Source organism: Saimiri boliviensis, chromosome 2, assembly GCF_048565385.1.
Source record: "Saimiri boliviensis isolate mSaiBol1 chromosome 2, mSaiBol1.pri, whole genome shotgun sequence".
Taxonomy (NCBI): domain Eukaryota; kingdom Metazoa; phylum Chordata; class Mammalia; order Primates; family Cebidae; genus Saimiri; species Saimiri boliviensis.
Window position 1 is genome coordinate 138,328,422 of NC_133450.1, and position 137,846 is coordinate 138,466,267.

The following is a 137,846-nucleotide window of genomic DNA, read 5'->3' on the forward strand; positions in this document are numbered from 1 at the left end:
TCCCAGAATTCATGTGGTCCTGCCTTGCCTTGGAGCTAATGCTGTGCCCTATGCCAGGAATTCCAGCCACCCGCCTGATGGCCCCTTGAGCAGTCCACCCTGGGGACTGGCGCCCGTGACCCCTCTTTCATGGAGGCCCTCCTGATCCAACAGGTCATCCAACAGGAGACTCCTAATGCCGGGCTCCCCACTTGACCCCAAGCCCCTCTGGTAGATTCCAGCATGCCCGTCTCTGCCCCAGTCCTGACCACCACTGACTCCTTACCTCAGCGCAGGGATGGGGCATGCACACACACCCAGACACACGCTCACACTCACACACAGGTGCACCCAAGGGCTAGCTCCCTCACACCCCACTCATGCCCAAACATATGGTCCTGGAGAGCTCACTGACACACGTGTGCGCTCACACACACATGTGATCATGCACGTGCACTTGTGCATACACATGCACGCACGCACACAAGTGCACACATGCATGCACACACATGCACTCGCACGCACATGCATACACATGCACAGATACACATGCACGCACACATGCACCCATGCACACGTGAATGCACACACATATACGCATGCACTTATGCACACGTGCACACACACACCCTGGGGCTTGCTCAGCTCTGCTCACGGAGGGCCCCTCGGGCTCAGGCTCGGGGTAGCTATGGCTCCGGGTAGCTGTGGCTCCGGCCACTGACCCTGCGGCTCCTGACACTGCCAGCCCAGTCCAGTCCCTTCTGCCTCTCCCTGAGCCTGGCTGGACTTTGGCCTGATCAGGGTCACTCAGTGGGGCTGTGACCTCTCTTCGTCCCCGCAGAAGCTCCTGCAAGACCAGCAAGGGTGCTGAGATGGGGATGAGAAAGGGGGAGGAGGGAGAGGGAAGGGGGGAGAGAGAGGGAGGAGGGAGAGGGAGGATGAGAGGAAGAGGGGGGGAGGAATCTCGCAATGTGAATAAAAGCACCAGGGGCCTTGCTGCAGGCCCCCCAGGTAAGGTGGGTGGAGGAGCAGGCCGTGGTGGGGAGCTGAGTCCTGGAGGCCCTGCAGATCCCAGTCCCAGCTGCACCGCCTCAGCCAGGTGACTTTGAGGGACAGCTCCTCCTCTTGACACCCTGCTGCGTGGCTTGGAGCCTGCTCTGCTCTCAGGCTAGGCCACGGTGAGAATCTGCTGTTCTCACTTGTCTTGCCGGGTCTGGTGTGGCATGAGGAAGTTCTGCACTGGGTTGAATCTCCAGGCCTCCTGTGGTGTTTTAATCACAGCCTGCCTGTCTAGCCCGGGCGTGCCCTGCAGGGTGTGTGGCGGCCAGGCCCCAGGGACTCCAGGTACCTTCGCTTCCCGGCATCTGTCACCTCCTGCCCTCCCACGGTCTTCTGGGCTTGCTCTGAGCAACCCACAGCACTTGGTGGGAGTGTTGGTGTGTGACTTCCCAGGCACCCAGAGCCCCTCCGTGGGGCTGGTCAGATCCAGCACTGGGGCACAGGCCACAGCCGGTGCCAGGTGGCCCCAGACGGAGGCGCTCAGGGCACGTGGATGTGCAAAGGCAGCAGCAGGCCGGGCCTGTCACTGCTCTGCGCCATGGAGGGGACTGTGCACCTCAGCACTGGCCATGCGAGCCCCAGCGGGTGAATTCCACCAGGGAACGTGTTCACCAGCCCGCCGAGAGCCGTGCGTGCAGCTGGCACAGGGGTCCCTAAGGAGAGTCCTGCTGTGCTCAGCTCTGCGGGGGATGCTCCGCCCACCTCGGCAGAACGTGCGCCTGGGAGATGGAGCTGGACGTGCAGAGGGGAGGGAGGGAGTTTTACCTAAAGCTCAGGCAGAGCAGGACCTAGGAACCTGCTGGGGGGATGCGTGGGGCTCCCCGACAAGGCGGAGCTCCCTGAAGGCAGGCTTTCCCCAGAGGGCGCAGCCTAGGATGACCTGGGCCTGTGGGATGGGCTCCTGGCCGGCTGTTGTCTCACCAGGCAGGCGCTGGGCTCCTGCCAGCTCTCTTTGAAGTCTGTCTTGCCAGCCAGGACACATTTCCTGGCCTGCCTGCCTCCTGCCTGCTTATTAACAAGGTGGCGTGAAAACAGAGCCACCCACCGTCGTGTCATGGGCTGCAGCTGGGTGGTGCCAGTGGGGTCCTCTGGGAGGCTGGGGAGGAGGCGGCCCGTGGCCCGGGCACTGTGCCCAGCCAGGCCCCACGGTGCAGGCAGCGCAGTGCACCGGTGAGACCGTGTCCGCCTTTATAAAGGTGATTGAGCAAGAACAGGGAGCGGCTAACGTCACGTAAAGAAAGCCTTTCTTTGTTGTTGGTTTGTTTGACAAGAGGGAGTCTGAGTCTGCGGGCCAGGCTGGAGTGCAGTGGTGCAATCTCGGCTCAGTGCAACCTCTGCCTCCTGGGCCCAAGCGATTCTTGTAGGGCCATAGCCCTGGGTGTCCCCTATTGCTGTGTTGAGGGGCAGGATCCGAGAAATAAAGAGACAGGACACAGAAGAACCGGAAAAGAGCAGCCACGCCACCTATGAGCGGAGACAGGAGAGGCCTCCAACGTCCGGACGTGTCTGAATGTATTAGGTATAGGTCGAGGGGAAGGGCAGTGAGTGAGGTCATCTTTAAGGACAGGGATAGGGTCGGGACATTCACGCGAGTGATAAGCAAGGGGTCCTCCCCTATGAGGTCACCGAGGCCAGGAGGTGGCCGCGCGCAGAGGAGGGTGCAGTGTGCAGTATCTCTTGTCTGGGGCAGGCTACTTGGAAAGAGTTCTATAGGAGGAGGCTGTGGAGTCAGCACAGTAGCAGAGCTGACCCGTCCACAGCCACCTGCTGGCAGCTTCTAGTGATTTCTATAGGGGGACGCCCTGAGCCAGCACAGGACCTAGAGAGCTGACAGTTACACGGTCACCAAGGCGCGGTTACACCGGAGGGGTTTTAAGCCCTCAGATGCTCGTGGGTTTGCGGGTCTGAGGGCAGCCTTCCATGAGAACTGGACGCAAGGTCCTACAGCTCCTTTTTCAGGAGGAGAGGCTCGCGCCCCAAGCCTGCCACACAGTGGGTGTCCTTACAATACTGAACGCTGCCGCCTGGGCCAGGTTCTTGTCCTGGTGTAGCTGTTTTTCCCATAAATCATGCTGCGTACTGTGTCTGCTCTAGGCATTCCTCCGACTATGAACTAAGATATAATTTTTTATATATTTGGAAATAACTGAGGAGTAAGATATTCCTCAGGCATGAATTGTTCTAACTATAAACTAATACGATTATATAGAAAGGATTATATAAAGGAAATACACCAGGTATTGATCAACTTCCGACCTATGCAACTTATGACCATTCAACTTTACGACCACAATCGCTATCCACGACTGCTCCGTGGGTGGGGCTGGGAGGCTCCTGCCTGGCGCTGTCGAGCTTTGTCGGGGCCCCGGATTCCCAGGGCGGTGCCCGCCTGGCCCAGCGCTCCTCGGACTCTGGGATTCTGCGGAAGGCTGTAACACAGCAAGTGGGAAGTGTCCCGGGGACACTTTAAGGACCCAGGACGGCAGATCCACAGGCGTGACTGCCTGCTGCCACAGGACCCGGTCCTCCCTCCACCCCTCCGCCCCGTGGCCTGGCGCTGCCTCCACCCACCGCACCCGGGGCCTGTCCACCAGAGGGCAGTGCCTCGCAGCCCTTCGCAGCGGCCTGGTGGTGAATCCGGACAGCTTCAGGGAAACTGGCCCTGGGCTGGTGAAGGGGTTGCCAGCTGAAATCCAGGACACACAGTTAGATCTGAGTTTCAGTTAAACAGCAAATAAGGCTTTTTGGTGTAAGTATGTCCAGATATGCCACAGAACATGTTTCTGCTCAATATTCTCCCTTGCCCACCTGAAGTACAGATCCCACCTGGAGCCTGGGTTTCTGGTTGCTGTGTCTGGCACCCCCGCCAGGGGCAGCACAGGTGACCTGCAGACTCTCCGAGGCGCTCACAGGAGCAGGCAGGACAGCAGCCAGCCCCAGGCTCGCAGGGATGGCCTAGCCAGCCACACCTGCCTGTGGCTGTGACTCAGGCGGGCGTGGCCGGGTGGGGAGGGTGGGAGCTGGGGCTAAGCTGCTGGACCTTAACCCCTCACCTCTCACCCAGAGGCAGGAGGGCCTGACCCAGTCACCCGACCCGAACTCAGGGCTCCTGTGCTGAGGCTGTGGGGTGGTGAGGGGTGTGGTTCTGGCCAAAGGCCATAGCCCTTCGTCCTCTGCTCTGGAAGGCAAGGCTGCAGGTGTGGTAAGGGCTGCTGGCACCCTCTAGACTTGTGCAGTGCACAACCTGCACAGCTGTCCCGGGCATCTGCAGCTCCTCCAGCTCCCCCTCACCTGGGTCCTGTCCGCGTCACTCCCTGCCTGCCCTGTGCCCACTCTCCCTGTGGCCTCTGGACTCCTGCTGGAGTCTCCTTGGTTACATCTAAGTCGAAGCTCCGCCTGGAGTTTAACTTGGGCACAGACACTCCACCCCGCTGGGATGGGAAAGAAGGAAACGGAGAATGTGGGGCCGACAGAAGCCACGGGGACGCCGGCCGGGCCAAGGGCATCAGCACAGCCTCGTGTCCAGCAGAGGGTGTCCGGGTTCCTGGTGTCATGACGAAAGCGGGAAGCAGCCAAGGCCGAGACTCACTGAAAAGGAGTCACTCCTGAGCGGGTGCAGGCTGAGCACGGGGCCGGGACCCATTCGTTACAGAACCATCTGCAGTTTAAATACGCTCTGGAGGCTTCCGACGGCGACCTGCATCCGCCCGCCATACATGGAGGCGCTGACGACGTGTTTCCGTTTGATTCTGCTCTGGGAAGTCGGTGTGAATCGGCCTTAGGGTCCCGCCTTCCGACCCTCTCCTCCTGTCCCACTGCGGCTCCTCAGGGAGGATTCCGCCCTCCTCCACTCGTTCAGTCGCTCACCAAAGACCCGTGGGGCGCCTGTTATTAGCCAGGGAGCAGAGAAGAGGGCGCTGGAAGTGGACTGATGGGTGGGTGGTCGGGTGAGGAGGGAAGCCGTGTGCCTCTGCCCACAGCGGCCCAGGCTTGGCACGGCCCCAGGAGACAGGCCCCGCCTCACATGGCAGCACAGGTCTCACGGCCCAGGCCTGGCACGGCCCCAGCCTGGCACAGCCCCAGGCACACAGGCCCTGCCCCACATGGCAGCACAGGTCTCATGGCCCAGGCCTGGCACAGCCCCAGCCTGGCACAGCCCCAGGCACACAGACCCCGCCCCACATGGCAGCACAGGTCTCACAGCCCAGGCCTGGCACGGCCCCAGCCTGGCACAGCCCCAGGCACACAGGCCCGCACCCCACATGGCAGCACTGCCTAGGACCCAGTAGCACAGGTCTCACGGCCCAGGCCTGACACAGCCCAGGCACACAGGCCCCGCCCCACACGGCAGCACAGGTCTCACAGCCCAGGCCTGGCTCAGAGGAGGATGTGAATGCCAGGCCCACAGGGGGCTCCCTGGACTCCCTGGAAACTGTGCACCCCTGGGGTAACCCTTGTGGTGCGACTCTAGGCCTGAGAGGAACCCGGCGTTGGGAGCCCCTGCAGGCGCCGGACAAGGCCGTCCCTTGGACATTTCACCAGAGGAAACTGGGGCCTCACCTGGGACCCCACTGCCCTTCCTTGAGGTCTTGCTGTTTCTCTCATTTTGTGGAAAAGGGACTGTGGCTGTCAGAGGAGATGGGACCTGCCCAGGTCATGGCCTGTGGCGCTCAGGCCTCGGCTCGGACCGCAGTGTGGAGCCCCTGACCCCCGTCCTCCGCCTCCTCTTGCCAGGAGGATGACCTTGTGGAAAGGTAAAATCACTCCTGAAACGGCGGGGGGTGGGTTTCAGCACCCTGTAGGGTTTGCCAAGGCTTGGGTGGGTGCTGCCAGAGGCCCTAACCATCAAGGGCAGGGCGTGGGGCCAGAGCAGACGCCACCCTTAGGCCACCCTGCCAGAGCCATAGGAGCCAGGCCCTGGGCCCCACCGTCAGTGAGGAAGCACACTCCGGAGGTATTCGGGGGAAGGGTGAAAGCGGGGAGCCAACTGCAGCCCAGGCCCGCCCCCTCCCTCTGCGTGCTGGAGTTGAGACCTCGGCCCCTCTGCCCCAGCGGGATCAGCTACTCCAAGCCCGGCCAGTGGTCAGAGGCTGTCCCTTGAGATGGCCCCTGAGAGGGGATCAGGGAGCAGAGCCTGCTGGGGCAGGTGGGGTGGCCTTGGTGGAGATGGGGGCTCCTCAACCGCCCATTCTCAGGGCCACTCGCCTCCCTCCTGTGCCCCAGGTGAGATGTGAGAGGGGCTTGGAGGGCCTGAGCCTGATGGACTCCGCCCTCTGCAGTGAGTGGGGTTGGGGGGTGGGGGGGACGCGGAGGGTTGAGGCCAAGGCTGCCAGCTGGGTGTTCGTCCCTGCCCTGATGAGGCTGGCCTGGGCCATCCCGAGCCTCGTCCCACACAATCATCACACGCCCCCTGCATGGAAAGGAAACTGAGGCCCAGAGAGGTAGGGCTGATCCGAGGTCGCCCAGGGTCTCCTGGCAGGGCTGGGCTGTCTGGCCCGCCCTGGGATCTTCACCCTGCATCACAGCCCTCTCTCGGGCTAGGGCCCAGGCACACCCACCCTCTGGGCCTCCTGTGTGAGCTCTGGCCGGGGCACTGTCAGAGGCGGGAGCTCTGTGTCTGCTCTGATGCTTCCTGCCACAGAGCCCGCTTTGGCCTGGCTCCCTGCTCCTCAGATGCGCCACTCAGACATGCCCGTCCTGGGTGGGAGAGGTTGAGCACAGGGCACAGCCGCTCTGGGCAGGGAAGGGTTACTGCAGTGTGGGCCTGCCCACAGTCTCAGCCCAGCCTGGGCTTCCCTTATGTCTCCCGACGCCCACCCGGCCCCGCTGTCCTCTCTGCGTCTACCTCTGTTCTCTGACTCCCAGCCTAGACATCCTCCTGGCAGGAGAAGGACCCCGTGGGGTGCGCTCTGCCCCTCACCCCCACCCTGACCTGCGACCTAAGAGCTCCGGATGGTACATCCAAAGACGTGACCTCTGTTGGCTCCCCCGTCTGGAGCCACAGGTCTCCAGGTCCCATGTGCCCCGACCTGCGCCCCTCGGGGCCCTCCCCTGCTCTCCCTGACTCCTTGGGGAGTGTGTGGACCGCCCCGCCTGCTGCAGAGGCTGCAGGCAGCCCGCCCAGAGGGCTCACCTCATCTATTTTTAAGCACAAGCCCATGAAAGATTCACAGGCTGCTTTATTTACAGGTGGTGGGAATGGCACTGCACACACCCACCAGGAGGCTGGACAACCTGTCGGCCCGGGCATGCTCCGCCTAGACTGAGCTGCTGCCAGCCACTCTGCAGGTCCCGGCACGGCCCACCCTCCCTGTCCAGCCCTCAGGCCCGGCTCCAACGTCCTCCTTGGAAGGATGGAGCTCCTGAAGGGCCCCTCCTGGGTGCCCGGTCCAACTGTGTGGTGGCCACACGTCCCGTCCCGGTGTCTCTGGCTGCGGAAAGCCTCTTCGTCACAGGTCTTTGGGGAGAGGCCAAGTCAGGCCCATGTGTCCCGCCGGCCTGGAAGCTGCTTCCTCCTGCACACCAGGCATGGCAGGCGTCGCGTCTCCACCTTACGTATGAGGAAACCGAGGCTCTGGTGCCTTGGCTAACTCAGAGTCTGAAGCCAGATGGACCGGACTTCAAAGCCTGGCTGCTCTGCCCCAGCCTGGGCACGCTGTGCCTCGAGCCCCAGAGCTGGCTTCATCTCTGCTTCCTGGAATTGGAGAGGCCTGGCCATCCCTCCGTCCTCACCCGCTCCCCGGGCTGTGGGCTTCCCAGGCCTCAGGATCCGGGGCCAGCTCAGCTCTCACTGTCACCTAGTGTCATGCGCTGTCTGGCCGGGTCCCAGTACATGCCGAGGGGGACGCTCAGCTGTCCTTGGGCGGGTACAGCCACACGGCCACCACCAGCCCAGCACCCCTGGGCCCTGGAAGCTGAGGCCATCTCAAGGGACAGACAGGGCGCTGGCCATCCCTACACATAAAAACCAGGCTCCTGTCACTTGCCACCCACTTGGGGCAAACCCAGCAGAGCCCAGGCCTCCCCTCCCTGGGCGAGAAGCACTCATTTTAGAGAAAATCTCTTTTCTAGGCCGGGTGCGGTGGCTCAGGTCTGTAATCCCAGCACTTTGGGAGGCCGAGGCGGGCAGATCACTTGAGGTCAGGAGTTCGAGACCAGTGTGGCCAACATGGCAAAACCCTGTCTCTATTAAAAATACAAACGTTAGGCCAGGCGCGATGGCTCAGGCCTGTAATCCCATGACTTTGGGAGGCTGAGGTGGGCAGATCACCTGAGGTTGAGAGTTCAAGACCAGCCTGATCAACATGGAAAAACTCTGTCTCTACTAAAAATACAAAATTAGCCAGGTGTGATGGCGCATGCCTGTAGCCCTGGCTACTCAGGAGGCTGAGGCAGGAAAATTGCTTGAAGCTGGGACATGGAGGTTGTAGTGAGCTGAGATCGAGCCATTGCACTCCAGCCTGGGCACAAGAGCAAAACTCCGTCTCAAAAACAAAACAAAACAAAACAAAAATACAAAATTAGCCGGGTGTGGTGGCAAACACCTGTAATCCCAGCTACTCAAGAGGCTGAGGCAGGAGAATCACTTGATCCCAGGAGGCAGAGGTTGCAGTAAGCCAAGATTGCGCCACTGCACTCCAGCCTGGGTGACAGAGCAAGACTCTGTCTCAAAAAAAAAGAAAAAAGAAAGAAAATCTCTTTTGCTGTCTCTGTCAGCCCATAAGATTCCCTGTAGCTTTACTTCTAGAGACAGAGAATGTGTTAGTGTCTCAAATGTGGGGCTATATTAGAATGCCAAATGGTTCCTTGTCACTCCCCGGGTCCCCAGCCCTCCTCCTCTCGGGTCTTGTAGGAGGAAAAGTGAGTGTTTCTCTCAACCCTTCTGCAAGGCTCGGAGAAGAGGGGAGGAGGTGAAACGGGGCCACAGCCTCTTCAGGAGAGCAGTGGGAAAACCCCACCTTGTCCGGGAAGCAGCAGGTCACCTGAGTGTGCTCCCACGAGCCCCGGCAGGAGCCTTCCGGGTTCAGAGTCAGCCTCTTTTCCTGTGTCCCGTCCCGGCCGCTGGTGTGTTCCCTCCATAAAATGGAGATGCATTTGCTGCTACGAGCACCTACTATGCGCCACGCACTGGCTGGAGTGCTGGTCACATGTGGTGCCCAAAACAGACGAGCCCCCATGGGCTCCATTGCCGGGGAAGGAGAGGAGGCAGAGGCGCCCTCCACACACACACAGTCTCCCAGGGGGTGCGGGAAGAATGTGCGGAGGGGCAGGAAGATGGCAGCCACCCCAAACAGGGCGGTGGGCTGGAGGTAAAGGACAAGAGGGCTGCCACGTAAAGCCCCCTGGACAGGCCTGAGGGTGGGGAAGAGTGGATGCCACCCGCGGGGGCGCAACCCACTCGGGACCTGGGTGCACAGAGCCTCCAGCTGAAGGTGCTGGGAAGTCCCACGCCTCCAGGAAGTCCACCTGCGACCCCGGCCCACACCCCCACACCCCCCAGCTCCTGGCAGTGACATCTGCCCAAGAAGCTGAAAATCCGGCAGCCGTCCGGTGCATAGCCGCGGGGCTCTCAGGCCTCCTGGCTCGAGAGTGCACAGTTACTGCTCCGAGTGGAAAGAGTCAAGCTAGGCTGTCCACACTGATTCCAGATGAAGCCCAAAGGGACCTGGAAGGAGACTGGCTGGAGAATGCGCCTGGGTTTCACGGTAAGACGCCTGCAGGCCTAAGGCAAAAGAAAAAGCTGGGACCGCCTGGGCGGGGGCTGCTGAGCGCTGGCCGTCAGACCCGGGCCCTCCAGGCCTGCAGTTCCCCATTCATCTGAAGAGCGTTTCTGTAGTCTCAGGACAGTCTGGGGGCGGTTATCATATTCAGTGAAATGTTTCAGGAGCAGGTCAACTCTGCAGCTGAAAAAGAGGGGCTGTAATTCCCTGCTGACCCCTTAGAGCGCGGGGCGGCCCGCACCACAGAAACTGCAGTGAACCCAAGAGTCCCCACGAGGGACCCCAGGAAGCTGCTTTTCTTTCTTTTTTGAGACAGTCTCACTCTGTTGTCCAGGCTGGAGTGCAGTGGCGTGATCTCGGCTCATTGCAACCTCCGCCTGCCGGGTTCAAGCGATTCTCCTGCCTCAGCCTCCGGATTAGCTGGGATTACAGGCAGCTGACACAATGCCCGGCTAATTTTTGTATGTTTAGTAGAGTTTCACCATGTTGGCCAGGCTGATCTTGAACTCCTGACCTCGTTATCAGCCTGCCTTTGCCTCCCAACGTGCTGTGATTACGCGAATGAGCCACCTCAACCGCAGGAAACTGGTTTTCAACCTCCATCTGCTCCCTGGGGCAGGATGGTGGGGTGGGGTGGGGTGGGGTGGGGAGGGTGGGAGAGGGTGGGGAGGGGAGGGTGGGAGAGGGTGGGGAGGGGAGGGTGGGAGGGTGTGGGGTGGGGGCTGCTGCCCTTATCTCAGCGGCACCAGCTGCACCTCGACCCCCCACGCTGGCCGCGCTGCCAAGCGGATGTAAATGCAGCCGCCCGACACCTACCTCGCTTGCCCCTGGAGCGTCCCTGGTGACAGGGTGGGGCCTAGAAACACGTCCCAAGCGTCTCCCCACACTGACTTGAGGTTACCCTAAGAGCCAGGCCTTGGGCCAGGTGACCACTGGTCACTCGGGTGCGGTTTGAGGGCCACTTTGCTTGGCCACTTGGTCGTGTCCCCGCCACCTTGACGCCCTTGGGGAGATGTGGTTCTGGGCGCAGGAGCCTGTGGCGGCCTTGGTGTTGGAGTAGTAGGTACCGGGCTAGGCGGGAAGCCTAGACTGCGGGGGGGGGGTGGGGGGGCAGCGCCAGAGCCCGAGCAACCAGGAAGCCAGGATGGGGGGGCGGGGTCCCCTGGGACCAGGAGGGTGGGAGCAGGGCACCGGAGCCTCGGTGACCTGGGGGTGGGCTGTGGGAGGGAGCGTGGCGGGGCGAGCCAGGACCCAGGGCGGTGCTGGCGTCTCGAGGTGCGGTGGTTGGGGGAGTCGCCGGGTGGGGCCGTGGCGGGGCGGGGCCAGGGGGGACTGTGGCGGGGGTGCAGGGGGGGTACCGTGGAGGGGGGTGGGGGGAGACCATGGCTGAGCTTGGTGGGTGGACCGTGGCGGGGCGGGGCGGGGCTGGGGGGGACCGGGGCGGAGCGTTGTGGGGGAACGGGGCAGGATGGGGCGTTGTCTGGGACGGGCAGGGGGTTATCGGGGCAAGGGAAACGGGGCGGGGCGATGTGGGGGGACAGGGCGGGGCTGGGGGGTTCCTGGGTGCGGTTGTGGGTGCACCATAGTGGGGCGGGGCGGGGCGTCGTGGGGGTGCCGGGGCGGGGCGCCGCACCCCGCCCTTCCCTGCCGCGCGCTCCTCTCCCCACCCGCCCCGCCCCGCCCCGCCCCGCCCCGCCCCGCCCCGCCCCGCCCCGCCCCGCCCCGCCGCCCTCGCAATAAGGCCCGGGGAGGAGCGCGCCGTGGGGAGCGCGGCAGGTCGGCCCGCGGGAGCCGTCGGGCGCGGGGCGGCCATGGAGCTGTGGCCGTGCGTGGCCGCGGCGCTACTGGGGCTGCTGCTGCTGGTGCAGCTGAGCCGCGCGGCCGAGTTCTACGCCAAGGTCGCCCTGTACTGCGCGCTGTGCTTCGCGGTGTCCGCCGTGGCCTCGCTCGTCTGCCTGCTGCGCCACGGCGGCCGGACGGTGGAGAACATGAGGCAAGGCCGGGGCGCCGTGCGGGGGGCCGGGCCGGGAGCCGCTTCCGCTTCCCGAACTTTCTTCTGCGCCTCCCGCCTTCCTGCCCCGCCCGGCCCGCCGCGCTCCGGGGCTGGGGAGAGCAAGCCTGGGCGGGCGGCGGGCGCGGGAGGGGGTCCCGAGCGGGGGGCCGGAGCCGCGTCACAGTGCCCCCCTCGTCCCCGCGCGCTGGCCCCGGGCGTCTGCACCGCGTCCCTGCAGCCCGGCGTGGGGTGTCCGAGAGAAAGGGGGGCCGGGCCGCGCCGGGAGAGGCTTCGGGACTTGCCCCAGGGCCGCTGATGGGGCGCGCGGCGGCATGGGCGCCCCTCGTCCGCCCGGTGAGGGGCGCACCTGTGGGGCCGGCTCCCTTTTCCCTTCCCTTCCTCTCTGCAGGGAGGTTGGGGACCTGGAGGGGACCTGCTTCTGTTCTGGGGAGCACCCGCTGACCTTCAGCTCCGGGGCTTGGCTTCCAAGCGAAGGGAAGGGTCAGGACTGAGGTTTTGCGGGGCAGAAATGTTCCCCTGGCGCCTCCCGGAAGGTGGGAGCTTGGCTTTGCCAGGCTGGCAGTAGGGGCCAGAGGTCAGGCTGGGCTGCCTGGCTGCTCCTGGGTACGGTGGCTGCCAGAGAAGGCCCTGCCGGCCCCCTCCCCGTTAGCCAGTCCCTGGGGCTGTTGCTACATTTCTCTCTGCCCTGTTTGGACTGCCCAACCGGTGGCTTTTGCAATGGCCTGTAGGGGTGTGTGTGTGTGGGAGGGGGCAGTGTGGCTCCAGAGGCCCCGTTTTCCGTGGTTCCAGGGGCAGTGGGTGAGAGGTTGCTGGCTTCCCGCTGTCACCATCCTTGCCAGTCCTGGGAGGGCGCTGAGGCTGCTGGAACGGGCCTACATTCGTGGAGCCCCGGAAGCTCCCGGCATATGACAAAGGACCCTGGGGCTGAGGGTGGGCGTGGAGAGTCTGAGAAGGGCCTGGTGGCTGCTCAGCCGGACGTGTGGTGACCGGTGTGATTCGGCCAAGTGGCTCCGCCTGTCCCGGTGAGCGCACACTCCAGGGCTGGCCCAGGTGGTGACTGGAGCTGACGTCCCCGGTGTAAAGCCCTTCAGGGAGGAGGCAGTTTCCAGAACTCGCAGCTCCTGGGGGCTGGGCTCCAGGGCCCCTGTGCTGGAGTCTCTGAAGGCCTCTCCTGCGGTTCTGGCCCTGGGATCTGGGTCTCTGTGAGGGGACCCCACTCAGCCCCTGGCATGCTTCAGAGTAGGAGCGAGGGTGCAGTCTTTCCCAACCCAGGAGGGTCCAGCCTGTAGGTTCCCTGGGGGGGCTGGTTCTGACGCCAGCGGAAAATCCTGGGTCGGGCGTGTGCTGGGGTACGGGCAGGAGACAGCGCCCTGTGCTTTCAGCAGAAGTGACAGCGCGCTTGACTTCGCAGACGCTGGAGCGGACCCCACTATGGAGCCAGGCCACAGCCGTGGGCCTCTTCAGAGGCAGCCTCCGTGGGTAACAGCTGCTTCCCAGGGGCCACATCACAGTTCAACTGCTGCCCTTTCTGTGGACCCGGCAGGCTGGGCTGGCCCAGTCCCCATCTCAGCCTGGAGATTGCGGCTAACCAGGGCGTCCTTCAGACCTGGGGCTTCTGATGGTGCTTGGATTGGCCCTTCCTGCCGCCCTCACCTCTCAGGGAGCCCCCAGGCCCAGGCCTGCAGAGTAGTGGCTTCCGGGACCCTGGCTGGTGACAGCAGGTGCTTGGTTCTTGCTTTGGTCCCAAAGAGAAGGGAGGGCCGGAGGGCAGGGCGGCCTGGAGGGGAGGCCTGGGCTGCACAGCTGCCTTCCGACACACCTCTGCACCCACTCCCCAGGCCCCGGGGTCCCTGCCGACTCCCCAGACTCCCAGCAGTGGCTAAGAGTAGGGTGTGTGAGCCTAAGGTTCCTTTCGTGGGGGCCATCGGGAGGGGTGAGGAAGGCGGGTGATGAGGAGGCACTTTGTGACTCCAGGGAAGGGACCTGGGGGGGTGGGAGGTAGGGAGGGGACACTCGGTTCCTGCTGTGTGCCTCAGGAACAGGGATTCGAGTGTGCTCAGTGTTACAAATGAGGAGATGAATGCAGAGATAAGCACCTTGTTGCTGGGGTGGGGTCCCTCAGCCAGGACGGGTTGGAACCAGGGTCGGAACCTGCTGACAGTGACTCCGGAGCACCTGCCTTTCCCTTCTCCGCTGTGCTTAGCCCAGCGCTCCGGGTGTAGGGGCAGCCCTGGGGCAGGCCGAGCTCGGGGGAGGGGCAGCTCCATCTTCCCCTGAGCAATGGCTCCCTGGCTGAGGCCCAGCCCCTTCCCACGGGGTTCCAGGCGGCCCCCAAAGAGACCCCTGCATCTGCACTGGTGTCCGGAGTGTGTCAGGGATGGTGATGGGAATGGATCAGCTGAGGCAGCCTCCTTCCCACTGGGCTCGGGGTAAGAACACGGACCCCTTCCAGGCAGGACCGCTTCCGCGGACCCCCCAGGCCCTTCCCCCAGCTGCGTCCCCAGCTGGGGCAGAGCTGCAGACACCTTTCCCCCCCAGCGGCCGATGCCCTGGTACATCCATTCAGCAGAGGAAAGCAAAGCCAGGGCCGCGCTGTGGCCCACGGCTGGGTTCGGCCACAGGACAGAAAGCCTGAAGGACGGCAGCTTCCCCCACAGAGACGTTTCCTGCTTCATGCAGTGAAGAGCAGCTGGCACCGTAAGAGCAGTCTCCGGCTCCTTTGACCTGTGTGCCCACCATTTTCAGGGTCCCAGAGGGGAAAGGCGTGCCCTTCCCCTTAAGGACGCTCCCCAGATTGAACCCCGTGCTCTGTTGGTATCTGAAGGCCGGGACCTAGTGGCCGCGCTAGCTCCTGTCCATGGAGCACATGCCCAGTGTGCAGAAAACGTGCAGGGACTGGTCATGTTGGCCAAGGTTTGAACCCAGAATGGCTGGCCTGTGCGCGGTCTCTGGTCCCCTGACACATGCCAGGTGGGGACACTGTGCCGTCAGGGGGCCCTGTGCCATCGCCGCACTGGGGTCTTAGTCCCAAGGGAGGTTGTGACGTTGATTCTCCAGACCTCTCCAGGCCCAGAGATTGGGGCCGTCCTGGATGAGGGGTGGGGACTTCTCTGGGCCCCTTCTTCCAGCCCACCACACCTGCACTCCCGAAGGTCCCCTTGGAGGAGTCACGTGGACTCCCCACATCTATTTTGTGTGGGCAGATGCCCCACCCCTCTTGCCCTGTCCCGCCTTGTGCTCCAGCTGCAAAGACAATTGTTGGAAAACACCAGGTTTCTTGCTGGGGCCCCTGTCCCCAGAGCACTCTTGGTGGCTCTGTGTGGCCCCGTTGAGCCCCGGGGCCTTTCCTGAATGAGCTCACCCAGCTGGGACGGGCAAGTCCTGGCCTAGAGAGCTGCCTGGGTCTCCTGGGAGTGTCTCAGCCCGGGACCAGGGCAAGGGTCAGCAAGTGGCCTTCCACAAGGACAGCCTGGCCAGTGAGTGGCCTGGGCCCTGACCTTCGACTGCCTCCCAGCTGCCTGAAGCAGGTGCCGGTGGGACTCGGGGCTTGGGCACATCGAGGGGCCTTTCACTTTGATTTACTTCGGATTTTTTTCTATGAGATGAGTATCACTCTGTTGCCCAGGTTGGCCTCAAACTCCTGGGCTTGAGTGATCTGCCTGCCTTGGCCTCCCAAAGTACGGGGGTCACAGGCGCGAGCCGCTGCTCCCGGCCCCGGCCCGTCTTGGATCTTTTCCCTTGATGGCATCCTCCTCACGGTCACTGTTGCTGGAGGCCCCGCCCCGGCCCGAGGTTGTCCTGGCGTCTTAGAGTGTGACCTGCGCACCCTTCCAGATGGGCCTGGGGAGGGAAGCAGCTTCCGCATCCCTGTCTGTCCAGTCCAGAGCCTGAGCTTGGGAGTCGCTCCGGTGTCCTGGGGCCGGGCCCAGGCGGTCTGAGGAGGCTGGGCTCCTGCGGACCCCAGAGGGGGCTCTTACGGTGCTGCGTTCAAGGCTGATGGGCTCCGGTCTGAGGGCTCTGAAGGAGACTCGGCCATTCCCTCGGCTGGAGCCCGCTGCTCCGATGCTGCGGAAGGGCCCGGTCTGGGCTCAGCCTGCTCGTTTCAGGCACTCACCTGCTCCCTGGGTCTCCTGCCTTGCGGGGCAGAGCTGGCACTAATCACTCACCTGGCAGTGGCCATCAGGGCTCGAGAGCTTCAGGCGACTTGGCTTTGCCTCTGCTGGGGTGCCCTGGGGAGGCGAGGAGCCCAGGGCCTGGAGTTGGGACCTGTGTGGCCGTGTCCTGGTTCAGCCCAGCGACTCCTGCCCCAGGCTTTGGCGAAAGGGCAGGGCAGCCCCTCGTCCCTCTATGGTTGGTGGGAGGGGGTTTGGGCGAGGCAGGGTGTTTGGCACGGGATGGGACCTGGGCTGGGCACGCTGGTGGGGGACACCTGGGGATGGATGGTGACTGCTCCGGCCACTTTGAGCTTCCTGCCGGGGAAGGCCGAAGCAAACTCCCAGCCTTGGTGAGGGGTTAGGGGGACCGCTGAGCCTGGGGGAGGGCAGGAGCCTCCAGGGGAGCTCCTGAAGTCCTGTAGGGGGTCCTCGTCACCCCGAACGACTCTGCCAGCACAGAAGCAGGGTTCTGAGGTGGGCTCAGGCCTGTCCTGGGTTCCCTGCTGTGTGGCCTTGGGCAGGTCACTTAACTTTGCTGGACTTCTCCTTCCTCATCTGAAGAGCATGTAATGACTGTACCTACCCTGGGAGGGCGGTCACTGTCAGAACAAAAGGCTCGAGACTTTGTACAGAGGAGGTGCAGGGAGCCTCTGTGCTCGGAAGGCCGCTTTCTCTGCCTGGGTTCCCGGGAGTGTCCTCTGCTGCGGGAGCTTCTGCAGGACTTAGCTCAGGCCCTTCCTCTCTGAGGAAACACCTTTTTTTTTTTTTTTCTTTAATGATAGGGTTTAACTGTGTTGACCAGGCTGGTCTTGAACTCCTGACCTCAGGTGATCCACCCACCCCCAAAGTGCTAGGATTACAGGCGTGAGCCACCATGCCCTGCCTACCTTCTTTTTTTTTGAGGTACTCTTGCTCTGTTGCCCAGGCTGGAGTACAATGGCATGATCTTGGCTCACTGCCGACCTCTGCCTCCTGGGTTCGTGCAATTCTCCCGCCTTAGCCTCCCGAGTAGCTGGAACTACAGGCATGTGCCACCACGCCCAGCTAATTTTTGGTATTTTTAGTAGAGATGTGATCTCACCATGTTGGTCAGGCTGCTCTAAAACTCCTGACCTCAGGTGATCCGTCCGCCTCAGGCTCCCAAAGTGCTGGGATTACAGGCGTGAGCCACCGCGCCCAGCCAGGAAATGCTTTTAAAGTGAGAGTCTATACTTACCCACCAGCTTTCAAAAAGCTGTAAACTACGTACAGACACCAGGGGAGGGAGTGCAGGGGCCCCCACAGGGCGGGTGCAGGTGGCCCTTTGTCCCCTTAAGGACACCAACTTGGACTTTCTTTCCCTTAGGATATACCTTTCTCCCCCAGCCACACTGTGGTCTGCAGAGTTCTAGACCCACAGCCTACTGCTGGCCAGGGGCAGCCCCCGTCCATCTGTCTGTCTGGTCGAAGGACCAGGGGCCAGCGGTGGGCAGAGGGGCGGAGTGCCCGCTCAGCGCTGCTCACTGGGCAGGGGTTTGTACCTGGTGTCTTTCTCAGTTGAGAGAAGGATCAGCACACGGTCCATCCCTTAAACAGCTGAGATAGAAAAGAAGTTCTGGAGCTGGAGGTGGTGATGGCTGCACAGCAGGGGGTACACCTGGCACCGTGGAACCGTTCGCTTAGAAACGGGCAAAATGAGATGTTTGATACACAAGTAGACAGGAAAAGGGCCGGGCGCGGCGGCTCACGCTTGTAACCCCAGCACTCTGGGAGGCCGAGGCGGGTGGGTCGTTTGAGGTCTAGAGTTTGAGACTTGCCTGGTCAACATGGTGAGACCCTGTCTCTACCGAAAATACAAAAATTAGCTGGGCATGGTGTTGGGTGCCTGTAGTCTCAGCTACTTGGGAGGCTGAGGCAGGAGAATCGCTTGAGCCCGGGAGGCGGAGGCTGCAGTGAGCCGAGATCGTGCCACTGTACTCCAGCCTGGTGACAGAGCGAGACCCTGCCTCAAAAATAAAATAAAAGAGGGAACTGGCCAATGTCATACTAGAGGGAACCACTGTCCCCTTCAGATGTGGCCTGAGACCAATGCAGGTGGCTAGCTTTGGAGCTGCAGGTGTGTCTCAGCTGCCACTAGAAATGGCACGCGTGGGGCTGGACGCAATGGCTCAAGCCTGTAATCCCAGCACTTTGGGAGGCCGAGGCGGGTGGATCACGAGGTCAAGAGATCGAGACCATCCTGGTCAACATGGTGAAACCCCGTCTCTACTAAAAATACAAAAAAATTAGCTGGGCATGGTGGCGTGTGCCTGTAATCCCAGCTACTCAGGAGGCTGAGGCAGGAGAATTGCCTGAACCCAGTAGGCGGAGGTTGCAGTGAGCCGAGATCGCGCCATTGCACTCCAGCCTGGGTAACGAGTGAAACTCCATCTCAAAAAAAAAAAAAGAAAAAAAAAGAAATGGCATTCGCGTCCTTCACTGGAGATGGGTGGCCCTGCCCGTTCTTCCCCTCTGCCCCCGGGGACTGCGAAACGGACCCTCATTTACTGCCCCTCTGCCGGCTGGTGGGTGTTGAGGCAGTTTCCGGTTTTCCTAATTCACCACACCCTTGAGCTTCGCAGGCTTCACTCCAGCCGCAGGGTGGATTCCTGGAAGATCCTGAGAGGAGAGAGGCCAGGTTTCCTCAGGGCTTCGGCCCGGCCTGCCCGCCTGCCCGCCGGAAGCGTCTATGTCTGAGCAACTCCCCACTCTTGGCCCGTTCCCAACACCGTGGCTGGCACCTCCTGTTATCAGGCTTTCGAATCTGCCAGGGAAGGATGAGGATGGCCTCTTGTTTCCGTTTGCCTTTCTTGATTGGCGACGTGACTGTCCTGGTACTTAGCAGACGTCTCCGTGCTTTCTGTGCGTGAACTGCTTTTGTCTCTTCCTTGTCATTGTGGGGTTTCACAGGGGTCCGGGAAGCTGGATTGTGCAGATGAGTGTGGAGACAAAACAGCCCTGAGTTCCCGAGTGTGTGGGTGCTGCCAGCCCCGGGCGCGCCCTCTAGGTGGCTGGGGATGGTGGCTGGTGTGGCCTGGAGAGGGGGTGTCCAGAGCTGGTGGAGGTGGGCAGATCTGGCAGGGTCCAGACTTCTTGGCTGAGTCTGATCCAGGGACAGACTGCTGAACTGATCATCTAAATTAACCATTATGCCCCCTTGACTCAGTTTCCCCATCTGCAACACGGGGGCATAAGAGTTGCCCCATCCACCGGAGGTCTGAGCTCACACAGGGAAGGGCAGAGCACCAGGGCAGGGGAGGGGACAGGTTGGTGTCACATGGGAAGAGACATCAGCTGGGGAAGGTGGATCGTTCCAGAGCCAGAGGGAGGACATGGCTGCAGGACACCCAGTGTGCCCCGCGCCAGGGAACTGTGCGCCCACACAAGGCCCAGGGGATACATTTTATGTTACGTGTATTTTACCACAATTTTTTTTTAAAGGCTGGGCTAGTTGCCTCACGCCTGTTATCCCAGCACTTTGGGAGGCTGAGGCAGGCGGATTGCTTCGAGACCAGCCTCTGGCCAATATGGTAAAACCCCGTCTCTACCAAAAATCAGCCAGGTGCGGCTGCACACGCCCATGGTCCCAGCTGGTCGGGAGCCTGAGGCGAAGAGGAGCCCAGGAGGCTGGAGTGAGCCGATTGACACTGCGCTCCAGCCTGGGCGATGGAGCGAGACCGTTAAAACAGGAACAGTAAAAACCCCACCAATCTGGCTTTGAGAGAAGGCCCCAGCTTTGAATGTCTGCTCTGTGGCCCGGGGCAGTTACTCAGAGTCATCCGTACAGAGCGGGGAGCCCTCTCCTCAGGACTGTTGGGGGATCAAATGCTGGGGGCACTAGTCTGAGTGGGGAGGGGAGCAGAGCTGGCAGCCCCTGGTCAGCGCTGGCACAACCGTGCCCCGGCCATGCAGCCCTGCTGGGGTTCAGGGTGAGTTCAAGCCTCTGACTCCATCCTCCCGGGCTGCCCTGGGGTGGGCAGGTGTCCTGTCTGGGGAGTGCCCAGAGCTTCCTGGCAGTGCAGCAGGGCAGAGGCTTGTGGTGCTCAAAGCTGGCTAGACACTTCGATTGCCGTTTGGACATCCCTGGTCCCAACCATGATGGGTTGCTTGGACGAGGTCACCTCACGTTTGCAGGTGCCCGAGGGCAGCCCCAGTAGGCTGGGCCCTACCAGAGAGGGGGCTGCTGGGGTGGGGGCTTAGGTGGTGGGGACCCTGGCTCCGCTCCTGCTCCTGGTGTGTGACCTCAGGTGAGCCCCGAGCTCCCCAAAGCCTCTTTATGGGGAAAGGGAACCCGGCCCAGTTTTGTAGGGAGGGGGTGAGATGGGTCTCGGGCTTGGCTTTTTTCTGGAAGAGGCTTGCAGAGGTCTTCGGGGAGGTCTCCCTGGCACCGAAGCTTTCTCCCTAACGTGACCCTGCCTTGAGGGGCCAGTGACCTTCCCCAGGGTGTGTGGGGACCCATCTCCTCTGCAGGGGTGCAGAGGCTGCTCTCCCTGGCATGGGTCCTTCGTGCTGGGCATGAGAGCCAGTCCCAGTGCCTTCCTGGCTGAGTCCCCTGGGGGGTGGATGAGGGCTGGGCGGTCCCCGAGATGCGGATGTGGAAGCAGGCAGCTTCTCACGTGCCCAGTGTCTGCGTTCCAGAGGCTCTGGGGTTTCCCCTGTTGCTGGGGAGATGCAGGCAGGGCGGCGGTCCAGGTGGGTGAACCGGTCTGGGTCTCCATTCGCCACAGGGGCTCCCTGCCTGGTCTCCTGCCCTGTACCAGGAGGGTCCCTCCCCCACTTCCTCCGCACCTCACCCCCAGGCCTTCCCGCCAAGCCTCGGCCATGGGACCCACATTCACTGAAGGACCTGCGTTCACAGGGGGACCTGTATTCACTTGGGACCTGTGTTCATGGGGGGACCCACGTTAACTGAAGGACACGTGTTCATGGGGAGACCCGTGTTCACTGAAGGACACGTGTTCACGTGGGACCCGTGTTCATGGGGGGACCCGTGTTCACTGAAGGACACGTGTTTACGTGGGACCCGTGTTCATGGGGGGACCCGTGTTCACGGTGGGACCTGTGTTCACGCGGGACCAGTGTTCATGGCGGCCTCCCCTGCAGCATCATCAGCTGGTTCGTGCGAAGCTTCAAGTACGTGTACGGCCTCCGCTTCGAGGTGCGGGAGCAGCACAGGCTGCGGGGGGCCCGGCCCTGCGTCATCGTCTCCAACCACCAGAGCATCCTGGACATGATGGGTAGGCCGGGCCCCCAGGGGCGGCTGCCGGGGTCCCCGCGGGGCCCGCCGAGCCGGGGCTGTGCGGGGCTGGCTCCCGAGGACGAGGACGCAGAGCTGCCCGTGCCTGGGCAGGCCCGGCCTCAGCACCCGCCTCGGGGCCGGACACAGGGGCTCAGAGACCGGGCGACCCGCCCAGGTGGCCGGGGAGAAGGCGGGGCGCCGGGCAGCCTGTGAGTGCGCGGCCGTCCTCCAGCTCACGCTCGCTCGCTCGCTCTGTCTGTCTCCCAGGCCTCATGGAGGTCCTTCCTGAGCGCTGCGTGCAGATCGCCAAGCGGGAGCTGCTCTTTCTGGGGCCCGTGGGCCTCATCATGTACCTTGGGGGCGTCTTCTTCATCAACCGCCAGCGCTCCAGCACCGCCATGACCGTGATGGCCGACCTCGGGGAGCGCATGGTCCGGGAGAACGTGAGTGTGCAGGCAGAAAAAACAAGACCCCGCATCATCCGTGCCCCGCAGATGGGGTCACACGCCAGCCGCCTCAAGACGTGGGGCTCCTTAGGAGGGGAGGGAGTTCGTTTCTTGGGGGCTGGGGCGTGAGGGCAGCCCGGCTCTTCTCTCCCTGCAGCTCAAAGTGTGGATCTACCCCGAGGGCACGCGCAATGACAACGGGGACCTGCTGCCTTTTAAGAAGGGCGCTTTCTACTTGGCAGTCCAGGCGCAGGTAGGCGGAGCCCAGCCCTCCCAGGGTGGGTACAGGCTGGGGAAGCGGGATCGGGCTGGCTTAAGGTAGAAGGTGACCACCCAGCCAAGCTGAGGACCCCTGGCATGCAAGGGCCTCCTCCCACTGAGTTGGTGACAGGGCCTTCTTGCCCCTTCCTGCACCTGCCAGTGACTGGCCAGGGAGGGCAGCTGCCTTGGGCCTTTCGCCCACGCAGAGCCCCGAGTGACCCGCTGACCTTGGTGGGCACCAGGCTGGGCAGGTAGATGGTGGGGGGCCGGGCTGCTGGCCTCTCAGGAGTCTCCTCCTGGGCGGGTGCCTGGCTGGGTAGGCCTCAGGGCATGGGCGTGGGTTGGACAAGCCAAGCACAGGGTTGGGCCAGAGCCTCGGGAGTGGGTGGAGCTTTAGGTGAGCAGCACCTCCAGACTCTGTACTTCCTGGTCCCCAGACTCTGTACTTCCTGGTCCGCAGCGCGTCCTGGGTGTCTCGGAGAGGCCAGGGCATCACCATCCCCACAGAGCCCGTCGTGCCCCTGCTGCTGGGCAGGGGAGAGTTGCTTCAGGGGCAGGGGTGTTTACCCTTCCTGGGTGGTGTCTCACTCAGGGCAGGGGTCTCAGCTCGTTTCCCTGTACCGGCCTCTAGTGGCCCCTGGTGCTGACCCTGTGCAAGGTGGCGGAGGGGGCCCTCCTTCTGGATGGTCCCAGCTGAGGCTGTGGGGCTGGGGTGCGCCGGAGGCACTGGGCTGGGCAGGCTTCCTTGGGCTCCAATCACAGCCCTGCTCAGGTGCAGCGTGCACCTGCCTGGCCTGGCCTGGGGCTGATGTCACTTCCCTTTGGGGGCAGGGTGAGGGCTGGATGGGCCCCGGGACAGACGAGAGGGGAGATGTGATGGGCGCAGCTGGGTGGCAGCAACGCAGCTTCAGCCAGGAGACCTGAGGCCCTTCCCTCCCCGATCCCGTCCCCAGCCTGCCTGCTGGCCCCCTGGAAGTTCCCTGGCTGCTTCGGGTTAAGGTTCACAGGTGCCCTTGGATCTGACCCTGGTGACTTCCAGGAACGCCGGCAGGCCCCACCCCTCCCCTGGCTAGTGTTGCCTCCCTCCCGTGCTTCCCGGGATGAGGAGAGGACTGGGAGGGAGGCGTGGGCGGGAATGGCGCCATAATCTCCTCCTGCTAAACCGGACAGGGCCCTACCCTGTGTCTAGGAGGGCTTCCTGGAGGAGGTGAGTAAAGATTTGCAGAATGAGCTTATGGAACTCTGGGCCAACCAGAGTGGGACAGGTGTCCCAGGTCCCAGGGGCAGGACAGCCACAAGGACCCACGACAGTGGCCAAGGCAGGGGCTGGTGGGCCACAGGGCAGGGCTCCCCGATCGCCTGGAACTTGGGGTGTGCCCGGCCCATCACCAGGGCTGCTGCAGCCGTCCGCCTGCCTGCCCGCAGGTACCCATCGTCCCTGTGGTATACTCCTCCTTCTCCTCCTTCTACAACACCAAGAAGAAGCTCTTCACCTCAGGTACCCCACACGTGTGCATCTGGGTTGCAGGCTCTGCCTGACCCTTTGGTCATGTGCCCTGGGCCCCTCACAGTTCCCATCATGTGTCGAATAAGTGACTCAGGCTGGAGTCCCAGCTGTGGGCTTCATGGCCTCGGGGTGGTCACTCTACCCCGTGGTATAGTGAGATTGGTGGTGCTGGGGCCATTTTTTGGATGAGGAAACTGAGGCTGCAGCAGGGTAGCCTGGGTGCCGGAGCTCACACGGATGGACCCTGCTGTGCACACAGCCTGGAGCCTTGAGGGGCCTTTTACCCATGCGTCCAGGCTGATGCCTGCAGGGGCAGACGGAACCCAGGGGCACCGGTGAGGGGCTCAGCACCTCTGCCCCTTCTGGCCAGTTCCCAGCATGTGGCACCTGGTGCCCAGGCGGGACCATGAGGTGTGAGCTGGAGAGCAGTGGGGGAGCCCAGCTCCGTCTCCCACAGCCCCTCTCCCTGTATGGAGAGCAGGGGCCACTCAGTGAGTCCGGGGCTGGTCGGGAAGGGGGCAGATGGGGGCAGAGATGGGAGCGCAGGCTTGCTGAAGCCATGTGGAGGCCAGCCAGCCCCGGGTTTCCTGCACCGTTACAATTAACATAAACCCACCCAGGCTGGGGAGTCCAGTGGAAGAGCCCAGCTCAGGGCTTCCCAGGGAGGGGGCCTGGGGGGCTGGAGGAGGCAAGGCCAGGGCAGGGGCTGAGGTGGGCCCCAGCTCCCCGCAGGCCACTGACATCTGCTGCCCCCGCCCTCCCCCACCCCAGGAACAGTCACGGTGCAGGTGCTAGAAGCCATCCCCACCCTTGGCCTCACCGAGGAGGACGTCCCTGCGCTCGTGGATACCTGCCACCAGGCCATGAGGACCACCTTCCTCCACATCTCCAAGAACCCCCAGGAGAACGGGGCCAGCGAGGGGCCTGGTGTGCAGCCGGCCCAGTAGCCCAGACCACGGCAGGGCAGGACAGAAGCCGGTGGCTGGAGGATGGGCCGAGGGGACCCCCCCACCCAGGCTTCCAAACATCACCGTGGCTGCCTCCCCGGCTCTCATTTGGGCCCTGGAAGCTGGAAGCCCCTTTTGCCACTGGCCTCAGACATGGGCCCCTGGCGTCCCCTGAGAGGGGTCAGCTAGACCGCCCCCAAGCTCAGAGGGCAGGGACTTGTCTCCTGGTGCCTCTGGAATGATGAGGCTGTGGGCTGAGCCGTAGGCCCCAGGATGGCCCAGGAGCAGAGGGGCAGACCCCGAGGTGAAACACCCACTGCCAGGCCCTCTGCTCTGGCGCCTGGGACCCACCAGGATATGGTCGGGCTCTGGGGTTCCGTCCACAGCCTGCATCAGGCTCTCAGGGAGAGGAGGGGGCCAGGAGGTTGGGGAGTCTCAGACTCAGACACCCAGGATCACAGGGAAGCAGGGCCTGCCCTCCTGCCGGCCTGGGGGACTCCGTGGGGCCAGCATTGTACTCCGTGGCTGTTTTTTTATAAACAAACTCTTGGAAGTGTTGGGGTAGCAGTGGTCACTTACGGAGGGCAGGGTGACCAGGGCGGTGGAGCCTGGTGGTATGTCTTCCCAGCCGCCCTCCCTACGGGCCCAGGGTGGAGGTGCCACCACCCACCCAAAGTGGGCCCACATCACCCTACAATGCTTCCATTGATGGGGGGTGTTGCCCGAGGGACAGGCGTGCTGGGATCCTCAGGGCACTGGGAAGGAGGCCAGAGGTTTGCTCTTTGGACTCTGGTTGGGCCCAACACGTCCCGAGGACAAAGCTGTCCATAGCCTCACAGAAGCTCCCTGCCCACCCCATGACTGCCAGCTCCACCTGTCCCCATTTGCTGGCTGGCGCCCGGCCCCAGTGAATCCACGACACAGCAGCTCACATTTCATCTTTATTCTTCGGGGCGTCAGGTGGCAGGCCCCACCGAGGCCCCACCCAGCCTCCCGGCTCCCATGCCACGGGTCCCAGGCCCTGGCAGAGCTTGTGAGCTCGTACCTTCCCTCAGCGGAGGGGCCACCAGGCCCTGGGATGCCATTGGGGTGGCTGGGGTGGATTCACCAGAAGACCCCAGCCCACCCATGCCAGAACCCTGAGAGCCTCCTGATGAAGTGGGGGAGGAGGAGGAGTGCCCTGCCCAGCATTCTGCTCAGTCACCCCAAAGTGGCAACCCCAGCATGTCAGGCAGGGGCAGGGGCTGCAGGGCAGGGAGGCGCTCAGGCCAGCCAGGGGCTCGGGTGTCACGAGTCCTTCTTGCAGGAGCCTAGGGTGGGATGACACTAAGGTCAGAGGTCACTGCTCCCCACAGCCTCCCCACCCAGCCAGATCTGGACTCCCCCCGCTGCTGGAGAGGAGGGCTCTGGAGGGGGCACTCACAGGAGCCCAGCTGCTCCTCCAGGAAGGAGATCTGCTCGCTCAGGGAGTCGATGCGGCCCAGTTGCTGGAGGGAGTGCACCAGGAGGCTGCCAGGGTCCGGGAGCCCCAGCTCCAGCGCCTGCGAGGCCAGGCTGTGCAGTGGGGCCAGCACCAGCTGCAGCTTCTGTGGGTGCGGAAGGGCGGTGACCCCGGGCCAGCCCTGCCTTCCGTCCCCAGACCCAGGGTTAAGGGAGGACCCCTGGGAAGGACTCCCCGGCCTCCAGCTCCAGCCCCAGCCCCCGCAGGGCTCTGAGTGGCCTCCGGAGGAAGAACCTGTGGCAGGGCTCTGGGCGGCCACTAGAGGGAGCTGCTGTGCCGGACGAGTCCGTGGCATGGGGGTGCCTGGGGCATCAGACTGGCCAGGCAGTCCCAGCCTTGGGGTCCCTGGCAGGAGAACTAGGGGGACAGAGGGACCAGTGGCCAGTGGGAAGGCTGGCAAGAGCTCTTTGTCCTGGTAAGGGCAAAGGTGGTGGTGGGGCGGCCCGGTCTGCGTCCAGGCTCTGTGTGCAGTTTCGGGCTGCCGAGCTGGGGTCCTCTAGCCCTGGGGGTCCCGGCCAGTGTCCAGCTTCCTCTGCCTGGCATGGATCCAGGCCACGGCCCCCTTGGCTGTCAGCAGCAAGGAAGCCGCCTCCCCGAGGCCAGGACCTTTTCGGACCACCCCAGCCGTCTCTGGGTCGAGGTCCCAGGAGGCTACAAAGCCCGTACCCCAGCCTGGGCCTCTCTCTGCTGTGGTGAGGACCTGCCCCACCCCAGGCCTCACCTCCTCCAGCAGGTCCACCCTGGATTGCAGCCTCTGCACCTCCTCCTTCATCACACTGTCCACTCCTGGGAGCAGAGCCAGGTGCTGGGTCAGGGGTGGCTGTCTCCCCACCCGCCCCCCAGGCTCCCTCCTGTCCTAGGGAGAGGCCGAGCCAGAAGACTCAGGACCAGGCTCCTGTCCGTCCCGCCGCCTGCCTGGCGCTGGCCAGGGGTCTCAAAGCACATCGGGGCGCGTGGCTCGGGGCGCTGCTGCTCCCCGCTGTCCCTGGGTGCCTGGGTCCCAGCCCCTCAGAGGGAGGTCGGAGCTGAGGTCTCCTCGGCGCTTCGATGCGGTGCTGGGGACAGCGCATTATTACTCACGGTACGAGTTTGAAGTGTCACAGCGCGTACCAAAAGTAATAATGTCCCGTCACCAGCAGAGGCCAGGCTTCTTCCAGAACACTTCAGTGGGGCGCAGGCAGGACCCCGGGACTCGGCACCTCTGCCGCCTTGGCTGAGATGAGGCCTGGGCAGCCCCCAGTTCTTGGGAACCCAGCAGTCCTCCCTCCCTATCTTCCCCACTGGAGAAGGAGCCCCCACCACTTCCCACCCAGATTCCAGTGTCCCCCACCATGCCTAACAGAGCCACAGGGCAATCGCCACTGCCTGCCCACCTCCCCAGGCCGGGCACAGCCAGGGCTGAGTTTACCTGTCGGGTTGGGGGCCAGCCTGGGGGGCCCTCTGTTGGGCACACAGAATGTGCCATCTGCAGACAGGCTGTGCCCCTCCCAACACTGGCACCAGTAACTGCCGGCAGTGTTGATGCAGCGCTGGGGACAGCGGCCCCTGCCAGCACGGCATTCGTCCACATCTGCAGGAAATGGGGTGTCAGGCGGCCATGCCTGCAGGAGGGGTTCCGCCCACTCAGCTCCCTTAACACACACCCACTCATGGGCAGGCAGTCACCCCAGGACATGCAAGGAGGTGCCCCAAGGACCCTTCCAGGGACCCCCAGGGCAGAGCCAGCCTCACCTGACTGGCAGGTGTCACCCTGCCACCCCGCTGGGCAGCGGCAGTGGCCAGGCTGGACGCAGCTCCCTCCGTTCCGGCACGGCGGTTGGCATATTGCTGTGGGTGAGGAAGGCGGGTCACCAGTTCAGTTAGGTCCCCGGCACCCTGTGGGGGCAGCCGCTGGGCAGGAGGGTGCTCTGCACCAGGGAGGTGCTTTGCTCAGGGGTCAAGAAAAGCCACAGGGGCGTTGCTGGAAGTATGGGGAAGGGCCACCCTCCTGGCTAACACCGGTCGCTGAGGGGTGGCCCTCACCTGCTCCGCAGGCCCCGAGGAGCCCGCTGGTCCTCTTCCAGCCAGGGCAGCATGCGTATCGAGGCCTGGCGGGGGCCAGCCCAGGGCTGCGTCGGTAGGCGGTCCTATAGATGGTTCTGTGGGGTGGGCAGGGCAGCTCAGAGGGGCATCCCGCTCCCCCTCAGCCGCCTGCTGGGCATCCACAGTCCCCTCTCAGAATGGACATGGTCACCCCAGCATGGGGATCTTCTCCCCAAGAGATGGCACTGAGGGGTCATTGCACAAGCCACTTCCTTGCCTGGGCCTTCCAGCGCTGAGCGGGACTTGAGCCTGCTGGAGGCCCAGCTATGCTTCGTGTGGGGCAGAGGCAGTGCCCAGGCCTCTGTGTGCCCCCATCTCTCCAGCCTCCTACTTGGGGGCATCCAGGCTCAGAGGCGAGGCGTGTCCGGCCTGCAGTGGGTCCCCACAGAATGGGCTCTGGGCACTGGCGCACTCCTTACATCTCCAAGTCTAAATCCCAGGCCCTCCCCCAGCAGGGAGTGAAGCTCCCACACCCAGGAAGGAGGACCCAGCTGAAGCTGAGAACTAGGGGCGCGGGCTCCTGTGTGGGCACACAGGGCATCACAGGTTCTCATCTGTGCCTGTCAGGGGCCGTCACTCGGAGGCGGATGCCCAGGGGGGCTCCGAGAGCTAGGACCAGGGGCATGGGGCATCATCCCCTGTAGCTTGCAGCTGGGGATGCCAGGGCAGGGAGGGGCTCCCGTCCCGGAAGTGAGGGGTGCAGACTGGATGGGTGACTCCTCTAAACATGGCGATGGCCTCAGAGGTGATGTTCCTTGGATGCGTCGGGGTAAGAACAAGGATTGGCATGTTGGAGGTGGTCAAGGAACCCCCTGGACCCAGGCTGGACATGGTCACCCCAGCATGGGGATCTTCTCCCCAAGAGATGGCACTGAGGGGTCACCCATCTCAGCTGGTCCTCTCACGGCTCTGGCCTCAGTTTCCCATCTGGGGATCCAGGATTCATCCCCCACCCCCGACAGGCTGATGTGGCGATCGGCCTTGGGGGGCCAGGGCTGGGTAGGCTCGGCTCGGTGGGCACTCACCGGTAGGTGCTGCAGGCCCGGTGCCCGTCACAGGTGGTGAGGAAAGGCTGGTACACGCGCTGCACAAAGGACTCAGAAATGGGGCCCCCGTGAGCCCCGACTGCACACACTCTGCGGCTGTGGGGAGGACGGGGTCAGCAGGGAGGCTCGGAGCAGGACCCTCAGCCCCAGGACCCAAGGATGATGGGACATGCGGCCGGGGCAGGACCCTCAGCAGGAGCCCCCTCCAGTCTCCTACTGGTGCTGATGAGGAAGCCCTCAGGGAAGGGCTGAGGGCCCCAGTCTCCCCACCCCAGCCCTCAGGGGCCAGGGATTGGCTCACCCTGGCCGGTAGGCGTGCTCCGTGCCACCCGCTGCCAACACCAGAAGGCACACCAGCAGAACCTCCTGAGAGCCCCACATGGCCCGTGCCTCCGGGTGGGGGGCCTTCTCCTCTGGGTGGCCTGGGGCACAGAGCGTGGCCCTTCAGGTTTCCCACAGATGCCCACCCCCAGGCCACGGGTGCAGTCCGCGATTGCTCTGTGAGGCCTGCCCAGCTCATCTCCACTGGAGCCTCCACCGGCGGCGCCCACCGTCTCCTCCCCTGGCCCCCTCTTCCAGCTAGCCAGACCCTCACCAGCCACCAACAGCTGGGGCCACAGCCGGGCAGCCGCAGGGGTGATGCCTCCCAGAGCTCTTGCTGCAGGAATCTCCTGGATCCTGCTGGGGGTCTGGGGCACCCCGGGCTCCAGGAAGGATGGCTCAGCAATGGGCCACTTTCTCCTGTCCTGCCTGGTTCCAGGTCCCTCCTCACAGCAGGGCAGGGACGAGCCTGCACCCCAGCCTGTGCAAACGGGGTGTCCCTGGGCAGAGCTGGGACCCAGCTCCACCAGGGACTTGCTGGCCTCAGCCCTTCTGGGCTTTGGTTTCTCCTCATCTGAGTGTGGAGCCGCAAACCAGCAGGAGCCATTTAGGGGCGCACAGGTTCTAAGACCACAAGATGGGCAGCCTTCATTTCAGAGGGGTCCCTTGCGTGCTGGGACATGTGTGCAATCAGCCTCCAGGGCTTTCAGGACAGTGGCCGTGCTGGGTGCACCCTGGGGGTGGGGCGCAGCCCCCTAGTGTCACGGGAGCCAGAACCCAACCCCCTCCTGGCTGTGTGGCAGGAGCTGGGGGCCTGGGTGGGGCGGGGGTGCTTCTGGGAGTATGAGAGAGCCCAGAGTTAATGGCCTGTGGCAGTGGAGGCCATCCTGTGTGCAGCCAGGCTCTGGGGTCCCACCCAGGGCCTCTCAAGGGTGCTTCCCAAGGGCTGGGCGGGGTCCTTCCCAGGCGCTGCAGGGCCCCTGCAGGGAAAGGCCAGTATTCAGGTGGGGCTGGAGGCTGGGGTAAGGCTTCCCTTCTCTGGGACTGTTTTCTCAGCCACCACTAGAATAGGGTCTCCGAGGCCCCACTGTGGCTCTGACAGCCTGTCCTATAAACAGTCACACTGTCCGAGGTCACGAAGCCTTCGCCGCTGGCCCAGCCCCACTGGGTGTGGAGCTTGACCCCACACCGGCTTCTCACGGGCTCTGCCACCGTGTCACCCGGTTCCAGCGGGGAGGGTGACCTGGGGGCCGGGGGAGGGGTTCCTTCCCGGGCCTCCTGTCCTCTGTGCGCTGGGGAGAGGAGGGCAGGGCAGAGGCTGCCCTGGCAGCTGGGGGTGGGACTTAGCCTGGAGGTTCGGGGGTATGACAGCAGTTTTTGGGCAGGAGTTTGTGCGGGGGTCAGAGCTAGCCGGAGATGAACTCTGGGGATGGCCTGGCCTGGTGCCACCCCCAGGCAAGAAGCGAAGTGGGAGGACAGACGACACTGGGGTGTAGGACCCGGGGAGGAAGAGGCGGCAGCGGCCGGGTGGCTTGGGGTGGGCAGGGGGCTGCCGGGCCTGGCGGGGGGGCGAGTCTCGCAGACCTCATTGCCCCACACGAACGTTCGCGCAGCTCCCCCCACAATTCCTGAGTGTCGTGTGGAGAGGAAGCAGTGCCGAGAAGTGCGGACTCAATTTTTGAAAGTCATGCTTTTCCCGAGGCCAGAGGAAGCCCGCAGCTGGCGCTGCAAGCCCCACATCCCCGGGGGGGCCACGGCCTCGACCCAGGGTTGCCGGGTGGGGAGGGGGCGGCGGCTCCAGGGGTGCGAGCGGTCCGGTCCCGTCCCCCCAGCGCCCGCGGACCCTGCCCACCGCCCCCCGCACCTGCCCGGCCGCAGCCCCCACCGCGGGAGGCCGGTCCGCAGAGGGGGGGCCTGGCCGCGCCGCAGGCACTGGGGGACCCCTCGCAGCGGGAGCCGGGCCGGGGGCCCGCGGGGGAGGGCGCGGAGGCGGCGCCAGACGGGCCGGGGGCGGGCGGAGCAGGCAGGGGCCGGGCTGGGCCCGCGGCGGGGTCGGGCTGAGGGGTGGGGGCGAGGGTCCGCGGCGCCCCCCACGTTCCCGGCGCGCCGTCCTTGGACGCCAGGGGGAGCCGGTCCCCGGGGCCGCTGGGCCCATTCTCCCGGCGCGGCCCGACCCCGCCGCGGGGGCCCCGACCCGCTCCACCCCCGGCCGCCGCGGTCGCCCCCAGCTGCCCTCTGCGTGCCGCCAGGTCCCCCGCCCCCGGGGCTTCCGCGGGTCCCAGCCTCGCCCCAGCCCCGGCGGCGGACAGACCCGGACCCCGCGTTCCGCTCGCTCCGCACTCACCGCCGGATCCGGGGCGCGCACGCGCCGCCGCCGCTGCCTTCCGAGCCCGCGCCGTGGGGGCCCCGGGCCCCGCCCCGCCCCCGGCCCCGCCCCACCTGGCGGCCTTGCCCCGCCCCCGCCCCGCCCCCATTGTGCGGACGGGGAAACTGAGGCCCCGGGCGAACAGTGACCTCGGACTGCGGCCCCCCAGCCCCCTCCGGAATCCCGCGTCCCCGGGCAGAGCGCTCGGTGCGCGGCCGCCGGGAGCTGGGACGCCGCCCAGGGCGCTGGCACCCAAACCCCCAGGACGAAACCACCCAGGACGCGCGTCTCAGCCGCTGGTGGGCACCTGGCGCTAGGCAGCACTGAGCTCGGTCCTGCAGCCTCGCGGGAGGTGGGCGTCACCGCCGTCCCCACCCCAGGCCCAGAGGCCCAGGACTCCTCCAAGATCACACGGCAGAGCCCAGATGGGACCAGGGGGGACACAGGCCTCCCTCCTGGCCTTAGAGTGTTAGGTTGGGGGCCCCTGCGCCAGCCTCCACCTGGCCCTGTCTGAAGCATCAGGCACCCTCACTGAGGACACTGGGTCCCTGCTGTGTTCAGGACAGTCAGGGCCAGGGCGGAACGCTCCTCTCAGGGAATCCACAGGCCCCAGGAGTCTCCTCACACCCACAGTCCCTCCAGAGGCTCCTGGGTGGGTCACCTCTCCTCTCCAGGCTCCATTTCCAAATGTGTAGGACGAGGATAAACAGCCCCGGGGCACGTGATATTGAGGTCACCGCCATCCCTGCTATTGTTACTGTGGCCGCAGCACATGAGGCCCAGGTCAGCCCAATTCAGCAGCCCCTCAGACCCAGTGAGAGCCAGCACCCTGTCTCGGAGCCAGAGTGGGTGCCTGTGTGAGACGTGTTCCCTCAGAGTGAGGGGTTGGCTGGGACTCACCTGGCGGAGGAGAATCCGTCATCCCCGGGACTGGGGCTGCAGCTGCTCCTCGGGGCGGGGCCACCTGTGCCTCCCGGGCCCTGGGGGCTGCAGGTTGGAGAGGAGGGATGCGTAGTGTCAACCCACAGTCCTGGTCACCCTGAAGTCTGGGGGCTGGGAAGGGGCCCGGGTTCAGCCTTGGGTGCTGCTGTGGGACGTCCTCCAGTGCTGGGCCTGTAGACCCCACCTGCACCCACCCCCAGCCCGCTCTGTCCCGGCTGGTTGTCCTCTCGGGTCCACAGCCCCTGGCGTCAGTAAAATGGGTCTGTTTTCTCCAGCCCTGGGATCCCTGGCATGGGGATGGAAGGTGGCTGTGAGTGGAGCTGGAGGTCCCTCCACAAAGCCCAGGGCACTGGGCGAGGGGCCTGCAGATGGAGGGGGGAGGGCCACCAGCTTGGGGCTACCTTGGCGCATGTTAGCTGGGGGAAGGGAGGAACCCAGGTGCCTGGAGAGGAGCCCCCAAAATGAGGCCGCCCCACCGTGTAATTCAGTGGCCACTGCTCTGGACCAGGAGGCCTGGAAACCCCTGGCACCTGGCCCAAGGGACGGCCGTCACAGCGGGGAGTCCTAGGCCTCCTGGTGTCCTGAGCCCATGCAGGGCGGTTCTTACCTAGCCCTGGGCACTGAGGTGTTCAGAGTGGGGCCGAGGGGACCTCTGGGTGGGAGAGCCGCCCCGACCTGACCCTTGCCCCGGCCTCATCTCTGGAGCTTCGGTCATTTGACCCTTTGACCTGCCTGCCCACCTCTCCTGCCTGAGTCTAAAAGAGGCGACGAAGCAGAAAGGGCGGATCCTGGGCTGCCCCGGGGCTAGGCCCCACCGTCTGGAGAGTGGGGGTTCTCAGACAGGCTTCTTGGCGTGGACATTTGAGACAAAAAGTGGGGCCTTCTAGGACCCGCTGTGGCTTTGGGGTTTTGGGACGGGGTTTCAGTTACTGCATGGGGCTGGGGCAATGGGGAACAAGGGCTTCTCCAAGGTCTAAGGGGGCACAGGGCCACCCATTTGCCCACCACACTCCACCAAGTCGTCCCGAAGCCTGAGCCCCATGTGCCGCACCCCGGATTCACACTGCTCATCCTGGCTAGATCTGGCTTTGGGGTTCATCTCCCTCGGGGCCAGTTCCCTTCCCCAGACCCCCACTGGGGTGCTCATCCACTGCTAGGGAGAAGCTGAGGAGACCCCAGCCCTTGGGATACCCCAAGGCACAGCACCAAGGCCCTGGAGGCGGGCCTGGCAGAGCTGAACTTTGCTGCCGACCCCAGTGGCTGCTCTGCGGAGGCAGAGGAAGGCCAGAAGGTGGGCTCGGAAAGTGCTGGAGTCAGCAGGAAGGACTGGGACCCACACTGGGCCACCCACCAGCAGGTGCTGGGCCATGGGGCCTCAGTGGCCTCCTCTGTGCAGAAGGGAGGCGGACTGGGACCCCTCCTCTGCAACCACTCCAGGGATCGGACTGCAGGACACCCAGCAGGCGCCGGGGTCCGCGGGAGTGAGCGCATATGGGGGCGCCCCGTCTGCTCCCTGCCCCTCCAAGGCCTCCCCTGCCATACCTGATGCTGCGGGAGCCCAGGCGTGGCCATGGCCGCAGCTGCTGTGTCCCGGGACGGGGGATGGACCCTGGCCCTTGCCCGAGGCACCTCCCGAGGCCCGGCCCGCCTGGCCTGTTCCCCGGAGCCTCCCTTGAAGCCGTGCGGGGCAGCCGGCTTGGTTCAGGGAGGCTCCCCCCCGGGTGAGGAAGGGCGGCTTTTTATGCCCCGTCCTGGGTAATCGGGATTGGGATGGGCCCTTTCCAGCCGGACTTCCTGTGTGTGTTCTCCGCTGATAACAGGGACGTGTCGTCGGACAAACAGGAGGCTGAGGGGGGCGGGGGCCACCGTGTGAGGGGGCCTGGAGAGACTGCTGGGGGTGGGGAAGCTGTCCCCTGGGGCTTTAGAGTGTAGCCTCAAAGCAGCCAGAAACCAGGGTTGGACCCTGCTGGAGACCCTGGGGAGGGTGCTAGGTGGAGGACCCGAGCCCGGCAGGCCCGTGGGTCCACAGGGCGCGCTTGTGTGTGGCTGGACAGAGGGGACCTGCTTGGTCTGTGGGCCACAGGATACTGGCCCTCCCACAGGACACCTGCAGATATGTGTGACACAGTGTGGAGCCGGGAGGGGCTCCAGGCCAAGGCAGGGACCAGCTGAACTGGAGCCTTGAGCAGTGGGGGGTGTAGGGTGGGGAGGCCCAGCCCGAAGGGACTGGGGTGTGTAAGGCAGGCTGAGTGGCCTGAGAACAGCCCGTTCTGTGGGTCCCTGAGGCCCAAGGTCGGCCATGGTAGGGGGTGGCAGGATGGGGCAGGCTTCGGCACTGTGACTCAGGCCTGTCCCCTAAGAGAGCTGCCAGCGAGGCCGTGAGGCCCTGCCCTGGAGATGGACAGGCAGGCTCACTCCCCAGGGGTGCCCTGGCTGGCAGCAGGCTGGGGAGGGGTGCGGGGAGGGATGTGGGAGATGGGGTGATAACGGGGTGTTCTGGCAGGTTCCTGGGGTCCCAGCCCTCAGGTCTGACCCTCAGCTTCCTTATTCAGGTGGCCTTGGGCACCTCAGGCCGAGCAAGCTATTGTGGCAATGGTGGGTGGGGTAGGAGGGGTCTCGGCGTGGAACTGAGCTGGGCGGCCTCGGAGGGCACAGCTGGAACCCGGGTGCTGGAGCAGGGCCTCTCCCAACGGTCAGTGTGCCCCACCTTTCCAGTTCTCAGCTGGACAGCTGGGGCCACGGGAGGCCGGGCAGCTGGGAAATTCCCCACTGGGCTTTGGCGGGCAGGCAGAAAACCTCCCCTACAAGTGACACCCCTCCCCCCAAGCAGGGACCAGTTCCCCCCTACCCATGGCCAGGGAAGGATCTGCCCTGAATGCCGGGCTGTGCTCAGGGCTCAGGGCCTCACTCTTCGGGCCTCAGTTTCTGCACCTGCCCCGTGGCCATTGAGCTGGTTGAAGGGGGTGCTCCTGGCACCAGGCATGGCTGGTCTGAGAGGGAAGGGCCTCTTTCCAGAGGGGGCCCCTGCCCCGAGGTTAGAGCAGATAGGCAGAACCCCCATTTCCCCATCTCCTCCACACTCGGCCACCTGGGATCTGGCCCTTACCCTACTGGCTGCACCCTCGGCCCCCTGGCTCTCCCACCAGGGGCTCCTCCTGCCCTGGCCAGCCTGTCCCTCCAGCATAGAAGGGCCCAGTAGGCTTGTGCCCCCATCCTAGGAGGTGCCCTCTTGCCTTCTGCCTGTGTCACTGCAACCTGCCCCTCCCCCTCCCCCTCACTCCCCTGGATCTGTGCCGGCTTCTGGGCAGAAGGACCCATAATCCTGGGGTGGGCTGGATCTACCCCTTCCGTGTAAAGGGGGGAAACTGAGGCCCACAGGGCGAGGTGACTGGCCCAGCTGAGCAGAGAGGCCAGCAGGGCTGGGACGGTGGGTAGGAGGCCACCTCACCCTTCCTTCCTTCCTCCTGTTGGGGAGCCCTCTGTCCCCCACCCAGCTTGTCTTGTGCTCCAACCTGGAGCAGCCCCTATCAACACACCTGTCTGGCCGGGGTCGGCTGGGGGCCTTCCCGGTGAATGGAATGCTGGGCTTGCAGGCCAGGGGGTGAGGGCAGAGTCTGGGTCCTCCCTACGCTGCCCTCCTGGCATTGGGGTCTGGGTGCGAGCCTTGGGGGGCTGTGCCCAGCCTGCTGCCCACTTGTTTTCACTGCAACCCCCTCCTGACAAGCTCTGCCCTGTCCCCAGCCCCTCCCCAGGCCAAGACCAGACCCTCCCCAAGGGAAGGAGGCCCCGGCTCAGGCCCAGAGTGCCACCTGTGCCCTCTCCTGTGGCCCGGCGGAGCCAAGGGAGGGGTACTCTATTCTCTCGGGCTCCCAGAGCCTCAGCGGCAGGTGCAGGAGGTGGGCTGGGGTCTCGCCCTAATGCCAGGGACACATCAGGGACAGAAGGGTCGAGGGATTGGCAGAGAACAGACATGTTTCCTGTCTATATCCTCTTGGACTCCAGAGGGTACTGGGGGTGTGGGGGTGGGGCCACCCCCAGGTTCTGCTTTGGGTGGAGCATACTCTGTGCCCAAGGCCTGTGGCTCAGCAGAGGGCAGGTGCGCCTCTCCCTCACCGTCCGGTCCTTGGAGGCGCCCCTGCCTTGCCCTTGCCGCTCTGGTGGCGTGGGTTTGGGATCGTGGCACACACAGTCTCCTGCCAAGGCCGTAGCCCCACGGAAGACAGCTTGGGCCCACATCTGGCCCCTCCTCGTTTCAGGGGCCCAGCACAGAGGGGGGTCCCGGTGGTGTTCGCGGCTGCCCCGAGGCCTGCGCCTGTCCTCATCTGGGCACTGGGAGGTCTGGGGCCCGGGGCCTCACCCTGCCTGGGGTGGCATCAGAGGCGGAGGCCTGGCATGGGCAGGAGCTGGAGCTCTGGTCCCAGCTTTGTGCCCCACACAGGCCTCAGTTTCCCCATTGGCCCTCCTGTCAGTAGGGCCAGGTTGTCCCAGTGGCCTTCAGGCTGCCTGGGAATGCTCTGAGGTTAGTTATAAGGTGAAGGGCTGCCTTACCTTCCCAGAGCGTGCCGGCTGGGCGGAGAGGCGTGGAGGGGTCTGGTGGAGCCCCCGGGCCCTCCTGGGCCTCCTGGACCCCTCACCCAGGTGCTTCTGGCCTCTGCAGTCCCAGGAGAGGGCGGACTGAGCCCCCAGCAGAGGCCAGCCTGGGCATCTCAGGTGGCCAGAGGCAGAGGGGCACCAGGCGTGACCGCGGAGCCGGGCTGCAGGAGCCACAGGAGGATGGAGTGAAGCACGTGCCGGAGGGATGGGGCTTCCTGTTTACCCGGCGCCCCCGGCCTCTGACGGCCGGCTCTGTCAGCCACGGATGTGGTGGAACCTTTCCATCAGAGGACGGGCCTGGTCCCCGCCGGTCCCACGGGGGCTGGAGGGAGGTGTCAGGCAGGGGTGCCTGCGGGCAGAGGAGCCTTCTGCTGCTGAGTGAGGGTCTGGGCAGGGAGAAGTGGGTCCCCTAGCCTTTCGTCTCCTCTCCCTGCCTGCTCGGGCCCCTGAGCCCTGCACGGGGGCGACACCCTCGAGCTGAGGGGCTTCCATTTTCAGCGGACCTTGACAGGTGGAAGCCACTTGTTCAGGGGGTGGAAAGCGGAGGGGCAGGACTGGAGCCCGGTGGCCGGGGGACCCGTCGCCGTTCCCCTTGCTGCTCCCTTCTCCCTGCCTGGGGCCGCCCGCTGCTCCAGCTGATGCCGTGGAGGCGTCCATGGCCTCGTGGGCTGGCTTCTTGGCAGGTCCCCCTGGCTTTGCCTCCCGAATGCAACTGAGTGTCCTCTCTCCCAAACTGCCCCTACCCTGGTCCCATCCACCCTGATTCCTGACTGGATGACAGTCGACCCTCCTCGGCCTTGCTGGGCGCCGCTGCCCCTCATACTTGGTGCTCAGGGAGCTCCGTGGAGGGTGACATCGGGTTGTGTGACCTCCTCCCAAGGTGCCCATCACGCTCAGCACAAAGTCCAATCCCACACACGCACCACCTGGCTGCCCAGGTACTCGTCCACAGAGCAGGGCCTGGACCTGGTAGAGGTGGCCCGGACCCAGGAGAGGTGGCTTGTTCCCAGGAGAAGTGGCCCGCAGCAGGTTCTGGGAAGGTGCAGAGTCTCCCACCCCATCAGGTGTGTCACCCAGTGGCAAACTCCAACTGCTACGAGATGTGGGCTTAGAGACGGCAAAGGGAACCTGAGGGGCCGGCAGCCTGGGCAGGAGACACAGCCAGCCCCTCGGCCACACCCCAGGGCCCAGTGCGCCCCATGGCCGGCAGCAGGTGCTGGAAGCATCCCCGGGAGAACAGAGCCCGTTCAGTTCTGCACCTGCTGCTGGGCCTCAGAGCACGTCCCAGGCCGGGGGCTTAGCTTCGAACAGCTTCACATTGTCTTTCGGCAGACGTGGAGAGGAGCACACTCCCCTTAGGGTGTCCCGGGGGTTCTCCAGTCCCAGGCGGGGCAGGAAGCCAAGGAGTGCCCAGCAGTTCCCAGGCCCCCGCCAGCAGCTCAGGGGCGTCCAGCGCCCACACACTTGCTGTCTGTGGTTTTCATTTTAGCCATTCTGATGATTTTGTAGTAGTATTGCCATATTGTTATATTTTTTGATGTAGAAAGGTCAAGAAAAAGGTTTTTTTTTGGAGACTGAGGTCTTGCTCTGTTGCCCAGGCTGGAGTGCAATGGCACAACCTCAGCTCTCTGCAATCTCCACCTCCTGGGTTCAAGCAATTCTTGTGCCTCCGCCTCCCAGGTAGCAGGGATCACAGGCATCTGCCACCATGTCTGGCTAATTTCGTGTTTTAGTAGAGACGGGGTTTCACGGTGTTGGGCAGACTGGTCTCGAACTCCTGACCTCAAGGGATCTGCCTGTCCCAGGCTCCGAAAGTGCTGGGACTACAGGAGTGAGTCATGGCGCCCGGCCTACAAAAGCTTACTTTTTTTTTTTTGAGATGGAGTTTCGCTCTTGTTACCCAGGCTGGAGTGCAATGGCGCGATCTCGGCTCACCGCAACCTCCGCCTCCCGGGTTCAGGCAATTCTCCTGCCTCAGCCTCCTGAGTAGCTGGGATTACAGGCATGCGCCACCACGCCCAGCTAATTTTTTGTATTTTTAGTAGAGACAGGGTTTCACCTTGTTGACCAAGATGGTCTCCATCTCTTGACCTTGTGATCCACCCGCCTCGGCCTCCCAAAGTGCTGGGATTACACAAAAGCTTACTTTTTAAACAGCAGAATCTGTCCCTAGGAAGAGACTTGTTAGCAGGGGAGACACCTGGGGTGAGAGCGCAGGGAGGGCCTCGGGGAGCAGGAACGTGTGAGCCGCAGGCTCAGTGGGTTCCGGGCGGCACCAGGGAGCCTGGAGAGGAGGAGAGAGAAGAGGCGGACTGGGCTTGGCGGGCGGGTCCCCAGATAGACACTGGGTGCTGTCTGGCAGCCCATGAGCTGGGCACCTGTGGTCGGGCCGACTCTCAAGGAAGCCTTGCTGAGCAGGACAAGCCCCAGAGGAGCCCCCTAGTGGGCAGGGTGCCCCTCCTCTGGGAGTGCCTGTGCTTCTGGTGTCTGTGGGCTCCTGGGAAGGGTGTGGGGTCTCTCCCTGGGGGCTTCAGGCCTGTCTCTCCTGAGTGGGTGTCATAGAGCTCCAGTAGGATCAGGGACCATATGTACCCTGAAGGCTTCTCTGTCTCAGTTTCCCCACATGTCACATCAGGGCACGGAGGGTCTGGGGAGGGTCCAGGGGTCTCCCAGTTCCCAGTCATGGTCTGGACAGTTTGTACCTGGGCCTTTCCCTGGGGGGAGGGAGGAGGGTTCCATAGCTCCCAGCAGGTTCTTGAAGGAGGGTCATGTGATCCCCTTGAGTTCAGAGTCCCCACCTGATGCGGCTGCCAGGGCCTCTCGTCCCTTTGGGGTCCTCAGCCCCATGAAGGGGGCTGGTCCCAGTGCCCAGCTTCTGGGATCCGGCTCCTGCAGGCTGTGGAGGCTGCCTCTCACCCCTGCTGAGGTCCCAGGGGGCTGAGAAGGGGGACTTGCCGGCCCTTGGGACTGTTCTCACGCATGGCACAGAAGCCTCACTCGGTGGGCTGTGATTTGCCAGGCCCAGCAGATGGGGCCACTGTTAACAGGAGGAAAACACGCTTCATCTCCTGGGTCGGAAGGAGAAGTTCCCAAGAGCTCTGGTCCGGGGGGCAGCCGGTGGAGGCAGCCGGGCTTCAGCAGCCCTGTCCTCTCCTTGCCTGCCCTTGTGGGGAGAGCTGGGGCAGGTGCTCCAAGCTTTTAGGGAAGAAAACAGTGGGTGGGGGCCTGTGAACAGGGTGCTGTGTTCAGGGGTCTCCTTGTGGGGCCGTCGCCTTGGCCCTGCAAGGTTGAGGCAACGATCTGACCCCACCTACAGATGAGGAAACTGAGGCCCCATGGGAGTGGCTGCTCAAGCTCCCAGCGCCCTCCCCCACAGGGCTGGACTGGAGCCCAGAGCAGCAGCGACCACGGTCTTGGCAGGCACAGTGGCGTGACGCCCCTCCCCTGGGGATGCCGGTGTGTCCCGGGCCATGGGCTCTCGGGAAGGGAGTGGGGGCCCCTGCTTGGGGGCTTCAGGCCTGTCTCTCTTGAGGGGGTGTCATAGAGCTCCAACAGGGTCAGGGACCATAGATGCCCTGAAGACTTTCCTGTCTCAGTTTCCCCATATGTCAGACCAGGACAGGGAGGGTCTTGGAAGCCCAGGGGAGGGTCCGGGGGCCTCCGAGGTCCCATTCACGGTGCAGACGGTTTGGGCCTGGGCCTTTCCTGGGGGGAGGGAGGATGGGTCCGTAGCACCCAGTAGATTCTCGAAGGAGGGTGAACAGCGCCCCACTCCTGGGCTCCCTCCAGCCCCAGAGTTCACGCTCCTCAGCACCAGGCTGCTGCCATATCATCCTGTTATTCAATATCCTTAAAACATATAAAGAGAGAAAGGAAAAAAAGCACTGGCCAGGCCTGGTCAGAAATCTCTGTTTCCTCTCAGCCAGGAAACAGGAAGCGGCTGTTCAGGGAGATTGGGAAGCAGCCTCGAGAACAATGGAGCCCCGAGGGGAAGGGGAACTGCGTCAAGGGGTGGGGGCCGCAGGAAGCCTGACCTCTGCCCCACCAGGAGCCCAGGGGCCTGAGGCATAAATTTAGTCTCCTTTTCGTGATGAAAGGTTCAGATGCCCCACTGCTGGGGTCTAGGGGGGAGGGCAAGGCTGGTCTGGGTCCCTGGGGCCTTGGGGGCCATCTAACCTGCTCTCCTTTCACTGTGGGTAAACTGAGGCCCAGAGACCATCGGGACCATCTAACGTGCTCTCCTTTCACTGTGGGTAAACTGAGGCCCAGAGCGGAAGCGCCCCGTCTGGGGGACTGAGGGTGCCGAGCTCTTTGGGGCTACAGGCTCTGCTTGGCTTCATGCCTGCTTCGCCTGCTCAGGTGTCACTCCCTCACGTCCCTGAGGAAACACAGCAGGATCTGGTGGAGCGGGGAGGGCGGTGTGGGCCCCTGCAGCCAGGCCCTGGCCATCCCTGCCGGCCGTGTGACTCCAGGCAATGCCTTACCCCTGGGGCCTGGCTTTCCCAAGTCACTCCTGTGAGGCTGACTGACCCTGGCCCAGAGCAGGCTGAGAGGCAAGGCCACCACCAGCCCCTGCTCCCTCCAGCCCTGCCAGGTATGTGGTGCTGGGCTGTCTTCCTGCAGGTACAGGAGGGCCAGGCCGAGGCTGGGAGAGCTGAGAGCCAGCCGGGGCTGCTGCTCCTTTTTTTTTTTTTTGAGACGGAGTCTCACTCTGTCATCCAGGCTGGAGGACAGTGGCACGATCTTGGCTCACTTCAACTTCTGCCTCCCGGGTTCAGGTAATTCTCCTGCCTCAGCCTCCTGAGTAGCTGAGATGACAGGCATGTGCCACTGTGCCTGGCTAATTTTTCGTGTTTTTGGTAGATACAGGGTTTCACTATGTTGGTCAGGCTGATCTTGAACTCCTGACCTCTTGATCCGTCTGCCTCAGCCTCCCAAAGTGCTGGAATTACAGGCATGAGCCACTGCTCCTAGCTTTTTTTTTTCTTTTTTCTTTTTTTTTGAGACCGTTTTATCTTGTCACCCAGGCTGGAGTGCAATGGCATGATCTCAGCTCACTGCAACCACTGCCTCCTGGGTTCAAGCAATTCTCTGGCTCCAGCCTCCAGAGTAGCTGGGATTACAGGCATGTGCCACCACGCCTGGCTAATTTTTTGTATTTTTAGTAGAGATGGGGTTTCACCATGTTGGTCAGGCTGGTCTCAAACTCTTGACCTCAATCGATCCCCCCACTTTAGCCTCCCAAAGTGCTGGAATTACAGGTGTGAGCCACCATGCCCAGCCAGGGTGCTTCTTTTGAATGTCACAGCTTTGCAGAGCTGTAACGAAGACACTCCACCCAGCTAACGTGCAAGCTCAGTGGGTCCCGTGCAGCTGCAGGACTGTTGCGACCTTCGCCACAGCAGATCTTAGAACACTTTCCCCCTCCTAAGGACCTGTCGCCTCACTGTCACCCTCTGCCCCGTCCTCAGCCCTGGCCATCACTAACCACCGTCTGTCTCTGGATTCGCCTGGTCTAGACATTTCATGTGAATGGGTCATGCCACATGTGGACTTTTGTGTCCAGCTTTTTGCGCTGGGCGTGTGTCTGAGGTCCAGCCGTGTTGTGACGTGTGTTGGAACCTTGTGTCTCTTTAGGGCTGAACAACGTTCCACGGTGCGGACAGACACCGTCCCCACTCATCTGTCCGCGGCCACTTGGAACGTGTCTGCCTCTCAGCTGCTGTGAAGGGTGCTTCGGCGAACCCGTGTGTTGACGCGTCTGTGAGGACATGCTGTCTTCCTCCCGGGTACACACCTGGTCCGAGGCTTGTGTGTCGTGCGGTCCCTGGGTGTTTGATCGCTGGAGGAGCTGCAGACAGTTTTCCTAGCAGCTACTCGTGTTCCCTTCTCTGACCAGGCGCCTGCTGCAGCCCCAGGGGGGCAGGAGGAGCTGGTGGGCAGGGGCGGGGATGTCCCAGGTCCTGCCAGGACCCCACGTGCAGTAATGGAGGGAGACTTCGGGCCCCGGGCCCGGCGCGGTTTCAGCCCTTCAAGGCTCTCCTGGGCCCTGGCACAGCCTGTGGGCACTTTGTGGGGGGGGTGCCTGAGGCCCCCCAGCAGTGAGAGGCAGAGTGGGAATTGGAGCCCAGCCAGTCTGACCCCAGAGCCAGGCCTATGCCCTGCCCAGTGGAGTGCAGAGGTTAAGTGTCTGGTGGCCAGGTGGGCATGACAGCCCCAGGAGCCAAAGTCCCTGGCTGGGCCAGCAGATGGGGGCAGGGGGCCCCAGGCTCGAGGCCCTCCTCTCCCTGCTCTGCTCCTGAGACAGCTGGGTGGGCTTCCTTTCTGAGGGGCCATCAGGGCCAGGACCTGGGGTTGGCGGCTTGGCAGGGGTCTAGAGCCGTGCTGGCCTCTGCCCGTCTGTTTAAGGGGCCACGGAAAGTGAGATGCCCCTCTCTGCAGAGCCCAGCCAGGGATGGGGTCGCCTCTGTCTTCTCCGGGCCTGTGTCCTCCCTGTTAATCCTGAGGCTGTGGCAGACTCTGTCCAGGACGCCTGCACCCCACTTGGGAGTGGGTCCATTTGCTCCCCACCTCCTGTCCCTGGGGCTGGAATTTGAGCAGCCAGAGAAGAGCTGGGTGCTGGGTCCCAATCCTGGCCTCTGGGCTCCCCAAAGCACCCTGCATCTCTCCCCAGCACCCCTCACCCCTCCACCCACCACCCGTCACCTCTCCCCAGCACCCCTCACCCCTCCACCCACCACCCGTCACCTCTCCCCAGCACCCCTCACTGCGCTACCCACCACCCCTCACCCCTCCACCCACCACCCCTCACCTCTCCCCTCACCACCCCTCACCTCTCCACTCACCACCCCTCACCTCTCCACCTCTCCATCCACCACCCCTCACCCGTCCACCCAGCATCCCTCACCCGTGCACCCAGCACCCCCACCTCTCCACCCAGCACCCCTCACCCCTCCATCCACCACCCTTCACCCCTCCATCCACCACCCCTCACCTCTTCGCCCGCCAGCCCTCACTCCCCACCCGCCACCCCTCACCTCTCACCCCACCACACCTCATCCCTCCACCCACCACCCCTCATCTTCCATCCCAGCACCCCTCACCCCTCCACCCAGCACCCTATCCTGCTCGGGGGAGCGGGTCCTCCCCTCCCCACTTTCACCCTAGGGTGACCACATGAAGGTGGTCGGGGCCCTTTTCCCAGGCAGGGAGGGGACGAAGGGCAGGCCCCTGGCAGTGACTCTGCAGCAGGCGAGATCAGCCCCATGCCTGGGGTGTCCCTGCTGCTGCCACCGGCCACCATCCTGGCCCAGGTGACACCAGCAGGACTCTCAGCCAGGATGTCCCCAACCGCCAGCACTGCCAGGCCTCGAGGGAGCCTGCAGCGTCCTGAGCCAGCCCTGCCTGGACCATGACCGGAAGCTGCCCCGCAGGCCGTGTGCTGCCCGGGATGGGGAGGGCTTCTCTGCCCGAGGGACCTGGCTGTCCGTCTGCCCGTGGACCCTACTCCATGCAGGCCCGGGTGGCCGGAGTGTTCCGGAAGCAGGCCAGGGCAGCAGGCCACGCGGGCCCCAGGCCTGGCTCAGGGAAGAAGGCCCGCCTCCTGCCCAGCCACCAGCAAAGCCAGAGGGCTCAGGGATGGCCACTGATGATGGTGGTGCTGATGATGGGGACAATGACGGTGGCCACAGGGCCCCCCACCCCCCCCCCGGTCCACAGGCCCAGCCGGCCCGCACTCCTCCAGCAGCGGGAACCACATCCAGCAGGAAGAGCGAACCCTCCCCTCCTGGGCCCTTCCCCGGGATGAGGGAGGCTGGGTGTCTGCCTTGCAGGGCTGCGGGGCGCGGGGGAGGGAGGCTGACTCCAGCCGACTGCCACGGGTTTCCACCTGGGAGCAGAGGGGAGGCGCTCCACGGTCTCTTCCGCAGCCTCCCGGGGGTGGGGGCTGGGCTTTGGAGGGGGGTGTGCAGGGCCCTTACCCGCTGTGCTGGCAGGTGGGGGTGGCTGGGCAGGCAGGTCGCTCTAGCTTGAGGATAATTTCCGTTTTATTTTACAGTTTCAAAATGAAGAGCAATTGTCTCGCTCCCTGTTTGAGCTAGGCGGTGGCACGTGCTTACACTGGAAGAGCCAGTGGCTTTGATGAGAAGAGGCGTCTGCGGGCCTCGCACGGGTCCTGTTCAGATGGCCGATGCTCCCCACAAACCCCACCAGGGAGGGAGGCGCCCACATCGCCAGCCCGCTGATGGGCAGGGCTGGGAGGCTGCAGGGCTGAGTCACAGCCGGGCACCCACTCCCTGCCGGCCTCCAGGAGGGACAAGGGACAGACTCAGCGCTTTCGCTCAGCCCCGGGGAGGCGGACTTACATAGGAGGCACACATTTTTAGAGGCTTTATTTTAAGGAGAAGAGAGCTGCATAAAAATAAATAAAAAATCAAGAGACTATTTTTTAGGGCAGCTGTAGGCTCACAGCCAAATCGAGAGAAGGCACAGAGCTCCCACGCCATGGCCCCCGCCCCACGTGCACAGCCCCCAGCACCCAGGTCCCCCGCCAGGGCAGCGCGTCTGTGACGGTGGGTGAACCTGTGCTGATCGGTCGGACGGGGCCCGCGGTATAACTGGGGTCACTCAGGTAGCACGTTTGGGGTCTGGGCACGTGGCCGCGAGGACAGCGTCTGGCTCTGACGTCTCTGCCCTGAAGGCCTCCGCGAGGCACCCCCTTTACTCGGACCGTTGAACGCATTTGGGCAAATGAGCGCCCCATGTTATCTCCACCATGCGGAGGACGTTTCCCGCCCCTCCAAAGCCTCTAACGCTCTGCCTGGCCCCCACAGCCCGACTCACCCTCTGCTGCTCTCTGGAGCTTCGCACTCTGGGAGCCAGTGCCGTGTGCCCAGAGTGGTGGCTTTAAGACGGTCTGTGCTGTGTGTGTCTGTGACTCGGTCCTGCTGCATGGGCGTCCGCAGTTCGCTCACTTATTTATTTATTTGTTATTTTTAGAGACGGGGATTCATCATGTTGGCCAGGTTGGTCTTGAACTCCTGATCTCAGGTGATCCACCTGCCTTAGCTTCCCAAAGTGCTGGGATTACAGGCAGGAGCCACCGAGCCCGGCCTGTTCATTTATTTATTTATTTGAGACAGGGTCTCTCTCCTTCACTCAGGCTGGAGTGCAATGGCGCAATCTCGGCTCACTGCAACCTCTGCCTCCCTAGTTCAAGTGATTCTCATGCCTCAGCCTCTCGAGTAGCTGGGGTTAGAGGCACACACCACACGCCCGACTTTAGGACCACAGTTTATGTCAACACAATTTCAGAGAGAAGAGGTTGGAAAATGTTAAAAAATAATAACAAAGGCATGACCCCCTACTCCTCACAAGAGTCCACATAGAATTGCTATGCTTTCCGAAACTCCGCTGCTGGGTATGCCGGGAACAGTCCCTGAAAGCAGAGATCCAAACAGACGCGCAGTGTACACACAGCATGTGCCCGCGGGACCCAAGAGTGGCTACGCCCAGATGCCCATCCACAGATGAGTGGGTCAGCCATACAAGGTTCATGCACACAGTGAAATACTACACAGGTGTAAAAAAAAAAAAAAAAAATGAGACCCTGGCCAGGTGTGGTGGCTCATATCTGTAATCCCCATACTCTGGGAGGCCCAGCCTTCACATGAACCGGCCTCTGAAGTATCTGAGACCTCAGAGGAGCACCACCATGCCCAGCTAACTTGTATTTTTGGCAGAGATGGGGTTTCACCATGTTGCCCAGGCTGGTCTCGGACTCCGGACCTCAGGTGATCTGCCTGCCTCGGCCTCCCAAAGTGCTGGGATTGAGATGTCAGCCACTGCCCCGGTCATAAAGCTGCTGTTTGAAAGAAAGAAGGAATGCTCAGACTCGAATGCTTCCCACCCATCTCTCCTGAGCATCCGATCGCATCGGTGGGTGCCCAGCGGGCTGCACCCTGGTCCCTGCCGATGACCTCTGCAGGGGCTCTCTCCAACCCCTGAGACATGGCCATGTTGTAGGGGTCCCTGGGAGCCAGTAGGAGGTGCCAGCACAGAGGGACCCCAGCCCCGTGGGAAGCCTCTTGGGCTCACGGCGGGCACTGTGCAGCCCCTGCCATTCTGGGCTCCGCTGGCCCTCTGCCCTCTGCACCCTTTCCTTGGCCAAGGGCAGCTCCTGGAGGTTAGGGGATGGGAGTGGATTCCTTCTGGGGTGGGTGGAACCTCTCCTCAGCCCAGCTCGGCAGACCTGCTATGAGGTGGCTGTGTGGGCACCGTGGGCATTTGGGGGTAAGGATGGTGGCCCCTCAGCACCAGATGCTGGGCTCACGCTGGCCCTCACTTTAAGACAGATGCCAGACAGCAGCCCAGGTGTCTGTGGGGCACGTGGGGCAGGCCAGGCTAGTGCCTCTCTGGGACCTCAAGCGGGAGAGTGGTGGGTCCAGCCCTGGAGGGAGCCTGTGGCGAGGCCTGAGAGGGAGGCGTGGGGACCCTCGGCGGGGACCCTCCTGGCAGCTGAAACTGCGGGGGAGAGAGCAGAACGTCTGGCCCTGCTGGGTTGGGGCTGATGCTTCTTTCTGCTCCAGCAGTCCCCCTGTGTTGACCTCCCAGATCCCTGGCCCCCAGCTCAGAGCTCCCATCCCCAGTGTGTCCGGGGTCCCAGCGGTGGCTGCCATGGGGGCCCTCAGACTCCCACAGGCCAGCCGGGACCGCAGGGGCTGTGGAGCAGGGACACAGTGGAGGCGACGGTGGGGGAGGGCTGCAGCTGGGCCCACAGTCCCCACCCTGCAGGCCAGTGCAGGAAGGGCTGGCGGGAGCCGGGGACAAAAGGCGGACGTGCAGCTGGCCATGTGCACTCTTATCAGGGGCCGCACTCCCAGCCCAGCGGCCTGCGCGGAAATGCTCCTCTCTGCCCCCTTCCTGCCTGGAATCCTGGAGGCGCTGGAGGCCCCCACCAAGCGGGACACGGGGGGAGTGAGGGGAGGCAGGTGGGGCAGGTGTGAGGGCTGACGCTGGGGCATGGGGGCTGGAGGGTTGGCGGAGTGTTTCCTGCTGGGCTGCCCTGCGGGGCCACTGTGAGGTGGCTGCTAACCCTCTCTCCACCCGTCGGATGGGGAAACTGAGGCCCAGGGCCACATCGATCACTCAGGTCAGGCCCCAGTTAGTGAGAAGCCAGGCACGAGCTCAGGCCAGAGGTGGCCCTGGGGCTCTGCCATCCATCCAGACACCGGCGGACAAGGGCCTCCCACTGTACCGGCTCCCGGAGGGGTGCGGGGACTGGGCCCAGCTGCTTCTGGTGGATGTGGGGCCGCCCTGGTCAGCGTGGGGCTGCCGGGGTCCATGCTCCCTCCCACCTTCGGGGGCGCGGACTTGAAAGACGCTGGTGGGCAGGCTCGGGGGCCTGGGACCAGCCAGGTCACTGGCACTGCCTTCCTTGAGTGAATCTGCCGGAGCGCTGAGCTGGGGTCTGGGGCTGGTCTCCCAGCCGGCCCTGCAGCGTGTTCCCGCCCAGACGTAAGTCACGCTGCCCTCCCTGCGGTCTCCCGGGAGGACATGGCTGCTGCTGGGGTGCTGGGACCGACCGCATCAGTGCTCTTGGCTTGTCAAGGTTGGGGGCGATGGCCGCCCCCAGCACGTGAAACCCAGGGTATATCGGGTGGGCACTGTGCCCTGGCCCTGAGGACACCCGCTGTGGGAAGCTGCCAGAGCCCCTGCAGGCCCCACTGCTGCAGAAGCCTGGGGGTGGGGGGTGGGGAGAGGCTGCAGAGGCTGGTGCCCCCGACCCATTCCGTGATGGCCGGGCTCTTGCCTGGCTCCTGGGGAGGCATCCTGAGCCCCGTGGCCTGGCGCAGGTCCGGGCCCTGCCTTGGGATGGGACCTTTGTGTCCTCTACTGAGAGCCGGAGGGCTGGGCTGCTCTCGGCAGAGTCTCGGCCATCATCTTTGTTGATGGCCGTGGCTGGAGCCTGTGACCTGCAGGGCAGAGCGCAGGGCCACCCGCAGTCACTGACTGGGCTCGTTGTCATCTGAGGATCTGGCTGAGCCTCAGTTTCCCCCAGGAGGTGGCTGGCCAGGTCCGTTCTCTTGGTTGGACCTGGCCGTGCCTCAGTTTCCCATCTGTCCACAGGGCAGAGGCTGCGGCTGAGCGGTGCTTCCTTGGAGGGTGTGAGAAGAGAGGCTGCCACATCCAGAGCACGTCCGCCCCGGCCCTGGGCTGGCCCGAGGCCCTGCCTCTGCTAATTTGAGAGGATGGAGGAAGTCCCCTGTGGCCTCTCCCCTTCCTCAGCTGACCTAACCCATCTGGGGCTGCACAGGAAATGCCCGGGGTGTGCCGGGCCCGACCCCCCTGCAGAGCCAGGGCCCCAGCACCAGCCGCCCGCCATCTGCTGACCTCTGTGGCCAGGCCCAGCACTACCCTCTGCAAGGCTGACTCAGAGCCCTGGGAAAGGGTCGGGGCTCCCACCTCTGTGCCGAGCTCATGGAGGAGGGAGGAGCTCAGCCCTCTATCACCTCTGTGTCCTCACCCCCCACGCTCCCCCTGGCTGGCGGTCAGGGCCAGTCACCCCCACTGTCCCCTGCAGGCTGGAGGAAGAGTCAGCGTAGGGAGAGTCCTGGTCTTACGGGCTCCCAGGGCCCTGGCGCCGGGGATGTGAGGGGCCTCTCCTGGAACAAAGGCTGAGGGGTCCTGGGGGTCCTCGGCCTCCATGGCCGTTGGCATGGGGTCCCCCCAACCTCGGTGGGCAGATGGGGCGGAGTTGCAGTTCCCCCAGTGCCCACAGCGCGGCGGTGTTTCCCTGCGGAAGCTGCCCTGGGCCAGTCCTGCTGCTGCCAGCCCCAGGCAGCTCGGCTGGGCCTGGGGACCCCGAGCGTGGGCCGCAAACCCCTCCCTCCCACCCTGACAGACAGTCCTGGCTTGGTTGGGAGGTGGGGCCTGGGACCCTGAACTCCCGCCCCCCCCACCTGCAAGGCGACACCCTCCCCAGGGGCTGTCGGGGGCTCTGCCTCGGGGTCACTGCCAGGGTCATGCAGGCAGCCCTCGGGCACCGAGTCACACCTTTCACATTCTGGGGAGCTTCTGGGCACGGCCTCCAGGGAGAGCCTGGCCTCTGATGCTGGGCCCCTGACTCCCGAACGCTTCCCTGAGTCACATGGCCCGAGGCAGGCTGCGCTGTCCCAGACACTTCCGTGTGTTTTTCGGGGCTCCCCTGAGGTGACCAGGGGATGCCAGACGCCTCGGGTGAGGGTTTGCTGCTGGCTTTGCGGCTGGCGAGGGCTTGCCACGGGGCAGCAGGTCCCGAGCTCTTCTGGGGAGAGGCGACCCCCAGATCTCTGGGATTCGAAGGTGGAGAATCCACAGGGGCATTCCCATGATGACTGAAGGAGGTAGCATAGTCACAGCTAGGGGGACGGCTCAAAGGGTGACCAGAGTGGCCAGTGCAGAAGAGATGGGTGGGGCAAAGGTCTCCAGGAGGCTAGGAGGCACCTTCAGGAAAACAAATGGAAGCAGTGGTGACCTGCTCCTTCTAAGAACACGGGAGGAGGCTGCCGCTCCGTGGGAGAGCTCGGTGGACGGCCACCGTGCCGCAGCGACCGCTGACTGCTCCCCACGCCGTGCGCTTCCCGATCACAGTGAAAGGAGTTTCGCCATGCTCAAGGCTCCCCAGCTGAAGGGCACGTTCCCCAGCCTCCTTGCAGCCTCTGACTCAGCCTGTGACCAAGTTCTGGCCAATGGGACCAAGCAGGGGTGAGAGGTGTCACTTCTGATCTTCCCGTTAAAGGGAATGGTCATTCTCTGGCAGAGCCCACCCCGAGGTTCCTGGCCAGAGCCACCTTCGGAATGCTCTCTGTGTGAGAGATACTATACCCTCTACCTTCGGGTCGACAGCCCCTCCAGATAAATTAAGAAATTCAGCCTTTCTCCACTCTTAGCTGGATTCTGAAGTTCTGTATAGCGCGTGATGATGTGTTTTTATAGCAGTCTTTTCTCTCTCTCGCTCTCTTTCCTTTCTTCCTTCCTCCCTCCCTCCCTCCCTCTCTCTCTCTCTTTCTTTCTGACGAAGCCTTGTCCAGGCTGAAGTGCAGTGGCACGATTTTGGCTCACTGCCAGCTCTGCTTCTCGACTCCCAAGTTCAAGCGAATCTCCTGCCTCAGCCTCCCAAGCAGCTGGAATTACAGGTGCCTGCCACGATGCCTGGCTAATTTTTTTGTGTTTTTAGTAGAAACAGGATTTCATCATGTTGGTCAGGCTGGTCTTGAACTCCTGACCTCGTGATCCACCCGCCTCGGCCTCCCAAAGTGCTGGGATTACAGGAGTGAGCCACCATACCTGGCCAGGGTCACTCTCTTGTTGCCCCTTCCCTCCCTCCTGCAGGCAGGAAGATGGTGAGAGGTTGGGTGGCCCCTTGCGTCCTGAGCCAGAAGCCACATGTTGAGAGTGACCGGAAGGCCCACCAGCCGGGGCCGCTGACCTCGGGACTTTTGTATGAGAGTGAAACCAACTCTATCATATTCAGATCCCTGCTGATTTGGCTCTTTGCCTCAGTATCGTAACCAATATTCTAACTAAGCACGTGAAAAAAGCAGCAATGACGAATTCCAGGAAAAACAAAAAGTTGTAAAAAGATAATGCATTTATCACACAGTAAGTACGTGGCCTGAGTGGGAGCGATGTCTGCCGAGTTCCAGTAATGCCAGCTCTGACTATCCATGTGAAGAATTCAGGATCCACCGTGTGTTTGGAGGGTGGGAGGGGAGCAGGGCAGGCGCAGGTCAGGGAGAGACGGGAAAGCGAGAGTCTCGTCTTCTGGTAGGAAGTCAACAGGAAGTTTCAAGGACCCGCACGATAAGCATATTATTTCAAAAGAGGGAGGTAATGCCAGCTAGAACAGCCAAGTTGGCTAAAAGAATTTTAAGTGACCACTTCTGGAGTTAGAGTTGCTCTTTTCTCTATGTCTTGGGGAAATTTTTAAACTAGGTGCACACATTGCTTTTAAAATTAAAAAAACACACAGCCAGGTGTGGTGGCTCTTGCCTGTAATCCCAGTATTTTGGGAGGCCAAGAGGGGAGAATCGCTTGAGCCCAGGAGTTTGAGACCAGCCTGGGCACACAGCAAGACCCCATCTCTACAAAAAAATTAAAACATTGGCTGGTGTGGTGGCACCTCCCTGTCGACCCAGCTACTTGGGAGGCTGAGGTGAGAGGATCGCTTGAGCCTGGGAGGTGGAGGCTGCAGAGGGCCATGTTTGTGCCACTGCACTCTAGCCTGGGCAGCAGAGGAGACTTTTCCACACACACACACACAAAAGAAATTAAAAACATTAAAATTTTTTAGTTTCTGAGCCCTGAGCTGAGGCGTTGTGTGCAAACATCCATGGGAAAACGTGGAGAAAAGAGGGGGTCACACCTGGTGTGTGGCCGGTGCACCGGCTCAGCCGGTGAGTGACAGCCCGGGCGGTCGGTGCAGTGCGGGCCGACAGGGAGGAGCTAGCCGGTGAGTGACAGCCCCGGCGGCCGGTGCAGCGAAGCCGACGGGGAGGAGCTAGCCGGTGAGTGACAGCCCGGGCGGCCGGTGCAGCTCTGCCGACCGGGAGGACCTAGCCGGTGAGTGACAGCCCCGGCGGCCAGTGCAGCGCAGCCGACAGGGAGGAGCTAGCCAGTGAATGACATCCCCGGCGGCCGGTGCAGCTCAGCCGACGGGGAGGAGCTAGCCTGTGAGTGACAGCCCGGGCGGCCGGTGCAGAGCAGCCGACGGGGAGGACCTAGCCGGTGAGTGACAGCCCGGGAGGCCGGTGCAGCTCAGCCGACGGGGAGGAGCTAGCCTGTGAGTGACAGCCCGGGCGGCCGGCGCAGCGCTGCCGACGGGGAGGAGCTAGCCGGTGAGTGACAGCCCGGGTGGCTGGTGCCGCGCAGCCGACGGGGAGGAGCCAGCCGGTGAGTGACAGCCCGGGCGGCCGGTGCAGAGCCCCCCGACGGGGAGGAGCCAGCCGGAGAGTGACAGCCGGTCTCAGGCAGGGACAGGCTCAAGCGCACCAGGCCGAGGGGCCGGATCTGAGGGGCAGGGAACCAAGCAGACCATTTCTTTCTTTCCTCCAGAAAGTTGTCACCGGCCAAGCCCCATTGCTGCTGCGTCCTGGGCATCAGTGCCTGGGCCCCTGGCTCCAGAGGAGACGCCCCGGGCTCACATCTTATCATCACCCTGACCATGGCATGTGGCTCTCTCTGGTCTCCCTACCCAGCCATGGGAGCTGGAACAGTTGCAGGGACTGGGCTCAGCACTGGTCCAACCCTTTTTGGAGCCCCTTCTCATACCGAGGAGTCTGGCATGCTGAGTGCATCCTTCCTCAATCTCCCTAACAGCCAGGGCTCAGGTCTGGGACGGCCCAGGTGGGGGACGGCTCAGGTGGGGGACGGTTCAGGTGGGGGACGGCTCAGGTGGGGGACGGCTCAGGTCTGGGACGGCTCAGGTGCGGGACAACTCAGGCAGCCAGATGCTCCACCTCGTGGAGAATGAGGAGGGAGCTATCTCGCTGGCTGTGTGACACTTGGCATTTCTGCAGCAGCGACCTGAGCTGTCATCAGGAATCTCAGCAGGCAGCTCCCCCTGCAGTGCAGGGAACCCCTGATCCCCAGATGTGGCTGGGGCCTGGTGTGGTCTCTCCGTGGCCTCTCGGCCAGCCCCCGGAGCCAAGGAGTTCAGGCCAATGAGTGTTTTGTTTCCTTCCTTCCTTCCCTTCCTCCCTCCCTCCCTCCCTCCTTCCTCCCTCCTTCCCTCCCTCCCTCCCTTCCTCCCTTCCTTTCTTTCTTTTGAGACAGCCTTGCTCTGCAGCTTAGGATGGAGTGCAGTGGCTTGATCCTGGCTCACTTCAACTTCTACCTCCCGGGCTCAAGCGATTCTCTGACCTCAGTTTCCCAAATAGCTGGGATTAGAGGCGGCTGTCACCATGCCTGGCTAATTTTTGTGTTTTATTGTTGTTGTTGTTTTGTTTTTTTCTTGAGACGGAGCTTCGCTCTTGCTACCCAGGCTGGAGTGCAATGGCGTGATCTCGGCTCACCACAACCTCCCGGGTTCAGGCAATTCTCCTGCCTCAGCCTCCTGAGTAGCTGGGATTACAGGCAAGCGCCACCACGCCCAGCTGATTTTTTGTATTTTTAGTAGAGACGGGGTTTCACCATGTTGACCAGGATGGTCTCGATCTCCTGACCTCGTGATCCACCCGCCTCAGCCTCCCAAAGTGCTGGGATTACAGGCTTGAGCCACCGCGCCCGGCTTAATTTTTGTGTTTTTGGTAGAGATAAGGTTTCACCATGTTGGCCAGGGTAGCCTTGAACGCCTAACCTCAGGTGATCCACCTGCCTTGGCCTCCCAAACTGCTGGATTACAGGCATGAGCCAACATTCCCAGCTGGGTGTTTTCTTACTGTCATAAAATACACTGAAATAATACAAATAAATTATGATCTTGACCATTTTTAAGCGCACAGCTCAGTGACACTAAGCACATTCCCAGCGCCATGTCATCCACCGCCCATGTGCAGAACGTCTCCATCTTCACAGACTGAAGCCCTGTCTCCAGGAAACACTGGCTCCGCACCCCCTCCCCAGCCTCAGCCTCTTCCCCCACCCCCTCCTCTGCCCCAGCCCCTTCCCCCACCCCCTCCTCTGCCCCAGCCCCTTCCCCCACCCCCTCCTCTGCCCCAGCTCCTTCCCCCACCCCTTCCCAGCCCCAGCCCCTTCCCCCCTCCCCAGCCAGCCCCAGCCCCTTCCCCCACCCCCTCCCCAGCCTCAGCCCCTTCCCTTCTACTTTTGCCTGTGGATCTGACACTCCTGGGGCCTCACTGTGTTTTAGGGCTCTGCAGAGAGACAGAGCCAGCAGGCGGCGTGCACGCGGAGAAAGCGCTGTGTTCCAGGGACTGGCTCAGTGAAGTTGAGGCCCAGGATCTGCCGAGCTGCTGGGTCCTGCGAGGTCAGTGAGTTGGCACACGGCAGACGCTGTGTAGCCACCATCCGAAACCACAGTGAGACTCTTTCCATTACTCTAGGAAAAGCTTCCCCCCGCCAGCTGGGGTGGGGTGTCGCGGACTTACCCTCCTCCCCAAAACAGCCAGAAAGCAAAACAAAACCAGACAAAATGCAGACATGTGGCTTACAAGACGTGGGACACCAGGCATCAGATGACAGTGGCCTGGGTGGTGCGGGCAGCCGCGCCCTACACTCACCCGCACTCACTGCCCTGGGGGCATTCCAGGCTTCGGGCGGGAAGGGGGAGCCGGGAGACCAAGGTGGCTGGAGTTCATGGACGCAATACCAGAGCGGAGAGGTTCCCGCAGAGAGGGGGCCCCAGGGACCTGGACGGGACCCTGGGAGTATCCAGAGGAGGACGGGCCTGCAGAGTCCCATGAGGAAACTCCCCAGGGGGGGTAAAAAGCCACACGGAAGGATTAGAGGGAACAGGACGCCACTCATCCAGGGTGAGGACAGCGTCTCTTCCCATCAGCCACGCAGGACATCGCTTAGTTCACGGGGCCTTGGGTGGAACCCTTGGGAAGGGCTTGCCTCCCGTGGATGATCTGCCTGAGGCTGCGTCCTGCTCTGAGCCCACGTACCGAGCCACAGAAGCAAGACTAGAATGGATCAAACTGTCTCCAGACCCCTTAACTGCACGCCCAGGACAGAGCTCAAGACTTCCAGGAAGACAAAAATCCCCAGCACCAGCCAGGCGACATTCCCAAGGACCAGCGTCCAGAGGAAGAGGACCTGCCAGGCGTGCAGAGACGCAGGAGCACGTGACCCATGATGAGAAAAACGACGTCAGAACCGTCCCAGGGCCGGGCGTGGTGGCTCACGCCTGTCATCCTTGCCCTTTGGGAAGCTGAGGCGGGAGGATCACTTGAGGCCAGGACTGGGCAACACAGTAAGACCCCGTCTCTATGATTTAAAAAAAAAAAAAAAAAGGTAAAACCATCGGAAAGTTGACACAGATGTGAGAATTAGCAGAGAAGGCACTGAAGCAGGAGTTTTTGCTGTATTCCGTCTGTTCAGATGTTAAGTAGAACCACAGCTTGATGCCCCCTCGGGCTCATTAGGATCGTTACTATGTTTTTAAAAAAGTAAAAGTAAAAGCTGTTGTCCAGGGTGTGGAGATGGGAACCCTTGGGGGTGTTACAAATGTAAAGTGAGTTGCCACTGTGGGAAACAAGACAGCAGTTCCTCAAAAAACAAATAAATGGGCCAGAGCAGTGGCTCAATCACAGCACTGGGAGGCCAAGGTGGGTGGATCACGAGGTCAGGAGTTCAAGACCAGCCTGGCCAAGGTGATGAAACCCCATCTCTACTAAAAATACAAAAAATTAGGTGGGCGTGGTGGCGGGTGCCTATAATCCCCGCTACTCTGGAGGCTGAGGCAGGAGAATCGCTTGAACCTGGGAAGCGGAGGCTGTGGTGAGCCGAGATCGCGCCACTGCACTCCAGCCAGAGCAAGACTTAATCTCTAAATAAATAAATAAATAAATAAATGGGCCCTAAGCAGCTGCTCACTCCTGTAATCCCAGCCCTTTGGGAGGCTGAGGCAGGCAGATCATCTGAGGTCAGGAGTTCAAGACCAGCCTGGCCAACATGGTGAAACCCCGTCTCTACTTTAAAAAATTCAGAAATTAGCCAGGCGTGGTGGTGTGTGCCTGTAGTCCCAGAGGCTGAGGCATGGCAATTCCTGGAGCCTGGGAGGTAGAGGTTGCAGTGAGCCAAGATCATGCCACGGCATTCCAGCCTGAGTGATGGGAGTCTCTCTCCAAAAAAATAATAGAATAAAATAAAATAGATCTGGGCTGGGTGATTGACATCTATAATCTCAGCACTTTGGGAGGTCAAAGCAGGCAGATCACTTGAGGTCAGGAGTTTGAGACCAGCCTGGCCAACATATAGTGAAACCCTGTCTCTACTGAAAAAAAAAAAACCAAAAAAACAAAAAAAATTATCCGGATATGGTGGTGGGCCCCTGAAGTTCCAGCTACTTGGGAGTCTGAGGCAGGAGAATCGCTTGAACCTGGGAGGCAGAGGTTGCAGTGAGCCAAGATCACACCACTGCACTCCAGCCTGGGCGACAGAGTGAGGCTGAATCTCAAAAAATGAATAAATAAATAAACATTTAAAAAATAAAACAGATGGAAAGTCCTGTCCTGAGCACTAGGGGAAGGCACGCCCGGGTCTCCCACCGCGCGCCCGGCTGACGTTTTGACGACAGCACCAGTCCTCGGGCTCCAGGTGCGGAGCTGGGCTGGGCCGCACTCAGCCTCCCCTCCCCTGGCTTCCCCCGCGTGACCGCAGGCTACGTTTTAAAGATTTTTCAATCGGCTTTTAATTTCAGAAGAGATTTAGACTTACACAAAGGTTTCAAAAGGAACCGGAGAGTCCTGTTATGTGTTCATGGAGGAGGCCGGGGCCTGAACTTACTTACTGCAGCTGCAGCCTGGCCTCCTGTCACGGGGGCTGGGCCCGGGTCACCACAGCCGCCAACCGGTCCATTGCCAGTGGCCGCTGATTTCAAGGCGAAGCACCCAGCGGCCACCGCGGAAGCCGCCTCCGGCCTCACTTCCGTTTTCATAGGCGGCGTGCAGCCCCGGGGGTCTGTCAACTTGTCCTGGTTCTAAGCCAGTCTGAGCATCGTGAATGAAAGCCAGTGAAGATTTTTAAACGGAACTTGTTGCAATGTTGTCTTGTGACAGTTCCGTCCACCCTACACACACAGGCACCCTGATCATTTAACGTCTCACGTTGGCGAGACGTGTTTGCCGCCCTGACGAACCGGTATGTACTGGCATTGCGCTGGGATTTTCATTTGCATTCCTCTGGTGTCCACAGATGCTGAGCACCTTTCCCCTTTCCGTGTGTTTTTTGTTTTGTTTTGTTTTTTGAGACAGAGTCTCACGCTGTCGCCAAGCCTGGTGCGCAGTGGTGAGATCTCAGCCTGGCCTCAAGCGATCCTCAAGTTTCAGCCTCCCAAAGTGCTGGGATTACAGGCATGAGCCGTTGTAACTAGCCTGCGTACCATCTTTTGTGAAACGGCTATTTGGGTCTTACGCCAGTTTTTAAAAATTGGGCTGCTTTTATTTTTATTATTGACTTGTAGGCGTTCCTTACATATTCTGAATGCAGGTTTTTTTCTTTCTTTTGAGACACTTGTCCAGGTTGGAGTGCAGTGGTGAGATCTCGGCTCCCCGCAATCTCCATGTCCCGGGTTCAAGCGATGCTCCTGCCCCGGCCTTCTGAGCAGCTGATTTTCGTAATTTTAGTAGAGATGGGATTTCACCACGTTGGCCAGGCTGGTCTCGGACTCCTGACCTCAGGTGATCCGCCCGCCTCGGCCTCCCAAAGTGCTGGGATTACAGGAGTGAGCCACCGCGCCCAGCCATGAATGCAAATCTTTTGTCAGAAATATCTACTATGAATACTTTTTCCCAATCTCTGGATTGCCTGTTCATTTTCTTCATGGTATCTTTTGAACAGAAAAAAGAAAACATTTTGATAAAAGTCTACTTTTCTAATTTCTTTTCTTGTATGTCTGTCACCTTTGTGACCTGAAAGAAGTCTTTGCCTATCCCAGATTGTGCAGATTTTCCCTTGTCTCCTTTCAGAAGGTCTCGGATTTTATGTTTGAGTCTATGTGATTCATCGTGATTTCATTTTTTGTGCAGGGTGAAATAAAGTTGAGGTTCAATTTTTTTTTTTTTTTTTTTTTTGAGACAGAGTCTTGCTCTGTTGCCCAGCCTGGAGTGCAGTGGCAAGATCTTGGCTCACTGCAGCCTCCACTTCTCGGGTTCACGTGATCCTCCCACCTCAGCCTCCCACTCCCAGATAGCTGGGATTACAGGCCTGTGCCACCATGACTGGCCAATTTTTGTTTTTTTAGTAGAGACAGGGTTTTGCCTTGTTGGCCAGGCCGGTCTCAACTTCTTGGGCTCAGGAAATCCTCCTGCCTCAGCCTCCCGAGTAGCTGAGACTATACATGTGTGCCACCATGCCCGGCTAATTTTTTATTTTTTATAGAGACAGGGTCTTGCTATCTTGCCCAGGCTGGTCTCCAACTCCTGGGCTGAAGCGATCTTCCTACGTCGGCCTCCCAAAGTGCTGGGATTCCATGAGCCACCGTGCCCAGCCTCAGAAGGATTTTCTACGTGTGGGATCACGCACGTCTTCCTTTCCTTTACTTGCCTGCTTGCCCTGGGACTTCCTGCCGGGTGCAGAGGGAGGCGGTTAGGGAAGCCCCGGGCCCTGTTCCCCACCATGGGGCGGGGCCTTCTGTTTGTCACCGTCAGCGGTGACTTTCGTGTCAGGTCCAGGGGGTGACCTTGTTGGTGTAGTCAGCTCCCTTCCATTGCTGCTATGCTGAGTTTGCACCATGAATGACAGTGCCTTTTGTCACATGCCCGAGGGGATCACATGGATTTTCTTCTTCTGTTTTCATGGATTCGAAAGTTGTCAGAATAAAGATGGAGTCACTGGTGTCAAAAAAACACCACCAACAGGTCGGGCGCGGTGGCTGACACTGTCATCCCAGCACTTTGGGAGGCTGAGGCGGGTGGATCACCTGAGGTCAGGAGTTCGAGACCAGCCTGGCCACCATGGTGAAACCCCGTCTCTACTAGAAATACAAACATGAGCCGGGTGTGGTGGCGCCTGCCTGTAATCCCAGCTACTGGGGAGCGGGAGGCTGAGGTGGGAGGATCACGTGAACCCGGGAAGTGTCATCCCAGCTACTCAGGACGCTGAGGTAGGAGAATCGCTTGAATCCGGGAGGCGGAGGCTGCAGTGAGCCGAGATCGGGCCACTGCACTCCAGCCTGGGCAGCAGGAGGAAGACTCCGTCTCAAACAACAACAACAGAAACAAAACCCTGACACGCAGAGCTCGGGGAGGCGTGGAGAGAAAGGCCACGAACGCCACTGCCCCACGCGCAGGTCCTGAAGCCGGAACGGCGCTTCCTCGAGGACCTCTGCTCGGCCACGCCTGTCCAACCTCCGGCTGGCCTCGGCCTTGCTATTGGTCTTTGTAGCAGAGGATAATTATTTCAGAACAGCAGGACCCTCCCCATTTCCCCTTTAGAAACCCTCGCCTTCCTTTTGCTCCGGGAATAGGCACAGAGTTGAGGGAGGCAGTGCGTTCCCTTTGCAGTGTGCCAGCCCCGCGTAAATGGCTTTGCTTTTAGGGAGTCCCTCTCTGTCATTTAGCTGGATGTGGTCGATTATGCTGATTGTCGTTAGAAAGCTGAATCCTGGCAGGTCGCGGGGGGCTCAGGCCTGTCATCCCAGCACCTCGGGAGGCCAAGGTGGGTGGATCACCTGAGGTCAGGAGTTTGAGACCAACCTGGCCACCACGGCAAAACCCCGACTCTACTAAAAATACAGAAATTAGCCAGGAGCAGTGGTGTGCACCTGTAATCCCAGCTACTTGGGAGGCTGAGGCCGGAGAAGTGCTTGAGCCCAGGAGCGGAGGCCGCAGTGACACAGTGAGCCAAGATTGCACCACTGCACTCCAGCCCAGGTGACAGAGCAAGACACCAACTAAAAAAAAAAAGGAAGAAGAAGGTGCATCCCTTGCCTTCCTGGGAGAAACTGCCCTTGGTCTTGAAGTATTATCCTCTTTCTTGTAGGGGGCGCAGGGCAACGTATTCAAGTTTACATCCAAGGCACTGGAGGCCAGGGTATGGACAGTGCTGAGGTACCGTGCATGCTGTTTGTGCGTGAGAATGAAACTCCTTGACCCTGAAAACAGGACGGGGAGTGGGGTGTGTGGTGTGATGAGGGGCGCTGAAACAGCCTCCTGAGAATGCAGCTTGAGTGTGTCCGAGGCCTCGGGGCCTCCGCAGCCCACCGCAGATGACGTCCAGTAGATGCCTGCAGCTAATATGAGCCCTTTCGATAAATGCTTGGCGGTTGGCTGCTGGGGCGGACTCTCTCGGAAGAGCGACCCGAGCCCCGCTCAGCTGGGACCGTCTGAGGACTGCGTTCCCTGTGTTCACTGCAAGCTGTGAGTGGTGCATTTATATGTTGCTCAATTCGATCGACTAATATTTCTTTCTTTCTTTTTTTTTTTTTTTTTTTGAGACAGAGTTTCGCTCTTGTTACCCAGGCTGGAGTGCAATGGCACGATCTCGGCTCATTGCAACCTCCGCCTCCTGGGTTCAGGCAATTCTCCTGCCTCAGCCTCCCGAGTAGCTGGGATTACAGGCACACACCACCATGCCCAGCTAATTTTTCGTATTTTTAGTAGAGACGGGGTTTCACCATTTTGACCAGGATGGTCTCGATCTCTTGACCTCGTGATCCACCCGCCTCGGCCTCCCAAAGTGCTGGGATTACAGGCTTGAGCCACCGCTCCCGGCCTCGACTAATATTTCATTACGACTTTGATGTCTATGTCTTTTTCTATTTGATATTTTTTTTCTATTTGCTTTGTAGGCAAGTATTCTAGAAGCTGTCCTGTGTCTATGAGGAAAGCTAGTCTGTCCTTTCCTTTTCCTGTGGTATCTTTTCTGGTTTTGAGCTCGTGGTAGCGGTGGCCTCATAGGCTCGCATTTCCTGCAAGAGTCTGTGTAGAATGGACATTTTTCCCCCCTAGACGTGTGGTTGCATCTGCCAGTGAAGCCGTCTGGCCAGGAGTTGTCTTTGTGGAAAGGTTTTGGTTATAAATGGAATTTCTTTACTGGCTGCAGGGCCATTCTGGCGATGTGCCCTTCTGCCGGTTCTGACGATTGCTGTCTTTCGAGGAACGTTTCTATTTCACCTAAGCTGTCAAAGTTTTAGGGATTGAGTCATTGATACTCTGGCCATGCTTCCTCTCTGGGCATCTGTGGGGTGCGCATGGCGCCTCCCTCGCTCCCGGCTGTGGTGATCTGTGTTTTCCTTATTTTGCCTCCTTCGATCTGTCCAGCTGGAAATCGATGCTTTCCATCCATCTTTCCAAACGACCCGCTCCTGCTTTCCTTGATTTTCTCTGTTGTCTGCTTTCTACTTCGTTTCCGTCTACTTGTGTCTTCATTGTTTCTTCTACCGCATTGGTGTTTAATTTTTGTTCTTTAGTTCTTGTTGGGGCCGGACAGCTCTGTCCTAAGGGGGCCTGAGTTCTGTGGAGGGGCAGGTTTGTGGGGAACCCAAGGCTCCGAGCCCCAGCCCAGACTGTGCTGGGGACTGAGGGAGGGGCGAACCGGGGGCTCGGCGGCATCTGCCCTCACCCAGGCCCCGGGACCCCGGCCCTGGGTGGCTGAGTGCCCCTCCACTCCTGGCATCCCTGCTGGTCCTGCAGAGACAGGCAGCTGAGCGGGGTGGACGTGGGGCTGCCGGCGACCACAGGGGGGCAGCACAGGCCCGGGAACAGTCGTGTGTGCGAGTGTATATGTGTGCAAGCATACGTGTGTGAGCATGTCTGTCAGCATGCGTGTGAGCATGTATGTGTATGAGCATGTGTGTGTGCGTGTTTGATCATGTATGTGTGTGCATGTGTGTGAGCATGTGAGCATGTATGTGTGAGCATGTATATATGAGCGTGTGTGCATGCGTGAGCATGTGTGAGCATGTATGTGTGTGAGCATGTGTGAGCATGTATGTGAGCTTGTGTGTGCATGTTTGTTCATGTATGTGTGCGAACGTGTGTGAGCATGTATGTGTGAGCATGTGCGTGCACGTGTTTGAGCATGTATGTATGCGAACATGTGTGAGCATGCATGTGTGTGAGCATGTGTGTGTGCGTGTGTGAGCATGTATGTGTGCAAACGTGTGAGCATGTGTGTGAGCATGTATGTGTATGAGCATGTGTGCATGTATGTGCATGTGTGTGCATGTGTGTACATGAACATGTATGTGTGTGAGCATGTGTGTGCGTGTGTCAGCATGTGTGTGTGTGAGCATGGGTGTGTATGTGTGATCACGGGTGCATGTGTGTGTGGGCATGTGTGCATGTGTCAGTGTGAGCATGTGTGCTTGTGCATATACATGTATGTGTGTATGTATGTGTGTGTGATCATGGGTGCATGTGTGTTTGTGAGCATGTGTGTGTGCATATACGTATGTGTGCGTGTGTATGTATGTGTGTGATCATGGGTGCATGTGTGTATGTGTGCATATGCATGTGTGTGAGCGTGTATGTATGTGTGTGATCACAGGCGCATTTGTTTGTGAGCATGTGCGTGTGTGAGCATGTATGTGTATGAGCATGTGTGCATGTATGTGCATGTGTGTGCATGTGTGTACATGAACATGTATGTGTGTGAGCATGTGTGTGCGTGTGTCAGCATGTGTGTGTGTGAGCATGGGTGTGTATGTGTGATCACGGGTGCATGTGTGTGTGGGCATGTGTGCATGTGTCAGTGTGAGCATGTGTGCTTGTGCATATACATGTATGTGTGTATGTATGTGTGTGTGATCATGGGTGCATGTGTGTTTGTGAGCATGTGTGTGTGCATATACGTATGTGTGCGTGTGTATGTATGTGTGTGATCATGGGTGCATGTGTGTATGTGTGCATATGCATGTGTGTGAGCGTGTATGTATGTGTGTGATCACAGGCGCATTTGTTTGTGAGCATGTGCGTGTGTGCATATGCATGTGTGTGAGCGTGTATGTATGTGTGTGATCATGGGTGTGTGTGTGTGTGAGCATGTGTGTGAGCATGTATGTGTGTGTGATCATGGGTGCATGTGTGTGTGTTAGCATGTGTGCATATGCATGTGTGTGAGCATGTATGTGTGTGTGATCATGGGTGCATGTGTGTGTGAGCATGTGCATGTGAGCGTGTATGTGTGTGAGATCATGGGTGCATGTGTGTGTGAGCGTGTGCATGTGTGTGTGCGTGTATGTATGTGTGTGTGATCATAGGTGCATGTGTGTGTGAGCGTGTGCATGTGAGCATGTGCATGTGTGTGAGCGTGTGCATGTGTGTGAGCGTGTGTATGTGTGTGTGAGCGTGTGCATGTGTGTGAGTGTGTGCATGTGTGTGTGAGCGTGTGCATGTGTGTGTGAGCGTGTGCATGTGTGTGAGCGTGTATGTATGTGTGTGTGATCATGGGTGCGTGTGTGTGAGCGTGTGCATGTGTGTGAACCAAGCCTCCTCAAGGCCCCCGTGGTCTAACAGGACTTCTCTATCCCTCCCCATCCAGGGCCCCTCCCATTCTCAGCCCCTCTTCATCTGAGCCCCTCAGGGCATCCATGGCACCCAGCCTCCACTTGGCCCAGTGGGTGCTGCCAGGCGTCTGGGAAATGGCCGAAGGCCACAGGCCAGTGAGGGTGGGAGACGCTGGAGGCTGATTCATCCCCACCCAGCCCCTCTCCACCCTCCCCTCTGCTCAGGAATCTTCAACCCCTTCCCCCACTCCCAGATGCCCAGACCGAGCTCCAGGAGCTGGTGGGTGGAGGGTGCTGCCAGCCTCTGCCTTGGAAGGCGGAACTCAGAAGAGTTCCCGTTTCGTGTTCTCGTGGTCACGTATGAAGCCCCAGCAAGTGCAGGCTGGGAGGGGCTCGGGCCACGCGTGGTCGGTCCTGCAGATATGGGGGCACACACGAGCACGGCGGGACCCAGCCAGCCCGGGAGGAGTCGGGGAGGGGAGTCTGGGGTCTGGGGGTGAGGGCTGCCAAGGGGCAGCCTGGGGCTGGGCGGGGCAGGCAAGTGGGAGCCAGGCTGGGGGTCCAGGATGGGCCTTGGGCACCGCAGGAAGGAGATGGGCGGGGCTGTGAGGAGGGGGCAGTGGCTGAGGGAGTGGAGCTGAGGACATGGTGGAGTCGTCGGCCCCTCCCCCCGCTTCGCACCCTGCAACAGGCAGAGCTGGGGCTTCGCTGTGACCCCCTCGCTTGGGCAGCTGGGGTGACGGTGACCCAGCAGTGGGGCTTGGCTCGGTCTGAGGAGTTATGGGGTGCAGGGAAGGACTTCACGGGCCAAGAGGCATTTGTGTTGTGCCAGGGTGGGTGGGGTGGGGCGTGCCGAGTGCCCGGGTCCCCCGCCCAACAAATCACAGCTGCAGCATATGGCTGGCAGGGCCTTTGTTTGCCAAGAAGGGAGAAGGGACTGGGAAGCCCTCAGCCGGCCCAGAGCGATGGGTCCTGATGCCACTGAAAACCGACATGCAGAGGGGTGGGCGCAGGGCCTGGGCCAGGGCCCAGGCGAGGACCCCGGTTTGCAGGGACTCCCAGCAGGACACAGGGCACAGGCGCCACCCTCCGCCCTGCCAGCCTTCTCAAGCCATGTTCAGCAGCCCCGTGGCTGTCCCCACAATCTGTCCAGGGGCCCAGCTCCCCAGCTGGACACAGGCCAGAGGCAGGAGGAATTCCCGACATGCAAGCCCCTGGGGAGAGGAGCCGAGGGCCCCACGCAGACCCCCAGGCAAGCCCAGGGCAGGGCCTGCGGAATTCCCGCTTCTCGCCTGTGCGGTCTGCTGCAGCTCCTTCCTTGGGACACACAGGCCCAGGGTATGCACTCTCCCAGGGTTCACAGGACAGGCGGGTCCATGAGACCTGCCCGTGTCCCTGAGGGGCTGCCAGGGGCTAGGGAGCGTGGGCAGGCCGAGTGCAGGCGAAGGGTTGAGGGCAGAGAACGTGGGAACGTGCAGAGTGACAGGTGGTGTCGGGGCCTGATTGATGCGGCTTCCCTGCGGGAGTGGGGAGGAGGGGGAGGTGCTCACCCACAGGTAGGGGACCGAGGGCTGGCTGGCAGCTGGCTCGGCATCTGTCCCTGGGCAGGTAGACCCCAGGAGGAGTCCCGGGAGACAGGGCTGAGGTCTGGCTGGAAGCCACAGTGTGACTGCTGGGCCCGGGGGGAGCTGCCCCACCTGGTCACCCTTCTGGAATGCTGGGTGAAGACCCCTTGACCGAAATGACAACCCTTTTCCCCCAATACCACACTTTCTTCCTTTGGCTTTTAGGAACATCTCGGTGACTGTTTTATCCAACCCTTCCTTGTACAGGTGGGGAAACAGGCCTAGGGGCAGGGCCAGCCTGTTGATCTCCCCTGTAGCCAGCCTGGGCCACAGCCCCACCTGCTCACTGAGTCCCCAGAGAGCAGGACCCAGGCCCCACCTCAGCCCACCCTGGCAGCAGCGTTTTCCCCAGGTTCCAGGCTGCGGCCCCAGCCCCCACCTTCCACGTGCCCCATCCACAGCCCCCACCTTCCACGTGCCCCGTCCACAGCCCCCACCTTCCACGTGCCCCGTCCACAGCCCCCACCTTCCGCGTGCCCCGTCCACAGCCCCCACCTTCCACGTGCCCCGTCTACAGCCCCCACCTTCCACGTGCCCCGTCCACAGCCCCCACCTTCCGCGTGCCCCGTCCACAGCCCCCACCTTCCGCGTGCCCCGTCCACAGCCCCCACCTTCCACACACTGCATCCACAGCCTCCAGGATATTGCTGGATTTCGTCCAACCGAAATCCAGGCAGCGCTGTTGGGACCACCTGGCCTCCACCCTGGGCCCCCATCTCCGTGACCCCCTTTCTTCCTGCCTGTTCCTTCTCTCCCGGCCCGACGGCTCTGAGATGCTTCTCTGACCCCTGTCTCGTCCCCGTCTCTGCACTCTGGCATCCCTGACAGGCTGACTCCTGCATCTGGCCGGAGGACCGGCACCTTGGAGACTTTCAGGGACTCACAGAAATACTTTAATTTCTTTTAAAATAAGGAAAATAACCTGAACTTTTATGGCCAAGAAAATGCTTTATTACGTAATATGAATATATTTGTCTTTATGCCAGCAAGACATAAAATATGATTTTTTTTTACGAGTTTTCTTTTTGTGGAGGGGTGGTAGGAAGACACCCTGGCCCCATCCACACGATGCCACAGCCCCGGCCTGAGCTGGCCCACCCCCAGTACCACCGCCCCGGCCGGGCCCACCCTGCCTGGCCTTGCAGCCTAGGGCGGGGACGGAGCCGAGCCTGCGTCTGTGCCGGGCAGATACAGTGACGGCACCTGCAGGTCTGGCGGTCCTGTCAAGGCACCTCAGGGCACTGAGCCCCCAGCCCCTCCCGCCCCATTCTCCAGGTACTTTGGGCCCAAAGCCGTGGGGTGGCCTTGTGGCTCCAAGAACCCGGGGGCCTTCCAACCAACATTCCTCTTCTTGGGGGGCAGGTGCCAGGAGGCTTTGAAGCGCCCCAGAAGTCCTGTAACCTGGGTAATGAGGGTGATTAAATCCCAATCAACTCAGAAAGGAAAAGGACCTTCTTCAGGGTGCCAGGAGCAGGTGCCAGCCTGTGTCCTTCACCAGACGGGGGGACCGTGAGAGGCGTGCCCACCCCACCTTAGAGGCCAGTAGGGGCCGGGACAGGCACGGACTCAGCTTGGAGGAGTGGGCAGGGCTGATGCCTTCACTGCGGTTAGCTTTGCATCGATCTCTGCCACGCCTCAGGATGTAGGATCCATCAGTACCCATCTTGCAGCTGGGGAAACTGAGGCTGCCTAGCTGCACTGCCACCCTCCACCATGGAAACTTTCAGTGCAGTCACCACCAGAATACGGGGCTCCCTGGATGGGCTCAGACTCTGGACTGGGGCTGCCCCGCCCTGGGGCTTTACCACCCCAGCCCCGGCCAGTCCTGGTGGCAGCAGGGAGCTAGGAGCTGGCCTCCCGCCCCTCCCCGGGCTCCAGCTGGGCTTCCTGGGTCCCCCCTGCCCCCAGTCCAGGTGTGGGCTGGGAAGGTGTGGGGAGAGCGAGGTGGGCAGGGCAGGGCAGGGGGCTGGAGACCACTTCTCAGGGCTTTCCTTGAGAAAGGGCCCCTCCGGCCACACCCTCCTGGGCGGCTATCGGTAGCCAAACAGAGCCGGGGAGTGTCAGCACCTCGGGCCTCCACCTGGCAGCTGGTGTCCGTGGGCCGGGGGCCAGGCGGGAACACCGCAGACCCCTCTGAGCCCAGAGCGCTGTGCTATTTTTAACATCTCTGGGAGAAGTTGGGCAAACAGTGTGTGCCCCTCCCCACAGCCCTGAGACCTCCACCCCTGTGTTTGCACTCTCGCTGGGCAAACAGGCGGTGATAAGGCAGAGATTAGAGGGCCGTGCAATTCCCAATAAACAGCTTCTTCTCCCCCAGCGTGGGATTCCCAGCGCCAGGCCCTGGGCTGGCAGCTGCAAGGGCTGAGTGTGCAGGTGACCCCGCCCTGCCCCCGCCCATGACCCTGCCCTGCCCTGACCCTGCTCGCCTCTGGCGTTCCGCTCCGAGGCACCTCCAGTTCCCTGGAGCCTGCCACCAGCCCGGGAATCCCTGCCAGCCCCGCAGTCCCGCCCCATAAGTGGGCATCTTCCGGGTGGGGCTGGAGCAGCAAGGGGGTGACCAGGCTGGGGTTGGATAGATGTGGTCAGAGCTTGGCCACCGCGCACCTGCTGTCTGCTTCGGCTTCGCTGCCCGTCCAGCCTGGCTCTCCACCTTTTGGGGCTGGCTAGCAAGTCGTGGTGGTAGAGGGGAGGTGCTGGCACACAGCAGCACCCGGCAGCCAGCGACCTGGCCTCCCTCCTGCACCCACTCCAGCTGGCCCGAGTTCCCTTGAAAGTCCAGGACCAGGAGGGGACCCAGTCCCCGGGGGAGTGTGATGGGCCCAGCAGAGTAGACAGTCACTTCCAGAGCGCTGGGAGGCGCTGGCTTTCCGCAAATGCTACCCGGGACCACCTCAGTCTGGGCTTTGGGGGTGCAGCGGGCAGGGGCTGGCACAGTTGCAGCTGGAGAGCTGCAGCGCTGAGGCTGAAGAATGGTTTGGTGCAGGGTCAGCCTGTGCCTGGGATCAGGAGCCAGGCTCTGGTTGAGGTCAGAGGTCAGCCCATGGCTGGGATGGGAACTCATTCTGAGCCTGTATCAGGGCTCCGGCTACGGCTGGGAGCAGAGTTTAGTTTGTAACTGGGATTGGGGATCAGTCTATGCTTTTGATCAAGGCTCAGCTTAGTCTGGGATCAAGGGTCAGTTTGGGCTGGTGATGGGGGCTCAGTCTGTGACTGGGTGAAGGGTCGACCTATAGGTGGCCTCAGGGGTTAGTCTGTGGCTAGGTGGGGACTTGGTATATGGCTGGGATCAGGGCTCAGTGTGTGACTGGGGTCAGAGGCCAGCCTGTAGCTGGGATGAGGGATGAGTCCATATCCGGAGCAGAGACTCAGACTGACTTAATCTATAGCTTGGATCAGGGCTCACACTGTAGCTGGGATTAGGGATCGGGGTTCAGTCTGCCTTGGTCTGGACAGCCTCTGCCTCTGTCCCGCCGCCCATTTTTCCCCAGCTGTCCCGGGTCAAGTTGCTGCAGCTGAACTTTGCTTCCTCTGGATCAGAGCGTTCTTGGCCAGCACCCAGCAGCTGACTTCCCTGGGGGAGAAGCCCCGTTCCCGCCAGACGCATTCCCACGCCGGCCTGGGAGGCTGCCAGAGAGTGGCTGGGTGTTGAGGGGCTGCCTCCCAGCGGACCCAAGTCTCACCCTGCCCGGCTCTGAAGACGGCACGAGACTCCTGTGGACGGAGCTCTGAACCTTCCAGCTCCCCTCCCCAGAGCCCAGTGTCCCAGTCCCCGCCTTCCTGCCCCAGGGTGAGGGACTGGGGAGCTGGAGGGCTTTGCAGGCCTGCAGACAAGGCAGGAGAGGCCAGGTGTTTCCCCAGGGCCCCCTGCAGCTCAGGAAGCCTGTGCCTCCCTGCGCCTCAGTTTCCCCAGCATCAGAGTCGGGAGAGGGTGGTGGTTGGACGGGATCCATCCAAGCCTCCCCTGGCCTGTCCCATATCCCAGTGTGATAAATGTGACTGGTCAAGCACGAACCGGCGGCTTGGCTTGTCCTGGGGGCTGACCACAGCCTGGTCCCTATAGAGCCGCTGAGGCCAGTGATCCTAGGAGGAACCAGCTTGTCCTTAGAAACCACAGGCCCATCCCGTGAGTCTGCCGGTCAGACCCCCAGTGGGCTTCGCTCCAGTCGGTTCGTGCAGGGGCCAGAGGGGCCTGGCCTGCTCTGAGGGGTTGGCTGGCGGCTGCTGCAGGCCTGGGACAGGTGCAGCGTCCGAGGGTGACCCCGCCCAGCGGCTCTGGCGGGACAGCTCTGAGGTCAAAGCCCGGGGCCGGGTGAGGCTGAGAGCAAGGGGCCACAGGCCTCTCTCACCAGCTCTCAGACTTAGGGGCCCTTAAGAACTCCCGACCGCAGGTCCTGAAGGCACAGCCCTACAAGGGCCCGGAGTAGGCGGCTTCCTCCTGGGAGCCTCCCCACGGCTGACGCAGCCCCACCATCCCACTCTCTGGAGAGGGGCACTGAGCTGAGATGCCCCGACCACCCCGGCCCCGATGAGGCATGGCGTGTGCCGGGCACACTAGATCCCACGAAGATGCCCTGACCAGGATCCCAGCTTTCAAAGGGAAGAAACAGAGGACCAGGGAGGGACAAGGCCTTGGGCCAGGTCTCTGGGTCCAGTTCTTGGGAGCGTCCTCCCTCTGGTGCCCCCTGCCGTCTCTGGGGGCTGAGAGGGCTGGGCCACGTGCAGTGGGGGCCCGGCCTCCCGCAGCTGCTCAGCCGGTGTTGCAGTCAGGCTCCCCGACTCCAGACATGCCCCAACCTGCAGTGGCCCCTGCCCCGGGCCCAGAGGAAAAGCCTCACCCGCCTTCCCAGGGCCAGGACAAGCCCTGGCGTGGCCTGGCCCCCGTGCCAGCTCTGAGCGTGAGAAAGTGCTGAGCTGGGAGCAGGGTGTGGCATGGGGCCAGGTGTGAGTACCAGCGAGCGCCCACCTTCTTGAGCTCAGCCCCTAGCTTCTGCCCTGCCCGGCCCCTGCCCGGCCCCTGCCCAGCCCCTGCCCTGCCCCGGCCCTGTCCTGGAGCTGGGGTGAGAGTACCCACCTCCGGGGGTACCCTCCCTCGAGGGCTGGCCCCTGGCTGCAGCTCCCACCCTTGCCCCTCATCTCCGCCCCTGGAGCAGCACCTGGCTGCACACAGCTGGTGCTAAATAGTTGTCTCCATCAGGACGGGAGGCAGAGCAGGGGTCTGTGGGGGTGGGGAGACTCCTTGTCGGGGTCGCTGATCTGGGCTGCACTGGGCCCCGGGTCAGGTGTGGGGCCTGGGCCACCCCAGAGACCCCTGCTCTCCCGAGTCAGACCCAGAGCTCAGAGCCTTTGGGCCTCCTTGCCAGCCCCAAGGTTCCCGGGACAGGAAGCCTCACATTCCCGGCATTTCTTCAGGGCCCCAGGAGCACCAAGGCCTGGTCCCTGGGTCCCAGGAGTGACCCCCAGTCCTTCGTGAGCTACTGGAGAGGAGGGAGAAAGAGGAGGGGCCCAGAGCCAGGAGTGCACAGGGCTCCCTGCATCCTGACCCTGAGGGGTGCGAGCCCACGGTGGGAGTGGGGAGCAGGCTCCATCCTCTGAGCAGCTAGCTGTGGCGGGCACTGCCCGGGCCTGTGCTGCACTCCGAGTCGGCAGGTGTCCTGTGGGAACCGGCCGGGGCCGTCCCGAGAGCTCAGCAGTGTCAGAGCTGGGTCCCCGTCATAGGGCTCTGCTGCAGCCTCCTGGGTCCATGGGCTTCATACATATTGTCGCCTTCACACATGGGGAAACTGAGGCACCCAGGAAGGATGCAGCTCACCCAGGCCACCAGCCTCTGCACCACAAAGAGCTTCAAACGGCCCCAGAGCCCACCAGGCCCAGGAAGGCCCCTCAAGACTCCCTGCGGGGGGCTCAGTCCCGGGCCCAGTAAGGCTGGGGAGACACTGCTCTGCCCAGGAGCTCTGGGGAGGCTCCCAGGAAGAGGTGTTTTGGGCCCCAGGTGGCTGCAGGATGACAGATGTGCCTGAGGGGCGGCAGGCGTGGTGCCACGGCCGGGGTGAGCGGTGCCCGGGCAAGGCCCCGCGTAGAAGGGAAGGGCCAGGCCTGCTCCCCACGTGTCTGTGCAAAGAGGCAGAAGAGGCGGGGCGCAGGCCCCGGGGCTACAGAACCCACTCAGGAGCCCGGGGCTGGGACTGGGCCTGGCATCCCCGTGCCCACCTGGTGGGCCACACGCCTGTCCTCACCTGCCTTGGGCTGTGCTGGGCCCTGACCAGGCTCCCCGGGCCTGTCTGCCCCCAGCCCTCGGCTCACTCAGCACCCCAGTCCTGGGTTCCCTCAGCAGCAAAACCTGCCTTCCACAAGCCTCAGTTCGTGGCTCCTGTGGGACTCTGGGGTTCCAGCGTGGCTTTATTTGCTTTATTTAGGCCCCTCCAGCTGAGGCAGAGCCCAGAGGCAGGGGGAGGAGATGACCCAGGGTCCACACAGCAATGGCCCATGTGACCAGGCACTGATGGGGATGGCGGGGGCTCCCCGGCCCGGCTCTCAGAGGCGTCACGCAGGGTGAGGCGGGGGTGCAGGGCAGGCAGGGGCGGAGGACTCAGGCTTCAGCCTTCGGGCAGTGGGTGCCGTGGTGGGTTTCACTGGTGCACGAAGGCTCCGGTTCACACCTTAGAAAGATGGCCCCGGTCCTGTGAGCAATGCCCAGCCTGCACAATCACACCCCACCAGGTTCAGGGTAGAGGATGGCGGGGACTGGTCCTGGGTAGCCAGGAGCTTCCCGCATCCAGGAGCCTCCTGGTACATGGCCAGCCCTCCTCCACTGAGCCCACCTAGAGCTCCTGCCCGGCAGCTTCCCCCACAGGGAGGTCTTCTTGCTTAGAGCCAGGGCACCTGGCTCCTTCACCTTCGCTGCAGAGGAAGGCAGGCCCCTGTCACCCACCCCACCTTCGGCAGCCCACGCTGGGAAGGGAAGCCAAGGGCATCAGGCCACCTGTTCCCAGCCTAGTAGTTGCAGGGGAAAGGCGAGGCTGGGCTCGGTGAGACAGGGGCCTGTGGACCTCCAGCCACGTTCCCCTACGAAGCCCGCCCCACGAGCCCACCCAGCCCTGCCCCTGCTCCCCGGCTCTGATCATGTCCTGGAGAGGTGTCACGAGCCCCGGATGTGCCTGGGCAGAACTCCTTGTCTCCCCTGGCACCCAGGTGTCCTGGGGTGAGACTCGCCAGACTCACACAAGACTCCACACTGAGGGTCCCTCCCCTTCCCCCAGGAGCCGAGAGGGGCTGTGCTGGGAGGGCAGCTGGGGGCTGTGTGCCCTGGAAGAAATGGTGGTTCACAGCCTGCCTTGCCTGTGAGGACAGGTGGCTCAGACTCACACCCCCGGGCCGGGCAGGGCCCTGCAGCAGCTCTCCACGGTTCCCACTGCGGCAAAAATGGAGGACCCAAAAATGTGGGACCCAAAAATGTGGGGCCCAAAAATGGAGGACCCAAAAACATGGGACCCAAAAACGTGGGACCCAAAAACGTGGGGCCCAAAAATGTGGGACCCTGTGGCGAGGGTCCAGGGTGGGCACCCTGTTGAGAGGTGGGAAGGTGAAGGCTGGGGGCGTCGGCAGAACTCACCACCGAGGGTCTGCAGGCAGAGCACCCTTCCCGGGAGCCAGGGCGGGGCAGGACCCCGGCGCCTCTCAGAACCAGCAGGTCTCCACGGGGTCCTCATGCCTGCGCCCTCCCCGTGGGAGAGAAGCTTTCGGAGAGGGCGGCCGGCAGGTCGGGGCCTGAGCGGGGAGTCAGGTTTCTGCCACAGCACTCGGGCAGGTGTCGCAAGAGCAGGAGAAAGTCTGGCCGCGGGCGCTGGGTGGGCCTTAGGGGGGCCTGAAAGGCCTTTCGTGTGGGAAGAGGGGGCTTTCTGGAATCCCAGGACCCCCCACGTGGGTGAGACAGGCTGCACCTCTGCCCGGAGGCCCCAGGTGGGGGTGGGGTGGGCATCTCCTCCCCTTCCTCAGGAATCACACGCTGTGCCCGCATGGAGGGAGGCACCCCAGAGGCCTGCAGGCCGGGGAGGCGGCAGGGGCCCCCAGGGTACCCAGGGCAGCGGCCTCCATCCTCACGTTCCCTCCCGCGGGAGAGCCCCTGGCCTCAGAGGTGCGGCCGCAGGTGGAAGTCCCCTCTAGGGCCCGGAAGAGGAGCTCGGTGCGGCCCCCCCACATGCCCTGTGACCCCAGCAGCTCGACCCCTCCTCCGAGCCTTGGCACGCTTCCTCCGGGGGCTGCCCAGGCTGTCAGGCTCCGCCGAGCTGCGTGGAGCCCCCGGGCGCCCCCTCGAGGCGGCCTTGGCAAGCACAGAGCTGCTCTCCCGCCCCTGCCAGCCCTGCACTCAGGTCCCAGCGTCTCGCTCCCCTGGGGGTGACTGTCTGGGGTGGGGTCAGGCCACTCCAGATGGTGGGTGCTGGGGAGGGCTGGGAATGCCCCACACCGCTCTCCAGTGCCCCTTGGCTGGGGCTCTGGGCTCTGTAGCCAGAGCTCTGTCAGGGCAGCTGAGACAGCCAGAGCCCAAGCAGCCGCCCCCAGCACCGGAACAGCCTGGCGAGGCCCGGGAGCCCTGGGGGAGGGTCTGTGGCCCCCTCCCACTCCCCCCACACGCCAGGCTGTGCCCTGCAAGATGGACACTCCGGGAAACACGGGTTCCTGCTTCTCTTCTTCCCCTACCGCGCAGAGCCAGAGGCTGGGGAGGGTCCTGCGGGGTCAGAAGAGACACTCAGTTTTCTCTGTCCTGCAGGGCTGCGACCCCAGCTGGGCGGGTGTGACCTGCTGGGACTGGCCTGGGCCACCCTGGCTCTTGGGCGCCCTCCTGGATGGGCCTCAGCCTGCCCCTTGCGTGTGGCCACGGGCGGCCAGCTTTCCGGGCCCTGGTTCGTTGCACAAGTTCCTGGGTCAACACAAACAACCGCAGTGCCCCAGAGTTCCTGCCCCGCTTCCTCCCCACTCCGCGCCGGGCCCGACGGTGAGCGTGGCTGGCCAAGCCCCGGTTAGGTGCCGGCCTCGGACTAGCCTCTGGTCACGAGTCACTGACGTGGCTGGGCTCGGTGGCTGAGCACCACAGCCTCCTCTGGGGGTGCCTCCTCCCTGTGCCTGCCAGAGCTGGCCCCCGACTACTGGCCTCATCGGCGAACACTGGGACACGACGCAGACACCCATCTGGAAAGTAAAGCACCCAGGGGACCCCACTGCCTCCTGGCCATGAGCGCATCCATTTCTGGTGGAAAGAAACCAACCAAACCCATGTGGCAGACAGGACTGGCATCTTCTCCCACCTCAGAGGAACTGAGATCCAGAGAGGCACCTAGCCTCTAAAGGTCCCTAAAGTTCCTCCCCTTCCTCCTCCTCCTCCTCCAGGAAGTCCTCCTGGACTGCCCCACCCAGAAGGGGTCTCGGCCTCTCTAGGCAATGGGGCACCCCTACTGCTGATGTCAGTTGGTACATCCAGTTCTTCCCTGTCTCCCCCACTGGACTCAGCCCACGCGACGTGCTCCTTAGTGTCTGCCAATTGCTAGGTCCAACTCACACGCCCCTATAGGTGGAACCTCTGCTCGGCCCCACCCAGCCCACCCACGGGCCCTCATCTCCTGGCCTCCCCACCTTGGCTCCCAACGTGCCGTCAGCCGGAAAGCCAGAAAGCTTCTCCCGCAGGAAAACAGCAGCCGAGAGAGCGGGGCAGGCCAAGGACCCCAGGGCCCCCAGGCCTCCGCGTCCTCTCCTGGAGCCCACTTCCCTCGCACTCCCTCCGTGGCCCCAGGGATGCCCGAGGCCGGCTGCAGTGTCACGGCCCCTGGGCTGGGTCTCCACTGCCCGACTGCCTGGGGCTCCTGCGTCCAGAGCCGCCGTGTCCTGGCCTGGCCACTGCTGGGCCATGGCTCAGAGCCTGGCCCAGGGCCGGTGGGACTCAGGTGGGTGGTATGTGACCCAGCCAGCAGCCTCGGTTTCCTCACTACTTCCCTCACGGGATAAGGAAGCGAAAGATGGCAGACGCTTACGGAGCTGTGGGTGCCCACGGAGACCGGCCACGGCTGAGGGGGTGCAGGGGGCCGGCCGAGGTCCCAGCCACAAGGGACTCGGGTCTAACTGAGTTCCCCAGAGAGTTCTGTCCTGAGCCGACCTCCACGCTGCTCGAGGGGCCGCACCCGGCAGAAGTGCCCATGTGGGGCCTTCTCGGGGGCAGGTCTCGGCTGTTAGCACCTGCCACGGGCTGGGCCAGGCTCAGCACGTGCTTCGCAGAACGGAGTGACGCCTGCCCCATGGCAGAAAACGGGCCCGTGTGGAGGAGGAAGGAGAGGAAGAAACAGAGCTGGGCCGGGGGAGATCCCCAGGCGGCCCCAGGCCTCCCCAGGTGTTTTCACACAGGCGGAGCGGCCACGCAGAACGTCCCAGCGCCTGTGCCTTCCCCCAGGTGACAGCAGGCTGGACCGCGTGCCCTCAGAGATCCAGTGACCTCTCCTTCAGCCCAAACCCTCTTGTGTACCCCTCGGCAAGCCCACCCCCTTCTCTAGCTTCTCCCAGTCTGGCCGTGGCAGGTGTGGGCGCCTGGCTGACAGCCCCGGGCAGGGCCCTCTCCTCTTCCTCCTGGTGCTGGCCGCTGGGGAGTTTGCCAGCCGCTCTCTGCACCTGTCTGGGAGGCCTCCAGGCACGCCCCTGCCCAGCCTTTTCCAGTGGGAGTTCTAGGGGCAGCAGCGGCTGGGGCCAGGCCTTGCTGCCAAACTGGATGCCTGCTCTTTCCAGATCCTTGGGTCACCCCAGGTAGAGGAGCGCACGGAGCTGCTCCCGACAAGGAGCGGCCTCTCACCCACGCCCTCTCCCGCTTTGCAGCAGCTCAGGGGCCTTGTCTCCCACTCACATAGCGATGACAGGACAGACACTCACTGATGGCCAGGAGGGGCCCCTCTCTCAGTTCCAACCAGCCCTGGGCCCCGCAAAGCCCCCTGAGGGCCAGGGCCCACTTGATGCTGCTGGACCCCGCAGCGCGGCCCAGCGTGGGGGTACAGCCCAAGGGAGGCACGAGCCTGTCCTGCCCTTGGGCCTCGCCACCTCCCACCGCCCCATTCGGGATTCACGCTTCCTGGGTTGGCCTCAGTGCGGGTCCCAGACCCAGGGCCCCCCAGTCTCCACCCCAGAGCCGCCGATTTCCCAGGGCCCTGTTCTCCCCGCCCCCCACCCCCACATCTCCCACGTCTCAGCCCCACCCCTGCAGGCCTGGGGGGCTCCCCACAGCGGCCCTCTTTGCCACTTCCTAAACCAGGCACCAGATCACAGACACAGCTGGGCTGGCGGGGCTCCTGCAGGGAAGCGGGCAGGGCCCCCTCAGGCCTGTGCCCCAGCCCCCAGCCCCACACTCTGTTGCCCAGGTCGCCCTGCAGACGCTGTGTGTTTGGACAGCTGGAAGCGCAGCTCTGCCTGTGAGGCCTGTGACCTGGCTGGTCCCGCAACTGGCCCTTCTGGAGGTGAGCCTGGGAGTGGCCGAGCAGAGGAAATCACTCCCAGGTCGCTGGGAGGTGGGGGAGGGGCAAGCCTGCCTCCCAAGGCTCTGGAATGTTCCATGGGCTGGACCCTGGAGAACTTACTCCTCTGGGCTCCCGGAAGGCGGGGTGAGGGTGCGGACCATGTTTCTTTTGACCTGAGAAAGCCAACCCCCCCCCCCACATCCTTCATGCACGCAGCCCCTCTGCGGGGGAGCCAGGGGAGACATGTGAAAGGGACAGGGGTGGGGCCCACACTCCACACCCCAGGCTACTCAGATAGCAGGGGTCAGTTCAGATGGACTAGAGAAGGCTCAGGCCTGATGTGCCTCAGTTTCCCTGAGTGCATTGACGGCCCGGATGTCTGGAGAACTCTTGCTCTGTCTCCTTTGCCTGTGAGGTCAGGTGCCCAGCTCGGCCTTGGAACCATGTGGCCCCAGCCCTGGAGGGGGACGATGGAGTCTGTGAGCATCCCGCTGGGTATGCACGCCCACTTCTACCTGGGACAAGGGCGCAAAGCCCCACGCAGCCCCCACGCAGCCTCACGTGCCTGACGGCGGGAGCCAGGCCAGCTCCTCACACAGGCGGTCCTAGGCAGCCTCCCTCGTGGCCTGGTCTCGACACCCCAGGGGACATGCTCCAGGCAGCCCCCTCATCTTAGGGGGCATGGGAGGCCCTGGGGGTCTTCGGCCGGTGTTGGGGTGACTGACGAGGCTCAGGCCTCCCGCCCCGCTGTGTTCCCTGGCTGCTGGGAGCAGGAGCGCTCCTCCAGCTGGAGCTCTATCAGGACTCCGGTCCTTCCCGAGAGATGGTGAGATTGTCACCAGGGCCGGGGTCCTACGGGCTGGGCAGGCCAGACAGGCCCTGGCAGGAGGCTGGTGGGATCCGAGTGGGCAGAGGGGAGAGGGAGGAGTGAAAGGCAGCCCAGCCTGTGGTTGTGCTTGTCCCGGGTGGGACTGTCCTGGGGGCCACCGAGTCACCAGAAGGGTAAGGCAGAGGGGTCTCGGCTGGAGAGGGGGTTCTCAGGGGCCTTGGGAGATGGGGGAGCCCTTGGGGCTCTCTGGCCTTGGTCTCTACCAGCTCAGTAAGAGCTTGGTTCCAGGCCGCTGGGGCCCTCTGCCACCGACAGTCTGGGCTGCGTTTTCTGAGCACTTACTGTGTGCTGGGTGTGGGCACTGGGGCGAGACGGATGTGTGATTGTGCATCAAGCTCCAACCTCGAGCCAGGCACTGGCTAAGCCCTGTCCCTCCGCAGAGTCACCGTGAGACACACGGCTGCATCCTACAAGTGAGGAGATCGTGGCTCAGAGAGGTCAGGTAACAGCCCCAAAGCCCCACAGCCCTCGGCAGCTGACCTCGGAGTCTGGCCTCCCGGCCCATGCCCAGTCCCAGAGCGGAGGTGGAGTGAGGCCGGAGCAAAGGCCAGGCTGCGTGGAGGCGGAGGTGCCGGCTGGCCTGCAGGACTGTTCTGTTGGAGGGAGTGCCTGGCAGACAAAGGCCCTGGATTCACAAGCTGAAGCCTTAGCGCCCAGGACCTCAGCACGCCACTGAGTTTGGAGACACGGTAAAGGTCATCAAAGTAAAACAGGTTGGCCCTGATCCCCTATGACTGGCGTCCTCGTGAGAAGAAGATACTTGCCTGGGCGCGGTGGCTCACGCTGTAATCCCAGCACTTTGGGAAGCTGAGGCGGGTGGATCACAAGGTCAGGAGTTTGAGACCAGCCTGGCCAACACAGCGAATCCCCATCTCTACTAAAAATACTAAAAATTAGCCAGGCGTGGTGGCGGGCACCTGTAATCCCAGCTACTGGGGAGGCTGAGGTGGGAGAATCACTTGAACCTGCGAGGTGGAGGTTGCAGTGAGCCGAGATCGAGTCATTGCACTCCAGCCTGGGAGACAGAGCGAAACTCCTTCTCAAAAAAAAAAAAAAAGAAGAGGAGGAGGAGGTTGGGACGGACACACCCCGGGAGAAGAGGCCTGGGGGAGGTGGCATCCACGGGCAGGGAGCGGCCTCGGAGGAGCCAACGCTTGATCTCCTGCCTACAGGGGAATTGGTTCCTGTGGCTGAAGCCGCCGGGGTCTGTGGGACTTCATCACGGCCGCCTGAGCTGACAGATTCACCTGACCTGAGACCCTGCCCCACCCCATGCCCTGTCGCCCGCATGCTCGGTGGGTGCTGTGATGGGGGCTGGGTCCCTGCTTGGCCGTTGGGTGACGTGGTGTCCCGTGTGAGAGCAGCACAGCCACCGCCACGGCCATCTGCACTTCCGGACTCTGGGCGCCACCCAGGACCCGCTTCCACTTCCTGTTGTGGGAGGCTTCCCACTGCTGCCCAAGCCCCTGCGAGGTGCTTCGGGGGGCAGCTGGAGGCTAATGGGTGAGGCCTGGGTTTTAGGGTCCCGCCTGGGTTCCTGTGTGGCCCGGGGCCACCGTCTTTCCCTCTCTGGTCCCCTCCTCTCTCATATCCCAGGCTGGGTCACTGGGGCCCAGGCGCTGCTCCCCTGATTCTCGGGGCTTCCAGGTTGCGCCCCTGGCCTGCAGCTCCTGGGAAGACCCCTCTCTCCGTCTCCGGCCGGCCCGGCCCCTCCTGGTGAGCTGCAGCCTCACAGGCCCCCTTCCCACGTGCAACGGCGCTGACCTCTGGGCCCCCCATGCACATTCCCCTCTAGGAAGGCCCCCCAGGGGCTCCCTGAAGCCCCCTCCTCCCAGAGCTCCTGTTCTTCCTGTCCCTCCTTGAGGGCCGGCGTGGGGGCCGCTGACCGCAGCCCGACTTGCAGCCGGGAGCGCCTGGAGGTTGCGGGCAGCAGACGCTCGGTGGGTCCTCCGTCACTGTGGACGGCCGTGCTCTGTGATCTGCACTGAGACCCAGTGGTCAGCTGGGGGGCCGGACAGGAGGCGGCCACTTCCTGGGCTGGCTGGTGACTCACAGGCCTGTTTCTGGGAAAACTCCCACCCCCCACGCGATCCGGATGGCGCAGGGCTCAGTGTGGGGGCCAGCTGTGGGAAGCACATTGTGATGAGAGGCCGGGTCTGGGGCTGGGGAAGGCGGGACTGGGCGGACAGTAGGGTGGGTGTGGGATGCCTCCACCAGATGCCTGCCTGGGCTGCTGTGCCCCCCCACTGTGTGCCCTGATGCCCCCTCCCCACACATGCTCCCTCCCCGGGCAGGCGTTGGGGGCCCCGAGTGTCACCCACAGGGAGATCACACAAGGCTCCTGAGTGAGCCTCTCCAGGTCCCTCACCGAGGCCAGCACAGCCTGGGAGGTGCACCCCCGGGGTCCCGCACTCTAGGGGCAGCAGGCGGCAGAGAATGAATCCGCAGAGCTCCAGCAGGATGCTGGAGGAAACAGGCTGCCTCCAAACGGGGCTGGGATGTGGGGACCGTCCCCACAGACTTCCCCGGCCAGAGTCCAAATGCCATTTGCTCAGCCAGGCCCTGGAAAAACATCCTTCTGGGAAGACTATGGGGAGGGGAGGAGGCCTCTGGCCGGGTGGGGAGCAGGGCCCGGGCCTGCTGAATAAACACCCAGGGACCCTGCGGAGCAAAAACAGTCACAGTGGGCCAGCCCCTCCCAAGCCCATTTGGCCTCCGTGGCCCCTGGGCTGGGAGTCTGGGCCACCTGTTTGTCTTCACAGCTTTATTGAGATTCGCAGCTGGCCCTTGATCAATGGGGCTCTTGGGAGCCAAGCAAAGTCGAAAATCCTGTTATTTATCTATATTAGAAGGTCTCAAACTCCTGGCCTCAAAAAACCATATAGATTTGTAGACGGAGTCTTGCTCTGTTGCCCAGGCTGGAGTGCAGTGGCGTGATCTCAGCTCACTGCAACCTCAGCCTCCGGAGTTCAAGCGATTCTTCTGCCTCAGCCTCCCAAGTAGCTGGGATTATGGGTGCGCACCATCAAGCCCGGCTAATTTTTGTATTTTTAGTAGAGACAGTGTTTTACAATATTGGCCAGGCTGGTCCCAAACTCCTGACCTCAGGCGATCTGCCCACCTTAGCCTCCCAAAGTGCTGGGGTTTATATTCTATTTTTTGAGGCCTTTTCCTGCTGTCTCCTGGGCTGCACTCCTGGCTCACTGCTGCCTTGAACTCCTGGGCTCAAGCAATCCTCCCACCTCAGCCTCCCGAGTACCTGGGACCACAGACGGGCACCACCATGCTTGGTTAATTTTTAAGCTTTTTGTAGAAATGGGGTCTTGCCATGTTGCCCAGGCCAGCCTCAAACTCCTGGCCTCAAATGATCCTCCCACCTAGGCCTCCCAAGGTGATGAGATTACAGTTGTGAGTCACCGTGCTGGACCCAAGCATAACCCTTGATTCCCCAGAACTTAACTACTAATAGGCTGCTGTTGACCAGAAGCTTCACCACCAACCTAAACAGTCAGCATGCGTTTTTGTATCGTGTATGTATGATATGGTGTCTTCTTACGATACTGTAAGCCAGAGAAAAGAAAATGCTGTTTGGAAAATCCTAAGAAGAGAGGATGTGTTGCCCGTCTGTAGGAACCCCTCCCTGCCCCATGGCTGCCTGCCCAGCTCAGGCTACAGGGAGAGAGCCTTTCTGCTCCCCAAACCTGCTGTCCATGGCTGAGCCCTGAGTTCCCAGCTCTGCTGCTCTGACTGGAGCTCCCTCTCACACCACGTCTACCTCTGAGCCTTCAACCTGGGGCCACGCCGCCTGGAGCAGAGGTCGAAGGCTCAGCGCCCCACGGAGCTGCTTGCAGGCAGGGGCCCCACACCCAGGCCTCCCACCAGCAGGGCAGAGGTGGGGGTGCAGGCTTGGGGTCCAGGGAGCCTGGTCCTGAGGGTGGGTGCTCTCCAGGGAGTCCCTCCATCAGGCCCCCTGACTGGCCTGAGGGTCACCTCCCCTACAACGCCCCGGGCGAGGGCCACCATCTCCGTTTATAGGGGAAACTGAGGTTTGCGGACACGGCTGTTAGAATAGTGCTGGAGACACTGATGCCCCTGTCAAGTCCTGGGCCATGTGGCCGGAAGCTGACGCTTGGCTGGGGGAGCCCTGGAGGACAGCAGGTCCTGGGGCTCAGGGCTGTGGGGAGTGAGGAGCTTGGGGCGTGTGGTGTGTGCAGGGCGCGGATGTGTGGGGTATGCAGGGTGGCAGGGTGTGCAGGGTATGGTGCAGCGGGGAGAGTGAGGCGTGTGGTATACGCAGACGCAGGGTGTGTGGGGGCCTGGTGGCTCCCGGCTCCCCAGTGCTGTGGTCACATGGCCTCCCCAGGCAGCCCCTGGTGACCCTGTGGGCAGCACCACCCTGCCACTGGCTTTCTAGGAACCGCTGCACTTCCCCTGCAGGTGCCTTGGGGAGGTGGCAGTTGGCCCAAGCTGCCCAGCTCCCCCGTCCCTGTGTCCCCCAGAAGCCCCTGAGGACTAGGGGAGCTTCTGAGAGCTCGGCCTGAAGTTTCCAGGTCCCGTGGGATTTCCACAATTGCGCTGCGAGGGCTTCGCGTGGAAGGCGGTGTCGCAGGGAGGTCGGGGTGAGACTGGATACCACCTGTTCCTGCAAGGTAAGGGCCCGCTGGGACCCCAGGGCACGGGGGCAGCAGCACGCCAGGCAGCACTGACCTCCGGGTCACCCTCCGAGCCCCAGGCCCGAGGGCTTGCAGGCCTGTAGGTGCCGCCACCACCCACAGACGGGCACTGGGGACAGAGTGCCCAGTCTCCTCCGCACCTCCGCTGACGCGCCCCGGCCTTGCAGAGCAGCCGCTCGGAGAGGATTTGCCGAGGGAAAGGCGGAGACGCTGCAGCCCCCTGGCCCCTCTGCAGCTGCGCCTCCCAGGGAGCTGCCCACCCTCAGAGCTGCTGTTCCTCCACCGACCTGCCTCCCAGCCTGACCTGTACCCCCACTAGGTGGTGACGGAAAGTGGCTCCCCACAGAGAGCAAGGCAGGGGGAAGAGGAAGGGGGGGAAAGGGGAGGTAGGCAGGGAGGGAAGACAGGGGAGGGAGGATGGGGTCCAGGGAGGGGAGAGGGGAGAGGGAGCTCAGGAAAAGGCTGGGGCCGGAGGCCAGTCAGTGGGTGCTGGGAGTGTCACCTACCAAGAAATGTGACCTCGGGGCAGCTGGCTGGGGGTGCAGCAGGCTCTGGGAGTGTCCCGTGGACGCCCTGGAGGGGCAGCCGCAGTGGCTGGGAGTTGCCCGGAGTCCAGAGCGAGGCAGGGCTGCAGTCTCTGCTTGGCCATGGCGCCCTCCCACCTGGCCCTGCCCTGAGGGCCTCAGGTTCCCGATAATCCAACCTTGGTTATATTCGAGGAGAGAAGACCCCCGCCCTCCCCGAATGCCCCTCAGAGCAGGGGCACACCAGCTCTTCCCTTCCGCTGGCCACTGCATCTCTCTCCCCCACCCCCCGCCCACCTAAAGCTGGAGGTGGGGTGACACAGGCACCCCTGCCTGCAGCAGCCAGCGGTGGCGGGGGGCACAGCTGCGACCTGAGCCCTCTCCAGGAGGAGCCCCGCAGAGGGCCAGGGCGGGAAGACCTCACGACCGGGCCATTTGCTGAGGCTTTGGGCCGGCTTTCCAGGGCCCCCGAGCTGACAGCCGGCCCGTTTGGTGTTTGTCTCTCAAGAAGGAGACCCCGCAGCGTCCTTTTTCCCAGGAAGTAGGGCCAGTGCCCAGAAGACAAAGAGACAGAAAGAGACAGGACAGTAGACAGAGAATGGCGGACTGACTGTCGGCGGGAGACCCAGGCGAGAGAGAGCCCAGATAGGGAGGAGAGCCAGGCGTCCGGAGGAGGACCAGGAAGACCCGGCCGGGCCCCATCGGCAGCCCCGGGCACAGGGGCAGGGGAGGCACAGGCTGGATCAAAGACCCTTTGAAATTGGGATCAAATGCTCAGGGTTTTATTGGTACACTTGCTGTGTGATGGGGGCAGGGACAGGGAGGCAGGAGCTGCCCTGTGGGAGCCACTTCAAAGGCTGAGGGATCCCTGGGCTCTTTTCTCCCTCCTCCCCTCCCTCCTCCCCTCCCTCCCTCTCCCTCCCTCTCCCTCCTTCCCTCCTCTCTTTCCTCCTTCCCTCCCTCTTCCCTCCCTACCCCCCTGCTTCCCCCCTTCACTCCTCCCTCCCTTCCTTGAGGAGGAGGCCAGGGCCACCAGGGAGGGGTCACCTGTTTCCCCCAAGCCGATGCTGCGTGCCTCCTCCAGGTGTCCTCAGGGCGGTCTGAGGACTCAGCAGGGAACTGCCTGTCCCTGGGTGCCACCAGGCTAGCTGAGGGGGACAGCTCTAAAAGGGCCGTGTGGTCAGAAAGGTGTTAGGAGCAGCGACTCAGCAGTTAGGGACTGGGGAGGCCTCCGGGGCCAGTGAGTCGGCCTTGGACTGCTGAGGAGAGAGGAACTCACTTCCCTTCTGCTGGGTACTGGCCCTCCGTCAGGGTGGCCCAGCAGGCCCCGCACCCCCACCTTCTCCCCCCACAGGTGCCCTGTTTGGTCTCAGCCCTCCTCTGACCTGCCTCGTTCCCTCCCTGCCCGGTGGGAACCTGTGTGGAGCTGTCCAGCTGCTGGGGCTGTCACTGCCCGGCCCTTCTCCCCACAGAGCCTCCCTGGCACATGTTGGCTGCGTCTGGAATTAGCCACAGGGCCACCCCATTGGATCCCTGGCCTGGGACCCACGGCTCTGTCCCCCCAGCACCTGTCCAGACTGGCTGGCCCTGGGCGTCCTCTAGCCACCCTGCCACTCAGCCCCCATCTCCCACCTCCTGCCCCAGCTCTGGCCGTGGGAAGCACGCCCCGCCCACCCCCTCGAAGCGTGGTCTGTGGTCTTCTGGGGTGGTTCAGTGTGTCTGTGGCTGGGACCCCTGAGGACGGCACTGGGGCCAAGGTTGCAGCTCGGCGGGGCAGCCAGGCTGGCAAACTCAGGATGGACCCAACTGAAAAGGGTCATGAGCAGCTGGGGGCCCCGAAGGCCAGGCACTGCCCACCCCGACAGCTGGCAGGCCCCACTGCACCCCAGGCCAGGGAGAAAGGGCCTGGCCGCCAGCCTCCCCAGGACATGCCACCCTCAGCCTGGAGCCCATCTCCTGCCTTGAGGAGGCGGGGAGCTCACGGACGCCCGGGGCCAGGGGCCTTTGAAGTAGGACGCTGGGGGTGGGTGAGAAGGCCCAGGGTGTGATTAGAGGAGGCGCTTCACTCTCACATGTAAAGGTGGCCCTGACTCCCAGCGCAGAGTGGCCTCGCTTGCAGGACAGGCTGCTGCCCAGGGTCTCTGGGGTCCACGGCCACGCGACTTCCCCTTAAGGCGGCTGGCCACCCAGCCCTCATGACAACACACAGGCAGGCCAGGCAGAAGGGGGTTCCCAGAGGCCATTCCTTCCCGCTGCCTGGGCCTTTGGGGTGACATCAGGGCTCGTGGGTGCCCCCATCTCCCAGCGCCTTCCATGGGTGTCCAGCTCCTGTTAGGGAGCAAAGGAGTGTGGGACCCGGACAATGCCAGCTTTGCCAGGAAGGCTTTGGGGGTCACGTCTCAGCTGGACCTAAAGAGGGATAGACGCTCACCGGGTGGTTGGGAGCAGGGATGGGGGCACTCCAGGAGAAGGGAAAGCTTGTCGGAGGCCCCACAGCCTCCTGAGTCTGGGGACCTTCAGGCAGCTCCGCAGGAGGGCCTGGCTCCGGGGGCACCTGCAGGTTGGGGGAGCTGGAGGCCTGTGCAGGCTCCCCTGGCCCACAGAGCACTGGCTGCACCAGTGAGGCTGGAGCAAGGCTCTGTCCCTGTGCCTGGCCCTTGAAAATGCCTCTGTAGCCATGCAGGCAGCTGGTGTCACCCAGGTCTCTCGGGCCTCTGCTGGTTGACGGTAGCCGCAGGTCCTGCCTGGGGCCCAGCCAAGAGCTGCCCTGTAGGGGACGGGCTTGGGATGTGATGTCCCCTCTACATCCCATGGTGCCAGCCACGCTGGTGTCCAGGCAGACCTCAAACCCCCTGAACACACCTCCTGGGGTTCCTTCTGCCCGGCGCTGGCTCCTGCCCTCCTTCTGGCCTGGCACAGGCCTTGCCTGCTGTCCCAGCACCGAGCCCCTTGCTGTCTCCGCTCTGGACCCTGTGGCTTGTTTGAGGTCTCCCCAAACAAGTGGGGAAGGTTTTGTTTGGCTGGAAGATGGGAGCCTGCACACAGTAGGGGCTTACTAAAGACTTGTGAAATGGGCCAGGTGCGGTGGCTCACACCTGCAATCCCAGCATTTTGGGAGGTGGCCAGATCACTTGAGTCCGGGAGTTTGAGACCAGCCTGGACAGCATAGGGAGACCCTGGCTGTCAAAAAAAAGTGTTAAATATTAGCCAGCCCACACCTGCAGTCTCAGCCACTCGGGAGGTCAAGGCAGGAGGATGGCTGGAGCCTGGGAGGTCGAGGCTGCAGTGAGCCCAGATTGCAGCACTAGTGACATGCATGAGTGACTGTCGAACGAAGCATAGGGACACTGAGGAGACCGTGAATCTGAGCAGCCACAGCTCCGGCGGCCTGGATGCATTCCCCTCACATGGGCACAGGGGCACACGGGCACATGGGCACACGGGCACACTGGCGGCCTGGCTCCATTCCCCTCACACGGGCACACGGGCGGCCAGAAGCTGCTGGCCATGGCCCTGCTGACCCTTGGCTGCCCAGTGCTGAGTGGCCTCTCCTGACCCAGGCCCCAGTGCCCCTGTGGGCCCCAAGAACAGGAGACCCGGCCCACTTTCCCCACGACCTCAGGGAACCAAACCCACGTTCCCCGTGACCTCAGCAGGCCGAGCCCACTTTCCTTGTGAACACAGGAGGGCCAGAGGCTCCTGAGACCACCCCGGAGGCAGGAGGTGCTGAGCTCACCTCCCTTTCCCGTGGGCGCTCAGCACCCAGTGCCCAGTCCTGGGCTGCCATGGCCCCTGGTCCCCACCCTCAGGCACCCTGGGCCAGCGGAGCAGAGAGCCCCCAGCCTCCCGCCCGCCTGGGCCTGCCCCAGCGCTTCCGGCCGTCCCTCCAGCCTGGACGTGCAGGGTGTGGGCAGTGCCTGCAGACACACGGCCCTGGGCCTGGGCAGGCTCCCACTCAGACGCTGGGCAGGGAAGGAGCTCTGGAGCCAGTGAGCGTGGCCCCAACAGCCTGGGCTGGCGGAATACTGGACATGGAGTGTGGGGCACCCATGGAAAGGGCGGCCTGGTGGGGGCCAGGGGAGGGCCCTGGCCTCGGTGTGGGGACAGCCCAAAGGCACGGAGCTCTCAGCCCAGGAACTCGGCCTGTGGCGGCTCCCGGCTTCCCCAGTGACTTGCTAGGAGATCCCCAGGAAACCCCCTCCTCTCGAAAGTGGGGTGATGTGCCTGGCCACGCCCATCCCTCAGATAAGCAAGTGGAGCCTAGCAGGTGGGCTATCACTGTAAGCTTCCTGGAGGATGGGGCTTTTCCCAGCCCTTTATGGATGGTGTCCCAGCTGAGTCGATGGGGAAGGCGGTTCTAGTTGTGGAAATGGGAGGTTCTGCGTGTGCTCAGGGTACAGTAGAGGGACCCTGTGTGCTCAGAGGCAGAGGGGTTTGGGATGAAGCTGGACTTTGGGGAACCCAGGTTTGGGAGCTGACTTTCAGGCAGAAGAGCGCCATAAGGGCTCCTAATGGGAGGGCCTGGAGTCCCAGGCGATAAGCCTCCCCCACCCTGCGGGCAGCACTCCCCCTTCCTTCCTCCCTTCCCAGGCCCCGCCTGGCTGCTGATTTGGGGGATGGGAGAGCCCACACGGTGGGACCAGGGATATCCTGTCCAGGAGCCACCCTGCCGAGGGCCAGGACGCTGCCCACCCCGCCCTCCAGCCCGCCGCCTGGACACACAGTCCGTCAGGAAGTCCCAGCCCTGCCTGGGGCGTCTCTGAGCTCAGCGAGTGGGAGCTCAGGAATGATCCCGCAGGACACCTCCCATGCAGCGCCCACCCTTCCCTGTGGCCCTCAGCCCCACCCACAAGCCCTCCCTCCACCTGCGGGGCCCCACCGCGCTGCACCCCAGCACCCAAGCACCCAGACCTCCCTCCTCCTCTCCTCGTCCCTGGCCAGCACCCACCCCACCCTGCCCCTCATCCAAACCTCTAAGCCCGACTCCTCCAGCCACTTCCTTATCTCTGAAATGGCCATTTGGGTTTATTTTGGGGACGCCGACACCTTACATGTGCACACATCTCCCCCGAAAAATACACAAAAATTTATACCCAATTTTCAGAGTCTCGGGGACTTACAGACCCCAGGAGGCTCACCTATGGGCCACCTTGGGAGGAGTTCCTGGGCCTCAGGCTAAGCTCTCACTGGAAAAGAGGTGTCTCTGCCTCTGACTGGTGGGGAAACTGAGGCCTGGGGGAATGGAGAATGCAGGTGTCACAGGGTCACCCAGAGCCGTCTGGCCGCTGGACTAGCCTGGAAGCACCGGGCCAGAGGATAGCCGCACACGGGCTGGTCTCCCACAGCCGGCCAGCACCCAGCCCCCGCCAGACCCTGGACCCACCAGGACCCCTGGCACCTGGGCTCCAAGCCCAGCCGCGCCCTCATTGGTGGTGGACCCTGCGTTTGGTTCCGACTCACAACTCCCAGCCCCAAGGACCTGACGGAGCCTGAAGTCCACGGCCCTTTTACTGGGGACAATAAAAGCCATGACTAGAAGCATAGACATTAGAGGCAGGCGGGCAGGCCAGTGCGAGCCCCACGTCCAGCCTACCTCTGTCTCACAGGTGGGGCCCAGCAGCTCGCTCACCTCTCCAAGCCTCAGTTTCCCCAGGTGTAAAATGCAGAGAAAATGCAGTCCCCAAAAGGTTGCATGAAGATCTCAGGGTGCGAGCTTGGGGGAGAGAGATCCAAGATGGCTGATCACTAACAGCTCGGGATTGTAGCTCCCACTGAAAGCGCAAAGAATGAGAGGACGCCACACCTTCACATGAATTCTTGTTGCTCACGCACCAGGAGATTCCCAGCAGAGGAGCCCCACGGGTCGCCAGCGCGACTCTTGTGACCAGCGAGGCGGTTTTGCCGGCGCCTTGGAGCGACAGTTCTTGGTGCAGAGTCGGAAGAGCACCATCAATCTTAACGCCGCTGATTTGGTCGGTGCAGTGGGTTGCTCAGATATCGGCGCTGAGAATCAGTAAGTTGGACGTCCACTCAGAAACCTAATTACAAAGACGGTGAATTCAAAGACCACAGATGGATAAATTTATAACGAAGGGAGGAAAACGGCCAAAAAAGGCTGAGAATGCCCAAGATCAGAACGCCTCTTCCTCAGCTGAGGATCCCAGTTCCTCATCAGCAACGAAACAAGGCTTGATGGAGAATGAGTGTGTTCCAATTACAGAAGCAGGCTTCAAAATGTGGATAATGAGAAACTTCTGTGAATTAAAAGAACTTGTTTTAACCCAATCTAAAGCAACTAAGAACTGAAAAAAGATTTGACGAAATGTTAACAAGAATACACAATTTAGAGAGGAATATAAGTGAATTGATGGAGCTGAAAAACACAATAGGAGAACTTCGTGAAGTATGCACAAGTTTTAACAGCCAAATTGATCAAGCAGAAGAAAGGATATCAGAGGTCGAAGACCAACTCAATGAAATAAAACAAGAAGACAAGATTAGAGAAAAAAGGATACAAAGGAACGAGCAAAGTCTCCAAGAAATATGGGACTATGTGAAAAGACCTAATCTACGCTTGATAGGTGTACCTGAATGTGACGAAGAGAATGAATCCAAGCTGGAAAATACGCTTCAGGACATTATTCAGGAAAATTTTCCCAGCCTAGTAAGGCAGGATAATATTCAACTCCAGGTAATACAGAGAACACCACAGAGATATTCCTCAAGAAGAGCAACTCCAAGGCACATAATCGTCAGATTCACCAGGGTTGAAATGAAGGAGAAAATACTAAGGGCAGCCAGAGAGAAAGGTCAGGTTACCCACAAAGGGAAGCCTATCAGACTTACAGCAGATCTCTCAGCAGAAACCCTACAAGCCAGAAGAGAGTGGGGGCCAATATTCAACATCCTTAAAGAAAAGAACTTTCAACCCAGAATTTCACATCCAGCCAAACTAAGCTTCACAAGTGAAGGAAAAATAAAGTTTTTTGTGAATAAGCAAGCACTCAGAGATTTCATCACCACCAGGCTTGCTTTACAAGAGCTTCTGAAAGAACCACTACACATATGAAAGGAACAAACAGTATCAGCCTTTCTAAAAAAATTATCAAAAAGAGCATCAATATAATGAAGAATTTACATCAACTAATGAACAAAATAGCCCAGCTAATGGCAGTATTAAACTCACATATATTATTATTAATTCTAAATTTAAATTGACTAAATCCCCCAATCCAAAGACAGGCAATTTGAATAAAAAACTAAAACCCATCAGTATGCTGCATCCAGATCCATCTCACATTCAAGGATACACAAAGACTCCAAACAAGGGATGGAGAAAGATTTACCAACCAAACAGAGAGCTAAAATAAATAAATAAAAAGCAGAAGTTACAATTAAGCAACAAAGATCAAAAGAAGCAAAGAAGGACATTATATAATGATAAAAGGATCAATGCAACAACAAGAAAAGCTAAAGATCCTAAATATATACGCACCCAATAAAGGAATACGCAGACATACAAGACTTAAAAAGAGACTTAGACTCCCACATAATAATAGTGGGAGACTTCAACATTAATATTAGACAGATCAATGAGACAGAAAATAACGATATTCAGGACTTGAACTCAGATCTGGAACAAGTAAATGTAATTAACATTTATAGAACTCTCCACTTTAAATATACAAAATATACACTCTTATCAGTACCACATCATATCAACTTAGAAGTTTAAAAGAAATCTTGGTTGGCTCCTTGTTTGCTATTCTCTTCCCTCATTTTCTTTCATGTCTCCATTATTAAGGACAATTATAGGCATACGCATATTTAGACTGCATTCTAGCCCGGGCAATAAAGCAATACCCCCATCCTCTCTCCCTCTTCCTCTTTCTCTTTCTTCCTCTTCCTTATTCTTTAAAAAAAAAAAAAAAAAAAAAAAAAAAAAAAAAAAAAAAAAGTAAAAAAAGTGAATTTTTTTTTGTAGGAAAAAGATTACAGAATAAGAAAAAAAAAAAAAAAAAAGAAGATCTCAGGGTGCACAAAGTGACTGGGAGGCCCTGGCAGAGGGTCCGGGCCCTCTAAGGAGGGGTGACTGGGTGTCCCCGAATGCCGCCTCCATGCTCTCCGGGGCCTGTGATTCTGAGACAGAAGGGCCAAGGCTTGATGGGAATGGGGGTCCCAGTGGGGAGGGGTCACAGATATGTGGTTCTGGGCGTTGCCAGTGCCAGGCCTTCAGAAGGAGTCTGGGGATGCCATGGCAGGGATGGAAGCACCTGCTCTCGAGGAGTGTGACTGAGGCGACCCATGCTTGACAAACCCAGGGCCACTGGCTGCATCCAAAGCAGCAGCAGCTGTGGGGACAGAGGGGTGCTGGGGAGAAGCTGGGTCGGAGCCCTCCCTGGGCTGCCGGGGTCTCTGAAGAGGCTGGGTCCAGGGCTCCTGCCCTTTCCTGGGACAAAAATTTCGGGGGCAGGGTGTTGTTAGCTGATAATGCACAAGCCAGTGCCTGAACTGAGGGGCCCCGGTCACCTGAAGCCCACCTAGGGGCCCAGGAGGACCCAACCCCTCCCCTCATGCACCACGGGGCTGGGTGGGGTGGGGGGCGGGGGTCGCTCCCTCCTCCTGGTACTCTGCACGTTCAGAGATGCTTCTCCAGTAACAACTGTGGAAACGACCCTTGGAAGTGTGGCCTCGATTCCCCTCCCGGACCACGGTGGTTCTCAGTGCCCCAGGCCGAGTGCTGGCTGCTCCAGGTTCTCAGGCAGATGCCCTTTCCACCTGCACCCCCATCCTGTCCGCCCTCCCTGTCCCCACCCCAGCTGCAGACATCACGGCTGACAGACACTCAAACCAACAGAGATGAGGCAGGGCCGGTGCCTGTCCCCGCTGGCCCCGGGGCCACCTGCCAGCACAGGGGCGGGTGGACCAGGACTGGGAATAAGGACAAGGTGCCTGCAGCTGACGTGGCCGTGGCCACATGAGTCCCATGGCCCTTTGAGCCCCCTCCTCTGGAAAGCCCACCTGACCCGGCCCACCTGCTCACTTCCTCTGTAGTGGGTTCACCTGGTGGCTGACTTCATTCGGCCTCAGCTTCACAGCTCGCCTTTCCCGTCTCGCCCACACCTGCTCTGAGGGGTGGGCGGGCTCCATCCAGATTCCCCCAGAGCCTGGCAGTGGGTCCAGGAGACCTGGGCAGGAGCCACCTCTGCCTGTTGCCTCCCCTGGCCCTCAGGTAGCGGGCTGTCCACGGCTTCCTGGAGTCCAAGGAGTGGGGCGCTGGCCCTCCCCGAACCCAGTGCCAGCAGAGCTCGGTGTACAGACCTGACCTGCATCCCCAGGGGCCAAGGACCTGGCAGGGAGGAGAGGGAACCTGCCTGGCCAGCACACCTTGCACCCAGGGGACGACAGGGTGCTCTCAACCACTGGCAGGTCACAGCTTACATACTGCGTGCAGGAGGGCCTCTGCACTCAGGCACACAGGGTCCCCAGCGCACGTGTGCACACACTCCTCAGGGCGCGCAGGCACACAGGGTCCCCCGCACACGTGTGCACACACTCCTCAGGGCGCGCAGGCACACAGGGTCCCCCGCACACGTGTGCACACACTCCTCAGGGCGCGCAGGCACACAGGGTCCCCCGCACACGTGTGCACGCTCCTCAGGGCGCGCAGGCACACAGGGTCCCCCGCGCACAAGTCCACACACTCCTCAGGGCGCACAGGCATATAGGGTTCCCCACGCACGTGTGCACACACTCCTCAGGGCGCGCAGGCACACAGGGTCCCCCGCATACGTGTGCACACACTCCTCAGGGCGCGCAGGCACACAGGGTCCCCCCGCGCACGTGCACACACACTGCTCAGGGCGCGCAGGCACACAGGGTCTCCTGCGCACGTGTGCACACACTCCTCAGGACGCGCAGGCAGGCTCTCATGCTCTTTCTTACCCACAAGCCGAGATGTGATACCCACCCACCAACACTGGCGGCGGCTGCTGCTGCATTGTGCACACACCCCCCCACCTGGCTTGGTGTTCCAGGCCCGGAGCTGCAGACCTGGCAGGGTCCAGAGGCTGTTCCCTCTACCAGTCCCTGAGCCTGCAGCCAGCTTGAGGCTCTGAGAAAACTCTTCCTTTCCTGGCGGAAGCACATGCCACACCCGCCCTGTGTGCCCGCAGAGAGCATGGATGGGAGTTTGTGGCAGGAGGAGAGCCCCTGCCCTGCCTGCCGCCTTGCCAGAGGTCTAGTGCTCTCGGCTCTGCAGCTTCCTCTTTGCCCTCCGAGGGCTTCGTGGCTCTTGGAGCAGAGGCCTGGGGGCCCCGAGACCCCAAGCTGCCTCGATGACACAGCCCCGTTCGGCTGGCCCAGAGTCCTGCTCTGTGCAGGGACAGGAGGCCCTGGGGCCCGGCCTCTGGGACAGAGTCTCCTTTGTGCTGCTGCTGCCGGCCCCCTGCCAGGGTGAAGGCGACTGAATGGGGTTCTCGGAGGCAGCCCCCACCCTCCGCATGCCACGGCAAGGGCCTGGGACCACTGCCGCCAACACAGCCCTGCTCCCAGGCCCACTAGTTGGTGGCTGGCAGTGGGGGGGTGGTGGTGGTGCATGCTGAGCCCTGGAGTCTCTCCCCAATACCCACCCCCTCCCCCTTCCCAGGCCCTGGGCACACGCCCGCCTTCCGGGGCTGCCTGGCTCTCCCTCCCACCTCTTGCTCTGGGTGCCAGACCCCACTGTCTGAGGACTCCCTCCCTGCCCAGCATGGGTCCCAGGAGGCCAAGTGCCAGAAGAGGGGTCACGCGGAGGCAGGGCCATGACCCCAGGCCATCTCTGCCTCCTGCCCCCTCCCTTGGAGCCTCCCAGGGGACCCTGGCACAGAAGCAGAGTTGGGGTGGGGGCTCCTGCAAGCACAGTTCCACTTCCGCCAGCATTGGTGGTGACGCTAGGAGCCCACCCCTTCAGCCCAGCAGACCCCACGGCGGAAAGGGGAGGGGAGAGGCCCCAGGCCACGGGGGAGCGCAAGGGGAACAGCCCCTCATGTCCGGGAGGCCCTGCACCCTTGTCAGCATGTCCCAAGGCCACTGGGGAGTCTCTGGGTTTCTCTGGGCTGGACCCGGGACTCTGGGAAGCCAGTGGTCCTAGGGGACCCCATTCTCCTGGGACTTCCCCTGTGGGCCTCCCACGGCACCTGCTGGCATCGGCGTGAAGGAGAGGCGGGGAGGAGGCTCGGGAAGGCGCAGAAGACAACGGGAGGGGTGCTGATGAGCTCTAAGGGCACTGCACCCACAGGGAGAGGGGATCCCACCCCACCCAGGGCTCGGGCACGGATCCCACCTGGCATGGGCGGGAGCAGAGACTGGACCCTTCCTCTCAGCCGGTGACTTCAGTGGGCTTCCAGGAGCGCTCCCCCACAGCCTGGCTGGTCGCCAAGCCTTGTGACCCCCCCACCCCAATACGAGGGCAGGCCCAGGACACTCCTGGGGGTCCTGTGGGGAGGGCTGGGGGCCGCTGGCTGGGATGGGGAGGGGTGGTGTCCTCAGCCCTTCGTCAGGCACTCCTGCCAGGAGGCCCAGCCCCGATCACTGGCAGCCATGCCAACTGCAGTGGCCAGAGAAAGTGAGGGCCTGGGGGACTTGGAGGAGGCTGAGCAGCCCACCAGGCCCAGGGATGGCTCCCAGGGAAGGCTGCTCCATGGCCCTCCTGCCCACATTGCTCCCCTGGGCACCCATGTATCCCACTCACCCACGGCCTTCAGGCCACCTGCCAGACCTGTCTCTGCCTGGGCACCCGGGGGGATGGCAGGCTTACTGTTGGTTCGGCGCTGTGTGGGAATGTGAGCCCTGCCCCCAGCTCTGCAGGAAGCAGCCTGGACCGGCCTCGAGGGCTAGGCCACACACCGCCTGGTTGTCACCGAAGTGTCAGAGACAGGCCTGTGTCCATTTTGGCAGCAGAAGCCGGGTAGAGGATGCGGGCAGCTTCCAGAGCCCTCTCCTCCACTGTGCCAGCCACTGGGTTCAGATTGGAGGCGGCCAGTGGAGGCGTCTGTCACTCCCACCCGTCACCCCACCCCACCTGGTTTCGGCTTTTCCCTGTCAATGGGGCAGCAGGCGGACCCTGCACTCAGGGCCTTCCCCCAGCTCCCATGGCCTGCAGCTCTGCGGTGGAGTTTCTGAGCCTGGAGGTGAGGCCGGTGGGTGGGTAGGGTAGGAGGGAGGAGGTGCCAGGTGAAGTCCAGGTGGCTGCAGCCCCAGCCCCGCCCCCCACATCTGGGCATTTTGGACCCCAATCTCCTACCACCTAGGCCCCCCCACCCTCCCCTCCCCCGGCCGAGCGTCCAGTGCATGCCCCCCCCGGGACAGGCTTGCCCTCTTAGCCCCACCATCCTTGGCTCCATGCCCCATCCCTCCCTGGCCCCTTGTCTTGTAAAGACTCAGATGGCCTCAGTTTCCCAGTGCAGGGCCATCCCCAGACGGGTCGGGGTCTTCCACTTGCTCCCACGTGGGCTGCAGACGCCCCACTGCCACCAACCTGCAGACTTGAGGGTGGCCCCAGCCTGTCCAGACTCGCCCCTGCTCCCGGTGACTCCGGTTCCCCAGCCCCGCAGGCCCTGCCCCACCCAGCGGGGTCTGGCCAGGCACTCTCTCCCTCGGGTGAGGGAGAGGCTTTCTCAGGAGTGATGAAGGGGGCGGGGGTTGGGGTTTGCTGGCACAGGGAGGAGCCCCCAGCCTTGGACACAGTGAAGACTGAAACCAGGAGTTTCGGTGCCAGGCTGGGCTGAGGCCAGGCGGGCAGGTGAGAGTGGCGGGCTGGTTTCTCAGACACCCCCCTGCTGGGGGTTAATACCCAAACATGCAGATATCCGCTGATGCCAGTCTGGGTGGCCAGAGCCCCCATCCACTGATGTCACCCCTTTCCCAAGGCAGGGAGGGCCCAGCCCGCCCCACCCAGGGATGCCAGAGTGAGCCAGCCTGTTGCCGAGGGCCAGGATGGCTGCCTGCCTGCCTCGGTTTCCTCATCTGTAACTTGGGGCAGCAGCATCCCATGGCCAGGGCTTTGCCCAGCCCCCACGCACCCCTGTACCCAGCAGCTCCCTGTCTACCCTGGCCCCTCCTCCACCCCAGCTGCCACCGCCTCCTTCTAGAGGCCCGCTGGGACCTGGGGCAGGAGAGGGGCACCAGGGTGGGCGGCCCCAGAAGGGGTCCCCTCTCAGCAGCATGGAAATGAGCCAGCCGGGGCTCGGATGCCCGCTTAATCTTTTGCTGAAAAGATAATTTCTCTCTGTGCCGTTGTCGGGCGCTGGGGGTGAACAAAGGGGCTTTTGTGCAGGCCCCGCTGGTCCCACCCAGCAAGGCCCGGCATTTTCCCTGCAAACGTCAAGCCCAGTGACGGGGAGGCTTTCTCATAACCCTCTCCTTTTCTCAAGTACAGAGTCACTTTTGTTACAGAGGGCCCGCGCATGGCAGCCGGGAGGCCTTTTTCCTTCTCATCCCTTGCGAAAGGCCGTGTGCCGAGAGTGGGGGGTAGGAGGAGCGGAGGGACGTGCCCGTGCTGCGCCTCGCCACCTGTGCCCACCGGGGCCACCAGTGCCCAGCGTCCTTTGGGTTAGGACTTCCCCTGTTACCATCCAGCCTTTCAGAAGGGCCAGGGAGCGCCTAAACCCACCTTGATAAGGGCCATGACACATTCACCGGCGGTGACCGTTTCTGTGACTGTAAATGTCCCACACATTCCCTGCAGCAATTTGGAAATGCAAAAACAAACACAAACAAAAACCACAAAATCAAAGCAGAATGTCGCAGGAAGAGGACGATAAAAAAAGGGCCAGACGTTCCCGCCTGTCGGTGTCAGGGCACATCTTCCCAGGGAGTTTTTCCATCTCATTCACAAAACAGGGACTAGTCTTCATTCATTCTTCATTCATTCATTCATTCATTCTTCCCTTCATTTGGCCCCACCGCTCCCAAAGCAAGCATCGGGTGATTAGGGCCTGGGTTTGGGCCCATTCCTGGGGTGCTGTTGAAGGTGAGCTGGCCAAGGTCCCGCGTCACCCTCTGGAAAGCCGGGGAGTCATCAGCTGAGCTCACAGGAACCATTCCATCTTTGCAAACTGCTTTTTCTTCTAACAACACACGGCAAGTGGTCACTAAACACGCTTCTGCAACTTGCTTTTCATCGTTACACTGATCATCTCCAAGCCCTTCTCCCGTGGTTTACCGAGCGCCGTGAGCGTGATTCCACAGTGCAACTCCCGTGGTTTACTGAGCACCATGAGCATGATTCCACAGCCTGACTCCCGTGGTTTACCGAGCGCCGTGAGCATGATTCCACAGTGCAACTCCCATGGTTTACCGAGCGCCGTGAGCATGATTCCACAGCCTGACTCCCGTGGTTTACCAAACACCGTGAGCATGATTCCACAGCCTGACTCCCGTGGTTTACCGAGCGCCGTGAGCATGATTCCACAGTGCAACTCCCGTGGTGTACTGAACACTATGAGCATGATTTCATGCAAGACTCCCACGGTTTACTGAGCGCCGTGAGCATGATTCCACAGCATGACTCCCGTGGTATACCAAGTCCCGTGAGCATGATTTTGCAGTGTGACTCCCATGGTTTACCAAGGCCGTGAGCATGATTCTGCAGCATGAGTCCCGTGGTGTACTGAGTGCCGTGAGCATGATTTCACGCACAACTCCCGTGGTTTACCGAGGCCGCGAGCATGAGGCTGTGAGCATAAGTCCACAGTGCGACTCCCGTGGTTTACTGAAGCCGTGAGCATGATTCTGCAGCATGACTCCCGTGGGTGGGTGCTACTGCTGTCCCATTGTGCAGACGAGAAGACAGAGGCTCAGAGAGGCATCCTGCCCTGCCCACTGTGAGAACACATGGTCTGTTTGACTTTGCAGCCAATACTTCCCCCAGCTTCCCCGCAGGGGACCTCTGTCCCTCCCCCAAATTGGCCTCATCTGAGAGGCCTCTCGCCAACCTCTTTGGGGCTGAATTGGGGTTGCATGAGTGCACGGTCACGTCATCATCCACCAACCCCCATGCCTGCAGACGGCTGTGCCAGGCTCAGGGTGTGTTCTTCCAGGGGCTGCTGGGCGTGGGGCTGGTGACTCCCCCGGCCTGGTGCACCCTGGCCCCCTGTTCTCCACTTGCTCCCCTAAAGGATGGTACTCAGTGCTGAATCCCCAGGGTCTGCCGCATCCCCACAGCAAGGGCCTCCCAGCAGAGGCTGAAGTCACCTTTGCGGGAAACGGGCAGCGGAATCCCAGCTCAGAGTCACCTCGCCCATCTCTGCAGGCACTCAGACTCCCCAAAATGCCTCTACAATGCCTCATGTGATTCTTCTTCTTCTTCTTCTTCTTTTTTTTTTTTTTTTTTTTTTGAGACAGAGTCTCACTCTGTTGTCCAGGCTGGAATGCAGTGGCAGGATCTTGGCTCACTGCAACATCCACCTCCCGGGTTCAAGCAATTCTCCTGCCTCAGCCTCCTGAATAGCTGGGACTACTGATAAATTTTTATATTTTAGTAGAGACGGGGTTTCACCATGTTAGCTAGGATGGTCTCGATCTCTTGACCTCGTGATCCACCTGCTGCAGCCTCCCAAAGTGCTGGGGTTACAGGCGTGAGATACTGTGTCCTGCTGAGCTTCTTTTATTGTTTTAAATCCTGGTAAAATACATATAACGTAAAATTTGCCACCTTGACCATTTAAGTGCACAGCGCAGTGGCACTAGGCGTATTCGAACTGTGCGGCATCACCAGCCCCCATCTCCAGAGCTCTCCATCTTCCCAGGGTGAACTCTGTCCCCGTGAAGCACTCACCTTCCGCCCCTCCCCAGCCTGGCACCCATCTTTCTACTTGCTGTCTCTGTGGACCTGACGATACTGAGGACCACCTGTGAGTCGAACCGCAGGACGTGTCCTTTCGTGACTGACTCATTCCACTTCTCGGAATGTTCTCAAGGCCCATCTGGTCATAGCGTGGGTCGGAATTCCCTTCCTTTTCATGGCTGCATAGTATTACACGGTGTGACGGACAGCATTTTATTCTTCTGTCACCCATTCCCACACACTCCGCTGCCTCCACCTTCAGCTGTGGGGAATGAGGGTGCTGTGACCGTCTGTCCCGGCTGTCACTTTGCACTGTCTGCGCAGGGCAATTCTGCAGGAGCCATGGACACTTAGGGACTCTCAGGGACGCCACTGCTGGGGGCCGGTATCGGAGGGATCACGGTGGGGCCAAGACGCCATCAGGACATCCACGGCATAGTCACCTGCCCCGTGACGCTAGGGGTGAGTCTATCCCTCAGTGAGGCTGGTTAATATCCGTTCAAGTCCCTGTTTTCAGTCTTCTTGGGCTTGCAGTCCAAGGCGGAGCCGCGGGATCATGTGGTGATTCTGTTTCAGTTTTGGGGGAGCCGCCACTCGGTTTTCCAGGAGCTGCACCGTTTCACGTTCCCACATGGTTCCGACTTTCTGTCTTTTATTAATCCTGTGGTAACGGTGTAAAGCCACGCCTCTCCATTGGCGCCTCGCTGCTGGCCCACGGTGGGGAGCACCTCTTCACCTGCACAGCGGCCCCTTGTGTGTCCTCCCTGGAGAAGTGTCTGCTGAAGTCCCTTGCTTGTTTTTGATCGGGTTGTTTGGGTTTTTTGTTGTGGGAGTTTTAAAAATCTATTCTGAACCTCTTATTTGATCTATAACTTGCAAGCATGTCCACCCATCCTGTGGGCTGCCTTATCGCTCTTGACGGCGTCCTTTGATGCACAGAAGTTATCACATTTGATGGGGTGTAAATTTATTTTTTAATTTTCTTGTCTGTGTTCCCCTAAACTTCTTTGTCCATCCACAGCTGGAACCTCATTTCCCCTGGAGGATTTCAGTCTCATTCATTCAACATCTGAGGTCGGCCGTTCATTCAACAAACCCTCCCTGGGGACTCACAGGTTGCCAGCTCTGCACTGGGCTCCAGGAGGCGACGTCAGGACACGCGGACCCCAAGATGCGACGTCAGGACAGGTGGACCCGCGACGTCAGGACAGGCAGACCCCAAGACGTGACGTCAGGACACGCGGAACCCGAGACGCGACGTCAGGACAGGCAGACCCCGAGACGTGACGTCAGGACGCGCGGACCCCGAGACGCGACGTCAGGACAGGCGGACCCCGAGACGCGACGTCAGGACAGGCGGACCCCGAGATGCACTAGCAGGTCAGGCGGACCCCGAGATGCGATGTCAGGACACACGGACCCTGAGATGCAATGGCAGGATAGGTGGACCCCTGCCTGCACGGGGCTCATGGTCCTTTGGGAGGGGAGACCAGGGAGCAGGAATGAGGAGCCTGGAGTCCGGGTGTGAAGGGGCTGGGACCAAAGAGAAGGGGCTGACGGAGACGGTGAGGACCGGGCTGGAGCTTCAAGGATGAGGGAGCGAGGCTGGCCGGAGCCTGAGGTCACTGGGGACGGAGCCGCCCTGGGTTCTCCAAAGGCAGTCCTGGGGCTGGGCTCACGGGAGGGGCGGGAAAGGGAGCCACGAGGGGAGGGGAAGGTGGCGGCTGAAGAGCGCCATAGGCTCCCCGGTAACCCAAACCAGCCGGAGCCTCACCAAACAGGCCTCGGCCCCAGATCCCCCACTGCCTGCGCTGCCAGGCACCCCGTGTGTCCCTCCCACGGCCCCACCCCCTCCTTCTCCCAAGAAGCCTCACCTACGGATGGCGCAGCCCAGGCCTCCAAGGAAGCTGGCCCTTCAGCTCTGGGGCTGGCTCGGGCCTGTCGCCAGCTAAGGGCTGCCCGGGGCTGCCTACACCTGTACACTCCTGCCTGGATCAGTGACCCGGACAGGGGGCTCTGTCAGGGTCATTCCAGGCCCCAAGGTCAGATGCTCTTCCTGTCGGGGGGCTGCTGTAATGAAGGCCCACGGCTCGGGGGGCACAAAGCACCCACAGTGTGCTCTCCCCGCTCTGGAGGCTGGAAGTCAGAGACGTGGGGTCCCCGGGCCGCGCTCCCTCCAGATTCTCCAGGGAGGGTCCTTCCTGCCTCCTCCAGCTTCTGATGCTCCAGGTGTTCTTGGCTTGTGGCCGCCAGGCTCCAGTCTCTGCCTCCATCTTCACTGGCTTCTCTGTGTCACTGCAGCCTCTCCTCTTCTTATGCACAGAGCAGTCCTCCGGTCAAAGCCTCACCCTGGACGCAGGACAGTCTTGTCTTGAGGTCTGCAAGTCCATTGCCCAAACCCCCGTTTCCCAGTAAGGGCACATTCTGAGGTCCTGGGGACACTAATTGAGGGGGCCTATTTGACCCACTGCAGGGCTCAGTCTGTGCCAGGAGCTCTCCTCAAATGGAGGGGGCTGCCTGCTGGTCGACATCGTGAGCTTGCCCCGGAATCCCGGAGGTCCCTGGGCTGTAGCTCTCTCGGGGGCTTCCGGCGTCTGCAACTCCGTGGCTCGGGTCTTCCCGGTCACCCTGAGGTCTGTCCGTCCTGATATCATATCCTGGAGCCCAGGGCAGAGCTGGCAACCAGTGGGTCTCCAGGGAGGGTTTGTTGGCTGGATGAGACTGAAATCCTCCAGGGGAAAGGAGACTCCAACTGCTGGTGGACAAAGATGCTTAGGGAGACACAGGCAAGAAAATTAAAACACAAAGTTTCACTCCATTGAATTGCCACCACCTGAGCTTGCTGCAGGGGCCTCTCTTGCTCTGAGCCCCACTCGGAAGTGACAGTCTTCTGAGTCACCCGACAAAGGGGCATGGCGTTGCCCCAGGTACCTCTGAAGCTGCCTCTGAAACCCAAAGAGGCCGCTGAGCATGGCGCTGCTTCCTTGGTGATAGGAGTGAGGAGCAATCCTCATTCTTTTTTAGAGATGTGGTCTTGCCCTGCTGCCAGAATGCACGCAGTGGTGTGACCACAGCTCACCGCAGCCTCCACCTCCTGGGCTCAGGGAATCCTCCTGCCTCAGCCTCCGGAGCAGCTGGGACCACGGGCACGAGATGGGTCTGAGCGTGTTGCCCAGGCTGAATGGCTCGTTCTTTCTGTGGGGAGAACGCCCGTCTCTTTGCAGTCTCTGAGGGTGCATTCGTCCCTGCCATCACGTCCCAGACCACTGAACCCCTAAAAGCTGACATGGCAGCCCCAGAATCTGGGTGGGGTTTACCACGTGCCCTCCGGCACGCAAGCACAAAGCCTCGGGACGTAGCTCCTGCTTCCCCAGCACATTCACCTCACAGCCCCTTGTGCGGCAAGTTGGTGTGATGTTCCAGCAATGCCCGGCTGGCCTGGGAAAGATGTTGGCGCCCTGGGCCGGTCGTGTGCATGCACCACGGTCCTTCCACGTGCCTGCAGACCGCTTCTGCCGCTCCTTCAGCTCCGACAGGGACTGGCGTCCATGTGTGTCCTCCACTGCCCCAGCAGGGGCGCCTTCAGCTAGCCCGAGCCCCCCTCCCACAGTCCCTTCCGGACCCAGCTGACTTAGGGTGGCTCTTGGAAGCACCTCTGGGGACAGCATGCCCATCGATGCTATTTACTTTGGAAAGCAGGTGGCATAGGGTGCGGGTGGATGGAGGACGGGAGGTGGCCGGCAGGTGTGGCACAGCTCCCAGCGTGGGTCAGGGCTCCGACCCCCAGGATGGGAATTGGTACAGAGCTTGGAGTAGACCCCCAGGACCCCTGGCTCTCCCAGACGGTGCCAATTCTGGCCCGAGGACCAAGTGGGTGAAGGCACAGGTGTCACCAGCAGATGATACCTTGATGGAGATGGCAGAGGTCCCAGGGGACATGGGCAGGGGATCACATGATGGGAGGGACCGCAGTGTGGGGGGTCACTGTGCAGTGAGGGGGACATCACATGCTGGGGGTGCATTCCCGGGACATCGCATGGTGGGGGGTGTTGCATGGTGGGGGGCAATGCATGGTGGGGGACATTTGGGGGGCATCCCATGGTGGGGGGCATTTGGGGGACCGTGCATGGTGGGGGCATCTGCAGATTTGCTCTGCTCACTGGATGAGCCGCTGCTGTCACCTGTAAAGTCTCCGCCTCACGGGCTCCATGCACTCACTGTCCCCACTTCACAGAGAGGGACCAGGAGCCTTGCAGAGCTCATGCACCCTGGGAGCCAACCACAGCCTCACCCCCACCTTGCCTCCGATAGACTCAGGCCCCCCACCCCCCTGCCCTGGGTCCCGTCTACAGACCACGCCTCCTCCACTGCCCTCCCAGGGAGACCTCATCAGGCCCCACCTGCACCCCCTCCCGGATCTGGGGTCAGCCACTTCCCCACATGCCTCTCAGGCTGGTCACATCCCACCAGACCCCCTCCCCATCACCCCTGACTCACACCCTCCTCAGCAAGCAGCACCCACCATGTGCACGTCCAGGCAGGACCCTGGTCCCACTCACCTCTGTCCTGCCTCAACCCCACGCCCAGCCCACAGCAACCGCTTCTACGGTGTGGACAGCAACCCCGGCGCAGCGCTCCCCTGGGGCTGCCCACGCCACCAGCTCAAGATGCAAAATGTCTCCCGGGGGCTGGGGTCTCTCCGGCCAGGCCCTGTCATCCGGTGGCCTCCCAGCCCCTGCGGCCTCCATGCCCCTGTCTGTTTTGGAGGCTCTCTGTCCCACCCCACCTGGTGTTGGTGGGGCTGGGACGGTGGGAGCGTCCTCTCTGGCCTGTGGTGTGCTCAGGCCAAGGGGAGTGGCCACAGAGTGGCTCCGGAACTTAGGGACCCACTGGGTGGAGCTGGCCCGGGGCCTGTTTATCACCTGTGTCCACCCTTTCCTGCCTTAACAGGGGCCATGCCATGAGGTCACTGCGGTCTCCTGATACGGCGACAGTCAGGCCGGGCATCAGACAGACCTGATAAAACGAGTGGGTCCTTTTTCTAGCACCCAGTTCGAGGGGTGCCAGAGGGACAGAAAGAGGGGCCTGGGCATCCCTGGCCCTCCTGGAGCAAGGCCTCGCCCATCCAACCTCTGCAAGCCACACACACAGGACCTCTAGGAACAGACAGGTGAGTGGGTGGGTGAGGACAGGCCCCAGGTGCACCCTGCTCTCAGTGGCTCTGGGTCACTCGCCATGACCCAGGCTGAGCGGAACCTCCCAGACACCTCCCTGTCTCTGGAAGCCTAGAGACCTCTGCCCACCGGCAGCTCTGAGGGGACAGGGCCACCTGCAGCCCACCTCGGAGTCCCCTTCCTGCCCTGCCCCTTTGGGTTTGAGGGGTCCTTGGGAGACACTGCAGACCAGTGGGAGAGGAAATCCTTGTATTTTTCAGGGTGAATGGAAACAAAGCTCCTTGTTTATTTCCTGGTGAATGGGGGGCGGAGCCAGCGTTAACCCTTTCTCTCCTGGGTTTAATTGTCCCCTCTCTGGCCGGGGCTCCTCCAGGAACCAAAAACAAAAAACACCACAAAAGCTAGGCCGAGCAGAAAGCAGCCTGGGAAGCAGGAAAGACCTCCCGTGGCCCCCATGGGGCGTGCAGCCTGGGACCTGGGGGGCCGCTCACCCGCTCAGGAGCCGGGCCAGGCGGAGTGGCCCCTGTACCTGGGAGGAGCCACTATCCTCCCGCAGGTGGCCTGGGGTCCTTGCTTTGGGGCGTCTGAGGCAAGTTTTCCCATGACCTCACCAGAAGGGCTGAGCTGACCCTGGAGCTGAGTCCCCCACTGGTCCAGTGCCCTGCTCCTAGCCAGGGCTGGAGGTTAACCCAGCTGAGGCTGGAGTTGCTGCGCCAGGCCCCCGCCTTGGCGCCCACATAGCCAGGAGTGGTTCTGAGGGCTGGGGCTGCTCCCATCACACAGAGCAACCACCCCTGAGCCTAATCTCCTGGGAGTTCTCCTCACAGCCCGTAAGCCAGGCACGGTCAGGGCCCATTTCACAGAAGAGGAAACTGAGGCTGGGAGGGATGACAGCAGGGGGCCCAGGAGCTAGCGCAGGCCCTGGCTGTGTGCTGCCTGCAGGCTTCGGGGAAGGTCGGCAGCCCACGGCCCCTCCTCCCACAGAGCCACGTCAAGGGAGGCGTCTCCAGAGTGGCTGTGACCCAGTCACCTCTCCCTGGTCCCCGCCACCCCACCCCCGGGTGGGGGCTGCACGGGGAATGCGACCATCCGGCGGGTGCTGGTTCTCACAGCCCGGCTGGAGACTCCCACACTGTCCACAGCTGCTCCTCCGGCTCCCACCGGCCCCCGCCCCCAGCTTGCTGGAAACACCAACCAGATGTTGGGATTATTGCCTGTGGGGGGGCGGGAGGAAGTGGCTGCAGAGCGCAGCACAGGCGGGGCGGGCCCTGGCCATCCCGGCTCTGGACACATGAGCTGGGATGTGGAGACTGTGGAGGGCCCAGGGCCGACCCATCCCCACGGCAGCACAGACCCCTTTTGGGTCCTCGCTTGGCCTCTGCCCAGGGCTGCACCTTCAGGTCCTGCTCCCTGCCCCCACAGCCTCATCACGAGAGCCTGGCGATGGCAGACCCACAGGCCCTGCCCAGCCCATCATCACTATGGAGGGTTCCCGGGAGCCAGCTTCTGCCAGGCACTGCCACCCACCAGAGCCACGCCCTCCAGGCGGCTCACCTGGGCCAGAGACCCTGATGGCGCCCCTACCCTCTTGCCCTGCACATGCACACATGCACAGGCACACACATACATGTGTACACTCGTCCCCACATATGTACATGCTCACCACGTGCATACACAGGCACACACCTGCAACATACGCCATCAAGGTCATGCGCTGACATGCTCACACGCTGGCACACATGGATGTGAGTGCACACACATGCAAACACAGGGACACACATGCACGTGCACACAGGAGCATCTGCACGCAAACACACGAACAAACACACGTGCACATAGGAGCACCCGCACACAAACACACGAGCACACACGCACGTGAACACAGCACCCTCACACAAACACGTGAGGAGGCACTCGATCACATGTGCACACCCTCACACATGCACACACGTCCCCCTCACATGCAGAGGCACACACGTGTGAGCAAGGATGTGTGCACAGACACACACCCCTTTACACACAGGCACATACACACACGCACACACAAACCTGTGTGTGGACTCAGGTGGGCAAGCACTCACGCACACGCGCACAGTCTGGCACACCTGCACACCCGAATGCCCCTCTCCCCGGAACACCACACCAGCTTCGTGCGTGGAACAGTGTGGCCCCTGGCGCCCCTTCTGCACATCCCAGTCCTTTTCCCAGCCCACTTTGCCTGGGTGAAGATTCAGAGGAGAATTCGCCACAGGCTCTAGCTGAAGAGGCGGAGCCTGAGAGGAGACCTGGACGTGGTGTGACTCAGGCCTGGCCCCCGAAGCCTGGGACCGCAACAGCCATCCGCAGGCCCCGTGTGCAGGGAGGCAGCTGCTGTGCCTGGGGATGTGGAGGACACCCTTGCTCTCCAAACAGACCAGGGACCTGCTTGTGCCCAGCCTGCTCCCTGCACAGCGGGACGGGGAACCCACCACCCTGGGGACCTTGGGAACTGGTCGGGCCTCTCGCCATCTGGAAGAGCCTCTGTCCCTGACCTCATCCCCCTGGGCTAGGTGGAGTCTTGTTAACAGGGCCCTGGGGGCTCGTGACCCTGCCCGCTGCTTTCGGGATGAACGGCTATGCGTGTCTCCCACCCACGCACACCTCCGTGAGTGAGGTGTGTGTCAGTGGGGCTGGGGGAGGGTGTGGGGGCCTCTCCCTGCTTTAGCAGGTAGGTAGGTAGGGTGCAGGTGGGGCCTGGCCCACCTCTATGGCCCAAAGTCATATTGGGGTGTGGCTCAAACCTTTAACTGCTGGGGTGGGGCATGGTGTTGCCTCATTCAGACACCCCTGTTTCCTGGTCCCTTGACAGTTTCGGGGGCAGCCAGCACCAAGGGAGGGAGGGGCAGAGGTGCGAGTCGGGCGCCCAGAGTCCAGGCCTTGCCCTTGCTGGCTGTGTGACCTTGTGCCGGGTGCTTGCCCTCTCTGGGCCTGCCTGATGTCCCTCCTGCGGACTGGGTGGTAGCGTGGGGTGGGGTGGCTGCAGATCTCCCTCCTGTGGACTGGGTGGTGGCACTGGGTGGGGTGGCTGCAGCTCCCTAGTTGCCCCTGCTGCCCTGACCTTGTGACCCAAGCGTGCTGGCCGCCTTGCTAGCAGCTTGTCCCTGGGAAGTGGAGGGCGAGGTGGAAGGAAGGCCGGCTCCAGCCGGCCCGGGGAGGGTGGCTACAGCGTGGGCCCCTGGGAGCCGCTCACTGTGACAGGAGCTCGGGGGAGAGGAGAGGAAGTGGGAGGGCTCAGACCCCAGCAGTGGGGGAGGGGAGAGATGGGGCCAAGGCCAGCCTCTCCAGCTGTCAAGGCCACCCCTGAAGGCCAGTCCTCCCCGGCTGAGCCGGGTCCCCCCCGGGATGTGAGTGCCCATCAGGACAGCGGCTGTGACTGAGCAGAAGGCACTGGGTGCTGCGGTTCCATGGAGCAGGGGACACAGGCGTTCTGGGGCAGGGGGCTCCTGCTGGGAGCCCTGACTAGCCTGGAGTGTCCCAGGGACTTGGTGGGCCACCAGGAAGCCCCCAGCCATGCTGTGGGGGTGGGTGTCCTGAGGCCATCAGGCCTGTGTCCTTTACCCCACTTTTGTCACATTGCCTTGAAAGCGTGTTCTCCAGCTCCTTTATATGAGGCTCCTCCTGAGGTCCCCACCCCAGGCCAGGGAGGCTCCTCCTGAAGGCCCCCCTTAATTCTATCTGCAAAGACTCTATTTCCAAATAAACTGACCCTCTGAGGCTCCTGGGGGATGCATCCTGGGGGCCACCTTTCAACCCAGTCCCAATGCCGGGGCCCTCAGCCAGGGCCCCCCTCTGTCCCTGTGCTGCCCCTGCCTCCCCTCACACTCAGCACCTAGCGGCCTTCAGTTTCCCAGGGTGCTGTGGGGAAAGTGCTCTGCAGAGGGGACAGCCTGGGCAAAGGCTAGGGGGCAGGATCAGGTGCTCGGGGTCCTGGCCATACACCAGCTCCTCTCTGCAGGGGTGGCCTTCCTGGCCGGGGATGCAGAGGCTCCAGGCTTCAAAGCCAGGGGCTGGGCGGTGGACAGCACCAGGCACAGGCAGGGTCTGACCCAGGCCGGGCGTAGAAAGGAGACACCACCCGCGGGCCCAAGGGCCTGGGAAGCCTGTGGCGGGAGCATCCCCAGCCTCAAGGTGCTGCCAGGGCCAGGCTAGGGTTTCTGGAGCTGGTGCCTACACTGGGCCCTAGCCTCCCCAGCCTCGGCCAGCCCGTGGCCCAGCTCCCAGGGCGCTGCAGAAATGTCCTTTTGTTGGCTGAACAAAGCAGCTTTGAGCTGGGCCCTTATCTCAGGCCACAGTGAGATGGGCTGGAGCCGGCCAGCCAGCCGGGAGGGGCGCCCCCAAGCCAGGAGAGGCAGAGAGGCTCTCAAGGGATGCAGGAAGCCCATCAGATAAGGCCCTAGGCAGGCATAATGGGCACGGGTGGGCACAGGTGAGTATGGATGGGCACAGGCAGATTCAAGTTGGCACAGCTGGGCACCAGCAAGCACAGGTGAGTACAGGCAGACGCCATCCCTACCCCACCCTGCCGGGGGCTGACTTGGCCTCCGAGGGCCCCAGGAGTCTCAGCGTGGCTGGTAACACAAGGAGGCACACCTGGGCTTCCCTGAGCTGGGCTGGGATAGTCGGGGTGGCCCTCCATCAGTGGCAGGTGCCCGGTGGGTCAGGGTGTCTCATGCTTGGCCCATGCCGGGGTCTCTCTGGAGACAAAGCACCTGACTCCAGGCCTCTTGACCTCAAGGGCAAGGTCAGGAAGGTGTGTCTGGCAGCGTCCCCTGTGCCCAGGGAGCTGAGAGGCCTCAGGAACACACCTGCCCTTCTGTCCAGGACCAAGTTCTGGCTTCCACGGTGCATAGTGTCTTCCAGGCTGCAGAAGAACAACCACACCGGCTGGTGGGACACATAGCAGGCCTGGCCCCACCGGTGACACTGGGGACCTTCCCTGGGAACATCCAGTGCCTCCTGCCAGCAATGGCCTACAGGGCAATGGACACAGAAGCGCTCAGCTGGCTCATATGCCAAGAGGCTCCCCCTTCCTCCATTTTTTTTATGTCTCCCTCCCTCACATATCTCTGTGTCTGGTGTACAATTGGGCTTGGAAAACATCTGTTGAATGAATGGATGCATGGATGAATGAGTGAATGAATGAGTGACCCAGTAAATGAGTGAGTGAATAAGTGAATGAGTGAGCCAGTGAGTGACTGAATGAGTGAGTGAATGAGTGAGTGACTGAATGAGTGAGTGAATGAGTGAGTGAGTGAATGAGAGAGTGAGTGAGTCAATGAGTGAGTGAATGAGTGTGAGTGAATGAGTGAATTAGTGAATGAGTGAATGAATGAGTGAGTTAATGAATGAGTGAATGAGTGAGTCAGTGAGTGAATGAGTGAGTGAATCAGTGAGTGAACGAGTGAGTGAGTGAATAAGTGAGTGAGTTAATGAGAGAGTGAATGAATGAATGAGTTAGTGAATGAGTGAATGAGAGTGAGTGAGTGAATAAGTGAGTGAGTTAATGAGAGTGAATGAGTGAGTGAATGAGTGAGTGAATGAGAGTGAGTGAATAAGTGAGTGAGTTAATGAGAGTGAATGAGTGAGTGAATGAGTGAGTGAACGAGTGAATGAGTGAGTGAATGAGTGAGTGAGTGAATGAGTGAATGAGTGAGAGTGAGTGAATGAGAGTGAACAAATGAATGAGTGAATGAGTGAGTGAGTGAATGAGCGAGTGAGTGAACGAGTGAGTGAGTGAATGAGTGAGTGTGAATGAGTGAATGAATGAGAGTGAGTAAATGAGCAAATGAGTGAGTGAGTGAACGAGTGAGCGAGTGAGTGAACGAGTGAGTGAATAAGTGAGTGTGAATGAGTGAATGAGTGAATGAGCGAGTGAGTGAGTGAATGAGTGAGTGAATGAGCGAGTCAGTGAACGAGTGAGTGAATGAGAGTGAGTGAACGAGTGAATGAGTGAGTGAGTGAATGAGTGTGAATGAGTGAATGAGTGAGAGTGAATGAGCGAGTGAGTGAACGAGTGAGTGAACAAGTGAGTGTGAATGAGTGAGTGAATGAGTGAGTGTGAGTGAACGAGTGAGTGAACGAGTGAATGAGTGAGTGAGTGAACGAGTGAGTGAATGAGCGAGTGAGTCAGTGAATGAGTGAGTGAATGAGAGTGAGTGAACGAGTGAATGAGTGAGTGAGTGAATGAGTGTGAATGAGTGAATGAGTGAGTGAATGAGAGTGAATGAGCGAGTGAGTGAATGAGTGAGTGAACAAGTGAGTGTGAATGAGTGAGTGAATGAGTGTGAGTGAACGAGTGAGTGAACGAGTGAATGAGTGAGTGAGTGAAGGAGTGAATGAGTGAGAGTGAATGAGTGAGTGAATGAGAGAGTGAGTGAATGAACGAGTGAGTGAACAAGTGAGTGAGAGTGAGTGAATGAGAGAGTGGAGTGAGTGAATGAGTGAGTAAATGAGTGAGTGAGAGTGAATATGAGTGAGTGAATGAGTGAACTAGTGAGTGTGAGTGAATGAGAATGAGTGAAGGAGTGAGTGAAGGAGTGAGTGAGTGAGTGTGAGTGGACAAGTGAGTGAGTGAGTGAAAGAGTGAGTGAACAAGTGAGTGAGTGAATGAGTGAGTGAGTGAGTGACGGAGAGGGAGGGGTGAGGGCGAGGAGGCCCAGGCGGGCCAGGATTCCCAGCAGGACATGCTGGCCCCTCAGGAGAGGGTCTCGGGCCCCCGGGACGCGGGTGGGCACAGGGAGGGCGCAGCCTGCGGAGGCTCATCCTGCTGGAGGCCGGGTTGGAGGCTGGAGCCCGCGGGCCCGGCTGAGGGGAGAGCTGGGCAGACACTGTCCCCATCCTGCCCCAGGTGGCTCAGGGTGTCTGGGAACTGAGGGAGGCGCCTGGATTTTGAGGGGAGCAAGCTGTGTGGGTCCTGTCCGAACAGGCTTATCTCAGCATCTGGAGTGTGGGGCAGGGACCCCCATCCCCAGCCATGCTCGGTGGCCAGAATTCGCCCCGAGTTGGAGCTGAAGGCAGAGGCGAGGGTCCCGGAGACCCCACGTCCCCTGCTGAGGCCAGGCGGCTGGCCCCGGGGTGCCGCTCCAAGCCCCTCCCCCAGCACCCAGTCAGCCCTGGGACTCCAAGGGGCCTGCGATGTGGGCTGCCACCCTCCTCCGCCCAGGTGGCGTTGGGCCAGGTTGGCAGGGAAGGTCAGCTTGTCCCTCCTGTGGCGCCCCGCCCACACGTCCCTCTCTCAGACTGGGGCGGAGCGCAGCCTCATTGGAGCAAAGGGTTCCTTCGCGCCCCTGACGGGGGTCTCAGTGCTTCCCTTTCCTGCTTCCTCCCCCTCACTTTCCCACAAGCATTTACCCATAAAAATAACTTCCTGGGGAATGGCAGTCCCTGCAGGGCTCATGTGGGCCCCCAGCCTTGGGGACCTGTGACTGCAGACCCCAGCCCGGGCCAGGCCCCTGGACGTCACAGGGTGGGGAGCGTGCCCCTCCAACAGAGCTTCCCAGCTCCGCTTCCTGAGAAGCTGCCTGTGTCCGGGCTGCAAACGTGAGGGTCTGTCCCGCGGACCCCCGGGAACAGGGCTTGGGGGACGGCCCCTCCCAGCCTCTTCCCTGTCGCAGTCTGCACTTCCACGTCAACAGCATTCTCAGAGGACATGGCTTGGGATTGAGAGTCTCACTGTGCCACTTGGAATCTTCACACTATTGGGAATCAGAGTGCCACAGACACAGCCCCCCGCCAGGAAATCAGAGCTCCCCGGGGCAGGGCTCTTGGGCCCCATCTGTGGGGGCGCCCAGCGGCTGGACTGCTGCACCAGGGCAGCCTCAGCGTGTATCTGACTTTTCAGAGAACATCCCTGCCTCAAATCACTCAGGAAGAGAGATAGCTGGCCCCAGTACAGGGAGGGGCCCAGAGCCTAGCCACCCCAGGCCACCCCAAACCAACCTTCTGAGCCTCTGTCCCTGGCTGTGTTCGTGGGGATTTCAGCAGGAGGTGCTTTCCGGGTGTCTGGTACCCGGGAGGTGCCAGGCCAGCAGCGCAGTGTGATGACCGTGCGGTGAGGACAGGGATGCCCCCCGCCTGGTGTGCCACACACCCTCACGCTGGAACTGTCAGAGCTGGCTGGTTTCCACGTGTCCGAAAGTGTCTTAACGAAATCCGGTGTTCCTGCGCAGATTTACCCCAGTTTATGGGATTACGTTTTTAGACGCAACCTGCATCGTCCGGAAGGCTGGAAGCACTTACGGGCCTGGAAGCCCAAGGCCCCTCGGTGGTGCTGCCAGCACCTGGGGTTTGTCTGAGCTCTGCAGCTCCCCCACCCCAGGGCCCGGGCGCTGCTCCCGGGGTCTCTGATCAATCTCGCCTCTTTCTGTGTCCATCTGCAGACAAACACCCGTTACGTTCTAGGCGCTGAGGACACGGCGTGAGAGAGGAAAGGGCAGACACCTTCTTCTTCCTGGAGCCTGCCTGGACAGGGCGGACAGGCGCAGGGAAAGCCTCAGCTGCAGCCTCCGCTGATGTCCACACGCCACTGCCTAGTGGCCTCCTGTTCTCTGAGCCTCCTCTTCTGCCTCTTACAAGGACACCTGTCACTGGATTTAGGGCCCTTCCAGCTACTCCAGGATAAGATCATCGCTGGACATCCCTCACTCCATCACAACTACAAAGACCCTAATTCCAAATAAGTTTCCGGTCAGGCATGAAGGCTCAAGCCTGTAATCCCAGCACTTTGGGAGGCCAAGGCAGGTGGATTACCTGAGGTCAGGAGTTTGAGACCAGCCTGGCCACCATGGTGAAACCCTGTCTCTACTAAAAATACAAAAATCAGCTGGGCGTGGTGGTGGGTGCCTGTAATCCCAGCTACCCGGGAGGCTGAGGCAGGAGAATCGCTAGAACCTGGGAGGCGGAGGTTGCAGCAAGCCGAGATCGCGCCACTGCACTCCAGGCTGGGGGATAGAACGAGAGTCTGTCTACCAAATAAAAACAAAAAAAACAAGTGACTTTCTATCCGCGGGTTCCAGGGCTTGGGAGCCACTGTTCACCATTTGGATCACTGCTCGGGTAACAAAAGCCCCCAGTTACTCGAGAGAGCAGAGCTACGCAGCCCAAGGGTGGGAGGCCAAGAGGCAGGGATCGCCATGTCCTCTGCAGTGGGCGAGGGAGCCCGAGGAGCAGATGCGGGTGTGGGCCTCCTGGCAGCCCAGCCTCACCCAGAAGAGGCTCCAGCCTCCCCTGCCACCCCACAGGGCCCAGGCCAGCCTTGCCACGACCCTAAGGCTCCTCCCTGCTCCTGCTCCCACCACAGCCTCACTGGGGACAGTCTCCCCGCCACTACCCTGGCCAAGCAGGGAAAGCCCGGCCGCCCTGGAATCCCAGGATGGGTCGAATCTCCTCTTTGCCCGGCCCAGCTGGCACTGAGGTCCTTGGTCTGGCACAGCACCTCATGTGCAGAAACCGCTTGATGAAAAGGCAGGAATTAAGCTTTGGGAGGGAGACAAAGGGGAGAGAGAAGCACGTGGTGGTGAAATGGAGGGAAAGTGGGCGCAGAGGGGCTGGGTGCAGCACCTGATGGTGCGGAGTCCAGCCCCGGCTGGGCAGGCCGGGCCCGCTGCACCCGCTTCGCACATGAGGCCTGTCCTGGCAAGGTGTCCTCTGCTGGAGCCCAGGTGCCGGTGCCGGTCAGGGGTCCTGCCAGCCCACCCGGTCGCCTTCACACCCTGTTGCGTCTCTGCAGGCATCGGTGTGTGACAGAAAGTGGCAGAGGTGGGCAGGCAGGAGGCTCCGTCCCAGCCCTCAGGCTGGCCTCTGCCCAGGCTCCTCCTCCAGGCGGCTGGACTTGCCCCCTGATGACCCCACCTGCAGATGCTCAGCCTTGGACTCAAGCTGGGCTGGGCTCCTCTGCCTCTGCCAGGCCACCCCACCCTCCCCCAGCTCCCGGCAGAGGCCAGTGTCCAAAACTCGGCAGGCTGGCAGAGTGGGAGGTCAGCAGGCCCCAGAGGCATAGACCTCCTGGCTCCAGCCCCGGTGTGGCCTCGGGCAAGTCCCTCGCCTCTCCTCGCTTGTCCCTCCTCGGTAGGACTCCGGCCCAGCCTCTCAAGAAAGGATAGATGAGATGGCAGCGGCAGGTCCTCCGCCCACCCTGGCCCCTCAGACGTGCCCAGTAAACGTTGGTGCTGATGGTGGTGGTGCCTGGCTCCCCCGTCACCTTCTGTGACCTTCCATAGACCAGGCTGCTGCCTTGTGCCTCAGTTTCCCCATCTGTACCACAGGGGGCTGGAGCAGATATGGCTAAGATCTTTGTACAGCAGCACAGCTCAGTGGTGGATGTTCTAAGTAACTGAATTCTGTCCCAGACGCTGAGGTGTAACAGCCTCGTCAGGGCTGGGAGCCGAGGCTCATGCCTGTAATCCCAGCACTTTGGGAGGCCGAGGGGGGTGGATCACCTGAGGTCAGGAGTTCAAGACCAGCCTGTTCAACATGGTGAAACCCCATCTCTCCTAAAAATACAAGAAAATTAGCTAGGCTTGTAATGTGGGATTACACATGCCAATAATCCCAGCTAATTGGGAGGCTGAGGCAGGGGAATCGCTTGAACTCAAGAGACAGAGGTTGCAGTGAGCTGAGATTGTGCCATTGCACTCCAGCTTCGGCAACAGGAGCAAAACTCTGTCTCAAAAATATTTATTTATTTATTCATATGTGAATCTGTATCATATGTTATAATACATATTAAACATGACTAAATACCTATTTCCTTAACACGATAAAATACATTTATCTTAACTCCCAACCAACATCTTACGTAATGTAAAAACTCTCAAAACGTGTCTATTGAAGGAAGTGATAGGATGAGGGTGTCCACCAATATTTAACATTGTTCTAGAGGTGTTGGCCCAGGAAGTAAGACCAGAGAAAAGAAACTGTTACGGATGCTGCGGGAACGGGGGCAAAACGATCATGCTTTCCAACTGATTTGGTTAAACGCCTCAGAAGACACGGCATTTCAAACAAGAATTCCTCAAGGTGGCTGCGAGCAGAATGGATACGGGGATCTCAGCACTCTTTGTAAGGACAAACCGCCCACTCGGCAATGGATGGAAGAAAAGACTCTCTCTATTACAGCAGAAATGAAATCAACTTTACAAGGAATATGCCAGACCCATATGAAGAAGTCTTTCTGGCTGGGCACGGTGGCTCGTGCCTATAATCCCAGCACTTTGGGAGGCCAGGGCGGATGGATAACTTGAGATTAGGAGTTCAAGACCAGCCTGGCCACCATGGTGAAACGCCACCTCTACTGAAAAAAAAAAAAAAAAAAATTACAAAAATTAGTGGGGCGTGGTGTTGCGTGCCTGTAATTCCAGCTACTCGGGAAGCTGAGGCAGGAGACTCGCTTGAACCTGGGAGGCAGAGGTTGCAGTGAACTGAGATTGCACCACTGCACTCCAGCCTGGGCAACAAGAGCAAAACTCCATCGCAAAAAAATAAACAAAACACAGTGGTTAAAATGGAGTGATACTGCCACAAGAACAGGCATGAAGACAGGCAGTGCTGATTCCAGAAACAGACTCAGACACATAAGGAATGTTGCATGTGACAAACGTGGAATTTCAAATCCGTGAGGGAAAACAGATCATTTGAAAAGCCCTCCATACCTAGGAAGCCAAGTAGCCATCTAGAAAAAATAAAGTTGAGTATCTCACATCTCATGCCAAAATAAATTCAGTTGGATCTGATTTCCATGTGAAAAATGAAACCACAAAGTCTAGAGAACAACAGAAGACACATCTTTGAAGCTTGAGGCGAGACCTCTCTGAGCATGACGCAGATACAGACATCCAATGCATATACTTTTTAGAATGCGTTCAACTCCGTAGGCTGGGCATGATGGCTCATGCCTGTATTCCCAGCACTTTGGGAGGCCGAGGCAGGTGGATCACTTGAGTTCAGGAGTTTGAGACCAGCCTGGGCAACATAGAGAAATCCTGTTTTTACAAAAAAAAAAAAAAAAAAAAAAAAGGCAAAAATTAGCTGGGCACAGTGGCACGTGCTTGTGGTCCCAGCTACTCAGGAGGCTGAGGTGGGAGGATTGCTGGAGCTCAGGAGGCGGAGGCTACAGTGAGCCATGATCACACTGCCGCCCTCCAGCCTAGGGACACAGCAAGACCCTACCTCAAATACATAAATAAATGAATTCGACTCCATAAAATAAAATTTCTGCATAGCAACAACCACATTAAGCAAAGTCAGTCTGCTGTTTAGCCAAGTGGGGGCAATGCTGTGAATTCTGTCCCTCGAAGGGCTGAATTCTCTCCTCTAGAAAGAGCTCTAACAATCAGTAACACAGATACAATCCAGCTCGGGGAAAACGGAAAGCAAAGGAGACGGACAGAGCATTCACACGAAAGGAAAAACAAACGCTCTGTAAACACGAAGAAGATGCTCCCCTCACTTTTTTTTTTTGTATGCATGAGATAGAGTCTTGCTCTATTGCCCAGGCTGGAGTGCAGCGGTGCAATCTCGGCTCACTGCAACCTCCTTCTCCCCGGTTCAAGTGATTCTCCTGTGTCAGCCTCCCGAGTAGCTGGGATTACAGGTTCGCGCCACCACGCCTGGCTACTTTCTGTATTTTGAGTAGAGATGGGGCTTTGCCATGTTGGCCAGGCTGGTCTCAAACTCCTGACCTCAGGCGATCCACCTGCCTCAGCCTCCCAAAGTGCTGGGATGACAGGCGTGAGCCACCGCGCCCGGCCCTCTCATTCTTGGAGAGAGAAATGCAGACTGAAATGGCACTGATAACGTGTTTGCCATCAGATGGGCCATGGCTTGATGACCCGGTGCTGGCAGTGCCGGGAGGGGCCGGGGACTGGCACGTGTTGCTGTAAGTGGCTGCACCTCCTACAGAGGACTGTTCGGAAAAGCCTCTTAGAAGGACGAATGCACGTCCTTTGACCCCACCTTGGGGAAGTTGTGCTGCCCGTGGTGCTCTTGGGGGCGAGGTCATGGCAGCGTAGCTCCTCAGCTTCTCAGGAAAACCCTAAACACTCATCGCCGGCCCGTGCAGGCCACACAGTAGAGCAAAGAAAAGCCTGAGGAAGGGGCTTTCAGGCTATGACAAGGGACCGCCTCGAAGTTCCAAGTTACAGGTGAGAAGGGAGCGGTGCTCACAGGATTTGGAGTGGGCGAGAGTGCGGAGGGAGGCGCGGAGGGTGGGTGGGAGCTCGGTGCCCACGGGGACCCGTGGGAAAGGGGCCACCAGTCACCTATTCACTCACCCAACACGGCCTCGCTGGGCCGGCAGGCTTAGCCCCCAGCGTAGGCCCTGTGCTCTCAAACTGGGTGACAAGCTGTGGGTGGGTGATGAGTCTCCTGTGACGAGGGTGGTGCTGTGAGGGGCCAGACCTGGAGGGAAGGGAACAGACCTTGTCTAGGAGGGAGGCCCCGGGAGCCAGCCCCTACCCCTGAAGGGAGCTTCCAGGGTCTGAGCTTCAGGCCCAGAGACTGAAGAGGGACAAGAAGGTGGGACGGCCCCTCCCTCTGGCCTGGGCTGGGGCAGCTCCCAGGGCCCCAATTCCGAGGACGCTGGGCTCATTCATCAGCGTCTTATGTGCAAGGCAGTTAATCTCCCAGCACACCTCCCTGCAGGAAAGGCTGGCTCTGTCCCGGTGCCCCCATGCTGCCCTTCCCCAGAGGGAAGGACAATGTGGGTGGAGAGGAGGGGGAGTCCTGGCCGGGACCACTGTGTGAGGCCCTGCGTGTTTGCATAGCAAGTGCCTTGGCTGTTGAATGGGCACAGGCATCCCAAGAATGCTGGCAGAGCCCACCAAGGGCCAGCCCGCACCACCAAGGCTCTGACGCTTCCTGTCACTTGTGCCTGTCAGCACAGAGGGTAGGGAGAGGTGACACTGGCCAGACTTAAGCACCACATAGGAGTGATCAAGAGCTACCAAGCACAGGGGTGCGGGTTGCACACTGCACAATTCCAAGGAGTGCCATTGACCTGGTGGCTACAGCTGCCAACCACCTGCCCACTCTGTTGGCCTCAGTGTTTTCAGCCATAAAATGGCACAGGAGACGCTGTCCTGAGAAGGGTGGGTTCTCCCCTGCGACCTTCCCGCCGGGCCAGTGTAGGGAATCTGGCCGCAGCTCAGAAGTCCCTGCGGGCTACCGAGACCCAGCTCCTACTCCCTCCAAGGCCCTTCAGATCCCCCAGCACACCCCACAGGACAGCGGGGAAGGCCAGGATGCAGGGGCCGCAGGGACAGGAGCTGTCCACATCAGGATGAGGACGCCCGGGGACGGCTGCACCGGCACACGTCTGAAGCCATGGCCTTCACCCCGGGAACCCCAGCTCACTCAGAAATGGGACAACGAGGGGCCGTTCTCAGGAGGACAGCCAGGACCAAGTGGGGACCATCCCTGAAGCCCCACACTGCCCTTCGGCACCCCTGAATGCTGGCTCTTCTCATCGCCCCTGAGGGTGCAGAACACTGTGGTGGCTGCGGCCGCCTGGGACGGACCCCGCTCTGAGGTTGGGGCCCTGAACTTGGGGCGTGGTAATGGCTCCCAGGTATGGCAAGTGAGTGGACGATAAACCTCAGGAGGGGAGGTTGGCTGAGTCAGCGACACCGCCCGGCCAGCGCCCCGCCACCAGCCCCCACCACCCCCCACCGCCCCCCACCGCCCCCCCCAACTCCTCCCACCACCCCAGGGCTCCCAGGAGATGTGCCCTAGGGAGAGCGCACCAGGCAGAAGAAACTGCACACAGGCTGGGAGGTGGGGCCTCTGGGGGGGAGCAGGGTGTGGGGGTGACGGCAGGGGAGGGGAGGGCTGTGGGGGGCCTCAGGAGGATGAGGGAGGGAAGAGCCTGGGACTTATGGAAAAGGAGGCCGGGGTGGCCAGGAGGCCCTGGGCACAAGGGTCTATCCCCTCTGCCCCAGCCATGGGCGTCATGCTGTCCTGGAAGCAGGTTTTCCGTGGAGGCCGTGGAGAGCTTGAGGAGGGGTGTCCGCTGTCCACGGTGTTCCCTGTCCTGGTGTCCACTGCCCCGGCAGCCGGGCACTGAGAATCAGCACACCAGCCTGGCCCAGGGGACTGGCCCGGACCCCAGAGGCCTGGGAGCTGCTCATTCCCCAGCTTGGGGTGGGTGGCTCTTCCCTTCCCTCTCAGGGTGGGACAGTGCCAGCCCCCTTGGGGGACAGTCAGAGGGCTCGTCGAGCCAAGAGACCAAGCAGGGGGTCCCACCCACCCAACACACACACAGACACACATGTACACACGAACATGGCACACAATGACACACATGAACATATAATGCACATATACAGACATGTGCACACATGTGCTCAGATACTTGCACATACCAGTACAGAGCTACACAGATGCACACACAGATACACATGCACACACATACACACTTGTCCACACATGCTCAGACATGCACACACAGATACACACATGCACACAGACACGCAGACACACATGAGCACACATACTCAGACATGCACACAGTGCACACACAGATATACACATGCACATGGACACATGCACACACACGTGCACATGCTTAGACATGCACACAGCAGTGCACACACAGACACACATGCACATGGACATACACACAGCAGTGCAAACACACACACACAGATACATATGCATATGGACAAATACACACACGTGCTCACATGCTCAGACACATGCTCAGACACATGCACACAGCAGTGCACACACAGACACACACATGCACACAGACATACCCACACAAACACATACACAGAGGTGCACACACATGCACACAGACACACAAGTGCACACACAGATACATGCGCACACAAAGGCACACACACAGCTCTGGACAGTCACCAGGAACCTGGGCCTGGTGTGGAGCAGGTGAAAGCCCCCACGTGCTCTGGGCTCCCACAAAGCCCCTGAGATTGGGTCGTTACCTGCGAGGTGGGGCAGGGAGGGGTCTGTGGAGCTGAGGGTAGCTACTGGGGATTATCTTGCAGGGAGGAGGGGTGAGGGCTGGGGAGTTTCTCTGAAGAGGTGGCTGGAGTGGAAGCAGTGGCCTGGAGGAGGGAAGGGACTCGAACTTGGTGACCAGGTGGTGCAGGGGCCAGCGCCAGATGTCCTTGGGGCTGCAGCAGGCTGGTGTGGGGCAGCCAGGCCAGGACAGAGGATGAGGGCAGCGCCACACCCTCCCAGTGCCTGCTGGGACTGTCACCACAGGCGTCCAGGAAAGACGTATGGGGGGCTCGGGGAAGTGGGGGTCAGTCCCGGTGAGGATGCCCAGAGGGCAGAACTGCTCACCGAGTTAGACCGGGTCTGAGTGCTAGTCCGGACCTGACAGGAAGCAGGCTCAGCCCAGCTCCGGCCCTGGCTCCAGACCCTGCGTGGCCAGCTTCCTCGTCCCTTGCCGGCCCCAGCTCAGAGGAGGGTGAATAGAGGCCTGTACCCAGGGTGAGGGGCCGCAGGGGTGCAGCAGGGAACAGGAGCTATTTGTGCACAGGGTCAGGCCCAGCCTCCGGCCATCAGCCAGCCCGGATGTGGGTGGAGGGCTGGCCCTCCTCAAGAGCTGTGAACAGCCCCACTTAGCCCCCATCCCAGCCACCCTCTCCCTCTCCACCCGCCCACAGCTCTTCCAGCCTGCTCCTGCTGAGGGTGCCCTCTGTCCCCAGAGCTAGACCTGTATTTGGGAGGGGAGAAGTTGGGCGGCTCCTCTGCACCTCTGCTTGGTGGTTAGAGACCTGGGTTCAAGCCCCACCCACAGCCCTCGGGCAGATCACCTCCTCCCCAGCTGGGGTGCGGCCTGCCGTCCAGAGAGGGCAAGCTGCACCCCTTCTGTTTTTCAAAGTGAGTTGAAACTCACATCCATTAAAACTGTACAGCCCAGTGGCTTTCCGTGCAGCTGGAGGCTGTATAGCGCTGCCTCTGCCTAATTCCAAAGTTTTTAAGGAGCCCCGTACCCGCTAAGCAGCCCCTGCCCCCCTTCCCCGATCCCATCCACTCTTTGCCCCCGGATCCCAGTTGGCCTGCTCTGGACGTTTCCTGGCAATGGAATGTGACCACGTGTGGCCCGGGTGTCTCTGCCTCACGGAGCACAGGGTTTCCGGGGCTCCTTGAATGTGGTCTGGGTCAGACTTCATTCCTGGTCCTTCCTTTTCATTCCTACCCGGGGAAGTGCTCGGGTCTACTGGCCTCTGCCTGCTCCCAGGACAGCCCCTGCCCAGGGCAGCCCCCCCAGGACAGCACCCCCAGGACAGCCCCCCAGGACAGCCCACCCCAGGACAGCACCCCCAGGACAGCCCCCCCCAGGACAGCCCACCCCAGGACAGCACCCCCAGGACAGCCCTCCCAGGACAGCCCCCCCAGGACAGCCCCCCCAAGACAGCCTACCCCAGGACAGCACCCCCAGGACAGCCCTCCCCAGGACAGCCCCCCAGGACAGCACCCCCCCAGGACAGCACCCCCAGGACAGCCCCCCTCAGGACAGCCTAGCAGCCAGGGGCCCTTCCACTTGCCCTGTCTGGTTTTTGGGAGAGAAGACTGAGGCCCGGGGGCGAATGTCAGAGAGCAGGGCTTCCCCAAGGGCCCTGCTGCCCAGCCCCTTCAGAGGAGTGGAGGGAGGCCGCACCCTGCAACCTCTGAGGCCTGGTGTGGCCCTGAGCACAGCGAAGGGGCAGAGGCTGCATGGTGAGCAGCCTCTGGGGAAGGGTCGGGGGAGCCACCCTTGCACACAGCCTGGGGAGGCCTACCTGGGCCCATCCCACCCGCCCCGCAGTGTGGACAGACATCTCACCTTGCCTCATGTGCATCTCATGTGGGTATCAAGATGATTAATGGCAAGAAAAATGTCGGCTGTGCCGGGCACCTCCTGGGCCCGCAGTTCCCGGGCCGGGCAGCCCCTCCCTCCTAGCCAGGCATCTCCCTGGGGCTGACGATCATCCCTGAACTCCAGTCTTCTGCACAAAGGACAGATTGTTCGCGGGGAGATGCGCAAAGCCTGGACGCGGCCACTCCCTGGCCCGGGTCAGCTCCCAGCTGCTCCGTCTGGAACGCGCGCCAGCGCAGGGCGTGGGGCTCAGGGCAGCCTGCGGGACACAAGCCCTGGCCATCCGCCTTCCCGCGTGTCCGCCTTCCCATGTGTCCGCCTTCCCGCGTGTCCGCCTTTTCCCGTGTGTCCACCTTTTCCCGTGTGTCCGCCTTCCCGCGTGTCCACCATTTTCCCGTGTGTCCGCCTTCCTGTGTGTCCGCTTTTTCCCGCGTGTCCACCTTTTCCCTGCGTGTCCACCTTTTCCTGCGTGTCCACTTTCCCTTGTGTCTGCCTTTTCCCTGCGTGTCCACCTTTTCCTGCGTGTCCACCTTTTCCCTGCGTGTCCGCCTCTTCCCACGTGTCCACCTTCCTGCGTGCCCGCCTTTTCCCGCGTGTCCGCCTTTTCCCTGTGTGTCTGCCTTCCCATATGTCCGCCTTCCTGTGTGCCTGCCTTCCCGTGAGTCTGCCTTCCTGTGTGTCCACCTTTTCCCACGTGTCCACCTTCCCACGTGTCCGCCTTTTCCTGTGTGTCCACCTTCCCACGTGTCCGCCTTTTCACTCGTGTCCACCTTCCCATGTGTCCGCCTTTTCCCTGCGGGTCCACCTTCCCGTGTGTCCGCCTTCCCGCGTGTCCGCCTTTTCCCACGTGTCCGCCTTTTCCCTGCGGGTCCACCTTTTTTCAGTGTGTCTGCTTTTTTCTCATGCCTTTTCCCTGCGGGTCCACCTTTTTTCGGTGTGTCTGCCTTCCCGTGACTCAGCAGCTTTGGGGTCTGGCAAAGGCTCAGATCCTCTCCCCAGGAGATCTCCCTGGACCCCTGTGACCTCCGTGGGGCCTGAGTGGCTGCTGCCGGGGTCTGGGCCCCACTGGCCTCTGCCTTTCCCTGTCTTTGGCGTGGACCCACCTCACGGGGCTGTTGTGAGGACGAGTTGGACGAAGGAGAAGCAGAGCCCTCGCCTGCCCAGCACTTTGCCCGGCTGCTGCGAGAGCCCACCCAGGACCACCTGAGCACCTGGGGTGGGAAGGCCACTCCTCGGCCCTGATTAGGGGGAGGGCAGGGTGCCAGCCACACTGAGCCCAAGTTGTCTGCTGGCCCTGGCAGACCTGGCCACTGCTGGCCAGAGGTGGCTGGGCCCCAGGCCTGGTCCTTCCAGGCCGGGGTCTGTGGACTCAGCCAAAGGCAGGGGTCCCTTGTACCCACCCCAGGGCTCTGTGCTCCCGGGGACCCACTGGCTCATCAGGGGCTCAGGTTTTTGTCCCCCACCTTCCCCATCCGGAGGCCTCAGCCTCGTGCGGGGGTCAGCACATGGGGTCAGTGGGGCCGAGCTCGCCCTTCCCCGTCAGATCCCTGACAACCTGCTACACCCACCTCAGGCTTCATCCTTCCTGGTTCACCGGCATCGGCCGCACCCAGCCCTGCGTCCGGCAGCCAGCGGAGCAGGTGGGAAGGGGGAGCTGGAGGTCCAGGGGACATGGAGCGAGCGACTGCAGGGCTCCGGAGGGTCCGCAGACTCTTCCCTTCCCTTTGGGGGCTCTGACCCCACGGCTGTCATAGTGAACCCCAAGTTTCTCTTCAAAGAATCAGCATGTCAGTATATTCAGCTCTTTTATTCTTTAATTCTGTTTTAAAGTTTAGCTTTCCTGTAATTCCAGTAAACAACCTTCCCCACCGGTTCTCATCAGTGGTTCGTATCTGTTCCCCTGTTCCCGCTCCATCAGCCTCATCCTGGTCACCTGCTCCAGTCACCTTCTTTGACCTAGCTACCTGCTCCGACCCAAGAGTAACCATCCTTCCTGTGAAAACACCCACCCTGCCACTCCATCTGGGACCCCTGCTCTCTTTAAAATAGCCACTCGCGGTTAGTCGAGCCTGTGTGGTCTAACCCTAGCCAATAGGGCAACAGCACAGCAGGAGGGACAACCCCGTCAGGCATAAGTAGCCCTTCCCCGCTTGTCCAGCCGTGTGGCCTCCACTGCTCCACCCATGGCCTGCACCCTTCTGCAGAAGTAAACTGCCTTGCTGAGAGGATTTATCTTTGAGTGCTATTTCTTTTGCGGCATCAAAATTTTACTTCTAACATGGCCGTCTCACTGCGGCATCCCAGAGGCCTGGGGCCTAGAAACCTCTCCCAGGAGCAGGCTCTGAGGGGATGCTCTGCCAGCTGGGGAGGGGTCTGCTGGCACCTCGCTGCCACCTACTCACGCCACCCACTCACAAACCCAGAGACAGACCCCGGAATCCTGAGCCCTGCAGCCCCATGGGGAGGGTCTCTGAGTTGGAGTGAAGATAGAGTCCCATAAATCATATCCGTCTTGGTCAGAGGCTCCCCCATAGATCACCATATGGTCAGGACTGGGCAGAACCTGGCAGAACCCAGACCCCCTTCTTCCCCTGCAGGCCAGCGGGGTGGCCGTGGGGCACTTCCTGCCTCCCATGTGCATGGGTCTCAATTGTGCAACCCTGGCCGGCTTTTGGGGCCACGCAGCCACATCCCTACCTCCCATCCCATAACGAGGGTTTCCCACGTTGTTAGAAGTCTCCACAGGCATTGCTTTTAACAACTGCACATTATTCAATTAGACAGACAGGCGATGGTTTTCCCAGCCCGGCCTCCCCTGCATCTGGGCCGGCTCCAGCTACTCCTGGTTATAAATAACGCAGACGGGGGCGTCTCCTGAGGAGTTTTCTGGCTTCATGTTATTTCCTCGGGATAAACTCCCAGAAGGAGAATCACCAGGTCAGAATCACGAGCATTTGATGCCTATCAGGACACACGGTTGTCAGGACGGATCTGGACTCCATCTGGAAAAGACCAGGCACTCCTCTACAGAGACACTCTCCCCAGCTGGCGCTACTCCGGGGTGGGCCTGGCCTGCGGGACCGTGCTCTGCCCACTTAAGACTGCACTCACGGGGCCTTATGCTGCGTGGCCCCCTGGTCTCAAACAGTTCTCACGCTAGAAGGTGCACAAAGCCAGGTTTACATTTCGGGGAATGATTCGGGATGCCCAGGGACCTGCTGAGGCACCCTGCGGCTTCTTCCTGGGGTCCCATCAGTGGGAGGCGGGGAGCCGTGGGCCAGCCCACGCAGAGTCACGGCACACGCAGAAGGGCCTCACTGGGACGGGGCGAGAGGCGAGGCTGGGAGCTGGGTCCTCCTCTGGGGCATCCAGCGGGGTAACTGCAGCCCACCTGTGGGCTCCCCCGAAATTCACGCATGCCCGGTGCAGTCGCTGGCCCCAGCGCTGGCTCAACGAAGCCGGTGGACTCAGTGAGAAGTTACCGTTTCCTGCTGATCTTAAACATCTTGTGAAGCCCTCTGGCTCGGCCCTTTCCTTTCTCATGGCAGCCTCTGGTCCCCCGTGGACTTTCCTGTTTACTCCCCAGAGGTGGGCCCTGACGTGATGGAGCCCGGCTTAGCTGTCAGATTCCATTTTGGGTCTCAGCCCCCAGGTCCCGGGCTGCAGGCAGCTGGGCTGGTCGATGCAGCCAGCACTGACTCCAGGCCCTGGGGCGCTGCCCGCTGTGCCCCTCCCTGGAAGCCCTCCCTGTCTCTTCATCAGGCCAGTCCAGCTGTCTCCAAAGTTCACGGTGGCAGAGGAAGGGCCTGCTACAGGCCTCGAGCCCTTGGCCTCCTCCTGTACAGGCCCCTCCCCTGAGCTGCAGGCTCCCTACCTGCCCTGACTGGCACCTGCTGGGATGCCCGGGGGAAGGGGGGAACCTGGGGGGCCTGGCTCAGGGAGCTGTTTAGTGCATGTTTTTGAAAGCAGGATCTGAACAGGGTGTCTTGGAGCCTAGGGTCCTAGGAGAAGCCACCACCTTCCTGATGAACATTCTCCAAGCAGTCAGTGTGGTTTGGGGCAGGCTGGTGACGACCCCCGCACCCCCCCCCACCCTGAGATGATGTTGAACGTGGCACACTCAGTGCCTCTGGACTCACGTGCTGCAAGGGGGGGCTCCATCAGGTAGCACAAACAAACTGTAGAGTGCCTGCCTTGCCTTGTGAATTACCAAGCGCCCAACCCGGCGTGAGGCTGGTGTTTCCCAAGGTGGCCTGTGGCTCCGGGTGGAACAGCCAGCCTGGAATAGTCTAAACTCCCCACCATTCACTCAGAATGTTTGCCCGTTTCTCTTTTTCAATCCCTGGTCCATGGAGTAAGTGGAGTAAGAAGTATTGCTGTTTTTTGGAAGAGAAAGGAAGGGTCAGAATGGTGAGTGAATGCCCACAGCTGCAAAGGAGCCGGGACTTCTCGTGCCAGTGCGGTGGGGCAGTCCCTGGGGGCCCACTGCCCACTCCAAGACATCCGGCCTTTCAGAATGGGCCCAGCATCCTGGGAAGAGATCAACAACACAGCCTCCAGGCAAGGCAGGGGGCTGGGGATGGGCTCCAGGACCTCCTGCCTGGCATAGCTACAGGGCACCCTCCCAGGTGAGGCTGGTGGCTGCCTCCTGTTCCAGTCACCCCCACCCTCAGTGCACAACGATCCCCTGGTCAGCCCCTTCTGCGGTGACCTGGGTTGCCCCTCCCTGCAGTCACTGTGCTCAGGACTCCACAGCCCTGCCCCCATTCCTGCCCTTCCGCCTAGTCCTGGGCCCCTCCACATGGGCACTTCCCAAGCTCAATGCCACGAGCCCTGGGTGCCTGGAAATCCCGGGGCCTGGGCTATGACGGGGTCGGGTAGGAGGAGGCTGGTCCTGGGGCAGCTGCTTTGCGCAGGGCTGCCCTCCCACGCGGAGGCCGTGTCCACAGTCTGTCGGGTGAGCAGGTGGCCTCGCAGCTTTTGGACAGGGGTCTCGCCTGTGGCCTCCCGCTGTGTGCACCTGCTCAGACACACCCTGCGCCTCACCAGAGCTCCACTTTACAGTGAGAACATGGAGCTGACTGAGGGACGCAGCAGTCACGGGAGAACCTGGCTCCACAGCCCCCATCCCAGCCACCAACCCCCGTGAGCCGAGAAGCAGAAATCAGGCTCAGACCGCAGGTGTCAGAGCCTGGTCTGGTTGGTCCGTGGCAGCTCCCAGCTCAGCGCAAGGTCTGCCAGTGTCCAGGGGCCCTCAGGGGACTTGTTGAAGCCCAGCTCCTGCCAAGGAGGACAAGAACTCTCTTATTCCAGGAGTCAGCAGAAACCAAGGCCTGGTTGTGGGGCCCCGGGCGCCTCTGACCCCGTAAGGCAGCTGTGAGTCTTCCGTAGCACCTGAGTGTGGTAACGCTGGCTGGGAGGGTGGGTGGAGCTCCGCTCACAGGAGGGCGACCGCTCAGCCGTTTCCCATGGAGCCAACACCCTCTCCTCCACCTGCCGTGGCCAGCCTGCCCCGCTGGCTCCGGACCAGGGAAGGGTCCACGCTGGAGGGGTGCCCACTCCCGGGCCTGGCAGCAGGAGACTCCAGGCCAGAGGCCACTAGTGGTGCCATCCCCAGCCCAGCCACGGAGGCCTGGGGAGGAAAGGGGTGGAGGCAGCGTCGGCTGTGACAGGCTTCAGGCCAAGGGTCTGCTCTGAGCCCCGAGGTCACCTCCGAAGGGGCTTTCTCAGGCTGGCCTGGCAGCGGGCAGGGGGCTCAGGAGAGCTGAGGAGGCCAGCGGTTTGCACAGCAGCCGCTCACGCAGGCGGCCCGCACACGCAGCCAGCGGGCTCCTGTGGGAAGGAGAGCAGGAGGCCTGGGCTTTGCTCCTGGCTCTGCCCCCACCTCCGGCACAACCTTAAATGCTGACCTTCCCTCTCAGGCCTCAGTTTCCAGAGGTCTTGGGGTGGCCTCTGGGGGTCAAAAGGAGAAGTTGACTGTTCCGTTGCCTGGTGAGCAGTAAACCCTTGCAGGACTGTAGGAGCCCCTGCGTGGCTGGACCTGGGGCCCTGGCGATGCCTTCTGCGCTTTGTCTCTGTCCCTCTTTGGGCTCCCTGACCTCGGCATGAGCTCCCTCCCGGGTAATCCCTTTCCACGGTGTGGCGAATATGGCTCATGTGCCCTGGGTCAGAAACTCCCCTGGACGATGGACTCTGCACAGGTCCTAAGCGCCCTGTTCCAGCCAGAAGTCCAAACACATGGGCAGATGGTCAGGGGAACAGTGGGTCCCCACACCAGCGCCGTCCACTGAAAGTGCAGACCACAAGCCAGGCCCAGGGCCAAGCAGCAAGTGTCCGTGGAGCCCACTTCATCCCCTCAGCAGTGATGAAAGTGAGTCCATTCTGGAGGGGGCCCCCGAGGTGCAGCATGGAAACGTCACCTGCCTGAGGTCACCCAGCTTCAGACACTGGCCAGGCAGATATGGGGGACAAGGGTCCCAGTTCCAGGGGCTGAAGTTCAGCTCCTGAGCTCTCCTTGGGCTTCAGCAGCGGTTCTGGAGTCCTGCAGGGCAGGAGGCGAGTGCTGATGCCCATCCCAGGCCTGCCTGCCTCAGTGTCCCGTCCTGCCTGTGGAGAAAGTTGGGGCGAGGAGGATGCAACAGGGGCACCTGTTGGACCCTGGGGAGAGCCCAAGCCCAGGGCATAAAGTACAGCGCGTTTATTCCGGAGCTGGGCCTCACCCCGGGAAAATAATATTTTCACTCAAACAAACGCAAACTCAATTTTTAAGAGGAGCTTCACACACTGGTGATCAGGTGAACTATTCCGGACGGCTGGTTGCACCCGGCCAGGGCGGGCCCTCTGCGGCACCTCTGGGAGGCGCTCTTGGGAGTCTTTGCTCTCAGCAATGGAACTCGAGGCTGCCAGGAGAAGCCAGAGTTGAGGACATGTGGTCCAGGCGGGAGCATAGGAGCCACCGGCCACGGGAGCCACTGGTCACCAGCGAGCGCTGGACGATGGTGGAGTCTCGATGAGCTGCTGCACTGTCCAAAGAAAACAAGGCTGCTACCCAGCACATGTCCTCACTCGCCCTGGCCACAGTGACCTGACCACGGCCACCGCCAGACCACAGGGCCTCCCCACCATTGGGTCAAACGCTGTTCCCGAAAGACTCAGGATGTTTGCAGCACAGAGCATCTACGGTTAATGTCCTATCCACTGGGTTCCATCTGACCAGCTGTGCGGGGCTCCTGGCCCACCTGGAACCCAGGCTCTTCCTGAGAAGCCAGGTACCCTGGACTGTAAGGGTGAGTTCCTGAGGCTGGAGGGCACGGCCACTGGGAGGAGCCCGAGCCCGGAGAGCCAATCCCTGGACAGATCCTGAAAGCGGACCCAGTGCTGCCTTGGAGGGGCCCCGGCTTGCCTCACCCCCCCCATGCGATAAGTCTACGCAGCACCAGGCATGCTGCGCCCACCCGACCCCTGTCCTCCACAGGTCCCCGTCCGGTGGGGCAATGGGCACTGAGTCTGTAAGCTTTAAGAAAATGACTGTGGGCTGGGCGCAGTGGCTCATACCTGTAATCCCAGCACTTTGGGAGCCCGAGGCAGGTGGATCACGAGGTGAGATCGAGACCATCCTGGGCAACATGGTGAAACCCTGTCTCTACTAAAAATACAAATCCGCTGGGCACAAAGGCAGGCACCTGTAATCCCAGCTACAGGTATTGATCGACTTACGACCTATGCAACTTACGTCCATTCGACTTTACGACCACAATTGCTAGCCACGACTGCTCCGCGTCTGGCAGCACAAACGTTGTCCAGCTGGGCGTACGACGGTGTGGACCAGCTTCCGGCAGCACTACCATCTCCGCGTGCACCATTTCAACTGTACATATAGCCAACTCAACTTACGACCAAATCACGACCGGTCCACGGTCCCGACCGTGGTCGTAAGTCGAGCACTAGCTGTACTCGGGAGGCTGAGGCAGGAGAATAGCTTGAATCAGGGAATCAGAGGCTGCTGTGAGCCAAGATTGCACCACTGCACTCCTGCCTGGTGACAGGGTGAGACTCCTATAGTGTTCAGCCCTATGGGGTCCAGTGAGCCCCTCCCTGCTGGTGTGGAGACAAGAAATTTGAAATAAACAAGACACAGAGAAAGAGAAAAGAATTTGGGCCCAGGGCCCACTGCTACCCAAAGCACGGAGACCAGCCGTGGCCCCGAGTGCCTGGACGCTCTGACTTTTACTGAGCACAAAGCAGGGGGCAGGGCAGGTGGGGTGAGGTAACGGTGGTCAGTGACAGGGTCAGGTGAGTCACGTGTCCTGGAGACGGTGGGGGGCCCCAAGACTGTGAAGAAGCCGAGGCGAGGAGAAAACCTGAGGCGTCAGCACTTTCTTCATACTTGTCAAGAAATAGCAAGGTCACTAAGGTCTGTGTCACTGTTACTAATTCTCATCTTCTAAGGAAAAGAGGAACCAGGTGCAGAAGCAGAACTTGAAAGTAGCCGTGGAGCGTGGCCACCGAAGCACAGCGTCACATAGAGACAGGTCCCTGGATATCTGTGGGCCTCCCTGACGGCCGCCGGGCCTGCCACAAGAGCTTCTAAGAGCGGAGCTTTCTCCTCACTCCCCCGAGGACGGAGATGTCTCGCCATCTTGGACGTCTCCTTCCCTAGCTGGCTAAACAGCGGGCGCTTTCCCAGCGCTGACACTGTCACACAGCCGAGGCGTCCTCCAGCAGCCCTTACGCGGCGGGACAGAGGGCTTAGAGCATCTCGCCTCAGGATCACCTCTCTCCCGATGCCACTTCAGTCCCATATTTCTTGACCTTTACTAATTAGTAAAATTAAAGGTTATATGATTATATATGTGTATATATTTGTATATATTTGTGATTACATATGAATAGCTATGTGATTATGATTATATATAGGAATAACTCTGTAACTATATTTCTAATTTGTTACTAATTCTATATTTATATGAGAACATGCTGAGGCCTCAGACCCTTGCCTCGGCTCTTGCGGGGTTTCCTCCCTACAGACTCTGTCTCAAAATGAAAGAAAATGACTGTGGTTTCCAGCCATGATGGCGAGCCTAATGGTGTGGGTTGCGGAAGGCTCCATCAGAGGATCCGTGAGATGAGGAAAAGGATCGAGCTGGACTCCAGGACACACTTCTTCTACTTCCTAACCCCACACCTGGGAGCTCTAAAAAGTAAAGGAGTATATCATCCATTCTCACACTGCTATATAGAACTACCCGACACTGGGTAATTTATGAAGAAAACAGGTTTAATCGACTCACAGGTCTGCAGGCCGTTCTGGAGGCCTCAGGAAACTTACAATCATGGTGGAAGGTAAGGAGGACGCAGACACCGTTTTCAAATGGCCACAGCAGGAGAGAGAGTGCAAGGGGGGAAGTTCACCCCCATGATTCAATCACCTCCTGCCTGGCCACTGCCTCAACATGTGGGGATTATGATTTGCCAGGAGATTTGGGTGGGGACACAGAGCCAAACCATATAATTCCAGCCCTGGCCCCTCCCAAATCTCACGTTCTTCTCACATTTCAAAACACAGTCATGCCTTTTCAACAGTCCCCCAAGTCTTAGCCTATTTCAGCAACAACTCAAAAGTCCAAGTGCCAAGTCTCATCTGAGACAAAACAAGTCCCTTCTGCCTATGAGCCTGTTAAATAAAAAGTTAGTTACTTACTTCCAAGATACAGTGGGGGTGTAGGCATTGGGTTAATGCTCCCATTCCAAAAGGGAGAAATTGGCCATAACAAAGGGGCTACAGGCCCCATGCAAGCCTGAAACCCAGCAAGGCAGTTATTAAATCTTTAAAGCTCCAAAATAATCTTTTTTGACTCTATGTCTCACCTCCAAGCCACACTGTCTCAAGGGGCAGGCTCCCAAGGGCTTGGGCAGCTCTACCCCTCTGGCTCTGCAGGATACAGCCTCCAAGGCTGCTTTCACAAACTGGCATTGAGTAACTGTGGCTTTTCCAGGTGCCCAGTGCAAGCTGTCAGTGGATCTACCATTCTGGGGTCTAAAGGACAGTGACCCTCTTGTCACTGCTCCAGTGAGCTGTGCCCTAGTGGGGATTCTGTGTGGGGGCTCCAGCCCCACATTTTCCCTCTGAACTGCTCTGGTAGATGTTTTCCATGAGGGCTCACCCCCTGCAGCAGACTTCTGCTTGGACTTCCAGGCATTTCCATACTTCCTCTGAAGCCTAGTTGGAGGCTCCCAAACCTTAAATCTCACTTTCTGGATGTCTGCAGAGCCAACAGCACATGGACGCTACCAAGGCTTGAGGCTTGTAGCAGCCAAAGCAATGGTCTGAGGTGTACCTTGGCCCCTTTTAGCTATGGCTGGAGCTGGAGTGGCTGGGATGCAGGGCGCCATGTCCCAAGGCTGCACAGAGCAGCAGGGCCCTGAGCCTGGCCCATGAAACCATTTTTCCCTCCTAGGCCTCCAGGCCTGTGATGGGAGGGGCTGCTGTGAAGCTCTCTGAAATGCCCTGGAGACATTTTTCCCATTGTCTTGGCTATTACATTTGGCTCTTCTTTGTTTATGTAAATTTCTGCAGCCCTGAATTCCTCCCCAGAAAGTGGGAAACTTTCTGTTGCATGGTCAGGCTGGACAATTTTCAAGCTTTTATGCTCTGTTTCCCTTTTATATATAAGTTCCAATTTCAGGTCATTTCTTCCTTTATGCAAATGAGCATAAGCTGTTAGAAGCAGCCAGGTCGCCTCTTGACTGCTTTGCTGTTTAGACCTGTCTTCCACCAGATACCCCAAATCATCTTTCTCAAGTTTGGAGTTCCACAGATCCCTAGAAGGGACACAATGCTGCCAGTCTCTTTGCAGAAGCATAGCAAGAGTGACCTTTACTCCAGTTCTCAATAAGTCCCTCATCTCCATCTGAGTCCACCTCAACCTGCACTTCACTGTCCAAATCACTATCAACGTTTTGGTTACAACCATTCAACAAGTCTCTAGGAAGTTCCAGACTTTTCCTCCTCTTCCTGTCTTCTTCTGAGCCCTCCAAACTGTTCCAACCTCTGTCCATTACTCAGTTCTCACACTGCTTCCACATTTTCAGGTATCTTTATAGCAGGGTCCCTCTCCCAGGACCAATTTTCTGTATTAGCCCCTTCTCACACAGCTACAAAGAATGACCTGAAGATTGGGTAATTGATGAAGAAAAGAGATTTAATCGGCTCACGGTCTCACAGGAAATCATGGCGAAAGGCAAAGGGGAAGCAGGCGTGGTGTTCACCAGCCAGAGCCGCAGAGAGAGAGAGAAGGGTGAAGTCACCCCATGATCCGAGCGCCTTCCAGTAGGCCCCTCCTTCCTGTGGGAATTACGATTCAGCCTGAGATTTGGGTGGGGACACAGAGCCAAACCAGATCAAGGAGCACAGAGGTGCAGGTTTCATGTAAAACATAGCCCTCCCTGCTATGAATTGTGGGCAATGGAATTTCTTAAGAATCTGCTTGTTTGCTTTTAGCATCAGGGAAAAAAATAGCTCTTTTCATGTGTATTAAAAACCTGTGACCAAGTGGTATACTTGCAGTCCCAGTGACCCTGGAGGCTGAGGCAGGAGGGTTGCTTGAGCTCAGGAATTCAAGTCCAGCCTGGGCAGCATAGTGAGACCCCTTACCAGTGTCACATTATTACACTAAGAAGAGACGCTGATAAATAAAACATGTTTGTTCTCGCTGACCTGGCCTTGAGGTGAAAAAATGGTGTTCCCATGGAGCCGGATGAAAGAGTGGAGCCTACGGAGGCCCCGGTCACCCCTACCTGCTGACCACTGCTATGGCCCCGGTTCTGGGTTCTCTGCCTTGGTTTCCCCACGTGGGAGGCTGAGAGGCTGCCGCAGCTCAGCTGTGCTCAGGAGGATGGCGTCTGCCATCAGCAGGCTATGCCCCCCTCCCCGTCCTCTCTGTGTCTCTCCCCACAGCTGCTCTCCAGCCCTGCTCCTGGGCCCCTCTCCCCTTGCCCTGCAGAGCTCTCAGGGTGACCGGCCTTCTCGCTGCTGCTGGGTCCAGGAGGGGCTCCCCACTCGGGAAAGGCCATTCCACGGGAGGGGTCAGTGGTGGAAAGGCCAATTCTTAGACTCTGGGCTCCAAGGAGACAAGGCTCCTGTTGGGGACGTGGGTGGCTGCCCCCAAAGGCCACGTTAGCCAGCGTGCTCATGGGCCCCGCCTTCTCCAGGGAGCCTCTTGAGGACGCAGGCCGAGTTTGCCTCATGGGGCGGGGGGGGGGGGTCTGGCTGAGACCGCCTCATGTGCAGCAGTGTGTGGGGCTGGCGGGTGCCTGCAGGGAGACGGACTCTTCTCCTCTGTCCCGGGACGGAGCTCTGCACCTCAGGCCTGTCCTTCAGGTTCTGGGGGTCCCTCAGGAGGCTGTGGGGCATGGGGGAAGAAGGGCCCAGAAATACAATCGCACCACCGCTAAGTCCCGTTGCTGTCCTCCTGGGCCCGCCGCCGACAGGGCCACTCCGCCACCCTCAGATTCCCCTGGTGCAGCCCTGCTTGGGTCTTTCTATGGGGATGGGGAGTCTCAGAGGGTGTGGCCACTTGCCAAGGCCCATGTGAAAGGACCCTGGACCACCCCAGCTTCTTTGAACCGGATGCTCCAGGCCACCTCCCTGTTAGGAGTGAAAATGCCACCCTTTGCATGACAGGATGAGCCAACGGCTTCCACCACGGGCTCAGGTGCAGCTTTCAGGGGGTTTGCACACGTCTGCGCAGGCCTCCCATTCCTCACAGTGGACACCCATTTGCTGGGTTAGGAAATGGTCTGCACAGGACAAGCTCTGCACTACGATGCCCCGGGGTCCAGGCGGCTGGCTGCCCACCACCCTCCCCAACCCTCTGTCTGCTCGCCGGAATGTAGCCTTTCCTGGGGGAGCCCAGTGACTGCCCAGCCTAGGAGCCTGGAGCCCCCACCCTCTGGCCCTCCCCGGGCAGCTCACACTCTGGCAGGGTCCAAGGAGCTTTTGGCGACCTGGCTCCTCGTCCATCCAGGTTTAAGTTAACTTCTGTGATGATTCACTGTCATTCTGAGCCTCATTTGCAAGCTGAAGATCATGCTCCCACTTTGCCTCTGGTAATAATGCATTCCAAACTGGGCGCAGTGGCTCACGCCTGTAATCCCAGCACTTTGGGAGGCTGAGGCAGGCGGATCATTTGAGGTCAGGAGTTCGAGACCATCCTGGCCAATGTGGTGAAACCCTGTCTCTATTAAAAATACAAAAATTAGCTGGGCGTGGTGGCACGTGCCTATAATCCCAGCTACTCGGGAGACTGAGGCAGGAGAACCACTTGAACCCAGGAAGTGGAGTTTGCAATGAATCAAGATCATGCTGCTGCACTCCAGCCTGGGCAACAAGAGAGAAACTAAAAAAAAAAAAAAAAAATAGAGAGAGAACCTGGTGGGTTCCTGCCGTCCTGAGTCGCGCTGAGAATGCCAGGGTGTAGATGTCAGCCCCGGGGGTGCTGCCCCTGACACAGGCTGGCTTCCAAGGAGCCTTGCCCATGAGGATTCAAGACAACAAATATCGATTTCATCTTCTACGGAAAAGGCAGTGCAGCCTCTTTGGGAATGCGGCCTTCCAGCCCGATACACCTCGCCTGGCCTCCAGACACAGCCCCGGGAAGAGGCTGTGGCCCCAGACGGGCCTCGGGTTTCACCTGAATCCCAGACACTGGGACCCACCCTTGTTTAGTTCCCATGCTGAAGCCGATTCAGGACGTGTGTGACCCAGGCGAACGCTTTCAGTGGTTCTGTCCTGTCCCTGGAGAAGGGGCTGGGACGCGGCAGGCGGGACTCACAGGCAGCTCAGGGCGCCGCTGAGTGCTCGCGTTCCTCCGTGTGTTTTCCAGGAAGCCTCCAGCCCTGCCTCAGTCATGGATTGGCTCCGTCACTATTCCGAGCTTCACCGTGGTCACTTTTGAGCAGAGCTTTGCCCCGACCAGTGATGAGGACGTTGTCTGCCAGCCTCCTCTGCAGCCTGGGCGGCCGCGGGCAGGCAGATGTGGAGGGCGGAGTCCTCTGCCAGGGAGGGCCAGGCCAGGCCACCTCTGCCATGTAATTGCCGGGCGTCAGGCCGCTCATTATGTGGTTTCACCTGAAGAGAGACCTGCCGTGGCCACCGCCAGCAAGTGTGTGTGCAGGCCGGTGCCCGGGGGAGCCTCCAGAAGCCGTGAGGCCCTCACTTCCCTGAGTCAGTCCCCGCAGCCTTGCGCAAAGCTTGGTTAATTCAAAAACTGTCTTTGTCTGCATTCAAACACCTTTATCCCTGGTATTAATTTCCTGGCCAGAACAAATTACCATAAATTTGGTGGCTCCAAACCGCAGAAATGTGTGCTTTCTCAGTTCTGAAGGCCAGAAATCCAGAATCTGGGTGTCACAGGCCTGGGCCCCGCCCAAGGTTCTAGGGAGGACCCTTCCTGCCTCCTCCAGCTTCTGCTGGGCACGGGGGACGCCTGTGCTCCCGGCTTGGGGCTGCGCGTCTCCGGCCTCTGCCTGTCTTCCCAGCACCTTCTCCCCACTCCAGCGTGGCCTCGTCTCGACTCAATGACATCTGCAAAGACCCATCTCCAAAACAAGTCCCACTCAAATTCTGAGGGAATCCAGCGTGTCTTTTGGGGAAATGCAAGTCAACCTACCGCCCGCCATCAGTGATGAGTGAGAGGCCTGGAGCCTGCTCCTGGGGGAAGAAGAGAAGGGTGTGGACAGGGCTGGGTCTGCCCCAAGATGGAGGGACCGGCCCACAGGCCTGGCCCAGGCTGGAGGCACCAGCGAGCACTGGCCATCGTGTCAATCCTGGGCCCCAGGGTCGGTCCACAGGGCCAGGACGGCCGGGGTGGGGTGTGCTCAGAGCCACTCAGCTGGAACTTTTTCCCCAGATGGCTGCATGCAGGCCTCGCTGGTCACTTCTCCTTCTGTCCTGACCACTGTCCCCCAGAGCCTACGTTGCAGGGCAGGGGCTCGGCAAATATACTCTACATCCAGGGAGGCCCTCCTACCCCTCCCAGGCGCGTCCTGCCGCTGTTTGGATCTTCTCAAAACCTAAGTCGGTCAACTGTGCCCAGCATGGGGGTGGCTGGGTCTGCAGACTACGCTCAGACAATGGGAGAGGCCGTCGTGGCCCGTCCAGAGCTGCTGTGCTCTGCACACCTCAGTCAGGGGCCTGGGCCCCGCCTGTCCTCCGCAGTGGCCGTGGAAGCTCGGGGCCCCACCAAGGCCTCTCCTGGCTGTTCTCTTTCCGGCTCACAGAGCTCCCAGGCCCTGGGGGCTGCAGCCTGTGGGGGTGCTCCATGCAATCAACACCTGCATTCCTTCAGTCTTCCTCCCTTGAATGAATTCCAAGCCCCACTGTTCTAAGGAGGACCAGACGCTACTTCAGCCAGACTCAGGACCCCCACAGTGGGGAGAGGACAGATCCTCATGAGTGAGGGCTGCCGGCAGGGCGGGGACAGAGGTAGCTGG

General features: G+C 61.2%; 2 protein-coding genes, 1 long non-coding RNA gene and 1 pseudogene across 8 annotated transcripts; 3 read left to right on the forward strand and 1 right to left on the reverse strand.

The window, feature by feature from the left end:
- The first annotated feature begins 5,211 nt into the window (after positions 1-5,211).
- On the forward strand, positions 5,212-7,442 carry LOC141583687 (uncharacterized). The gene is made up of 2 exons (XR_012516457.1): positions 5,212-5,792; positions 7,228-7,442. It is a non-coding gene; the product is annotated as an uncharacterized LOC141583687 (long non-coding RNA).
- A 4,034-nt stretch (positions 7,443-11,476) lies between these two features.
- Positions 11,477-24,902, forward strand: AGPAT2 (1-acylglycerol-3-phosphate O-acyltransferase 2). The gene is made up of 6 exons (XM_039461282.2): positions 11,477-11,751; positions 21,048-21,181; positions 21,451-21,626; positions 21,787-21,882; positions 23,316-23,388; positions 24,169-24,902. Exons 1-6 carry the CDS (start codon positions 11,570-11,572, stop codon positions 24,342-24,344), a joined length of 837 nt encoding a protein of 278 aa, XP_039317216.1. The 5' UTR covers positions 11,477-11,569; the 3' UTR covers positions 24,345-24,902.
- A 370-nt stretch (positions 24,903-25,272) lies between these two features.
- EGFL7 (EGF like domain multiple 7) lies at positions 25,273-37,345 on the reverse strand. 6 transcript variants are annotated; one of them, XM_074394487.1, is made up of 9 exons: positions 37,150-37,345; positions 32,560-32,646; positions 29,275-29,395; positions 28,953-29,069; positions 27,868-27,983; positions 27,577-27,672; positions 27,254-27,415; positions 25,768-25,930; positions 25,273-25,654 (listed from the first exon to the last, which is right to left on the reverse strand). In XM_074394487.1, exons 2-9 carry the CDS (start codon positions 32,579-32,581, stop codon positions 25,396-25,398), a joined length of 1,056 nt encoding a protein of 351 aa, XP_074250588.1. In that variant the 5' UTR covers positions 32,582-32,646; positions 37,150-37,345; the 3' UTR covers positions 25,273-25,395. The 6 variants fall into 6 exon arrangements, with proteins under 6 accessions (XP_074250588.1, XP_074250587.1, XP_039317219.1 ...); XM_074394486.1 differs by lacking the exon at positions 37,150-37,345 and adding an exon at positions 34,144-34,228; XM_039461285.2 differs by lacking the exons at positions 32,560-32,646; positions 37,150-37,345 and adding exons at positions 26,567-26,631; positions 31,639-31,707.
- A 39,562-nt stretch (positions 37,346-76,907) lies between these two features.
- On the forward strand, positions 76,908-78,235 carry LOC101030499 (uncharacterized; annotated as a pseudogene).
- The last annotated feature ends 59,611 nt before the right edge of the window (positions 78,236-137,846 follow it).

What these genes read in the sequence shown, in the direction of transcription:
- AGPAT2 (XM_039461282.2), top strand. Translation starts at nt 11,570, where the DNA reads ATGGAGCTGTGGCCGTGCGTGGCCGCGGCGCTACTGGGGCTGCTGCTG. An exon ending in CGGACGGTGGAGAACATGAG is followed by an intron (nt 11,752 to 21,047) that starts GCAAGGCCGGGG and finishes CCTCCCCTGCAG; the next exon opens with CATCATCAGCTGGTTCGTGC. An exon ending in GAAGAAGCTCTTCACCTCAG is followed by an intron (nt 23,389 to 24,168) that starts GTACCCCACACG and finishes CCCCCACCCCAG; the next exon opens with GAACAGTCACGGTGCAGGTG.
- EGFL7 (XM_074394485.1), bottom strand. Translation starts at nt 32,178, where the DNA reads ATGCTTCAGACAGGGCCAGGTGGAGGCTGGCGCAGGGGCCCCCAACCT. An exon ending in CCTCGGGGCCTGCGGAGCAG is followed by an intron (nt 27,673 to 27,867) that starts GTGAGGGCCACC and finishes CCTCACCCACAG; the next exon opens with CAATATGCCAACCGCCGTGC. An exon ending in GCTGGCCCCCAACCCGACAG is followed by an intron (nt 25,931 to 27,253) that starts GTAAACTCAGCC and finishes CCGCACCCACAG; the next exon opens with AAGCTGCAGCTGGTGCTGGC.